The sequence below is a fragment of the Gobius niger genome (assembly GCF_951799975.1).
Source record: "Gobius niger genome assembly, chromosome: 3".
In the NCBI taxonomy this organism is placed as follows: Eukaryota; Metazoa; Chordata; class Actinopteri; order Gobiiformes; family Gobiidae; genus Gobius; species Gobius niger.
In genome coordinates, this window is record NC_136854.1 from 36,076,464 (window position 1) to 36,220,206 (window position 143,743).

Here is a 143,743-nt window from a genome sequence, read left to right on the forward strand (position 1 = left end):
GACCGCACGTGGCGTCCAATTCACAACCGAGAGGATCGTTTTCTCTGCTGCACCTGAAAGCAGCGGCATCAATGGGAAAGTTTTACCCAAATGACTCTGAGCTGACTTTCATTCCACACATTAAGAATATCACAAAGATAGGTTTTTACCATCTAAAGAACATAGCCAGTGTCCGCCCCATTCTCTCTCGGGCCAACACGGAGACGCTCATGCATGCTTTTATCACAAATCGTATCAACTACTGTAATGCCCTGCTTTCTGGTCTTCCCAAAAAGAGGATCTCAGGTTTTTTTTTAAAAATAAATTCAGCAGCTCGTGTCCTGATGAAGACCAGGAGGCGGGACCACATTAGAATCGCTGAATTGGCTCCCCGTGTGTTTTAGGATCAACTTTAAAGTTCTTTTAATGTTTTTTTTTCAAATGTCTTAATGGTCTTGGTCCTTCTTATCTTTCAGAACTGCTTTTACCTTACGAACCTTCACGGCCCCTTCGCTCGTCCGGCAGGGGTCTCCTAGTTATTCCTAAAGTCAACAAAAAGACTCACGGTGAGGCGTCTTTCCAATATCACGGCCCTCACCTCTGGAACGACCTGAGGAGGAGCTCAGGGCTGCAGAGAACGTTCATGTTTTTAAGAGCAGGCTCAAGACCCACCTTTTTAGCTTAGCTTTTAACTGACATCTATTTATTAAGTCCTAATTTTATATTATATAATTATTTATTTATTTATTTATTGCTTCATTAATGCTTTTACTTCAGCTTTTTAGATGGTTTCTTATATTTTTACCTCTCCCAGTGTCTCCTCTGAAGGGGCCCTCTGGCTTGGAAGCAGTGATAGTCTGTGGCTGTGCGGGTGCTGTCCTGTGGATGATCAAGTTGTTTTAATCATAATTTCAGCTTTCTTGGCTTATTTTATTGTAATGTAATGTGTAATTTTTTTTTGTAATTTTACTATATGGCTTGTTTGTTTTAAAGACTGTCTTTTATGTTTTATGACAGTGCACTTTGAGCTACTTGCACCTTTTTTCCAAAGTGTTTTTTTACTGTATACTTAAAATCAATATTCGACATTAGGGGTGGGCCATATCGTATCACTTATCGTTATCGCGATATCATTTTTTGATATCGTTGTCATTTTTAATATTGTTGTGGACACAATATAGTTTATGTTGCGCTTCATCAGAGCTGCAGAAACACTGACTGTAGAACACGGGGGCCGGTAAAGTAAAATGAAATGAAGGAAACTGCTTCAGTAGATCATATTTGCAAAGAATTAGAAAAGATGAGTATGACGTAAAAAAAAGAAAGAAAATGAATAAAATATCACTGAATTAATAAAGGAGTTCAAGTATCTCAGGTTCTTGTTCTCGAGTGAGGGACGGATGGAGCGTGAGATCGACAGACGGATCGATGCGGCGTCAGCAGTGATGCGGTCGCCGTATCGGTCTGTCGTGGAAGGCCCAGGACACGCTGGTGGGACTGTCTCCGAGCTGGCCTGGTGTCGCCTCAGGGTCCCCCCAGAACAGCTGGAGGAGGTGTGCGTGGATCAGGAAGTCTGGGCATCTCTGCTGAGACTGCTGCCCCCGTGACCCGGCCCCGGATAAAGCGGAAGAAAATGGATGGATTAATCTTCCCAATAGGTGAAAGGCTGGAATTTTGAAGTCATTTGTCCATTGTCAAATATATCGTTATCGTGATGTTTTCTTTTTTATATTGTGATATATATTTTAGGCCTTATCGCCCTGCCCTATTCATCATTATATTTTACAAGTCTGACTCATATTTGGGTCATCCCTGGGTGATTGTGTGTCCCGACGCCAAACCAGTTGAGAACCACTGGTCTAACCCGTCACATACTTGCAAGAGTTCTCCCAACAACACTCGACTTGATTGAAATATTCATGGCCTCTAATATCCCACACATTTAGCTTCGGGTCAAACGTGGAGACTCTTTCCCGCAGTGAGTCATGCGATCCCGTCGACCTGTGCGTCACTCGGATAAAAATACCTTCATAAGAGTGTGGTTATTCTTAATTGCGGCGATGTATGCGCCGCGCGTCCCTTTGTGCACCTCTGCAGCCCATTGTTCAGCTGTAAAGAGCAGATAATGAGCGTGACCGCCCGAGCGCCGCAGACTCCACCGTGTCACCTCGGCAGGTTCAAAACATTCGTCACACGGAGACGCGCGGACCAAATCAGATCCTTGAGCGGCGGTGGGATTTTTCTTTTCAAACACTTTTGGAAGGATCTAATAAGAGAAGCGGTGATTTATCCAGTTCAGTGCTTGATTTTCAAACTACTATGAACCCTTTTTTCTTTATGGTAGAGCTTGTACTTTGTCTCACTCAATACGAGGCTGAACGGTTCAAGTGGTTTAAAAGCATCGGTGACTCATCTGAGCTTTCTGATGAGGCCTGGCTGCAACGTCCATGTTTTCAGATTATCCTCCCATAACATGTACAGTGTAAGACGTTTCTTGACAAAGAATTGATGTTGCGTTAAAGGCCTAAATTTCAGACGCTTTTAAACTTGATAAAAGTGATACAGTAATGTAATGTGCAGTAATAAGCCCAATGCCCATCTCGGGTCGCCCGTTGCATTATGGGTAATGGAATTTCTTTTGGCTACCAAACAATATTGATAGTTAGCGTAAAGCAACGAAGAAACCTCTGATTTGGACCATTTTAACCGCTGGAAAGTTGTTGATATAAAGTGTTTTTGTTGTTGCCGTGGAGCTCGTTACAATATGAGCTTAAAGTCTATTTTTACAACCAGGGCTGCCAACGGAGATAGACAGAAACTGACAGAAGTGAACGGCCGTTCATATGAAGAGATGCTTCAAAAGTGACGACCAGTCCTTGTTCACATAGTTGGAACAACTATGTGAGAAAAACATTTCTGACCCTTGAAGGCGACTGTTGGACAAAGTGCAGAGTCTGAAACTGTGGCCTCAAGTCGCCGATATTTAGAACATTTAAACTGGAATGAGAAATAAAAAATGTAGTATCCTTCTTTTGTTTGTTTTTGTTGTTGGAAGTGGACAGTAAACAAAATCTTTTTTAATATTATTGTGACCTGAGAGATCCACATACACATATGTGTCTAAATTTACTTTATTTTTATTTTATTTTTTTACAAGTGACGGAAATTGACCGACTATATTTAACATCAGCACCATTTTGAAACTTTTCCCTGTGATTTCAAGATGAATTTAAATGATTTAAAAAGTGTCGGTGTCTGTGTCAGGCTGATCCCAGGTCCTCTCGTCCCCCAGTCCACTATGGTCCGCTATGGTCCACTATGGTCCGCTATGGTCCACTATGGTCCACTATGGTCCGCTATGGTCCACTATGGTCCACTATGGTCCACTATGGTCCGCTATGGTCCACTATGGTCCGCTATGGTCCATCCTGACTTTTCCCTCGCTTTCAAGATATTGACAACATAAATATTTGCAAGAAATGTCACTTGAGACGTATAGTCTTTAAACCAATGCCCGTAAGCCTTAGGGTTCACGGTTACGGCTCAATACACTTCAGTGTTCACGCTCCGCTGCCTGAACTCGCTCACACATTTCAATGGCAGAGTGGTTTGTTTGGGCCGAAATTAGGAGCCTGATTGACCCACGCATGCGCAGTCGAGATGGGCATTCGGCTTATAAGGATTTGCCTGCAGTCACCCTCTCTAAAGATCTCTTTCAGATTTTTCTCTTCCAGGAATGTAGAAAATGTTGTGCGGAGGTGTAAGTATTTTAGCTTCGTATCATCAGTGTATTGGCAAGTGGGGATTGAGTTCCTTCAGAGGGTCCTGAGGTGATTTCAAGACATAATTATGATTGTATTGTATTTTTAATATACTAGTGTATTGGAGTATTGTTTAAAGGAATTAACTTGTTCAATCAGCTCTCAAGAAACACTCTGGAGGTGCTCTTCACTGTAGACTCGGCCCTTGCGTGACATGTAGCTCGCGCTGCTCCAATGCTAACAGTCCAACCCTCATTAAGTACGAGATTTCAAAAATTCTTCTTACGAAAACCAGCCTGGTTTCATAAATTGTGACTAACCCAGCGTTATCTCAGGAGGAATATCTAGCCTAGTCTAGTGTTGAAAAAATTGAAACCATACGTTAAAGTTGTTTTTAAGGTGTCTAAACTCCAATGCTTTTCAATGGGGCACTAGCGGCGATATGGAGGTACTACAGCAATGGCAGCCCCCAGTGTCGTTGTCATAAAGCAGAGCAGCCAGCGCCCATTGGTCAAAACAGAGGTATTGTTATTGGCTAAGGCCAGCCACCCTCTCATCCTTTATTTGTTTATTTGTTTTTAAAGTAAGTAAGTGCTTTATTTGTCATCGTACAATTGTGCAGCGAAGTTGCGTCCAAGTGTTGGGTTAGTCCTGAGCCATTGTGGGCCAACCTGACCAGCATGTTTTTGGAGGTTGGGGAAAGTGCTCCTCTGAAACGGTGCGGCGCCTCCTGGGTTTGTCCCTGTTTGAAAGCAAATCCCTGTTTCACCTCCACATTCCTCTTCCTCCTGCGCAGCTCCCTCCGCGCTACAACAGTTTTTCACCATCTTAAGGGGAGACACTACAGGCAAAACTCAATTTTTTCAGTTTTCAGGTTTTGGGCCAAATTGGTCTCTGAACATATAAGCTTTCACCCGGAAACACAAAAATATACCGAATCTTCACAGAAACATGTTTAAATATTGCGCTGATTCAATGTTCCCCCATAGACTTATATGGGACAACACAATTTCAAGGGCCTTTTTCTCAAAACACATTTTTCTGTCATTGTGGCGACACTATGTCCACGTCAGTCGGACCTAAAGACTTCAAATTTTCCAGCCTTGGACTGAACAATATTTGGAAGATTTTTTCAGAGGGATTTTTTATCATCTAATCCCTAAGCCCCATTTATTGAGTTTTGAATGTCAAAAAATAAGGCGAAAATTACATTTTTACAAATTTTTCCACTAAAAAACAGCTTATTTTAAAACTAAACAAGAAATCCCCTCTGAAAAAGTCTTGGTAACTCATTCATCAATAAAATAAAAGAATACATTTGAATGCAGCTCTATCCATTATTCAGATTTCATCGCCGAAAAGATGGGACATTTGGGGCATTTTTAGGCATAAAACACCTTGTTCTTGTATGAAAAGATAAATTGACTGAAAACTTGCAATGTATTTTTTTCTCACATTTATGCCAGTGATCTACAGCAAAAGTTTCAAATTGATATCTGTAAATATACATTTTTTCCCTATTCACCTGCAGTGTCTCGCCTTAAACAGAACAATAGGGATTGTGGCGTAGCTGTGAGTCTTGCCCGGATACCTCCTCGTTTTCCCTTTTTTGTTTGTTTCCCGTAGCGCCTCTTGTGACGCCTCCACTGTGCTGCAGGTGCGGGGGGCTCTCGGTGCCTCTTCAGTGTTTCAGAAGAAAAAATGTGTAGGTCTTAAATGTCTTTAGCTCATAAGTTTGTTTACTTTAAAAAAAAAAATCTGGGTCCTTCATGGCTAGTACGGACTCTCTGCAGTAAAAAAAAAAGAAAAATCCACTGAACCTCACAGAAACACAGCAAAGATGCACAAAGGGGTATGCAGTTAAACAATGAGGAGCACAGAAAGTACCAACGCACAGAAGGCAAAAAAAAAAGTCTCTCAATCAAACTTTTGGCCGATTTCCATGACACTTTCTTAAAAAAAAAAAAAAACACGTGCATGTTTACGGTCCTTGATTCAAAAACACACCTCTGAGCTCCACTCTTGTTAGTGCAAACCCATTAATTTGGCTCTTTCCGCTTCAGGCCTGGTTACACAGGTCTGGTTAACCTCCTGTTTTCCCCCTCTCGCCTGTCACCCGATCTGCAGCTCAGCGCGGTGACGCAGGCGAGCGCACAGCCGTGGAAATGTCATCTCCATCACCGGAAAGAGCAGTGAAGCCGGCGCATCCAGACGTCCCCGCGCATAAACGTCACCGCCTCACCTGTTCCCCCTCGCCCCCCTCCCAACAACGCACAGCACAGACACTCCAGGGTCGTCAGGATCCGGAGACGATGGTTTGACAATGTTTCTTACAGTGTCCCAATTTGTACACTTATTTTTGTTTCAGCTTTTATCTGATAATACTTCCTTTTTTTCACTCTTAACCTGACAACTATAGACACAGACGGCATCTCGTCATAGAAGGGGGCGTGGCCTCACCAAGGGGGAAAATAGAATCTTTAGAGAAACACAATTTTTCACTCTTTCTAGCCATTTTCTGGTGGTATATTACTTATTTATCACATACAAACAAAGTCCAGTGTAAATCGGGTCCATATGGATATTTAATCACAGCAGATTGTTCAGTAGAAGTGAAAAAACGTCAGTCATAGCAGGCGCTAGCTAGCGTTAGCATTAGCGCAATGCTAACATGTAGCATCATGTTAGCATTCTCCGTTTTTTTTAATGTATTTATGGGCTGTTGAACCACTTTGCTCCTCTCCGTGTTTTTGTATCTTTATTTAGTAGAAAACTATATTCACAATTCAGCGTTTTCAAAGTAGTTTTTGAATAATTAGAGAAAGTTTAGATTTTTCTCAAAATTGTTTTCCCCCTTAATTGTTTTCAAACATGACCTTATATGGGCGATTCCAGAGATGCCGTCTGTATCTATGTGAGCCTGTAATATTTCATGTAAATTAGGGTCAGGGTATAATAACGAGATCAAGGGTCTTGCCACTATGTAAATGATCACGTTCAGCATTAGTTATTTATATTTCTGATAGAAAAACACTATAAATGGTTTGTGATATCTGTAATCCCTGGGCAAAAATGGTCACTTCAGCCTCTCCCCTGTCAGCATATGAACTGAAGATCATATTACAATGGTCTTCAAATACGACCATATTAGTCCAGTGCTCCGGTCTCTGCACTGGATTCCTGTCACTCAGAGAATAGACTTTAAAACAGCTCTGCCCTTTACAAGTCTCTTCATGGTTTAGCACCAAAGCACATCTCTGACATGTTAGAGCCATGTGAACCATCTCTGGCCCTGAGAACACCAGGGAGGGGTCTCCTGCTGGTTCCCCCGAGTCAATAATAAGTTTCATGTTGTTAAAATGTGGAACAGTCTTTCATGAGGACGTGAGACGAGACTCTGACAATGTTTCAATACAGTTCTTTTTATTCGCGCATTTGACAACTGAAAGTGTTTTATCTGCACTCTTTTGTTTTACTGTGATTGATGAACCGATTAACCCCAGCCTTAACTGAGCGCATTGTCACCAGTTCTGCTTTACTCAAATCTAAAAGCTTCTTGAACAGTGCAATGCCTCATTTGAAAGTGAAGACCTACAAAAGTGTTTTGTCACCGCGTTTTTGTCACATTTTTAAAGCGTTTTTGACGTGTTTTTGACGTTTTTTCATTGCTTTTTTTAGTTTGCCTTTTTCTTTTTTTCATCCAGTTTTCGTCACGTTTTTGGCACTTCTTTGTTGAGTTTTAATCACGTTTTTGTCACTTTTTTGTTATGTTTTTGCCACGTTTTTGTTGAGTTTTCGTCACTTTTTTATCCAGTTTTCGTTACGTTTTTGCCACTTTTATGTTATGTTTTCGTCACTTTTTTATCCAGTTTTCGTTATGTTTTTGTCACTTCTTTGTTGAGTTTTCGTTACGTTTTTGTCACTTTTATATGTTTTTGCCACTTTTTTATCCAGTTTTCGTCACATTTTTGGCACTTCTTTGTTGAGTTTTAATCACGTTTTTATCACTTTTATGTTATGTTTTTGCCACGTTTTTGTTGAGTTTTCGTCACTTTTTTATCCAGTTTTCGTCACATTTTTGGCACTTCTTTGTTGAGTTTCAATCACGTTTTTGTCACTTTTATGTCAAATTTCCGTCACTTTTTTGTATCAAGTTTTGGTCACGTGTTTTAGTCACTTCTTCTGTCGAGATTTCGTCACAGTTTTGAGGGTTAAGAGGTTCATTTCCATGTTGATTTTATCCGCCTTGTAATTGTATGTAGCTGTGAAGCACTTTGAATTACCTCGTGTATGAATTGTGCTCTACAGACAAACTTGCCTCCAAACGTGGTGAATGACAAGACTCAAAAGGACTTTCAGTCAAAAAAAAAAAATTCAGAAATTGCCGGTTTGGAGACTCACAAATAACAAACAAGATTTTCTGTGTGAATCTCCCGTAGAGTCGCACTGGCTCCACTGTCTGAGATTACGGCGTTATCAAAGTCGAGAACATGAAGGCAGCCAATCGGGAAGACTGGCCCTTGCCCCCCATTAAGGAGTCTGAAACCCACCAGTTCAGTAAAAGTCCAAAAAAAAGCTTCAGCGCTCAAACTGCCTCCTCTACCAATCATTTCCCAGCCTTATCTCAGCAGCCATCGGTTTTAGCGTCACTAAACAGCTTCACTTTCTTTCAGCCTGAGATGTGGTGTAATAAATATGCACAGCGATGGCACATTTCGAAAAGGGACGTCCCCGATGCCTTGTGGAAGATTTGTTTGCGACGTAATTAACTCAATCAAGAGGGAGACAAGTGCGTGTTATCCAAATGTCAAGCTGTTTAGTCGAGATGACGAGACACTGCTCCAAAAGTGTCTCGAATCGGACGTTTTCTTGGATGTCGAGATTGTGAAGAAGAGCGTTCATCATTCTCGACTGACCAAAGGAAAAATCGCGAGGAGGAAAGGAAGAAAAGGGTCTTAGCTTTAAGCCTTTCTTGAATTTAATTCTAGAAATGAAGATTCCCGGAAAACAAAAAGGACAGAGATGAGGTTCAGTTTATTTCAAAATGACACATGATTTTAAATTCCACAGGCAGTGTCTTAGTGAACGCCTGGATTATTGTAGTTTATCTATTTGCTTTGTCTCTGATAGTCCATAAAAAATCCCCGGTTTCTTGGAAGTTACTGTGCACTCTGCTTACGAATGCAAATAGGTGTTTTAGGTGCCTTTGCGTTTCAAACAAGAGCTGTGGAGAATAAATTAGGAGCAGAATCGGACCTTTTATGTGGAGCGCACTGCACTTTTTTGGTATTTCAACCCAGAGTCTCACTTGATTTCCCAGATTAAACCGCCGTAATTACTCACAAAGCCCCTCCGCGCGCGTGTTGCGAAGCCTCACACGCTGCAGCAGGTGAACTTCAGGAGGGCGACCATTAATATCACGCGCACGTGCATCACATTCCCTTCGCTCGTGGAGCACGTGCCGAGTCTCAGAGGCGCGCGGGTGAGACAACAGTGAGGACGGTGCGCCTCTGATCCAAGGGTAATCCGCGGATCCCGGCTCAGTTTGGGGAAGACGCCGCGGTGTGTGCGCGCGCGTGTGTGTGTGCGCGCGAGGCTCTGGACAGGTGACCTCTGTCCGGACACGGCTCAACAATAAACACAGTATTAACACCAGAAAGGGCTGAGTGCGTTGAACCACACGAGCGTCTTCTCTTTGTGGTTCATCCAGGTGTTCATTTTGGGATGACGCAGCTGAACATTTTTGGAGACATGGCTCGTGCGCGGCGCTGCCTCGACGAGGGTGAAGGAGGGGAAAGGCGCTCGGCCGTAAATAACGTGTTTACGCACAACAATATCACACAAATGTGGGGCAGTGGACGCGCCGTTTCTGTCTACATGTGAAATATTCCGCGGTGAATTCACGCGGACTTGCCTTATAAGGAAAGACAGTCGTGCCTTTGTGCCATAGGCCGAGCAGCAGCCTGCGGGAGCCCGCTTTAACCCCTGCGCTGCTGAATTTAATTTGGTCGCCGCGGAAAACAATGCAACGCAGGGAAACGGGACGAGCGCTGGTTTTTGCCGCCGGAGCGTCACAATTTGCTTTATTGTGTTTAAATGTTTGAAAACGAGTGCTTTTGTAAATTAAACCTGATGCGTCAGTCGCTGTAATCCTTCATTTGGGGCCAGGATCTCGCTCTCAGCTTTTAGCCAATTCAATAACGACTAAAAGGCTCACATTGGGTTTGTTCAGTGTTTGATTGAGACTTGAAATTGGCACAAAAAAAAATGGATGAAGGGCCAGAGCTTAAAGAGCCAGGATTAACACAAGAGTTTAACCTCTTTTAACCCCCGCCTTTAGTGCTTTTTCTCCAGTACAGCTTTACCCAAATCCATACTGGCCAAGGTAGCGCCTCATTTGAAAGCTAAGACCGACAAAACTCATCGAAATGGATCTTTATCCTCTCATCGTCATTGCGTTTTTGACATTATTCGATGAATCGCTTTTCGTCACTCTTTCACCGCTCTTATTGCATTTTCCTTGTTTTTCATGAAGCTTTTAGATTCGGGTAAAGCCAAACTGGAGGAAAATGTGCCTGTTCAGGTGAGGGTTAAGAGTTTAAAGCTCGAAATGAAGACTTTGATCTAAATGAAACAAGAGACAAGTATTAGTCTAAATTATTTTAAAGCCTTCATATACTCCAGGTCTGGCTAAAATTTACACATGTCTTTTATAACACAGTCCAATACTTAAGAGGCTGATCTTATCCAGAAATGCAAGAGACTTCTTCTTCTGCAACCAGTTTCGATTCCACTATAGTGACTTATTATTTCGAGAAGATCTTGAATTTGGCGACAACACAGCAATAGACTGGATTGAACCAGCTCTGCAGTCAGAATAAACTGGAATGGTGTTCGCCCCCAGAGCAAGCAAATCAATGGCACAACCCCGAACTTTGTTTATATTCTACATGACAAGACAGTACACATTTTTTTAATAACCAAATGCTTCCCATAGCTGCCTAAATAAGGAGATATATTAGAAGAAGAAGAAGGAGAAGAAGATCTTTATTTATAAAGCGCCTTTCACAGACATATAGTCACAAAGCGCTTTACATGAGACAGTATTAACAACAGGACAGGTCTGGTCTGATCTGCTTTTGCTTGAGCATCACAAATGCAATAAAACTCGGCCAGTATGTTCAGTTCTCAGTGTTTTCCAGCGCCCAGTCTCCGTCAGTCTAACCCGGTTTATCCAGCAGCGCCTTTGCCAAGTGATAGTGATCCGGCCTGAGCCTGCTGTCTCTCCAGAGTCACCCAGCATGGAGCGAGAGCCTCCAGTGCCCCGCGTGTGATGTTGACCTATCCAACCTGGAGCTCTCTTTTTAGCGCAGCGCAAATCCACCATGAAAAATCTCCTCCACTACACGCGGCTGTATCCGAAATGTCATCCTCTTTGTCTGACCTTGGCTAAGAAGAACATATGGAAAATCTATTCATTGAGATTCGCCACAGCGGCGGTCCGGATAAGTCACATTGACGTGGAGGGGAAAGGGGGGGGGAAGTGACTCCATTTTATCGCGCCATTGACCGGAGACGTCTCGAGTGCGCTCCATAAAGGCATATTTGTATAGTATTCCGCGCGCACGGCCTCGCGTTTTGTGACGGACACCGCGCGTGGACCGCTATCAGCAGCGTATGCATGGCCTTGGAACCCCCCCCCCCCCCTCTCCTTAAAGCCTATAGTCTCATAACGAGATAACGAGCCTCCCCGTCCAAACGCGTGGTGGGGGGAAGAGGAGAGGGGGGAGTGCGCGTTACGGTCGCAATTTGGGTCGTGCGTGCTGTCACTGTGCACTTGTTAACGTGGCCGCTGTGAATCATCGGGCCGAGCGAGGGTCCGGGCCACCGTGTTGTACCGTGAATCACACCACTCGTCTTTCACAGCTCCATTGACATCGCTCTTTCTGATCCGAGGGAGGAGGCGCGTTCAGGGGAGTAGCTCGACTCGGAATTTCGAGTTCCCCCGGAGAACTTTGTGGTGCAAAATGTTTTTTTGTTTTTTTTTCTAGCATGCGCCTACTCGTCTCGTTATGACTTCGGGGGTTGCACTGTGCAAAAACGATAGGGGTGATTTGGTTAGTGAGTAATTGTGTGAGGTTTACGGGACAAGTTGTGAAGTGTGGTTGGCAGACTAACTATTTCTTTGCTATTAGTCTGCATGAAGGCACGCAATATTGTATATTTTAGGAATGTACAATAGACTTAATATAGCAAAAAGCGATTATATCATCATGTAGGATAAAAACATGTTCAATTAAAATGGCAAAGTTTAAAGGAACAGGCCACCGTTTTTCCATACTGAGATATGTTCTTACTTAGCTCAGACGAGTTTATACGTACCTGTCTGGTCTTTGTGCGTGCCCGTGGAAGAGCTTGGTCGCTTGGAGGCCAAATGCTAACAACATCTTTGGTCGTTTTGTGTGACTGAGCGCACGCACTTAAACCAGGCAGATACGTATCAACTCGTCTATGCTCAGGTAAGAACATATTATCTCAGTATGGAAAAACGGTGGCCTGTTCCTTTAACAAGTGGGACAGTACCCATGTGTAAGAAACTGTTCATAGTATGACGAGTGTAAGAAACTGCTAATAAGACGATGCCCTCGCGATGAGCTTTCCCTTGTACTGAACTGACTATTTCTAAATGAAAAATGGTCTCAACTTAGCGCTTTTCTATCTTCATTTGGCCCAAAGCGCTTTACATCCAGGAACCAGTCACCCATTCACACTCTCATTCATACACCAATGTACGCAGACACTGGGGGCAAGGTGGGTGAAGTGTCTTGCCCAAAGACACTATGACAGTGGGCACCTTCAGGAGGCGGGATTCGATCTCCCCACCTTCCGATCATGAGACGACCCACTGTACCAACTGTGCCACCGTGGCCCCTGTAGTTGCTGGTTCTCAACTTGCCGTCTGGACCGACAATCACACTTCCAAGATGTTGTGTTTTCCTCCAAAATTTCCTCCAATAAAAGCTGATATTATGACAAAAAAAATATCATTTTTAAAAGACTCAGGTTTACAGTAATTCTATACCTTTTCTATACATCAGAATCGGAATAGTTTTATTGACCATTGTTACGAACAGGATCACAACTCGGAAATTTATTTCAGATCAATCGTGCAACATGAAACATAAAACATACAACATAAGATAAATAATTAACTATAAAACCTTAAACCTATAAGGCTATAAGGGCAGGCGTAAGAAGATTACATTAAACTATGATAAAGACAACAATTTGACACAGTGCATGAATGTTAAAGGAAACATTTCTGTGCTAGAGTGTAAAGTGGGACAAGACGATTTAGTCTTTGGAAAGTTACTAAACATCGATATTATGTCTACTCTCATAAATTTACCATAAAATCCAGGCCATTTGCATAGATTTCTGGGTATAGGCATCGCATAATCCCATTCTGTTTTATCATATAATTTTGTATTAAATAAGTCAACCCTATATATCATACAGACGGCAATCGTCATAGAAGGGGGCGTGGCTTCGGCGAGGGGAAAATAGAATCTTTAGAGAAACACAATTTTCCACTCTTTTTTGCCATTTTCTGGTGGAATATGAACTTATTTATCACACACAAATAAAGTCAAGTGTAAATCAGGCCCATATGGATATTTTCTCATAGCAGATTGTTCAGTAGAAGTGAAAAAACGGCAGTTGTAGCTAGCGCGAGCTAACCGTTAGCATTAGCCCGATGCTAACATGTAGCATCAAGTTAGCATTCTCCGTTATTTATGTATTTATGGGCTGTTGAACCACTTTGCTCCTCTCCATGACTTTGTGTCATTATTTAGTAGAAACTATGCGCATATTTCAGCATTTGTGACAGTAGTTTTTGAATAATTAGAGAAAAATTTCATTTTTTCAAAATTGTTTTCCCCCTTAACTGTTTTTAAAAATGACCATATTTGGGCGATTCCAGAGACGCCGTCTGTATCTATTGCATTTTAGTTTTAAGAATGTTTACGTCTCATTCCAATTTTCATCCCTGGTGAGTTTACTTCCGGTTTTCAGAGTAGTTCCCATAGCAACCCAGACCATCTATTTTTTTTTTTTTTTTTTTCGCCGTCTTTACTTTCTGTTTCGCCCATTGTTAACGCTTGTAATTATTGGTTTTTGGAGAAGTCGTGGCTGCCTTTTAATCCCGCAGTCTTTGAAAGCATCAGAGGGAACTACCCCCACCCGGACACCGCCCCCTCTACGTCACCGGCACCGTGATTTGCATGAAGTGTTTTCTGCAGCGGCTCAACTCGCCTGCAGAGCGAGAGACTCCGAGGGCAAAGCGAGAGAGAGGACGCGCAGTGGAAACTCGGGGGGGAGAGTGTGTGTGTGTAGCCTTCGCGCTTGTGTCTCCACATCGGAGGGGAGAAGAAGCGGGGGAAAAAAACAAAACAAAAAAAACCTAAAGGAGTAAAACACGTTCGGAGGAAAACGAGGATACGGCACCGGGGGGGGGAAAGGAATTACTGAATTTTCTTCTTTTTTTTTTTTTGCCGTCCGGAGGGAAGATGGAGCTACCCGCCGCGGGAGAGCACGTCTTTGCGGTGGAGAGCATCGAGAAGAAGCGCAGCAGAAAGGTTTGTCACTACGAGCTGTGTGTGTGAAGGACGTTTGAAACGGAGAGGAGATGGAGGGGGGGGGGGTCTGCCTCGTCTCTGATGGATTATATGTACACTTTCCCCCCTCCGACGTTATTTCTGTGCTGACGGTGCAACGCTGTGTGAATTTTGCTGCGTAAAGTATCCCAATGTTTTTTTTTTCCTTCTTCTTCTTTTCGCTGATTGTCCGTTTCTGTGCGTTCACAGGGGAGGATCGAGTATCTGGTCAAGTGGCGCGGATGGTCACCAAAGTAAGTCAGCTCATGGGTTAGGAACACAGCCCAGACACTACGATTCCAAAACAGTGGATTTATTTTGTAAACGCGTGGGTGCGCTTTTGAGCGTTTACCCCTCTTCTTTTTTTTCTTCTTCTTCTTTATTTTTGTGTGGTTTTGACGCGTTTGGCCACGATGATGGATGCGGTTTTACGATGTATGCAATCCCCAGTGTGCCAATTAGGAAACAGACACGGCCATAATTGAAGACCGTGTAGCAGGGAGGCTCATATATCCACAGGCGAACCGTGGGGGGGGGGGAGGAGCTGATCCACTTGCTCCCCTCGTACAGTACAGCCGTGCGTAAAGTTACTACACATATCGCACGTGCGCCCGAGGGGGGACGGCAAGTGCATTAGCGTGGCGTTTTTACGTAGCATCGCATGTAAACAACAGGGGCTTGAGCTGAACAGCAGTGTCATAGGCAAAACAACAACGCCTGCATTTGACTAGCCCGGCGTTTTTTTTTTCCTGACATGTCTGTGTTCTTTTTTTTTTTTTTTTAAGATACAACACGTGGGAGCCAGAAGAAAACATCCTGGACCCGAGGCTGCTGGACGCTTTTCAAGACAGGTAATAAACCCGCGTCAAGTGTCTGCATTTGCTGTAATGAAACCTGATAACTAACCAAACTGGTAGAAACACATACTCTACATAAGGGCCGCTTTGTCTTGGGATTTTTTTTTTTTTGAGACACTAGTACCTGGAAGTGGAAAAAAACAAAACAAATGGCTTATTGGAATACACTAGGGATTGTTATCTGGCATGCACACTACCATCGTTAAGTAATCATTATCAAACAGGTTTTACACCTTCAATTGACCTGAATATCTTCCATGAGACTATAATGGGCACCTCACCACTGGTATTTTAATTTTATGCAACTCAGATGAAAGTGTGTGCAAAGGCAAAGGGATTCGTAAGTCATTCAGCCCTAATTTTTGAGCCACAAAACGACCCGACTCATCTTAAAGGAACAGGCCGCCGTTTTTCCATACTGAGATTAGTTCTTACCTGAGCTTAGACGAGTTGACACGTAGCTGCCCGTGGAAGAGCGTGGTAGCTTACAACTTCACCCCCGTTTGGCGGTATAGGAATATACTGGGAGAGGCCAAATGCTAACAACATCTTTGGTCGTTTTTTGCGTGACTGAGGGCATGCGCAAAGACCAGACATCCATTCGTCCAAGCTCAGGTAAGAACATATCTCAGTATGGGGGGAAAAAAACGGTGGCCTGTTCCTTTTAAGAAGGGGGTGACCTTGAAATGCATTGCAGTAGAAGCAATTTGAGAGCAGAGATTATACCAGCAAATCCATGCGATGGACGTCTGAAGTTCAACCGCTTAACCCTCACCCGAACCGAGCACATTTTCTCCAGTTTGGCTCAAATCTCAAATCTAAAAGGTTGAATAAAAGCATCAAAAAGGCGATGAAAACAAAGCAGTGAAAATGTACCCAAAAAAGCGACAAAACCGGGAAAACAATGCAACAAAACTGTGGCGGAAAAGTGACGAAAACACAGCAAAAACGCTTTAAAAAATGTGACAAAATCGCGGTGACAGAAATAGTCCATAGTATATGAGTGTTTTAATGAGGACCCAAACATGAAAAAGCATGATTCCCCTTTAAAAGTAGGCTATAAATAATCGTTCTACACTCATATTAAACAGCAAAGTGTGCCAATCAATGACTCTCAGTTGTTATACGCACTTCTGAATTGTGTTGAAAGCCTTAGTCCTTGGCTTAAACGACCTGTTCGCTCATTTTTAGACAGCTGGTCCTAACCTGACAGCGTTAAGGCTTAAGATCCACTCATTCAACGCCGGTTTAATCTCAAAGCTAGTGTGTGGGATCAAGGCTGGTGTCACTCGGCTCAGGGTTAAAGTCTGGTCAGCATCTCCAAGCATAACCTGCCCCTCCTCCTGTCAACTGCGAGGCTCGCACAGTCACCCGATAGGTATTTGCCGGCGTGGAGCGATCAGGTGTTTGTTGCTCTTTCAGCGGATGGTCACATGACGCGGCACCTGCGTCGCCTCTCACGTGCGCCTCTCCCTGCTCCAACGCCCGCGGGAGCAGTCGTTTGGGTATAGCAGGGCAAGAGATCGGATGGATCACGGGAACAATTTGGGCAATTTTTGCGGGAGGAAGCTCCAAACTTAACTACTGTACGATTGTCACTTTGCTTAGTGGGTCAGTAGGCCAAACAAACACTGACACTGTGTTTACGTTTCAGACAGTGGCCTGATGAAACTGAGGCGGAAGTTTCATCAGGCAGGAATGTAGCATATGAGGGAAACGCTGCTCGCAAGAATTAATATACAACATTTCAGCAGTTTGTGTTTGAATAGATTAAGTAGGATTCTCCGGCTTCCAATAATTAAGGGATCCAGGTCAAGTCTTTGCTAGTTCATAAAGTTATAACCATACAGGCTTTTTTGTTTGGATACAATTGCTTTATGAATGCATTAAGGCTGGATATTTCCTTGGTTTATACTGGAAACAGCATCATGTTCTTCTTAAAGGGATATTTCAGGATTTTTGACAGAGGGACTCATTTCCCAGTAATCCAGAGCGTTGCTGATTTCTGGAGATATTTTTTTTGTAATTCATGCAGTTCTTATATTTGAAGAGTATCGTGGTGCTAGGCTAGTGTAAGGCTAGTGCATTTCTATGGTATCAGCTAGCCTGCAGTAAAAACAATCTGACCCGCTCCACAGTGCACCCGAGGCAAATCACTTATAACACCAGACTAACCATATACTGTAAATGTCTGTGTCGATAGAATGATTTCAACCATTTTGCATTTAAAAGAACTTATATTTGAGCAGCATCAGCTTCGTGGTTGTATAAGTTATGCAGCGGCGGAGTGATCTGCTAGAAAATAGTCCCTCAAAATGTGGGACTATATTCCAAAAAATATTCTATCGACACAGACATTTATATGGTTAGTCTGGTGTTATAAGTGATTTGCTTCAGGTGCTCTGTGGAGTGAGTCAGACTGTTTTTAATGCAGGCTTGCTGATACCATAGAAATGTGCTAGCCTTGTGTTAGCCTAGCACCACAAAACTCTTCAAACTGCATGAATTACAAAAAAAATATTTCCAGAAATCAACACTCTGGATAACTAGGAAAGGAGGCCCTATGTCAAAAATCCTGAAATATCCCTTTAACCCCCACCTGAACTGACCACATTTTCTCTAGTTTGGTTTTAACGCAAATCTACAAGTCTCTTGGAGCGATGCAAATTAGGATGAAAACACAAGAACAAAGTGACGAAAGAGCAACAATAGCAGAATAAAAAAGCGACAAACTAAAGAGTAAGCAAAGAGCGACAAAAACGTGCCTGAAAAGCAACTATAACGCAACAAAAACACAGGCGTTACTCTGGCCTATGGTGTTCGGGAAATTACACAGTTACCATGGAGATCCGCCATCTTTGCAGCTGTTTGCACACATTTCCATTGACTAACATTAGCTAAAAACAGATGAAAAAGTGGAGAAAATAGCTGTGGAACAAATGTAAATACATCTAGCACACTGTGGTGTTCAAGTGTTTTATTGTGAGTATTTCAACTTTTAAAATCTCCATTAGTTCACAATTACACAATTAATTGGATTTAAGAGATTAAATGTAAAGTTTGGTCTCGTCTTGCATCAGATAAAACCTCTCATTGCCAAAGGAACAAGTACCGTTTTTCTTCAGATTTTTTTGCACTATCTCAAGTGGAAAAAACATGTATTTAAATGGAGAAGTGAATCTGTCTGATTTCAAGTGGGAGTCATGCTTGTTCCATTGTCATTAGCCTTTTATTTTTATTTTATTTTTTTTTAATCTCAGATCAGATTCAAATTGACTCAAACTCAACATAAAGAACCTTTTTTCAAGCAATTGGTCGTTTTCAGGTTCTAGAATGTGATGATGTTGAAGAACCCAGTGGGGGCAGGAGCCGGGTTTTCCTATGAACTGCATTACACTTTCACGAGTCGTATCTACAATTACAAAAAGGATCATTAATATCAGTCACTGGGTCCACACCAAAAATCTCCTCAAAAACAACATAATTTTACCTGCCCCCCCCACCTCATTAAATATAGCCCTTCAGAACGCTGTGATGTGACCTGAAACCCAGCAGTCATTGATCTCATGTAAGATGGTCCTTTTTCCAGTGTAGACTTGTTTTCTCCCAGCATAGTCATGATTAGTCCAGGTTTAGGTCTATTTTAGTCCTGTCTATGCCCTGGTTTAGTCTGAATCCGGTCTTGATCTAGTGGTAGTCCGAAAAGTTGAGACCTATATCAAATCTAAACATGTAGGCGGATACAATAGGGAACATTTATCCATTGATTTTACTGTTCATCATCTTGCGTTTTTTCTTTTAACTTGTCTTGTGTGAATAATATTAATATAGCACAATATGTTCCTGTTTAGAGCTTATTTGTTATGAGCCTACAGCCCAATATTTATGTAAGAGGCAGGACTTTATGTACTCTCTGGCAAAGTGACATTATTACCAACGGCAACGATTACCGACTCAAATGATTCTCCCTGTCTCTCAGCTAATCATGTTAATGCTTTATTTCTTTCACTTCCCAGGCATTTAGCATGGAAGTATATTATTTACAAGTGAACCTGTCTGTCATTTGTCACCCTCCGTCTCTCTCCTCAAAGCAAAAGCCACACGTCTAAAAACCAAAACGCCGTCCCGTGTCTGTTTCAGCCATTACCTCTCTCTCTCTGAAGGGGGGGAGACCTTATTGAAACTAATTGCCAGCCTCTCCGGGGAGCCAAATTGTCTGAATGCCAGGCTATGAAAATACACGGAGTCGTCATTGTAATTAGATGTGAGAGGAGGAGGGGGCAGGGGGGGCAGGGAAGGGGGAGGGGCCTGACATCACGCAGTCTGTAAAGTGTTGAGTTACGTCTTCGGTCAGACCTGGAGACAGCTGAGGAGAAGTCGAGTGGGCGGTCGCCAGTGGTTCTCAAACGGGGGCTTCCTAAGAGGTGCTACTGCAATTTTAGACTTCACTTTAACCTCTTACCCCCTCCTGCTTTAACCGAGGGCATTTGCTCCAGTTCAGCTTTACCCAAATCGAAAAGCCTCTCGACTGGAGCTTACAGCTTACAGGCCAGGGCAAAGTCTCATTTGAAAGACCTACAAAAGTGATCGTAACAGATTTTTTTTTACTTGTGGTTGTTGTCGAGTTGTCACTTTTGACGTTTTTTCCCCCCATCGCATTTCTGCCAATTTTTTATCATGTATTTGTCACATTTTTGTGGTCGTTTGTTGCATTTCCACTGTTTTTTTTCCTCTCGTTTTCGTCTCATTTTTGTCACTTTTTTGTCATGTTTTTGTTGCTCTTTTGCTGCATTTTCATCCTCATTTTTCTCTAGTTTTTGTCTCATTTTTGTCCTATTTTGTTGCCCTTTTGTTGCATTTCCACTGTTGTTTTTCTCTCGATTTCGTGTCGTTTTTGTCACTTTTTTGTCACGTTTTTTTGTTGCTCTTCTGTTGCCCTTTTGTTGCATTTTCATCCTTGTTTTCGTCTCACTTTTGTCACTTTTTCTCTCATTTCGTCTCATTTTTGTCACTTTTTTTTGTCACGTTTTTGTTGCCCTTTTGTTGCATTTTCATGGTTGTTTTTCTCTCGATTTCGTCTCATTTTTGTCGCTCTGTTGTTGCATTTTCTTCCTTATTTTTTACTCGTTTTTGTCTCATTTCTGTCTCTATTTTGACGCTTTGCTCCAGAAGCTTTTAGATGTGAGTAAAGCCAAGCTCAGTCCAGGTGGGGGTTAAGAGGTTGATTTGTCCTGATTAAATCCTTAGGCCGGACTGTACCCGTACACGGAAGTTTGGCGTGAAAAGTTTCAAAAGAATTTTCTTCCTCCCGGGGCCGAACCTCCCAATTGTGGCCCAAAGTAAAACCCTGCTTTCTCCAAATCCCAGTGCATCACATCTGTCCTACATGGGGGGTCGGGGGGTGTCCTCTCTGGAATTTGGCAGTAATTCACAGTATTTTCAGCAGTTTTATTGCATTTGACCCCTGATGTTGCCTCCCCCTGGTCTATATTCTAAAGTTGTTTCAGTAACTCTTCACTCTAGGGCTTCACAAATCGAATTGAAATGGCAATATCAATGGCCTCAATTAGCAGCTATTAGAGTAATCTAATATTTTCTGAAAACAACAGAACAATGTGTCTCCATAAGGATTTATCACTCACAAAGTGTAGTTTCGACCTCTGCAAATGTGTGCTGAGATGTTCTAAAGTGTTTTTTTCTTTTTATTATTATTTGAATCTCTTAACCCCCATCTGAACCGAGCACATTTTCTACAGTTTGGCGGTATCGCAATGAAGACAATGGTAAATGGACTCAAATCGTATATCGCTTTTCTACTTTTATCAGGCCTAAAGCGCTTTACAGTAAGGAACCAGTCACCCATTCACTCTCTCATTCATACACCGATGTACGCAGACACTGGAGGCACGGAGGGTGAAGTGTCTTGCCCAAGGACACAATGGCAGTGTGCATTTGCGGGAGCTGGGATTCAAGACGTGACAATAAAGCCACAAAAGAACGGAGAAAAAGATGCACAATGCAACGAAAAAGTGACTAAAGAGCGACAAAAAGGTGACAAACACCTGACTATAAATGCAATGGGAAAAAAACGGTGAAAAAGCGACAAAAACGCTTCAAAAATGTGACAAAACGCTACAAAAAAAGTTAGGATCAGTTCAGTAGGCCTTAGCTTTCAAATGAGGCATTAAACTCTTGCTCTCCAGTCGAGAAGCTTTTAGATTTGGATAGAGCCGAACTGGAGAAAATGCACTCGGTTGATTAAAAAAAATAGACTCTCGGGCGAACAAAGAGGCTGCACCTTTCAGTATTAAAGGAGAATGAATGGAATTTACCACATGCCGAACATGCCTACACCTTTATGGATGTTCAGAAACGGCTCGACTATGATTGAGAGCGATGGAATGAGTCTGCAGCTTTTGTTTACTTGCCTCGTGTCTTCATTTCTATTTTTGTTTTGTATTGTTGTCGACTTTTACCGACAGAAAACCAATGCTTCATGAAACAATCCCTACTGTGTGTGTGTGTGTGTGTGTGTGTCTGAGATGAATATTAAGCCTCAAAGTTAATTTAAAAGGTGTGAATCGAGGGGAATGTTAATGTAACCTTTTCGACGGTTATTTCATATTCACTAAGACAGACTATTATAACGAGGAAATCCCCTCCTTGTTTCCATCCAAACCTGCGGGCGAGTGTGTTGCCAACTTCCTCGGTGTTACTTTTGTTTTTGTTTGTCACTCAGTGATTTGTGATGTCCTTTGCGGCTTCCACCTAAGGGTTTATTTTGACTGGCTCTGCTCATGTATGTTTTGGACTTGGAATTATATGCGGAGGGCCTCACACACAATGTACCTCAAACAAATCTGTAGATCAAAGTAGAAAAAATTATGTAACGTCACAAAGTTGCACATTAAACTTTAGAATGCTTTGTGGTTTTGACACTCAAGTCTTCATCTTGTTGAATATTTCTATCCTGTAAGTTGTTGGCCTGATCATTGACTGACTGGCAGCTTTATTAATTCCTGTCTAAGTTTTGCCTCCTCCCTCCCCTGCCCTCCCGGAGGACACCGTGATGTGTTGTTGCCATGGCGACGCGCACTCATCTCTGGAGACACCGACTAATTGGCTGCTGTTTTCTTTTCCCACAGGGAGCGACAGGAGCAGCTCATGGGCTACCGCAAGAGAGGGCCCAAGCCCAAGCACCTCCTGGTTCAGGTGAGGGACGAGATTCACTCACGTTTAAAAAAAAAAAAAACGAAACCCTTTTCTGATATCAGACAATCAGAGAGAGATACAGAAATCAAGTCAAGAGCTCATGACACTGAGTCCAAATGAGCAGCAGATCCATTAGTCTACAGCTGGGGTAGGCAACGCCAGGCCCGGTACAGAACCTCTGGCCCCGAAGAGGATTTTGAGAAATATTATTCTCCAAATAAGAGATCAAATACCTGTTAAAGTACTCTAAAAATGTGAGAAAGTTTCAGTATTTTTGAAATGTCCTGGCGGAACATCCCCCCGTCCATATTTTCCATCTGAAACTGCAGAGTCTGTCAAAATTAATATTACTGGGCTGTTTTGATCTCTTACAGCATATCTACTGCTTGTTCAAATATACGTGTATGTAATATAGAATATGTTTTACAATATATGACATTACACCTGGGTTGTGGCTTGTCACCCGAGGGTAATGGTGGATCCCGAAGTCAATACCACTTGAGAACCACTTGGTATTTTCGGGGGAAAAAGTTCTTTACTTTAGGCTACAATGGTGAGGTTCGACACATTGGTGTTTTGGCAATGATGAAAACCGACCCTCCATGACACAAACTTGCCCCTGGTCTACAGTATAGATATCGATATCACACATGTGGTTCCATCCTGTGTACAGAATGCAGGTTCTCTCCATGTCTTTGTAGGTTTCCACTCAGTGCTACCACTAAAACATGTATAGTAGGATCCCCTCTGGTGCCAGGGCTCCCTTGTAAGACGGAGGCACAGATTAATTATAAAAGAATTAAAATGTAGAAACTGTTGTTATTGTTGTGGGTTCAGTTGTATCATTGAAGACGAAAGGAAAAGCACTTGTTCTTATCAAGAGCTTTAAGAACAGTGGGTATCACTTTATTTTACACTACCTTGATACATTGTACCTAACTTAATTTAGTGCAATGTAATGTGCTTTGTAACAATGTGTAATAACCTGTACCTATGGGTTAGATACACAATGGAATAACTTGTATTAGTACTTTGTAGGTACATAATGTAATAGGACACGAGGGTTTAAGGTTAGGGTTAGAGTTATGGCTTTTTATATTATGTACCTACAAACTACAAATACATATTATTCCATTGGGTATCTAACCTACAAGTTATTACACATTGTTAAAGAGCACATGACTTTGTACTAAATTTAGTCAGGTATGAATCAAGGGTACTGTAAAATAAAGTGTTACAGAACAGTGTTGGGTACCAACTGAATATATGTATTTAGAATACTCATTTTGAGTAACTGTATTCAGATGTAGTTCCTCTTTTTTGTGAGGGTATTTATTCAGACTACAGCTACTTTCTTGATGTCAAAGGAATGCATCACAGTACTCAATCATTAAATTTCAGAGTCATATTCATAACATTAATTAAATGGAAAAGATCAAAACCGTCTGGGGAAAAAAATGCTCTGTCCTTCTGGGCTGTGGGTTTTTCTAAAATGCTTTCCAAATTAGTTTTAAATAAGTTTGTAACAGGCGAGTAACAAATGTAGCCTAAACATCTTCTTAATCATACGCCTTTTTGCATCAGTATTATGCAAATCAACGTTAAAGTATTCTAAGAATTCAGAATACAGTACTCTGATTGGAAAACGTTGCGAAATACATTTTAAGGCGAGTATTCAGCATTCTGTAACGAAAAACAGTTTAAAAGTATTCTCCCCATAAAGAGCTTCATTCAGACCATTGAAAGTTTAACATTGAAGACGGTAACTTTAACAAGCTTAAGGAAAGCTTGAAGTTCCAATCCCGAGGATGTACTACTGTCTCTGTAACCACTAAGTTTACTGATCCATCAAGCGTCTAAAGCCCAAGGGAACCCCTGAGAGGCGTGTTTGTTCCCCTCTGGAGGGTGTTGATGTAACACATGGGGTAAAGTCAGTGACGGGGCACAAAGCCGCAGTGACATTCCTCTGAGCTGAGGTCAGAGCAGCAGGAGGCACTTTGAAATGTCACTCTGTGGGTCGGCCTTTAGAGTGAGTGTCCCAGGACGAGGGAGAGCAGTGTGTGGGGTGGCCCCGAGACCTCAGCGCTCACAAGAGAGGGTCTCGAATCTGCTTCGAGGTCTTCATTTTGAAACGTCGACGAAATATTACGCCTTTGAAAACAATAACAATGAATATAAAGGCTGCCAACCCTAAAACATGTTCGGATGTTTTTGATTATTCATATTTCTCTCAATTGTTAGCGATTCGGAAGTTGTTTTGATCTTTAAAGCAGTAATTGCAAATCCTATCAGTGAACTTTACCCCTACTCTATAGTTGAGGCCACAAAAATTGATCATTCAGGGCTTTAAATGTGTTAAAGATAATCCTTAGTGCCCCCTGGGAGAAACTGGGTGCAGAGCGAGGGATAGCCGGCCATTGGAAAAACACAGTGAGCACAAAGAACAAATCACCACTAAATGAAGAGTAGACGAAAAAAAATGAGGCAACTGTTTCTGCTGTTGATTAAGGCTTAAACAAAATCTGACGATCTCTCGGCGTCAACAACAAGACATGGAGACAAACCTTTAAAACATTCCACGCACGATCTCTGAGCACATCCTCGTGGGCCTCAAATGAAACATGGCTTTTTGTTGTTGTCTAGACACATCTATACATCCCCCGACAGCTCAACTTCAATCGCAAGACAAATCTGCTAATTTTTCACGCCTTGGCCTTTGTGCTGTACCTTTCGCACCATTGAAATTATTCATCCGATGTGTCCCGCTGCGATTGTGGTCCAACTAAACTAGGTCTAAATCAGCGGTTTTCCATCATTACCTTGCGCCACACGCCGGGCCACAACCCCAGTGAAAATATCCAGGCGTATGTCAACGTCACAACAGGATTTGGTTGCTTGGAGACGTCGCTTGAATTGACTTGTAATAAGAATAAGAAACATTTTGTATTGCTGGCAGCGATGGAAGTGCATCCTTAAGAAGTGGAGGAATGTTGACCCTCCCAATCAGAAACAATGGACGAATGAACTGTTGACGTACAGCGCAATAGAAAAGATCTCGCAGTCAGTCAGTGGTGACTTTGAGCTGAACTCGACTCGTCTGGTTATTAGAAAGTGGCAAATTAAATAAAAATCTTAAGCTCTTAACCCTCGCCTGAACCGAGCACATTTTCATGGACATTTAAATGCTGCTTGAAAAATAGAGTCAAAATAGAGATAAAAACAAGGCTTAAAACACAGCAAAACATACGACAAAAAATGCAACAGAACATGTGAAGGAAAAGTGATGAAAAAGCTACAAAAAATCAGCAGAAACTCAACAAAAAGGGTGACAAAAATCCAACAAAACAGGCGACGAAAAAGTGGTGAAAAAGCTACAAAAAGAGCGACAAACATGCAGTGAAAGAGTGACAAAAAGTGATAAACAAGCAACAAAAACGCAACAAATGATAAGAAAGTGACGAAAACAACAAAAACATGACAAAAATGCAGTGAAAGAGCCACAAAATGTGAAGAAAAGGCAACAAAATCGTGACAAAAACACGAAACATATGACGAAAAAGTGATGAAAAAGCAACCAAAAATCAGCAGAAACTCAACAAAAAGGGCGACAAAAACCCAACAAAACATATGACGAAAAAGTGATGAAAAAGCAACCAAAAATCTGCAGAAACTCAATAAAAAGGGCGACAAAAACCCAACAAAACAGGCAATGAAAAAGTGGTGAAAAAGAAACAAAAATGCAGCAAAAACGCAACAAAAACAGTGACAAATATGTAGTGAGAGCGCCAATAGCACAAGTAAACAGACAAAAAAAGATGAAAAAACAACAAAAACATGACAAAAATCAGCAAAAATTGAAAAATGCAGCGAAAGAGTGACAAAAAGTAATGAACATGCAACAAATGATGAGAAAGTGACAAAAAAAAAACTATAAAAACATGACAAAAATGCAGTGAAAGAGTGACAAAATGTGATGAAAAAGCAACCAAAAATCAGCAAAAACTCAACAAAAAGAGCGTCAAAAATTCAGCCAAAGAGCGACAAAAAAGTGATGCAAAAACAACAAAAACGCAGCAAAAAGAGTGACAAAAATTTAGCGAAAGAGCGACAAAACCCCAACAAAACAAGTGCCGAAAAAGTGATGAAAAAGCAACAAAAACACCACATGTGAGGTGTTACACTGGCCTATAGTGTTTGAGCTCCAGTCGAGAAGCTGTTAGATTTGGGTAAAACTGAACTGGAGATGTGCTCGGTTCAAGTGGGGGTTAAGAGGTTGAAGCATAAGGCACTTCTAACCCGATAGTCATCTAAAAATGGGCTTTGCTGATTCTATCATTCATTGAATCGACCTTGACACAGTGAGGCAGTGACCCACTTTTGACTTCCATAACCACTGGTCCAAACAAAATGAGACTAAACTAGGACTCAGTCGTTCTTGAATAACCGCGAGAAGAGCTCAAGTCACCCATCAGTGGAGCACACACTTTGCATTGTCTTTGCATTGTCTCGAGTCTTCCTGTGTCTCTAATCCTCTCTTTTTGTCATAGGTCCCCTCCTTTGCCCGAAGATCCAACATTTTGGCCGATATCCGCGAGGAGGAGAGCCACCAGAAGTCCAACTCCATCCAGATGCAGTACCAGCTCAACGGCAAGAAGCATCACCCGTACCAGCCACTGTCCCAGGACCGCGAGACGGATCCCACGCACGGCAAGAAGTTCTACTACCAGCTCAACAGCAAGAAGCATCACCACTATCAACCGGACATCAAAAGCCAAGAGGCCATTTTCGTCAAGCCCAAAGACGTCAACGTGCCGGATTTGTCCAATAAGGGTTACAATCTCCCCCCCGTCCTGCAGCAAAAGTGGGTGCGGGATAAGGACTCCGGGTGCTTGACCAAAATAAAGGACATTACGATGGAGCTGAAGAAGCTGCCCGCTGATTTAAACGGGCACAAAGACGCTGAAAAGGTGAAACCGAAGGCGGACGTGGTGACGCAGAGCAACGGCGTCCGCAGTGGGAAGCTAAAAATCGTGAAAAACAAGAACAAGAACGGCCGGATTGTGATCGTCATGAGCAAGTACATGGAGAACGGCATGAAATCGGACAAGCACAAAGGCGACTCGGAAAAGCCGCTTCCGGACAGCAGCACGGAGAACCACATCGAGAAAATGAAGCTGGTGAAAAAACTCGGACTGATGAACGGATTTACAAAATTATCCAAAGACACCTCCAACTCTGGATTGACCGTCGGGGGCTGCGCTAAAGAGAAGGAAAAGGAGGAGATTTCTAAAACGGAGCCAACTGTGACGGCGCAGGATAAACATGTCGAGGTGAAAGGTCATGGCCAGCCTCTTGTGGATAAGGCTTTGGGGTTGACAACCAAGCCTAATCCTCTCTCCCCGCCTTTGGATATGGGAGAGAAAGAAGTCAGTCAAAGCGCACCTCCTGCTTTGAAACGTCACCTCGCGGACACGAACCCTGAGCATAACGGACCTATTAAGAGGTTTCTGAGGACTATCAGCCCTTCTCCCCCTCAAACCGCCCATCAAGTCCTCCCTGACAGCCAGTTATTACCGGACTGCGGATACCAAGACGAGCCTATGGACCTGAGCATTGACAAATCTAGGCCCAAAGTCACAGAAGCAGCAGCGGCGGCGGTGGTGGTGGAGGACGATGCCGAGGCAGCACGCCCCGAGGCCGCCCCGTTAGCTCCGCTTGAAACACAATCACTGACAGAAACAGAAACCCAACCCCAAAGCGTCACGCGGCAAACAGGGGAGGACCAGATCAGGCCTTTGTCTCCTTCTGACCATAGCAAGAGGAAAGAAGTGCCCTTTCCCTCGTTCCAGCCCTTTCTTGGGAACATTGTGATCACCGACATCACCACAAACTGCCTCACAGTGACCTTTAAGGAGTATGTAACGGCGTAGCTGATGTGGCTAACTCTGTACAGGACATAACGTGCGGGTAAAAGGTGTTTGCGCCGTTGTGGATTTCTTTTGTTTTTGCATTCGTATTTCTCACCCAAATGGCCTCCAGGTGTACTTTTGGTATAGACTAGTCTCCCCCCGGGATGCACCAAATCTTTTCCTTTTGCGGATAACGGCTTTGTAGTGTATGATTCCCCACTACTCCATTTTCAGTCATAACTCCTTAACTCCAGTGCAGTCGCTTAAAAGTTTGGAAAGCTTATTCCATATTAAATTATCTACAACAGGGGCGCTCAGACTCCTGTGCAGCGTGTAATTCATTGACATGTTTTTGTCCTCTCGGAATAGTCCCGTTTAGGCCTAGACCCGATTCAGCCCCTGTTTTGACCTGAAATATATAGGTTTATATCTGATAGTGTTCAGAAAGCCAAAGTGTGTCTCTGGTAGTATTGTGGCGCGATACTGCATTTTTCTATAATCAAAATAGTCACTAATGCAAAAATATGAAGAAATCGTAACGGGAGCAGCTACCTTTTCCTGACACAATACTTGCATTTTGATGCTTGAATGTACAAATGAACTTGTCCTTATTGTAAAGTTTGGATAATTTGCATAGTATTTCTCATAAGCTCTGCCTGATGTTATTCCTGCAGGTTTATCACATGCAGTATCAGATTTCTGTTTCTACAAATGAAGCTAAACTAACTTATCTTAAAGTACAAAAACTTAGACAAAGTTGCACTTATTCTTGTACATACTGTTAACTTTTCTATGTGTGATTTATATTTGTCTCAGATGTGGATTTTGTAAAAAAGAATTATATTGAATCATCACAAATGACACTGTGTTGAGTGTGAAATAAAGGGAGGTAAATGTTGATGTTAATCATTGGAGGATGACAAAGTAGTTCCCTTTTTCAAAGATCATTCTGAGTTGGAATTTGCATCTTCTGGGAGTATAGTTCCCAGTTCTTAATCTTGAGATACGATACTTAGCACAAGTCACTTCCAAACTATTATTTATTTTACAGTTTCAAATTCCCAACTAACTTAACTAAAGAGGAATGGATTATGATTGTGACCCTGTCAAGGATTGCTGTATGTGGATTATTTTGGGCTTGATTTTAAAGGACATCTTTTTGAATGTTTGTGCTACTGGAAAGTGGTCACATTGGTTCTTTGAAACAATTCTAGTGTCTTAAGTTCTATCAATGAAATGCAAACAGTTTTCTTCATACTCAACTTTACGTTTCACAAAATAAAAATTCTGGATGTTTAAATCTTTTTTATTTATTTATTTTTTTTACACAAAAAAGCATCACAATTCAGGTTGGAAAATAACTATCAACCATTAAATGATATCAGCAAATGCTTGGATTTAATTTGTTTGAAACTGAAAGTCTAGAGGTTAATTCAAGTGCTGTTTTCTGTTATATATTTTCAGCTCCCTCTTTTCGTCACTTTTGTCTTCTTCCTGCACCACCACAACTCATTTAAAATTCAGAATAAGTTTCGCTTGAAGGCTTCCTTGACATTTTGCAATAATAAATGGTTTGAAACTATCTTGGTGCCCATCTTCTTTCTTTATTTTAGGCCAGCTTAGGAATTGGTCGTGCTCTTCAGACCCAAAGTATCTTCAAGTGTTGTTCTTTATCTGTCTTATAAATCCTAAAAGTCACTGGGCTGGTTTAATGCTCTTAACATGGCTATGGCCAGAGGTGCAGGCTATAAGAGTTTGACTATTTGTGGCAGTGAAGGCAGAGAGGATTATAGTCTCTCAGGTCTATTTTCAGACCTGCTATTCGTGTGCTAGAGACCAGACATACCATTAATGCACGGGAAGAGCAGCATTCACACTAAAAACTATTCTGTTTTCCGGTCGAAGCTAGATCACAAAATAAAGGCTCAAAACACCCAGAAGTAAATTTGTCAGAGATCTAGAAAGATATCGGCCCATTAGTGGAGTGAAGATAAAATACAATTGGGAATCGTGCCCAAATGCTGTAACGCTACTAAATTCAGGAAGCAACGCAGAGCCATCAGAATAAGTCAAGGATCTTGACAATGCGTCAAAGGCCACAGATTTCCAGCCGCACAGACGTTTCTGTTTTTTAAAATTATGAGCCTTGCTGTCACTCATGTCTCGGAGCGTTGTACAACATTCCAATAATTCAATACGCAAAATGACTGAAGCGATGTTTTGTAATTGATTAAACCCATCTTTGCGAGCCTCTTTAAAGTTTATATCCAGAGCCGGACTTGAGCAGCTGCTCCTGCGCGTTCATGAGTAAATCTCAACGACGCGCTGAAAGACCGGGACGCCTCTTATTTCTTTTCTTGATCAGTGACCTCTGCGGTGGCCCTTTCAGTTTCGGGCGCATATTTGGCGCAGTTTTCCTCTCACACGTTGTAGCGTGGTTCAGCGCCCTTATCGGGTTCGTTCATACATGACTGTGGGTAAAGAAATGACGATGTATCTTCAGACCTGTCGCAATTTAAATAGCCGACTCTAAAAGACCAGCGAGCCTTGTCTTGAATCTGTCTTTCTCAGAAATGAAACTCGAAATTACAGCGAACAGTCAACTTTCACAAATGGCCAACTAGACAAACTAAGCAAAATGAATCAATAGAACAGCGGCAAAGCAGTTTATTGTCATTATACAGTAAAACGAAACCTCGTAGATTGTGTCCTGGTCTTTAACAGAGGAAAGCAACATTTCTCGTCTTGTATCCACTCGCGGGCCTCCAGACTCAGGGCTCATTGATGTTCAAGGGAGGTTCATGTCTGATCACTGGTTCTAATCTAGCCAAAGAAAAGTGTGGAGGTAGACTGATGGATGGTTCATTAAATCGTAAAATAATATAAATTAGGCCTACACATAAGTATTATTGCAGTATTCAACCACGGATGTTTTAGGTTCAGGGCTTGGACACAAAGGGTTGTGTTGTGCAGCTCTGCAGTCTCCTTTAAAGCCTTCATGAAATGATGTCCCATGGAGGTGCGAGGACAAGATGCATCAGTCCGAGAGCGCGCAGTCCTGAAACTGAAGGTGCGTCTTACTCAACAGAGCGAATGGCATCATGTCCGTGCGCGTTTTTCCCCTGCACCTGAGACTGCGCCTGTATAAGCTTGGCTATAGGCGTTTTGCTGGTCTTTAGGCTCAAGTATTAAACCCTCAGTGTTAACACTAGACCCGCATGGTACCCACAGCATTAATGAGATTTCATAAATGGCAGGTCAAATGGCCCAAACTAAAACGCACAGACCATTTTTCGCATTCGGTCCATGTGTCGCTAAACTAAATGGTTGAAATCAGAATCTGAAGATTCCACCATCCTTCATCTGCAGACACGAGCCTTTGATTTGTCTTCGTGCGTCAAACATTTGATTAAAACACACCAAGTGATTCTCGTTCATATGAAATAGTCTTTGTGCCAGGGCTGTCCTCTCCTTTCTCAGAGCGAGAGAATCGCTTCTTGCCCAGATACAAGCCAACCAATGGAGTCTGGCGCGGCCGCGTGCTGCAGTGCAGTGCACGCAGACCAATAGCATCCAGTGCGCGACAGCGCCCATCTTCCTCTGATCGTGCTCGAGGTTATTAGCACGCACTTATAAGGGGTCTCCAAAAACAAAGCAGCCTCATGAATATGCCGGTGTCTGAAGGCAACGCGCGCCTCTTCCACCAGACGGTTCATGCGCCTTTGTTCAAGTTCCAAAATCCCTCAGCGCAGTGTCCAATCGCGCAGGTGAAATGTGGACATTTTTGTGCCTAAAGCCTAAATGGGCTGCCTTTGCTTTGCGCGCCTCCGTTATTAGTATAACGTGCACGTGTCTCAATGGTCGAGTGACAACCGAGATCAGATTAATTTCTAAATATGATTCTCATTAAGGCTTAACATCATCTGCGTGAATCCAAGCGCGACATGACATCTGATTTCATTTAGTTCATTGAAACAGTTTAGAATAAAATGTTCTATATATTTGTGGTGATAAATGTAAGCTACGCGTCAGTCCACCCCCAGGGCAGCTGTGGCTACAATAGTAGCTCACCACCACCACCGAGTATGAAGTGAATGAATAATGACGACAGTGAAGCGCTTTCAGAAACTTGGTAACAGGCTAGTAAAGCGCAATAGGAGTGTAAGCATTATTATTATTATAGGTTATTCATTATTGATCATTAACAGTTCCTTCACATCCAGGACGGTGATTTATTTGGCTCTTTTTTCTTTTCTTTTTTTTATCTCAAAGTGCGCTCATCTCCATCGCACGCGCTTTCAAATCAATTGCTGTAATTTGAGCTCTGTCAAATCAGCTTTGACGAGGCCTCATGGGCGCAATCATTTTTTTTGTTCTAAATGTTATGTTTTAGAAAAGAAAAAAAAAACATCTATTTTACCTGATCCGGGCCCAGAGCCAGATTTGGAGGAGTTTCATTATTATAATTTTTTTTAAGAAAAGATATTTCCAAATGATCAAAATCTCACACGCCCTTGAAGTTTCTTAATTTTCCCTGAAGGAGAAATAAAGATAAATTCTCCTCGTGATATTTTAAAGCCTATGCATTGACTATTTATACTCAAGGCTCTAAGAAATGTCTTAAAAGGCCAACAAAAGGTGAAAGATATTAGGCCCAATCTGTCAATTAAAACGGCCAGATACTGTTTTGTAATTGACTTTTCTGATTGAAATCCATGGTTCAGGTGGGATTTTGCGGCCTCGGACGCAGGAAATTGTGTGCGTAAAAATACGCACGAGGTTTGGGGAATTTTTGCCTCTCAGTTTTACTGCATTGAGGATTATTAAATGCGCAGAGCTTTGACAAGCCCCATTCAAACGGCAATCAGACGTGGATAATCTGACTCTTTAGGAAAGGATGGATCACTTGCGCTCCGGCAGTCACAAAATAGCTCCAGCTACATCTTTAACAGTTTTGTTTCTTCCTCCTAAATTGTGTGCCGTGGAGAAGGGCCGGTTATTTGGCCCAGAAATGGATGCGTCACAGGTTCGAAAGTCGGATATGTATCAATCCCGAGGGCGCAGGAGGAGACCAGCACTCGCAGTTTGAACAAATGCCTTCACTCTCCCTCGTTTAGGATGCGTTTTGAATAAGGCTGTAGCCTAAACATGTTTGTGTAGCTCACTTGGAAGAGGACCGACGGGCTATGTAAAGCGACTTTGATTTGACTTAGTGAAAATGAGCTAAATCGCGCGGAAAGTTTCTTCTTCTTGGCTTGAACGCATTTGCCAAACCCATGTCTTCCTCCATTGTTGTGCGTAAATTAAGCCATTATGCATTATAGTTTTAACTCTCGGGACATTTCCACGCACAAAAAAGGATGCGTTGACACATGAGGGATTATGAGGGACACACATGAGGGACGGTAGCCACGAGGCACCATAGCCATATAGGAACCACAGACACGCGCGGGACCATAAATACACGAGGGACCAAAGACGTATGAGGCACCGGGACCAGGACCAGCCTCAGATCGTTTCCCCTCCGCGAGTTCCTCCCACCACTTAGCAACCCTGGGCACGTAGCAACGCCTCGGCCAATGAGCGCGAGGTTCCGCCGACTGCGTTACCTTGGCAACGACGTAAAAAAAAAAAAAAAAAGAAAAAAAAAAACTGCGCTTACGTCCCTGCCGTGCTCGAGTATTATGGTCTGTCGGGAATTCAGAGAAGAGAAATATCTGTTAGCGCAGCAGCAGCAGCAGCAGCAGCTAGCGGTGGGTCTGTCAGTCTGTAGGCGGTAAACATGGAGCTGTCCGCCGTCGGGGAGAGAGTGTTCGCCGCGGAGTCTATAATTAAACGGAGGATCAGGAAGGTACGCGTAAAGTCGCCTGTTTTCTTTCCCGTGATGTTGTCACGTCCTGCGCGCGGCTAATGCTCTGTTTCTCTCTAACGTTGACGCGCAGGGTCGGGTTGAATTCCTCGTCAAATGGAAGGGCTGGTCTCCCAAGTAAGTCCTGCTACGGTGTGTCAAACGCACGCAGTGGCCTGATCTTCGCTCGCGGCGCTAACGCGGTCTCAAACGCGTTGTCGGAGAGTTTTTAGCTTCGCGGCTAACATCGCTGCCGCCCGCCGCGCCCGCCGTGCCCGCCGTGCCCGCTCTCTAACGTAATGTTTTGTTATTTGGCAGATACAGTACGTGGGAGCCCGAGGAGAATATCCTGGACGCTCGGCTGCTGGCCGCTTTTGAGCAGAGGTGAGCGGTGTCCGTTGGCCTTTACGCACGAGGGCCGTCAGTGTTTGTCTCGTAAATTTACGCGGTGTCTCCCCCCGGTGCACTTTGCTCCGTGACACTGAAACCTGCTGCCGTCCGTGTCGTGTTCGCAGGGAGCGTGAGAGGGAGCTGCACGGGCCCAAGAAGAGGGGACCGAAGCCCAAGACGTTTCTGCTTAAGGTCCATTAACTTCCTTTATTTTCATGCTGCGCGTCATGGCTTAGGCTTTGACACGCGCCGAGCTGTCTTATTACCCGTGGCCTGTAAATGCATCCCATGTAACAGCGCATCCTTTAAGTGCTATGAATTAGTGTTGTTTATTCACTAATGTGGCGCTAATTGCCACCTTTTGATCATGTACTTTCAATCGAAACACCTTTGGAAATGCGCTTAGCATGTCTTTGAAACTAAAGGCCCTTTTTGAGATCACAGGATAGAAATTCTTGGTCTAATTATCATTAACATGTTTCTTCAAAGACGGTGCAGCGTGAGAAATGCCTCTGGGTTTTATCTTGTCCTAAATAGCTCAGATGCTTAACTTTACCTCAGGCCCCAGGCATTTGTTGATGTGACTGAAAATGTAATTGCTGCATTTGGTGTTTCTCTTTTGTCACGTCCACTTCCTACAGTCAGAAATGACACATTATTTCCATAACCTCCTTTTGGCCATAACACATGAAATAAATATTTCAACAAATACATCTTTTTTATTGTATTTCTCTGAATTCTTTTGTATATGCATGTAAATAAAAGTCTTTTGTTGAATTAAGATTTTAAAATATGTTTTATATTCTGGGAAAACCTATTATTTTGAACACGTATCTGTCGCCCGCAGGCCCAGGCTAAAGACAAACCCAGGTCCTATGAGTTCCGAAGTGAAGCCGTCAGGGGCGTGTCTTACCCCATGGCAGAGCCGGTGGTCACGCCGCGCGCCAGGGAAGGCCTCAGGGCTGTGGTCCCGACCATTTTCCCTCCCAGCACTGTCAACCGGGGAGAGAGTTTCCATGTGCAAGAGCTTGCCCTGCAGCACGCTCTTCCACACGGCCTCTCTGAGATCATTGTCCCGAAGAAGAGAGGGCCAAAGCCTAAGCCTCACTTCCAGGACGGTTACACTGTCGTGTCAGAGCCTCACAAAAGAAGAGCGGAGGAGGGTGAGGAGCGGGAGACGTATAAAACGCCCAAACTTCAGGCCCCAGAGGAGGTCCGAGTCAAATCAGGACATTCACACACAGAGAACCATAAACACAATCACACAAAGACAATTGGACAGTCCAGAGGAGACTTCCATCAGCCACACTTCCACTACAGCCCTCACCCTCACCGGACACACGTGGACGCGCAAAAGACTAAACACCCAACCCCCTGTAAACCCCCGTCCAGACCGGGCCCAGGTCTAACAGAGCCCGCCGCGCCGCCTCCGATAGAGAAGCCACACTTGGAGCGCTCGTCCCCGATCCGCGTGGATGAAGACTCTGAGGCAGTGACATGGCGGCCCTCTCTGCGCACCATGGAGAACGTCCTGGTAACAGACGTGACCTCCAACTTCCTGACTGTCACCATCAAAGAGAGCTGCACCTCCAAAGGCTTCTTCAGAGACAAGAGATGACTGTGCCCTCACCGTGTGTGTTCATACATATGTCCATATGTAGATGAAATACAGCACAAGAGCTCTATTTAATATCGACCAAATTAAGTTTATTTCAGGTGCTTCAGTTCACTCTTTCATCTGCTGCAGCTCAGACTTTCTTTATAGAGTTTGTAAATCTATTTTGCAAATGAAATGTATTTTTGTCACTTTTGCCTGTGAGGATGTTTTCTAATTTGAAGTAATGACTCTGATGTTCCCCTTTCTATTTAAACGCATAAGCACTTTGAAAAAGAAAAGTATTGAGTTTGATTAATGTTGACCCAGTTCCTGTAACTGCGGAGAAGAATAAGCTTCTAAAAGAACCCCCGTGTTTCAACAGCCAACTGTGTCTGTCATATTTTTGATTATTATTATTATTTTTGTCTTAATAAATTAAAATAGAATAAAAAAATTAAAAAAAAGTGTCAAAAAATATTCTTACTGTTGTTTCTGGGTTTGCCGGGCGATCTCAAGAGGCCAATGACGCGCGCGCACAAAATAAGTGAATGTTTGTATAATCGTCCACGTGGAAAACAAAACAGCCTCTTTTTTTTATGTTTCAAAACGCGTTTTTTCCTCCGTTTGAAAATGTGCGGGTACAAGAAAAACGCAAACGAGTCTTTCAGCCATTTTTTAATTATACATTTTTTTTATAGGCCTAACACGTCAACCCCGTCATTATTTAAATCGACCGAAGCAGATTGAAATAAAAACTGCCGCACACACACACCAGATTTCTTTATCCTTTATTAGCGAATAGTTTACTTTTACTCCCCCTCGGCAGAGTTTAGGCCTCTACAATAGGCTGTAATAAAATACAGATATGGCATTGCCCTGTTCTGACGCCTTCCCTCAAGAAGCGCGCGCATTTGGCTCATCTTAACGCGCAAAAAATACATCCCGCCGTATTTCAACATCACTGTAATAAAAGGAAGCCTATGTTACGAAGGAAATTGAATTATCTCTACATCATTTAGGTTGCTTAATAATATTGTGTTATAGGTAAAACACTGGCCTGTTCCCTCTGAGCTCAGGACCGTGAAAGAGTCTGTGTTTCAACCGTGTCAGAGTGGCCTGCTTCTGTACAGGGCCTATAGTCTTTTCAGGGCTGCTCAGGCACACTTTACAGAGAAAAGAAAGGCAATCAAATCCTCTCAGGTGCTAGAACATTTTTATTCAGATAGATATGGTAGAAGAAACATCTAAACTGTAATTGTTTATTATGGTATGATTACAAGCAGACCAATTACATCATCTTGTTTCTTTGACCTCAGCGTCAAACATCAATCTTCAATCCGCTCCTTATTTCCTGAGGTGAAGAAAGAAATAAAATCAGGTATTACAGCTTGTCTGGGGAGGAATGGTAATACATTATAATGCTGCAGATTTTTTCTGTTTGTAACATTGTGATCCTATAGGATTTTTGTCTCTGAATTGTCTTTGGGACGCTCACAGTGACATTACCCGCTCTGGGGCCTCCTCAGACGGGATATCCGTAGTTACTGTCACAGCGGGGGTAGCAGTGGGGGTTGAGCCAGTGCTCCCGGTTGGTCTCCTGGGCCCTCTGATCCAGGGCCTGCATGTGCAGCAGGTGCTCCTGAAATCGACCAGAGAGAGGCTTCACACAAGTATAAAAACTGTATCCAATTTGTGTTTAATCATGGATCGAGGCCTTGCATTGTTGGTCTCATAATGTGTCCATGATTGTTAAATAAAAACTGCGTGTTTGCTTCAGCGTGTAGTTGTTGCCTCTATGTGAGAAGTTCAAACAGTTGTTTTGTAGCTACAGCCTGGACTGGGTGGATAACAGGGCAGGGACGATCCACTTCTGTCACGATCCGATACGTATCACGATACTCAGGGGCCGATCCAATACGTATCCAGTAAGTAATTATGATTTGTAATATGTTTATTATAAAATGTGTAAAAATAAAACAGTCATGTGTCAAAAGTTTATAAACCCAATGCCATTTATTGAAGTGTTAAGATCGAATATAAAATGAAACAAGGTGCTGTTCCTGGAAAACAAAGGAGTGCAGGATAAAAATGCCTCCAAACACAAGTATTGAAAGTATTGTGATACTTAAAAAAGTATTGATAGCACAAAGTACTGCGATCCAAATCCGACCCGGTATTCTGTCCGAGCCCTAGTCGGTAACATGAGCAGGGATTCAGACATTTTTAGAGAAACCAAACTTCCGTGCCCACTGTGGTCTGTTTATTTTACATCTTGCATAACAGGGCTATAAATAAAAATATCTTTCTTTTTTTTTTTACAGAGTGCAGCGTTTACCCTCATCGGTTCATCCGGGTGACCAGGTTTCTGCCTCTTACTGCGCAGGAGCTGTTTTGCAAAGCTCTCCTTGATGATAGGATTGGCCTCTGAAAACACACAATGCAGATTTTACTGAAAAAAGTTCTATTTTGTGCTGATTCATTGAACAGACTCGATCCTGTTGGTAAACCTCACACTTGTCGGTTTCGTCTGCACACTTCCTCTTGTGTATAACCTCTGCCACACTGTATAGACTTGACTAACAGCTGTCTGCCAGTGGCTGGTATTGGCTCATGCAAAAACACTGCGAGGCTTGTGTTCAACCCCATGAATAACTCTCTCACCACTACTTTGTGCCTGGCCTGTTCTGTTTGCCCAGCGCATGTTGGAAATCTGTTTTTTCACCCTATGTGCCTTCTGAAGACCACAGAGGCATTATATTTACTTCAATAGGATAACATTGATAAGAAATTATACAAATTCAATTGTAGTTTGTATCATGTTTTCGCTTGTATCTTGCAGAATCAATAAGTGGCAATAGTTTCATCATCCCAGAACATATATTTTCCCCTTTTTGTCATTGTCTATTAACATTTACCTTTTCACGTTTGGTTTGTTTGCCACCTCTACAACGTAAATCTGACTTTAAGCCAAAACATTTACTGAATACGTCTGCTTGAGAGTAAATTTATTTTAAACTAACTCGATCTTACTTGAATAAATATTTGGGATGCTCTGGTTTTCTTCGCCCACATGCACACACACACACTCTCTCTCTCTCACACACGAACCCTCTCTGAGCATTGACAGGTCGGGTTTTTGGAAGAAACTAACAAAGTGCCCATTCATGGCCTGTCTCCCCGGGGAGTGCGGCCCCCATGCAGCACATGACCCCAGCTGGCAAAAAGTCTAACCCCCCCCCCCCCCCCCCCCCCTTCCTCCTCCCCTTAGCTTGACCAAAGTTCTGCAGAAAAGTCAAACCTGTGTCAATACAAGGACTGTGCAACTTTTAACTCTCATCGTGGCAAAAGGTGCATTTTTTTTTTTAAACAGCATAAATAAAACGGTGATATGGATTGATTTTGATGACAGGAAACAAAGTCCATTATGAAGGAGCACTGTGTTATTTACCTCCACGCATAGTCAATCATTTTTGGAAAACATTTAAGCAAAGATTGATCTGTATTTTTTCCCCTCCTCCCTCAGCCGCTGCACGATTCATATATTTTGGAAAGGTTATAGTTTACAAAGTATGAAATATTATCAGATAAAACCGTACCTGTGTAAATGGCCAGCAGGACCAGGCACAGCAGAAACGCAGCCAGCTTCTTCATCTTGTCCTTCTGGATGTTTACTGCTTCAGCACGGACTGATCTGAGGTTCTAACTGAGCCAAGAGGAGGTCCAGGGTCTCCTCCTCCTCCTGCCCCCCCCTGGACCATGCCCACAGTCAGCAGAGCAGCTAATGTGGGATACAAAGAAGTATACTTAAAGGTGCATGTGTGTCCCTGCTGCTTGTGTATAAACACCCCCTAAAGCTTTATCAATTAAAAATTATGTTTTTAATCGATTTGTTTCGCAATGACCGCATACGTCCACTAGATGGCAATACACAGTAAGTGCTCCTTATACAGATGTAGCCGACTTGCAACTGCATTGTGACTTACAGTCTATGATTGTGACAGATGATCAGGAATCAGAGTGTGTTGGTAGATGATAATAAATAGACATAATTATTCAAACAAAATACAAAGTGAGTGTGGACCATGATACCCAGGCCAGGGAAGTGTTTTGTTGCCCCAGTGTTTTAACAGGCTGACCGCGTGCTTTTTATCAGTATTCACAGTGAGTAATCCGTCTTAAACAAAATGAAAACGTTGGTATGATTTGTCACGGTGTCCTTGGCACTGAACATTTTGACTAACAGCGACAACAGGAACAGAGAGAGCAGATATCTAAAGTGATTATCTAACACGCCAGGGGCTACAGCAGCTCTGCACTGAGCGCACGCATCTCCACTACAGAGATCACGAACACCTCCGAGATGAAGAAAACTCTGCACTTCCGGTTTCGTTCAAACCTCATTAGAAAAAATAACAATTTCCTTCACACGAGTTAATCAGTTAACGGTGTCAAACGCTGAATAACGAATATTAAAGTTTACTCAGTGACTGAATGAGTTGTTAGCTTTGCCTTTGCGCAGCAGCGCCGCCTGGTGTCGCTGTGCCGGCGCGCCCCGATATTGCCTTGTACTCTCTCGTTTCTTCACTGATCTTTGTTGGAGCTAAGTTAGCGCTGGAGCTGCTGCCTGTGCGTCCCACAGCTGTCGTTGGTGATGTTTAGCCTTTTCTGGACTCCAAATATTTGACTTGTCTTTTTGCTGATGTTGACCTGTGCGCTTGAACATGGGTAACCCGCGGAGGACGTGTGTGGGGTCTGTAGTGGTGTTTACGTAGCTCCTGTTCACCGGTTTCCGCTGTTTCACGCCTCTCTCAGCACCACAGCGATGGCCACGGAGGCGGGGGACGAGTGGTCGCTCCTGCTTTGGACATGTCTGGCCGTGGTGGTACCAGTCATTATTACGCTATGGTGCAGTGTACAGCGCTCGAAGCGGAAAACGCACATGAAAGACTTCTTCCGTAAAAGCAAGCACGGCTGGCACTACACGGATCTGTTCAACAAGCCTACGTACTGCTGCGTGTGCTCGCAGCACATCCTCCAAGGCGCCTTCTGCGACTGCTGCGGGGTGTGCGCGGATGAGGAGTGCCTGCGCCCTGCGGATCGCAGCCTGCTCTGTAAGGACATTATGGCCTCCTCCGGTTCTGACGGGGGCATGAAGCACCGCTGGATCCGAGGAAATGTGCCTCTCGCGAGTTACTGCACTGTGTGTAAACAGCACTGTGGCAACCAGCCCAAACTGTGCGACTTCAGGTAAAGTGAGGCTGCAGACACCTGTACAGTACACTAGTCACTGTCACAGCAGACACACACTGGTGTGACAGTATGAGGTTCATACAGGCCAAGAGCTCATCTCTAATCCTTCTTTAATATGCTCTAATGGAAGCGGCTGCTCTTATCATCACTAATCCTAGTCATTGACCTTGTCATGATCAACATAAAGTGTATAATAATAATCACAAAGTGTTTCTACTCTCTTCTACTACGTCAGGTGTGTGTGGTGTCAGAAGACAGTACACGACGACTGTCTGAGCGACTTGTCGGACTCAGACGTGTGTGATTTTGGGGAGTTTCAAAGCCTCATCATTCCACCGCACTACCTCTACCACGTCAACAAGCTGAGGCGTCGGCATCCTGATGAATACAGCAAGGTGAACACTCAGCACAGGGTTGCCTCACATATAGTGACGTCTAACTATATCTTCTAACATTGTAAGTACCTTACTCTCTGTAGCTGGCTGTGCCCTGTGGGAGCAGCTGGACCCCAGTGTTGGTGTTGGCGAACACACGCAGCGGGAACAACATGGGAGAGGTTCTGCTTGGGGAGTTTCGGAGCCTCCTCAATCCAGTGCAGGTCAGTGAGCTGCGAGTCTCAGAAACAAAACATGATAACAACATTTAACACAGAGTCTTATTGCCTCTCCAGGTGTTTGACCTGTCTCAGTTAAATCCCTCCAAAGCGCTGCAGCTGTGCACGCTGCTGCCCCCGGGCAGTGTGCGGGTGCTGGTGTGTGGAGGGGACGGCACAGTGGGCTGGGTCCTGGACGCCATCGACACAATGAAGCTCAAGGTAAGTTGTTTTGTTTTTGTCGCAGAAGCCTTGAGAGGGATATTTCTGCTCTTCTCTCTTCCACCATCTGCCACTGTGTCACTGCCAAGTTAATAATAAACCTGCTGCTCCGGCCAGGGCCAGGACCAGTTTATCCCCCGAGTGACCATCCTGCCCCTGGGGACAGGAAATGACCTGTCCAACACTTTGGGCTGGGGCGCTGGCTATGCTGGGGAGATCCCTGTGGAGCAGGTGCTGCGGAATATAGTGGACGCAGAAGTGGTCAATATGGACAGGTGCAATCTCACAATGTAGAAAAACAAACATAAAAACATAATGAGCGATGAGTAACTTCACGAAATACATTTACAGATGGAAAGTGCAGGTCGCATCAAAAGGAGCATATTTTCGGAAACCAAAGGTAAGCATCTTAAGCGGTTTTACCAAAGCTGTATGAAAGCTATTAATATAAACCTGGATGTGATTGAAATTAGCTTTAAACTAATGCTGTCAATCAATATTTGTTTTTGTACATGAAATTCTATAAATTAATCTTATTTTATCATATTCATTAGTAATACTTGGCCATACTAGTTAATTAACATTAATACTGAGACATAAAACACTAATTTGAGTAAATATATGTAGTACTAAGTAAATGTGCGCTCGAGATCCAGGTGTGTGTTAGGTCAAAACATGTGATGCGATTTAATCAAAAAATGAACTTTGACAGCCGAACTTTAAAGCTACTATAATCAAATCCATTTGCTGGCACGGTTGCGCTCCCACATTGCAATGCTAGGTGCGCCACCTTTGAAACTGAGTGCCAACTTTGTCCCGCAGAAGCAGAGAGGAGCTCCGCACCTCCCTCACCTCACAGTGCACCCCCAACACACCCCACACCTGCCCCTGTACCAAGTAAACACAAGACACGTGTAGGGATCGCAAAACTGTCTGTAGTAGCAACAGTTAGCGCGCAAACACTGCCAGGATTTGGCAAATTGAAAGCAGTTGACGGTGAACTGTAAAACCATTTGAACCTGCTCTGATGCACGTCCGTTTGTTCAATTGTTCAATATCGTCAGGTAACTGTCCGGTGACCATGTTTGCTGAGTCTGTATGAGCCACCAATACACACTAACAGAATGACGAAGAAGCTAACTGGCTAACAGGCAAAGCTAACTGCGGGATAGCGCTACTTAAATAGTATTTGCAGCCAAGTTTGAGTGAAAAAAAATATCTCCATTGTGTAATTGGATGTACAATATCCCTCTCTTCCTTTGTCTTTTCTATCAGCGTAGTATTTACTCTCACCGACAATTAATGAGTAAAAAAAACCGCAACATGCTACGACACCTGCAGTGGCGCTAATGGCCTCTAGGGGCAAGAGTTACTCAGTTCTGCTTTAAATGGAAGCTGTAGTTTAGCAAATGGATTTTAGTGTCAATATAGGTTTACTCTGCCGCATAAGTTATTTATTCTGCTGCGCTGCACACAAGATAAATTTGTTTTCCATTTCCCCTTGAAAGCATCATCAGGGCAATGTGTGGAGGGGGGGTGAGAGGGGGATGCCGGGTGAGGGGAAGGGGAGTGCAAAGCAGAGTTCACTACTGATGAAAAAGTCATGGAGAATAGTAGCTTTAAACCCACTTTACACATTGCAGGTTTTGTCAATGAATAATTACTTCTCCGTCGGACCTGATGCACTGATGGCCCTCAATTTCCACACACATCGAGAGAAAACGCCGTCCTTTTTCTCCAGCCGCATCATCAACAAGGTCAGGAGAGTCCAAACCACCTCATTTGAACACATTTCACTGTGCAAATATGGTCTTGGCTTGTATTTGAATATGCATCTTAGACTGTGCCCTGCCTTTGTGTAGGCTGTGTATTTCCTGTACGGCACCAAGGACTGCTTAGTGCAGGAATGCAAGGATCTGGATAAGAGGATTGAGGTACAGCCATGTTTGAGCACTAAACTATAACAGCAGTGAACTAGTTTCTTCATACTCTTCACGTTTGTTTTTTCTTTCTCCCGTGTGTTGAGCATAGCTGGAGTTGGATGGAGAAAGAGTGGCCCTGCCCAGTCTTGAGGGGATCATAGTCTGTAACATAGGCTATTGGGGAGGAGGCTGCAGACTGTGGGAAGGGATGGGAGATGAGCCCTACCCCCCCACCAGGTAAAAAAAACAAAAACTTGAATGCTTAAAGGGATGTTTCAGGATTTTTGACATAGGGCCTCATTTCCTAGTTATCCAGAGTGTTGCTGATTTGTGGAGATATTTCTTTTGTAATTCATGCAGTTCTTATATTTGAAGAGTTGCTAGTCGTGGCTAGTGCAAGGCTAGCGCGTTTCTATGGTATCAGCTCGCCTGCATTAAAAACAGACTGACCCGCTCCACAGTGCACCCGAGGCAAATCACTTATAGCACCAGACTAACCATATAAATGTCTGTTTAGAAAGAATAATTTTTGGAATATAACCTTGCATCACATGAATGACCGCATTTTGAGGGACTATTTTCTAGCAGATCACTCCGCCACTGTGTAGCTTATACAACCACGAAGCTGATGCTGCTCAAATATAAGTTCTTTTTTAATGCAAAATGGTTAAAATTAATCTATTTAGGTTGAATATTGATATACGATATATATCCCGATATTTTTTCTGCAAAGTGAGAGCTGTGAAATGAAATGTTTAGTCAAAGTTAAAGCCAAATACAAGTAGTTTTATTGAAAACTCACTATAAAATGTAAACACAAACACTGTATAACAAAGGTGCACATTAAAATGAAAAAAAAAAAAAAAGTTAAATAAAAATAGCTATAAAATAAATCAGGTCAATCGTCAAGGGCAGCATTTATATATAGAGAGACAACAAAATAAAGTTCTCAGGTTAAGATAAACTTTTTTTAAAAATCAGCTCAAGACTACCTGTTTCTTTTTGTTAACTTAATAGCTCATCTGAATTTGAAATGTCACGATATATGCGATATGGTCTAATCCCATATCTCTAAATATCGATATGTCGCCCAGACCTAGACTGAACTGGTTTGTTTGAATTGATGATGTTTTTTTCTATCTTCTCGCTCTTGTAGCTGAAATATCATACTAGTACAACACAAGTTATTGGCCTATTTAAACTCTGGCCTCTCCTGCATTTGCCCATTACCTGCGTGTTTTACCAATCTGACATTTTAACTACAAGAAACGGCTTATCAAACTTTCCTTTTAAAGTTGTAATACGCAGTTTAGGACCAGTAAAATGTTGACAGATATCGTTGACTCTATAAACTCTCTTTAAACAAAGCTACTCTGCCTCCCATAAAATCCTGTACCTAATCACTGTCACTTCCTCCAGACTGGATGACGGCCTCCTGGAGGTCGTGGGAGTGTACGGGTCTTTCCACTGCGCCCAGATCCAGGTGAAACTAGCCAACCCCGTGAGGCTGGGACAGGCCCACACAGTCCGGGTAAGACACACGCTCACAGACTCAAGCCGTCCCCCTGCTTCCTGTGTCAGGCTGTAAACGATGGCTGAAGGAAGACCGTGAGAGCATCAAATTCGTTTTCAAAGCCAGTTGCCGTTTTCTAATCTAATCAGAGGAGACACGGGGGCACGAGAGGAGAGCAGCAGCTGGTGTTTACGCTCATAACTCGTTTGGATCATCATTAATAACACATAATCTCTGCAGGAAATGATACCAGCTCCTTCCTCTGTGCTGCAAATGTACGGCTTCACTCTTTCGGCCTCTGCTTCACAGACCCCAAATCTTAAAAGGAATAGGCCACTGTTTTTTCGCGCATTTGCTCAGTCACGCTACAAGACCAAAGATGTTGTTAGCATTTAGCCTCTGTTAGCATTTAGCCTAGTAGTTACACAATCCAAGTATAGTTACACAAAATTAAACATGTCGATTTTCTATGCGGATAAAAAGGGGGACTATATTGTGAGGCGTAATAACACATTAGGTGCGCAGTAATGTCGAAGTGCTCCTAAGGTATTATTACACATTGCAATATTGCCTCGTTTTTATCCGCTTAGAAAATCGAAAGGAGCGAGTTGAGGTGGCTAGGGCATCTGTTCCAGATACCTCCTGGCTGCCTCCCTCGGGAGATGTTCCGGGCATGTCCTATTGGGAGGAGGTCTTGTGGAAGACTCAGGACACGCTGGTGGGACTATGTCTCCGAGCTGGCCTGGTGTCGCCTCGGGGTCCCCCCAGAACAGCTGGAGGAGGTGTGCATGGATCGGGAAGTCTGGGCATCTCTGCTGAGACTGCTGCCCCCGCGAGCCGGCCCTGGAGAGCTTGCTCGCTTCTAACTTCACCCCCGTGTCGGTCCAGAGAGGAGAGGAGGAGAGGCTAAATGCTAACAACATCTTTGGTCTTTTTGCGTGACTGAGCACACACGTATAGACCAGACAGGTACGCATCAACTCGTCAAAGCTTAGGTAAGAACATATGTCAGTATGGAACGGTGGCCTGTTCCTTTAAGAGCACTGGCATAAAGACATGTGTATCTATGCACTTATTCATATACGTGGTCTTGTAATGAATTTACTAAAAATGAACAGGGTACACACTTGTTTACATTTGAGGTTTTTTTTTTCCATTACTTCACATCATTTACTTTATACTTACTACTAGATGTGTGCTGTGGTGTGGGTTTCTTCAAGTTTGAGTGTATACATTGATGTACAGAATGAATAAATACACTGATATACACTGAGATTTTGTCAATCTCTGCAGCTGGTTTTGAGGAGCTCCAAGATGCCCATGCAGGTGGATGGAGAGCCCTGGGCTCAGGGCCCGTGCACCATCACCATCACCCACAAGACGCAGGCGCTGATGCTGTACCACAGCGCGGAGCAAACCGACGACGATGACGACGAAACCTCCGCCTCAGAGACAGAGAGCGTCACGCCCCATGACTCGCCGCGCCCCCCAGGGTCCGCCTCCGCCCGAGCATGACCCCACATCATGTGTAATCCAGCTTCCTCTCCGCGTATGTCCCTGTTGTTTCTTCTGAGCACACTGGGCCTCAGTCTTTCTTTGATCTTTCTTATGTTTTAAACAAAGTTGGCTGTGTGCTGATGCTAGTAAGCCACACAGCTACGTTTTACTGATATTCAACTTTATGCTTCTTAATAGTGCATAAATTACATGAATAATGTTGTTTTGGCAAATAACAATCCAAGTACATTTGTGAAGTGTCAGTGCCCGGTCAGCGACATGAGCTTGGGGCTTCATGTTTTCTTCACTGTGAGTTATTGCTATAGAGAATGTTGAAAACGAATAGTTTACATGAACTATCGATGAACACAAATGTACTTTTATTACATCAAATTGGCTCAACAGTTGAAAAATATTTTTGTTTTGCACTTTTGTCAATCAATATTAGTCTCTATTGTAAGGTTTGAATGTGGTTTTAGCCTTCAGACCTGCTTCAGCTAAACTTTACGCACAGTTCCTATGTACCAGTAGGACCTACATATTATTTTAAGTTTTTTTTTTTTTTTTTGCACTGACCCTTTGTGCCGTAGAAACTCTTATAAATATATTCTAGTTTATATGAGATTTACAAGTGGATATTTATTCACAAAAGCCATGGCCAAAAGAGGAATAAACAGGTTCTCTGTTTCTTAGTTCACTGTAGTTAAACTTACCACTTCATATTTATTATATTTAGTTTGTATCGTGGAATGAGATGGATGATGAATAACTACTGCCAAAAACTGCTGTTTACAGTCCATTATCGCGAGATGTGAGACTTTCACTTTTGCTTTTATAATTTGTGTGTGTTGCACTGTCTGGCACTTATTAGTTACATTTTGATGTTTATTTCGTCAACAATATTATGTTTAAGATTCTATAAGTTAGAAAAGTACCAAAATGTGTTCTTCAGCAGTTCCCAATCTCTACCACAAGAGGGTAGTATACAAGCAGTATTTTCCTGTAGTGTATTTTCTGATAGCTGCTTGTGGGTTGCAGTGGGACTTCACGACAGGGTGTTGAGTTTGTGGAAAGCAGCCATTGTGATGCTCCTTATAGCCATATCTGAGTAGACTTTTGAATGTTCGTTGTAATAGGAAGCGTAAATATTTAACTCAATGCTGTTTTATGGCACTGTGCCCTAAAAATTGCAGGCAACAATCCCTCACTGCTCTCGATCTGTGACTACATTTATTATGTCGGACTTTCTCATCTGTTCATTGTTTTGTCTTGCACTGAAGTCAGTCTAAAGTTACTGTTTTTTGTTTTTTTTTAATGTTTGGTCAACAACACAACTCTGGCTTTATTTTTTTTGCCCTTAAATTAATTTTACTATTTTGGCTGTAAAAGTAGAAATGAGTATGGTTCTGACTACATTTGGAAATCTATTTCTATAGACCCTTTCACTGCTGACATCATCTGTGGCATCAGCTGGAGGCAGGAAGTGATCATGAGAAATAAGATTAAACTAAACTAGTGATTATAATTGTGAAACTACAGCTAAATAATGTGGTCCTGTTGTGGCTTAACGTGCAAGAACAAGAGGAATATTTGAGACAATAAAATAAGGTTTATCTGATGTTTCCAGCAACAGTTAGACATTTGTTTATCGTTACTATGACAACAGCTACAATGGAAATTGATAGGAATCTAGCTTCCCGCCTCCAGCTAAGCCCGTAATGTTTACAAACAATTAAAGGGTCTATTATACTAAATAGGTGCATTTATTCTCAGTCAGAATGTGTCTTAATTGTTATGTGAAGAGTTTTAACTGGTTTGATTTTTTTAAATTTTATTTTAAAGCAATACTAAGTAACTTGTTTACTTTAATAAGTCCTTTTCGCTGTACCTCTGGGGGTCACAAGCATTAATAGGATGATTGGGGGGGGTCTTTCATCTCCCCCTGGTGTCTCTGGCAAGAAAACCACAATTGCAACTTCGCTGCCACCGGGTCGGAGGCACCAATACACACTAATGGAATTACGAAAAAGAAGCTAACAGGCTAACGAGCTAAGCTAACTGCGGGCTAGCGCCACTTAAACAGTATTTACAGCCAAGTTTGGGTGGAAAAAAATGATCTCCATTGTGTAATTGGATGTACAATATCCCTCTCTCCCTTTGTCTTTTCTGTCAGCGTAGTATTTAGACAATAAGTTAAAAACCGCAACATGCTACGACACCTGCAGTGGCGCTTATGGCCTCCAGGGGGATGAGTGACTTAGTACGGCTTTAAAGAGTCTTTTTGGATGCTTTTAGCTTTTAAACAATGGTTAAAACTTCTACTTTCCCCAGCTTTGTGTTGTATTGGGGTTGTGGATGTGAACACATGGAATGCCTATCACATTTGTATATGAGGTTATGATAGTCCTGGCTAGGGCTGGGCACCGTTAAAAGATACCAGTATGGTATCGATAAGATAAGATAAGAATTGAAAAATTAAATATTTAGATTTTCTCCTGCTTAGCATTACCTGAACAAAAATGTGCACTTCCACAAAGACATATTTGAACCTCTTAACCGAGCGCATTTTCTCTTGACTGGAGCGCAACAGTGTAACGCCTCATTTGAAAGCTAAGACCTACAAAAGCAATTGCAACTCTTTGTCACATTTGTTGTTGTTTTTTCTTCATTATTTTCATTGCTTTATTTTTGTGTTTTCGTCTCTTTTTTGTTGTTTTTTGTTGTTGTTTTTTTGTATTGCTTCTTCCGTTGCTTTGTCGTGTTTTCATCACGTTTTCGTCACTTTTTAGTTGCATTTTCGGCACATTTTTGTTATGTTTTCATCCTCGTTTTCTATTTTAATGCTTTTCTTTTAAGCTTTTAGATTTGGCTAAAGCTCGGTAAGAGGTTAAGGAGAACATTGAGAGAGCCAGTGGCCCTTCTGTGCTCTTCCAGAATGGACATAATTATGGCCAGTCTGCCCCTTGAAAGCTAAGCCCTACAAAAAACGGATCTTTTTCCTCACATTGTTGCCACGTTGTCGCAACCCTTTTTGACATTTCTATCCATTGCTTTTCTGTTGCTCTTTTGTGGCATTTTTGTTGCTTTTCCTTCACACATTTTTCCCACACTTCTCTATTATTCTTCGGTTGCGGTTTTGCCCCTCTGTCGTCATATTTTTGACTTTTGTTGCGTTTTCATCCTCGTTCTGGGCTCATTTTTGTCGCTACTTTGACTCTTATTCAAGAAGTTTTCAGATTTGGGTAAAGTCAAACTGGAGAAAATTAGCTTGGTTCATAAATGATACAGATGTAAAAAAAATTAAATGGAACGAAAAGGAATTAATTAACATTACTAAACATTATTAAAAGTATTTTAGTAAAGGTAACAGACAAAGTATCGAAAATCAAGTATCGTTGAAGTATCGGTATCGAGAGAAAATGTAACTGTGCCCAGCCCTAGTAGGGAAAAGTTACCCTCTGAATTTGACCCAAGCCAAAGACCTGTCAGGGGACCCACCTCCAGATCTGGTCCTGATGTTTCTGTTCCCATCTCTTGAGAAATTTGTTCACAAAAGTGCTGTTAGTTTGACAGAATATAGTTTGTGATCTACAAATCATCATGTGTAAAGAAAACGTCCACCAGTATTTTGTATATTGTAGACTTAACAGTCGACAACTCTGTGTGTTCAAACTCTGGGGTTCACGTTTCACTGTGTCGTAACAAATGGGAACTGACAATTCTAATTAGTGACGTTTTCCCCCCCCCTTTCGGTTGTTTTATTACAGTAATCAGTCACTAGTGGGTAAAACAGTCCCTTAGTGAGTTCTAACAAAAGACTAGAAAAAGATTGAGATTTGTTAACAACCATAAAGGACACATTTCTACAAAAGTGCACTGAAATGTCAAAACAAATGTGGATTGAACTGAATGTAATGATCTTTAACATTCCCATAAATATTTTTTATAAAGAACGGTTTGGGTCTTATGTATTTTAATTATCACATGTGGAGGAAGTAGATAGAGTTCAGAACTGTGATGTCATATCGCTAAGCATCAAGGGAATGGCAGCAACAATGAACTAATGGAGATTTTGGAAGTTAGAAGAATAAAATGCACTTTGCACTAACACTTTGAGTTCTGTAAGTGCTACTTTATGTGGAGATGTTGCCACAATATGATAAAAAATACACTTTCTTTAACCTCTGACCCCCCCATTTGAAACTGAGGACATTTCCGCAAAGCTTCTTCCTCGTTATGATTGTCACGTTTTCACATTTCATCACATTTTGTCACTTCACAGTTACATTACACACAAAAAAAATCGAAATTTTGAAAAAAATTGACAAAAACGTGATTAAAAAAAAGCAACAAAAATGTGACTAAGCGTGATAATAATGTGCGAAAATGCGACGAAAGCGTGATATAAAAATGACAAAAAACAACACAAATGAAGAAGAAGCTTAGCTCAGTTTTGTAGGCCTTAGCTTTCAAATGAGGCGTGACACTGGCCTATAGGCTGTAAACTCCAGTCGAGAGGCTTTTAAATTTGGGGTAAAACTGGAGAAAATTTGCTCAGTTAACGTGGCAGTTAAGGGGTTAATAAATGGATGGAGCAACGTCTTCAGTTAAGTGATAAAAGTGTGATTCCCAAAGTGGGGGTTGCAAGTCTTTCTGATTGAAAATGCTTATTTTGATTATGCTTATTTTGGTGAAATTAAGCCCAAATATTTTTTTTATTAGCTATTACATATTACAGGGTGGTCTGAGTTGTTGGTCTAGTGATTTTGGGAACCTTTGGGTTTTTGTTTCCAGTTAGACAATTAGATTGTATTAGCTTGAGGCTGTATAATAGAGACCAACAGTGCATCATCAATCAATGTCAAACAATTGTTTAAATAAAAGGGTAGAAGATTTTAAATTTATGATCAGTCCAAACAAAAGCTAAAGATACTTTCCTAATCTCATCCACCCAATGTTTTTCATTTTATTGTCCTTACTGAAGGGTGTGATCACCTCTGTTCCTGGAACTGAACTGAAATAAACTGAACTGAACAAATGTCTTAATATAATAATCTGATATTCCCTTCAGACTGAGCCAGTACTCACAGTCTGCACCCTGAATCTCTTCCTCTCAGGACACCTCTAGTTCAGGTTCCCTCTCCTGTGAATGAGCAGCCAGTGCCAGGGTCAGCTTGCGCAGCGCCCCCTGGTGTTGGGGGAAGTCCTGGCACACTCGGTGCAGGATGGTGCTGACAGTGTGCGCTCGCTCCATTTGACTCTGAAGGGCCGCTTCTATGGACGCACTGTTGGACAAAGGTTTGTAGCTGTTGTCCAGCACGCTCTGAAACTTCTTGTTCCTGTTCTGAAGAACCACCAGCCGGGACAAGTTCTGCAAACAATGTGAATTCCAAAATGAAGGATTCATCTGTCTTATTAGATATTTGCGTGTATCTACAAGTACAATTACTATACGATACAAACAAATGTATCTATGTGTTAGACATAGTCCTTACTCTGTCTTTTGTGTCCTGAAGACTGACATAGTCCTGGTCGAGGGCGAAGTTCTTTCCACAAAGGTCTATGAGCAGCTCATTCTGCTGCGAGAGCCAACTACCCACAGTCGCCTGGCTCTCCTGCAGCTCCCTGACCTCCCGCTCGCACTCTGTCACTTGCTTCAAACACCATCAGAGGAAAAACAAATTAATTCCCCTTTGAGTAAATACGCTTCAAGTTAAAGGTGCATTATGCAACTTTTTATGCGAAATAAAAATTGATATTTGTGCGAATTTGACCTTGTAGTGCACCCAGTGTATGAGTGGTCAGCATGGCGCCTTTACTTTCAATCACAGTCGCCTCTACAACGCTCCAGGATCACTTGTTTAGTAGGTTTTCTGGTCAGAGGGTCTGTCAGCTGTGAAAACCCTCCAAACAATTGATCCAGGACCGTCCTAGAGACCACTGTGATGGAAAGTAAAAGCGCCATGCTGACCACTCATACACTGGGTCACTACAAGGTCAAATCCGCACAAATATCAACTTTTGTTTCTGCATAAAAAGTTGCGTAATGCACCTTTAAACCTGACGTGGACACACATATAAGTTACCTTGCGTGTGGCAGAGATTTTGCGCTGCAGGGCTTGGTTCTTTCGCTGCAGCTCCCCCTTTGTCGTCTGTTTGTTTGGTGAACTGCGGAGCATGGACTCTCTGCGTGAAACTATATTGCCACGTCTCGCCACGGTGGCCTCGCTCTCTCTCAGAAGCCGCTCTCGCTCTTTCATCAGCTGGGCCAGGCGCACCTGCACAAAACAAGACCCCTAGTAAGGTAGAACAGGGAAATCCTATCCTGGGCCAGTATTGGTATGTGTTTCTCATATGAACATCTAAATATTTTACCTCCATACGGTGTATCTCGGCCTTCATCCTCCGAATGTCTTCCTGCTCCTCCACCCCCTGCACAGCGGAGTACGTCTCTTTAACAATCTGAATCTTCTTCTCCCACAACATGATCTGCCGCCTGTCTCCAACAAAGGACGGCATATTCTCAGCTATGATACGCAACGTTAATCATCAGATAAGACGACTGCGAGTAACAAAAAAACAATACTAACTCGGCTTCAACCAGACATTTGAAAAGTCTCTCTTTTTCCTCCGCAGTTTTTTCCGATTTCAACTGCAGCTTGATGGATTCCTGCTCCTTCTCCTGAAGACGTAATAAAGCAAAACTAACCATCACCAACCGACCAAGCACAACAAATGCACTAAATATCGACTGAACATGACGAGACAGTGCCTTGACTTTTTTGATGAAGTCCATCTGCATCAGTGTGTTGTCCAGCTCCAGCGCCTGGCTCAGCTGTTTGTTCTTATTCAGCAGAGCGCTCAGTTTGGTCAGATCTCCTCTGAGTGTTTGCGTGTTCTTCTGAATTTGTTTCTCATCCCTGCGTTCTCCTTCAATCAAACCTGGAAGAAGAATGAGGAACTGGTAAGCACAATATATTATTTAAATACTGCCTTTACTGCCTTTTGTGACTGAATAGGATGAGCCTGGTATGCCTTGTGTTAAATATATCTGAGGTAAAAATCTCTAAGCATTTTACAAAGTATTAAGCTCCACACATACTTTCGATGCGTATTTTCTCCTGCTGCATGCATGTGTGCTCCGTCTGCAGCTGGAGGATGTTCTTGCTGGCCGTCTCGAGCTCTTGGGTTTGTCCCAGCAGGGTCCCCTGTTTCTGGATCCAGAGGTGGTGGTCACGGCGAACATTTCCCTCCAGCTCCTCAATCTGAGCCTTCATTGATTCCACTTTGATTTGCAGAGGGCTGAGGTCCTCATGCTGATGAAGAAAAACAATAAATCAAATATAGTTTCATCCTTGATTTATAAAGCAAGAGGAAACATGTTTTCATCGTCGTACCCCTGTAGCCTCTGTAATCTGGTCAATTTTCTTTTTGAGTTTAGTGATTATGCTTTGCTTCTGCCCAATTAAGAACATGAAGGAAGACATTTTGGCTCCTTGGTCAGAGAGCTGCTTGTCCATCTTGGCCAGTTCTTCGTCTAAGGCCTTTTGGGTGAATCCCAAGTTGTCCAGATTCTGCCCAATTTCACTGCTCTCCAGTTCAGCGGCAACGATTTCATTCTCCAGCTGCCACAACTGAGTAATCTAATGGAAAAAGAAAGAAATGTGTTCATGAAAGCCAAGTCTGTATAAGTGAACATTGCATCCTTATTGGAGAGTTATTGCACCTTTTCCTTCTTTAGTGCGTTCAACTTGCCCGAAAGCTTCTGGGAGCCCTTGGCTGCCTTGTTGTGCGTGAGCTTCTGCTGCATCGCAAACACAACTTTGTCCTCTAACTCCAGACGTAGAGCACTTTCCTTCTCAAACTGTCTCCGCTGATCGTTCACTTCAGATTCAAGGTTGCTACTTTCCTAAAGAAGAGACTCAATCAGTGACAATATTCCCAAACATTTGACATGTTTTCCATTGCTGACCTTGGTGAGCTCTGCGAGGGTGCGCTCTGTCTCTTGCAGTGTGCGCAGGCTGGCGCTGTAGTGGCTCTGCAGGGCTTCCTGTTGGCCTTGTTTCTGATTTATTAGTGATTTAGTGGTAGAATTGTCCATCTGGACCCTCTTCAGCTGCCTCGTAAGTATCTCATTTTGCTCCTGTTCCTTTATGATCGTTTTCTTATAGCCTTTAATCTCCCTGTCCTGTGAGAGCAACTGGTGCTCAAGCAAACTACAGGGGTAAAGAAAACATGTATTGATTAAACGCAGCAAATATCCTGAGCCTCACAGTCAGAGTGGACTTACTGTGAGGCCTCCTGCATGGCTGTCGAAGCCTCTCCTCGTCTACTCATTCCCACAAGGCTACTATTCCACTCCTGTAGGAGCTGCTTACGAGCCATTTGCAAGGACGCCATTTGCATCTCAGCCTGTGACCAAGGACAAAAATAGACAGAGCACATTTTTGTAGCATTTGTACAAGTATAGACATTATTAGTTATTGGTAGTCGTGACACTGCTGGTTGAAGCATCTGTGGAGGAAGCATCGTGTGTGTTGATAATGCCGGGATTATTGTGCAGTAGTTCAATGATTTAGTAACAGCACACATACACTGCTTTAATGGAAAAATAGATAGAGTTAATTTCATACGAGTTCAATCTTGCATAGTCACATTGTAATGCTGAAGTTGCTTTGAAGATTGAAAATAATTTGTCCAAACATAACAAAAGTATCATTAGTCAAATACATGAGTGTGAAATTGTTGCCATGGCATTTGAAAGCTGAGCCACATTGCTACCTCTGAAAGGGCCTCTTTAGCCGCCTGTGTCTGCTGAGTTTGGGCACTGGTCTCCGCGTTGTACAAAGCCACCTGCTCTGTCAGCATCTCCAGCTCTTTAGTCAAGCGTTTCACATATAAATCCTGCAGGAAATCGTACTGTGAGTAAAAAGCAGAACCTGGTTTGATTTTCCCTTTCCCCATGTTATGCCATGTACCTGTTTTTGTTTTTGTTCTTCAGCCTTTAACTTCTCAGCTTCTGCTTTGTGTGTGGCGTTTCTTATGGCTTTTGTGTTGGAGTGAAGTTCTTTACCAGCTTCTTGGGTGAAGGTCAGGTTACGCGTCACGCTGTCGATCTCTGACTGAAGCTGCGACACTAGTGCGGGGTTACATCATCAGTTAATAATAGTCAGAATAAAACACAGGCTTCTTCAAAAGTCTCACCATAAGCATTAGAGCTTTTGAGCATCTTTGTTGTGTTGTTAAACTGTCTCTTGTTGGCCTCCAGCTGATCTCGAGCCTTCTGATGTTTTTCCACAGTGGCGGTCTTGGTTTGGTGAACTTCATTTAACTTGTACTGCATTCTGGCCAGATTCTCATGAACTTTGTAAATTTCTGATGATGCATTATTTATCTCAGCTTCATCTGATTTATCCTGGGCAAGCTGCCAATGACAGAAGACAGTCACTATTTCTCAATTCTCAAACCAGTGGCACCACCTGCTGGACGAATTGGGAATAGAAACATGTACATAGACAAGAAAACATAATCACCTTCTCTTTCAATGCAGCCTTAACTCTGTCCAGCTCGTTCTTGAGCTGTAAATTGAGTGCTGCTTGATATCTTTGGACCAGTTCCTAGAGAAGAAGGAACAATTATTAAAGAAAGAAGGATATTTATCACAAAGACAGTCAATGATACAAACAAAGAGGAAAAACAAACAAAATAAAACTCTATAGGCTAAATCAGTCTTCAAGCTTGGGGGGAAAATAATACAGTTTCTTTAATTACAACAAACAAACATGTACATACATGATCTGGGCCGAGAACAAATTCTTTCTCATCATCGTCATCATTATCATCAGTATTATTATGTTGTGGCCTTGGATCCTGAACTAATTCCAGTGTGTCTGACAGGTCTGGGGACACCGGGACCTGGGTGACATTTTCTAAATCTGAAAAACGTATCGTTAAAAACAAACGTATGTAGAAAAAACTTCACGGTTGTTTCATGCATTATAAAGTTTGACAGAGAGGATAAATATTACCAGGGTTTTCCGCTGCTAACTGCACCTGCCAACTACCAGTGTGCTCACTGTAGTCTGTTGGGTCCACAGGCTGGAGGTCTGACTGTCCCTCGGGGCCACGGTCTGATGAACCGACACCCACAGGGACCGTCTCCTCTCCAGTGTCATCATTCTGAGAATATGTCTCAGTCTCCTCCAACGCTTCTGTCTCAACAGGGCTCTCCATTTGACCTGGAAATGTAAACATGGAAATAATAGGCAGGATTGTCTCATTATATACGAGAACTGTCTTTAAAAGCTTGGTACCCAACTCATGTTAATCGATTAGCCACACAAGCTTAGCTTGGATTAGCTTCATTCAGCGCAACAGAAGAAAAACAGAATATATGCAATAAATTATAACTTTCACCAAACTAAGAGACTGTGTTGAAACAAATGCGATCATTCAAATAATTGTATTTAAACCGAAACTAAAATATTAAGAGCTAAAGCCGTACTCACCGCTCCGCTCGGTTGCCGACAGTTGCCAACATCTGCGTTGCTAGGCAACAGTAAACTTTCACGCGCACGTTGCCATGGGACATTGTGATTGTCCATTCTATTCACATCTATACTAAGAAATAAGAATAAGAATAAATTGGCTTTTTATACTATGTCTTTTCTAACAGAACTATAGCGCTGATGGATCATCTGCACATACAGTGCATGGACATAACAATCTCATGGTACAGGTGGACTTGCCTGTGAAGTATCTGCAATTTTACTTATGTCATGTAATTAAATGTCTTCTTTTTTCCCCCTCTTTTGACCGGACAATTACAAGATGGTCGCCACATTGGTTATGGCAACGTCATTTCCTATCTAACGATGCAAGAGTTAAAGAATTAACAAAGAACATTTTTGGATAAAAACTGAACATTTTGTTGTTATGAGATGCACAGAGGGTGACAAGAATGCCACATATTCATGATGCCATCACTTCAATTTAGATGAACAAAACAAATGAAAACTTTAACTCATTAAATACATCTAGCAAAGACTGTAAAGTTACATTTTATTTGTGAATTTTTCAATCAGACACCTCTGCATGCGCAACTCACCTTTGAGTGAAGATCATGATGCCTTTATGAAAAATAGGCACACATTATTTATCAAAATAATAACAAATAGTTTCTCAAAATGCCTTTCAGCAACGTTTATTTAGCCATAAATAAGGCATATATAGCAATTACCAAGTTTGGCCTTAAAAATTACATACAATTTACAAAGTCATTGAATTCACAAATATAAATCATTACATTTTATTCTTCATATATCCTCAAATTATTTTCATTCCATTTTTTATGCCAAGAAATATACAACAAAAAATACATCCTTCTTTATAAAATTAACAGAAAAACAAAAGAGAAGGCTAAAGGAGAATTACATTTTGATTTCACGTTTTCAGAATTGCACGACAAAAACAACAAATGATTGTAAACAAATTGTTACTATAAGAATTAAACATTTGTATTATTAACCAAGGCTGAACACTGGATATGTACCTGGCAATGTGAAGATGAGACATTACATTATTGGCATCTGAAGCAACAGAACTCGTCATTTAAATGCAAGTGCCTCTACATTATATTGTAATTGCATTCTCTGTAAAATTAGAAAAAGAGAAGAAATAAGTGATTTCGGGAGAAAGACTCCACTTGGTACATTAAAGACCGTATGTTCAAATAAAAAAGTGTGTTAGCTGTGCAAACTGTTTGCATATCCAAAGCAAAGAAGTTTCTTCGTACCATGAAATACACACAACATTCAGTATCTGTAATCGAAGCGTCGTACTTATTACCAAGCACATACATAGCATATTGTATAAAGAACTACACTTGCATACTTTTCATCCTCCGAGAAGCGAATTAGCTTTATCATTGCACTTTTACAGTCAAAGTAATTCGTAAAGAGGGCATCAGTGGTATTTTAAGGGTTATTGGCAAAAAAGAGGGTGAGGCCTCTAACTGAGATCACAGCAAAACTGAATACTGTTACATTAACACCTGATCAGCTTAAAAAGCCACAACACTATTTATTAGTGTCAAGTATCAAAGCTGTCAAAGGAGAGTTCAGTGTTAAACTAAAACTTTGTACTTATTTTACGTAGAAAGAGGCTACTGTGCTTCACATCGGGCCACGGCAGAAACTAGTCCCCTGCAGGCTGTAAGGTCATCTGGTGAATGCTTCTCTTTAACTTTTGGACCAAGCTTCCTCAGATCCTCCATGTCGGGGACATATTCATCGATCCAAGCCCTTCTAAATCTCATCTGTCTGACAGAACAGTAGACCACTACATTTTAGTGTTACTTTCAGTAAAGTCACATTATAAAAGCTCTTCTGTAGGCTAGGTGAGAAAACACTCACGAAAGGAATGTATTTGTATGACAATAAAGACTGATCTACTTTGGTTCCAGTTCACATTTAATCTTCATCACCTATAGAAATACTGTAAACAAATGCCACTGCTAACTCTCACTGCCCGGCTCCGAAGTGTCTGAGTCCTCCACTGGCCCGGCTAATGGTTCTGCCGCAGTGCGCTGATCCATGGCAGAGTGCATTATCGTTAGCCACACATCATCCATATTTGGCATTACAAAGATTTTCTGAGGGAAAAACAAAGAGATGACGAGTCACAGAAGCCACCACAAAACGATGCAAACACAAATGTTGTCTGTTCATACCTGAAACTCCTGTTCCAGTTTCTTCTCTATCCAGTCCGTCACATGCGCCAGAGTCACTTCTCTTTCACCCAGCTTTGGTCGAGCTTTTAGTTCGAGGTGAGGCGGTGTCCTGAATCCATACCTAAACAGAAGAGGAACAGCAACAAAGAGCATGAAGGAAGACCACCAGCAGAGGGCGCTGAAGACAGTCTGAGTGACAAACAGTAAAACCCATTGCTCACCATATCCTGTCAGTGGGAGGAGGGGGGATATTGACGGCCAATCGTCCTCGGACTTCCTGCAGTTCCACGGTCAGCAGTAGAGGCGTGTTGGAAACCTCCTCCATCTTCTTTTTGATGAACTCCGTCTCTGTTGCCTTCTGGAAGTACTTGGACTTGGTGATCTTATCAACAAAGCGCATGATTTTGCTTGGTCTGTGGCCTCCAACAAAACTGTAAATGACAAAAACATATCCGAATTACAATAAAATGCTAAGTTCTGACATTCAAAGCATTAAAGCACTGCAGTTTGTATGTTTTTGACTACAGTTCAATAAAGATTTCCCCCAGTATCATGTTTTCTCACCTCTCAGATCCTGCAGCTTCGTTTGAAAGCTCAGAGGTGTCCTCTTCATCTGATGAACCAGCACTAGATGATTCCTCATCGCTGTCAGCCAAACAGTAAGTCCGAGGTCTGTACCTAAAACGCACAAACACAAATCACTTACTGCAGCCTGACATGTGCTTTCACACCGACAGATGTAAAGGCTGGAACAACGGATACAACACAGATGAAAAGAAAATATGGTTCTAAAGATGCAATTTCACAAAATCATGGAGGTTTTCCATTTGACTAAGTTGGTGACGTAGCAGCTCGGGCTGGGCGATATATCGATATTTAAGTGCACCATATCGTGTATATCAGGATAATTCAAATTCATAAAAAGCTATTAAGTTAACAAAAAAGTTTATCTTATTCTTGAAATGAGCACTTTATTTTGTTATCTCTTTATATATAAATGCTGCCCTATTTTATTTTATAGGATACTATTATTTAAGATTGTTTTTATTTATTTAAATGTGCACCTTACGGAGCTTTGTTATACAGCGTTTACGTTTACATTTTATAGTGAGTTTTCAATAAAACTACTCTATTTGGCTTTGACTTTGACTTAACATTTCATTTCACAGCTCTCACTTTGCGGGAAAAATATCAGGATATATATCGTATATCGATATTCAACCAAAATATATCGGGATTTGACTTTTGGTCCATATCGCCATATTTTGGTCCAGTAGCAGCCGAACAAAAAAAATGCAAAAACTGTAACTTAAACATCTGCAAATGTTGTAGAGGAGATTTTCCAAATGTAGTTATATTTTAGCCTCGTTTTGGTCCTGATTTAGGAAACTTCAAATTTAGTACTGAAATGATTTAATGATGCAAAATTGTGAGTATTCAAGACAGTTGTCAAATATTGCATTTTTCCCCCTCATATCGTAGAATAACTATTTGCAAATTATTCTATGTGAGGTTATCTATATCAAGTTTCTTTTAAGAATTGTCTTTTAACAGCTAAATGTCAACGAAAATGATCAAATTAGTAGTGGAAAAATAGGAAGTTTTTTAAAAAGTCACTCACCAGAAACAGACCCAAAGACATCCGTGTTAAGACATAAATCCCGAGGACGGAAAATACAGAGGACAAAAAGATAGATAAACAAATGAATCTGCAAAAGCATCTACACATCACAGATATAGCACAGGGCAGAGAGAGAGAGAGGGGGGGGGGGGAGAGAGAGGGAGAGGGAGAGGGAGAGGGAGAGAGATGGGGTCAGGGAGAGGTAGAGCAGCAGGAGGTCTCACCCGTCTTTTCCAGGCTCCCCGAAGCGCAGGCTCTCCCCCTCTTTCCCCAAACGGATCAGGTTCATCTTGGTTTCCAGGGTCATCAGGAAGGACCCGCTGTAGGAAACATCCAGATCAAACCACAAACCTGCGGGCACACGGGGCAACAAACACAGTTACCAAACAGAAAGGCATTCAGTTCTCTCAAAAGCATAAACATAAACAAAACGAGTGCAAGCATCTCTGCATAAACCCATTTGAGATGACTGATAGTTCGAGCTCTTATCTGCAGCTTAAAGGCCCAATACCTTTTTTTTCTAGTTGTGTAATAACATTCTTCTGTCCTTCTGCATAAAGTAAAATAAACTCATCCCTGTGAAGAATTATGACAGAATTATGACAGGACTAAAACTGATCCTAACACATGTGTAATTAAACCTATTTTTCCAATCTAATACTCTTTCTGCTAATTGGCCACTAGGAGGCAGAAGACACTCGCTGGAAAAGATCCTGTACAAATAAAGAAAACAAAAAAACAACCCCAGAGTGAAATAGTATCTCTGACGTGTTGGCCTTGTGATGTTTCATTAACGCATGAAAAGAAACCGTGGGCAGAATTATATGAGACGGTGATGCAGCGAATTACAAAAGGCTTGTGATTGAGTAAGCGTTACATCGATTAGGCGAGAAAAACAAGAGCGATATCTAGAACTGAAGGGTCGGGCTCTACACATGAGCGAGTAGAAAAAGGTTTTCTGATAAAGATCACGAAGAATAGAGCCGCGTGGTGAAGACAAGCCGATTGATAATACCCCGGTGGCGTATTGACATGTAAAATTGAAACTGAGAAGAAAAAGGCTCTGAAAAGTAGAACAAAAAGAAACATTTAATGACGACTGTTCTCCGCTGCTGGAAAGCTTCATTGATCTGCTGCGCTCTGCACGGGCATTCCAGGAAACAGCAGGGTAATGCAAGGTGAGCCTGGATACAAGACGCCCTGAGGTTGCTGCCACAGGATGGAACACAAGTATGATTGTTTTACAGAGTCGAGATGAGAGAGGACGGCGTATTATCAGCCACACATCTATAAACCTTTATTACAAAGGGTAAAGTTTGAAAATCCCTTAAGCACTTTTGCTTTTCTTGTTAAAATGGGTATTCCTTATATTTGTACGCACATATTTATCTGTTTTCTGGCATCTGCACTTTACTCATGATCCCTGCGCTGCTATTGTGATGACATTTATAGTTAACAAATATGATATATGATATATTGAAATTATTTATTATTTAGCAGGAATAATGATTGTCAAATGATGGGTATTTTACACTATACGTTCGCCCATTACTTTCTACCTCAAAGCCCACAGCGATAAATCTAGGGCTGCTCGATTATTGAAAAAATAATAATCACAATTATTTTTGTCATAATTGAAATCACGATTATTCAAACGATTATTTGTTGCCTTTAAAAAAAAGTCTATCTTTATTTTATTTATTTATTAATCAAAACACTATGATATTTTATGTTTTCTGGACAGTCATAAAAGTACAAATGATTTCAAGTTTGCCTTGATTAAAGAGAGGTCCCTGTTTCACGCCTGCCCCCTGCTGGCCAGCCCTCACACCTGCGCAAGCAAACTGAGCAGCGTGGCCTGATGACATCATCACACAGCGCCGTTTGTTTTTATGTCAGACAAAAGCACGAGCCATGGCACGTGATAAGCAAAGGGAAAATAATCCCAGCGCCGTGAAATAACGCAAGTCTGCTTTGCAAAAAAAAAAAAGAAAAAGAAAAAAATTGAAAAAAAAAGTATAATTGATTTTTTTTGCCGATTATACTAATTTTGTAATCGTTAACTGTTGTAATCGAAATCGTAATCGAATTTCGATTAATTGCACAGCCCTAGATAAATCTGCCACACATTAATCAGACTGTTCCTATTCCTGATTAGGTCTAACCTAGTAGAAATTGTGGCAAATTTTTGTTTTTGTTTTTAAATTGGGAGAAATTTGGGAAAACATTTGTAAAAAAAAGAAGAAAAAAAAAGAAAAAAAAACGTGAAAATGGTAGCCTGCTTTTACCAGACCCTCGTACTCACTGCATTTCGTAACAAGGGTCTGAGCTCCGTTATCAGGTGGGAGGGGTGAACTCCTTTGAAACGATTGGATCTGATATTCGCTAGCCTTTGGTCACGACGTATGTAATGCACCCGAGTGAGTGAAGCTATCAGCTATGCTCTCAGGGACATTCCTTGCACATTCCAAGGCATCAATTTTAATTTCTGGATATTTGGGAAGCTGAGCCAGAACCGATTGAGAAGCTTCCATTACTTTCGTTTTCGCCGCCATTGCCAAACTACAACCAGCACATGTGGCGCAAATTCTTGACGTCACCTACAAGCCCCGCCTCCCCCGCTCGCTGAATGGCAGGTTGAAATTCAACCGATGTAACGCGGCCACTGAGATCAGACCCAGACGTACATGTAGGGAAATTATAATTGACCTTAGTTTACGGATGGCTAAGGCCAGGCTAGAAAAATGGGGAAGATAGGGAAAGATCATTTGTTTGAGCTGAAACAACAAGTCACTTCCTTCCCTGGACCAACAGCATCAAAACTGAGATTTTTTTCAGTACCTTCTTTTGATATGCTTATTTTTTCAATCAAATCAAAAACAAACTCACTTTATTTATCCGTTAGGAACTTCACTTGCAGAGGAAGTGCCAGTACGGGCCCAACAAAAACGAGGAAAAGGCCATTTAAAGCAATTTAAAATGTTTTCTAGTGCATGAAATATGCAGAGTAAATGCTTGAGACTTTCAATGTGAATGGAGCTGCTGCTGGCCAAACACGGAATTAGGATTAATTTATAAAGAAAAATATTGATCAATTTCTGCCTAAATGAAAACTTGTTATACTGGTGGTGGTTAGTTGCTTATATTCTCCTGTCTACACTGCTAATTATACCTCCATAACTTTCATCATCTATGAAAAATCCCTTGACTGATTATCAATTCACCTTCTAACATCAGCAGAACATGAGGGCTCGTCTTTAGTGGAATTTTTTTTATTTCTTTGGCAAGAAATTGTGCCAGGAAATGCCGCTTCCGTCTCTGTTGGAGGTGCAATCAATCCGTGCTATCGGAGATATGCGAGAGTGTCATTCACTGCAGGGAGCAAAAAGCGCAGAGGAGAGAAAACGGGGGGAGATGGAGCAGCGAGGAGGAGCGCGTACTGTACACGAGAGGGAAAGCTGACGTGTGATTTATGTGTAAAGAACAAAAGTGAGTCTAAAAATGGCACAATCAGAAAATCTAGAGCAGAGTAAGGTTGAAAGCCGTTGGAAGTTGTGCAACCGCTCTGAGCAAATCTTAGCTAAGGCTGATCCGCAGATAACCTCCTAAAGTGCTTATGCTTCCTGCACGGTCGACTGCCCCCCCCCCCCCCCCCAGACAGGACAATGCATTTAGTGTTTTCACGAGGTGAGCTATGCGGAAGAAAGTTTGTTTTTATGGGCTATTATGAGCTTTCCAAGTGGTTAAAGTCGGTCACAGGGTCGATAAGGCTCAACAGCGCCCCCCTGCTCTGGAAAAATGTTGTAATATTTGCAATGTCTTTTTTGGGACAAGTAAGAAACTCCAGTTCATACAGTCGTGCACTTCAACACATTCAGGAGCATTAACTTTTGAGAGCAGCCTGAGATGAGGTTCACTAATAATAGAATCCGTTGCATTTCACAACTACCGATTGAGCGTTTTTTCTTTTTGCACAATAAATCTGTGTTGTGACAGATGATGCACAATTACTGAAAACTCTAAGGGAATAAAAGAATGATGGAAGCTAATCAACGATGTGGCAACTCATGACCATAAAATGCACCAATTTAAAGCGATAGTCTGTAAGATTGCAAAATGAGGAGAGAGAATGAAGAAAAAGAAAAAAAAACATAACAAACAATCCTTCCTCTCCCTCCTGATTGGACCTGAAAGCCCCTCCTCGATCCCTGTGCATGTGATAGACAGGCCGGTTCACGGGAAAGCTCGTCTCATTGGTTAAAGTTGTGACAACGGAGAGTCTGATTATTTGCTAGGATCAGCAAAGGGAGGGACTTTTGAAAAAATATAATGATTTTTAATTATTTCAAATTGCAGGCCCAAGCGGACAATTACACTCACATCTGTTGCATTGGTAAAACACTTTAATCAGAATATTTATCCAAAACAAAAACCTTTCATTTTGTGTCCTTTTGTTTCCTTTTCCTTTCCTTTTCCCAGACGCATTTGTTCTTGTTTGGTCTACACAACTACACAACTATATAATGCTCTGTAAACCCAGTTTGAGCTTAGGAGAGATATGGGAAAGACGGGGTTTATGCAGGCAGAAGCAAGTCAAATGTAATGCTTTTAATGACATTTTTAATGCCTTAATACTATATTTTAATGCCACAAACGCACAAAAAAATATATAATAATAATAATTTTGCACACATTTCATTGAACAGGAGGAAACAGAAATGGACAAAATGAAAAAAGAAAAAAAAATGTTATAGATCATCATTTTTGGTATTTTTGATAAACTTGCACAATAAACATTTTTGAGCATTGTCATAATTTCCCAATAAATTTTGATTTAATGCTTGATGTTTGAATCCAATTTAATCTTCATTTAATGACTTTTAATGCCCTGCAGAAACTTGGAAAGAGCTTTTAAAGCAGCATGTCGCCGCTCTGAATTTGTGAACTTCTTCATTGCCGCCGTCTTACATAAAAGTTCTTTTCTTTGGCGCGATCGCTGCTGCCTCTGCGAGTTTGTGTATTATTTCAATTTCCACAACGTAGTCGACCTTCAAAACGTATTTTAAATTTTCAAGACGTCAGTGAGTTTGAGCTCCTAATCAAGAGCCCTCACACTCACGAGCATGTTTCCCTAACCCCAGGGGTACCACCGCCTTGCAATCTGACCACGAGTAAGTGTGTTATTCCAGCCTGATGGACAGTAAATCATATTTAGAAAAGTCAATGGTAGATTCTTAGTCATAGTAGGATATAGTGTCCGCTACAGAAGTACAGAATCAGCCTTTCAAGTCTCTGTTAGCTAATCTGTACTTCATCGAGGCTCTGGGCTGTCCATTGGATGCTAGCTCTCGATCTTTGGAAGCAACACAAGGGGAAAACCCGATAAGCTGGTATTACACTGCGTTTATCTTTCTTATCTCTCGTGTGGACATGGCTAACCGACGGCTCACACAGATGAACGGTGCCGCAGGGGGACAGGGACTTGCCTTGGTAATCGACGTAGGGTTTGGAGCTCCTGAGGATTCTGGGAGTGGAGGAGCCCATGTCCAGTTCAGTCAGGGTCAGCTCATTCATGAAGTAAGGCAACTGGGGGGAAAAAGGAACCATAATGGGCAAAGAGAAAAGTAAGAAATTATACACACATTATACAAACAGACAAAGGACACCGTTTTGGAAAAGAAAATCAAGTTTAGGGCCTTTAACCTCTTTAAAGGAATAGGCCACCGTTTTTACATACTAAGATATGTTCTTACCTCACTTTAGACGTGTTAATATATCCCCGTCTGGTCTTTGTCCGTGCGCTCTGCCAGGCAAACGGAGCACATATGCAGCCTCTCCCACATGTCACATAGCTCCAAAAAAGCTCACGATAGAAGCTACCAAGCTCTTCCACGTGTTCCCTATTTAAATAAAGTTACGTGAAGTGTTTTCATGCGAAGTATATTTACACAGAAATGTAACATGTCGATTTTATAAGCAAATAAAAAGGGGGACTATATTGTGAGGCGTAATGATACGAGGAGCACAGCGTCCGCATAGTAACTCCTAAAGACTTCCCCCGCTCACTTCCGTCAATAACCTTTAGGAGTTACTGCGCGGACGTTTTACTCCTCGTATCATTACGCCTCACAATATAGTCCCCCTTTTTATTTGCTTATAAAATCGACATGCTACATTTCTGTGTAAATATACTTCGCATGACAACACTTCACGTAACTTTATTTAAATAGGGAACACGTGGAAGAGCTTGGTAGCTTCTATCGTGAGCTTTTTTGGAGCTATATGACATGTGGGAGAGGCTGCGTATGTGCTCCGTTTGCCTGGCAGAGCGCGCGGACAAAGACCAGACGGGGATATATTAACTCGACTAAAGTGAGGTAAGAACATATTTTAGTATGTAAAAACGGTGGCCTATTCCTTTAACCGAGCACATTTTCGCCAGTTCAGTTTTACCCAAATCTTAAAGCTTCTCGACTAGAGAAGCTAGACTATAGGCCAGTGTAACGTCTCATTTGAAAGCCAAGACCTACAAAACTTTTTGAAGCCTTTGTCGTGTTTTGGTAGTTTTTTTCCCTTGCTTTTTGACGTTTTTTTTCACGCTTTTTATTGTGTTTTTATTGCTCTTTTTTGTTGGGGCTTTCATCTCCCCCTGGTGTCTCTGGCCAGAAAACCACAATTGCAACTTGGCTGCCTCCGGGTTGGATCCACCAATACACACTAATAGAAGAAGAAAACACGCTAACAGGCAAAGCTAACTGCAGGCTAGCACCACTTAAACAGTATTTACAGCCAGGTTTCAGTGAAAAAAATGATCTCCATTGTGTAATTGGATGTAGCATAGTATTTACTCTCACTATCAACAATTAATGAGTAAAAAAACGTAACATGCAACGACACCTGCAGTGGCGCTTATGGCCTCTAGGGGGACGAGTTACTTAGTACTGCTTAAAGTTGAGTATTGTGTCTGTCAAAAAAAAAACCCCAAACAAAACAAACTCATAGTATATGTCTTCACTCACTCGTATTTTACTCAGCTTCATCTGAATCTTCTTTGACACAAGGTCGGTCCAGTAGGGTTCCCTTAAAAAGTCCCAGAAGAGGCGCCCGAGCACGGCGTTAACCCAGCCCACAGGGTCGTCCTCCTCCCTCCCCGTGGGCTGCTCCTGAGGAGTCGGGCTGGAGCTGGGGAGCTAAACACGGCACAGGGGAACATTAGTGCATGTGTATGAATAAATACATGTCCTTGCAATAGACAGACAGGTACAGGCCGTTCTCTTTATGCTAAAGGAGCACTGCGTACTTACACAACGCACGCCTTGTTATATTAGGAGCGCTGTCAATGTCTTTGCTCATATAATTAAGAACATACAGTATAATTAAGATGTTGAGTTTGTCACTAATGGGAGAGACCACACCAGAGTCCACTTTTCATTGCTGTAAAAATAAGATGTTAACAACACATCTGTGCCAATCGAACCGACAACCACCATTTACCACTCACTCACACATCACTCACCACTAGAAGTGTCAGAAAGGCATTCAGAATCACTAAAAGCAGAGTTCAACAATAAACTACTATATACTGTGTGACCACCAAAGTCAGAAATCAGGACTATGGCTGGGTACCGTTGCATTTTGTTTTGATATCAGCACTTTAAACGATACTTGGTACCGATACATGAACAATACTTTTTTTCGATACCTATACTAAAATATTCATCAACTAGAACCAGAAAACGATGCAATATCGGGATCATCTCCAATGTCAAGAAATGTGTGAAAAAATGGGGAATCATTTTTTTGGGGGGGGGAATGTGGGGGAAGATTGGGAGAAGTTGTGGCAAATACAAAGAAACTGGGAATAAATTGGGGGGAAATGGGGAAAAATTGGGAGAAAATGAAGGGAAATAATAGCAAGAAAAAATGAGTAAAAATTAGGGAAACAATTTGGGAAAATGAGAAATAAAAATGGGGCAAAATAAGAAAAAAAAAATGGGAAAAATGGGGCAAACATTGGGACAAAGATTTTTGTAAAAATTGGGGGGAAAGAATTGGGCAAAAAAATAATAATATTTGAGCTGCAACAACCAAGTATCAACATTTGGATCCAAAAAAAAACTTCTGGCCTGCAAAGCAATTACGCTTACAATAGTTTAGAACTCAGTAAACCTATCAAAAGTACCTCTCCATAGAATGTAAAAGCCCATGTTTCTGACCACATATAAAACCAGTGAAATATGGGAATGATGAAATTGGAAATATTCTACCTTCTTGTCTGTACCAGGACTGCTCATGGGACTGTGCAGAGAGGAGCAGACAGAGGCGGGGCTCACAGCCTCTTGGTTTGGCAGGAGGTTGGCCATGTACACGCTGTAGTCGAGGGAAGGAGAGGTTTTGGCACTGCCGGCTGCAGATGCTGTGGATGTGGAGGAGTCTTTTGGCCTGGACTGGGTCAACAGAGCCTCATCCAGACTGCTGCGACTTCCACTGCGACTGTGACCGCCCCCAGCTGCGTTTAGCAAGGACAGATGAGGAATTTGTAATCAATCTACTGCTGGTTTAGATCAATAATCAATTCATTCTTGGTATAGTTGTAAAATGCAAGACAATATAACAAAAGTCAACAAGGAAAGCCATAAAAAGTCAACATACTTTTAAACACAGTAACGCTGGCAGATTTCTTCAAGTGGACTTTGTGCTTGGAGGCTTGTAGGAAACGCTGGCACCACTCCTCCTTGTCTCGCCCCGTTCTCCCAAACAGATACAGAGTCACGCTCTGAGACGTGGACGCATTTCCTGGCCCGTCTGTTTTGTCTTTTGTGGGTGAATTCTCCTGGGACTCCCACCTGTCCCCCTCTGTCCGTGACATAAAGTCCTCCTGCTTCCCAAGTTCAATACAGATGGGGTATTTTTTGTTCCAAACTCTCTTTCTGGCCAGGCCTTGAGGCACGAGATGCACCTGTGGAGAATTGAGAAGAGCCTTTTTGTGAATACATTTATTGTATTGGAGTTTGTGAAGAACAGTAATTGATTTTCATAGTCCAACTGGATGGTTGCATTAAGCCAATAGCGAAGGCTGCAATAATGTCCTCTGCAAACGAACAGGAAACCCAGTATAACCTCTACAACCTCTACAATCTGAAATGGATGGGGTCAAGTTTAAAGGTGCACTGTGCAACTTTTTACATTATTTGACCTTTCAGTGACCTTGTGGCTGCTCGAGTGGTTATAGCTTAGCGCCTTTACTTTGTTTTTAAGATTTTTGGTAGGTTTTCACTGCTGACTGAACCGTCTCCATCTCCTACAGCATAGGAGCCACCGGTTTGCTGCTAGGTCACTGAAAGGTCGAATACGCACTAATATCAACTTTTTTAAACATAAAAAGTTGCATAGTGCACCTTTAAAGTGTGCATTTTGCTCAGCCGCACACATCAATCACAAAAGAGCAGTTTTATTTCTATAAACATAATCTGCACACAAAGTTGTCCTGTTGTCATTGTGAAAAACTACAAAAGCACATGTGGCCTTACTTTACTGTAGGTGAGGTCGTAGATTTTCTGGCTGATGAAGGTGACGTCAGGTTTGGGGTCGTTGTGCGCGGCTCTCCTGGAGATGTTGTGGTTGGGTTTGGACAGGCGGATGGTGGAGCCCTCCAGCCGGACAAACACCGAGTGTGTAAGTGTGGCGTGGTACGTTTCGGGGTCGTAGTTGGAGATCTCATTCATCCAGCCCTAAGAGCGGAAATGGAAGCGTGAGTTTCAGATACAGCGCAGCCAATACAATTGTACAGTTATAGAAATGTGTCTGGAGGATAGTTAGGAATGAGTTTGGACTAGGGCTGGGTACAGCTAAACTATACCAGTATAGTATCGGAAAAAAAGTTTAGGTACTACCGGTATCGAAAAAAACATTTGTTCAAATTTTTGTTTCCACTCAATTTTTCCATATTTTTGCTACAATTTCTCCCCATTTCCCCCCCAAAATTATTTCCCATTTTTCACACGTTTCTTGACATTGGAGATGAACCAGATATTGTAAATTTGCAGATCGTCCACACATTATTGCTCTGTTTTCTGGTTCTAGACGACAAACATTTTAGTATACAGTAGATATTGGAAAAAGTATCGTTCAGGTATCGGTATTGAAAATCAAGTATTGTTAAAGTACCAGTATGTTTTTTTTTTCTGTTTTTTTTAAATAGTACCCAGCCCTGGTCTGGACCAAAACTAACTATTCAAAATGTCCTCTTTCGTTTGTAAAAGGGCTTTAATGTGTAGTCCCTGTAATTCTCAAGAAAATACAATAAAAAATATCTTATTTTCTTGTATTAGAGCACATTCTAAGCAACATGAAGTTAAAGGAATTGGCCACCGTTTTTACTGAGATATGTTCTTACCTTAGCTTACACAAAATTAAACATGTAGATTTTCTAAGCCGATAAAAAGGGCACTTCAACGAAAAATCGACATGTTTAATTTTGTGTAAGCTAAGGTAAGAACACATCTCACTATGTAAATACGGTGGCCTATTCCTTTAACTTCATGTAGCTTAGAAGGACTTGGATCTAGTAACTTTTCACATGAATTTAAATAGGGAAAACGTGGAAGAGCTTGGTAGCTTCTAACTTCACCTCAGTTTGAAGCTATAGCAATATGCTGGGAGAAGCTGAATGCTAACAACATCTTTGGTCCATTTGCGTGACTGAGCGCATGCATAAAGACCAGACAGTTACACATCAACTTATCTAAGCTCAGGTAAGAACATATCTCAGTATGGAAAAACAGTGGCCTGTTCCTTTAACGGGTGAGAAATGGGTGGAGTTAATACAATGCATTTTCTAATTTAATATCAACTTCTCCAAAATAATACTCACTTTGTAAATTTCCGGTTGTTTAATGTCCAACTTTATCCGTGGCTTGCAATACCGTAAGCCGCGGGATGACTTCGGCCCTGTGAGCCAGACCACCCCGATGGCTAAGAGGAACCCCAGTCCAATCCCGAGCAGCACTCCCCCTACATAAGAGGGCCACGGCAACACAAAGTAACCGTAGACCAGCAAAGTCAGGAATATTAACGTGTAATGCGGCACGCTTTGTGCTGGCTCAGTACATTCAGATTCATCGTCACTTCCTGGTTCGGTGCTACCGCTATGGGGCACTTTGGTCTCCTCCGTTTGGTCTCCTCCCTCGGTGTCTGTGCACGTCTCAAAATCCTCATTTGTTAAAATACAAAACTCTTCGTCTTCCTGTTTCGCCAGAGCAGACATCGACAGATAAGAAGCTTTTGTGGGACTTTTAATGTCAGTAAATGAAGAACTCGGAGATTCGGCCAAACTTATGGGTGCACTATTGGCACTTTCAGCTTCCAATTCACTGCCTTCTTCCTCTTTGATGCAATAGTTGTTGTTACTCTCGAGCTGGCCATTCAGTGAAGATAAGTTTGAGAGTTCAGAGGCACTGGAGGAGAGCACTTTCGGTCGATATATTCCGCTACTGCCGATGCTAACACTTTTCTCATCTATCATTTTTGTCAACAGCTGGAGAGGCTCGGCGATGACCTCGGAAAGGCGTCGTTTGGTGTCCTCGATCCTCGCCTCTACTTCTGCCACTTTGAAGAAGCTGCGGTTTTCTGAGGAGGTCATGGGGGAGCTGGGCGCCGTTTTGGAGTCGCCCAGCGTGCCGAAAGAGGCTGTGGGTAAGCGCGACTGAGTGAACTGCTTGAAAAGCTGCAGGTTGAGGCGAGGTTCGGGCAGACGGGAGGTGGAAGTGGAAGGTTGGTCCTGGGATGAAGTGTCAGAAGAGAAAGACTTGACCAGGTTTTTAAGGTGCCGGTGTCTGATTGAAGAAGAGGAGGACGAGGCGCCGTCTTTGGGCTCGACGTCGGAGGAGAGAGACTTGACCAGGCTCAGGAACGGTTTGTCAGTTGTGGGAAAGCTCAGAGATTTCGAGGGAGACGAACTTGTGGCTTTTTGCCCGTCATTGCGAGATACGGGCGGTGAAGATGGTTTAGAAGTCGTCAAAAGTCCTGATGATTGTGGACTGACGCCCCCGCCTGCTGACAGGTCCTCCGCGGCATCTTCAAACATCTCCTCGCTCGCCTCCAAACCCGCCACAATATTGCCGTGGTCCTGGGCAGATGAGGTAGCAGACGCCTTTGTCATGTAGATCTCGCCATCCTCTTCCTCTTCATCGTTCCCCAGAGCAGAGAAGTGGATGGTGATGGTGTCCCTGCTGGATGGGGATCGTTGTACCTGGAGCTTGGGAGCCCCGGCGTTCGGCTGTTTGCTCGTGGACTGGGCGCTCTCTGCATGGCTAGGAGGCCGACCAGTCATCGCAGTCAGATGACGTCTGTAAAAATACAAACAGAAAAGAGAAGAGAGAGATCAGTGATTACATAAGTCACAGCAAAGCAACAACACAGTAACCTTTGGAGACATTTTTAATGACTTTTACCTTTATTGGGCCCATAGAACATTACAGCAAGGAATCAGTCACCCATTCACTCTCTCATTCATACACCAATGTACGCAGACACTGGAGGAAAGGTGGGTGAAGTGTCTTCCCCAAGGACACAATGACAGTGTGCACCTTCAGGAGCTGGGATTCGAACCCCCAACCTTCCAAACATGAAACTACCTGCTTTACCATCAGCACCACTGTCAGATTTGAGGCATCTACAGTAGAGGTCGACCGATATATCGGGCTGATATTTGGGGATTTTACAATATCGGCAATCGGCCGATATTATGCCGATAAAAGCAGATATCTCCAGGACCGAAAGTGATAAAGACTTCCCGTTTTTTTGCATTGGACAGGGCTTTAAAACGATTCCCCCCACAACTCCATAGGACTCAGGGGAACAGAGAAACATTGCGATGAAAATTGGTTAGCTAAGCAAGGCAAGGGATGTTTCTTTATAAACTTGCCTTTCACTAAACCTCAGTGAATATAGACATGCTGTGTGTCATTCCTAGGCACAGAACTTGGAGAACTCAATCGCCGAGTTAGCTTTAATCTCCACAATAGCATTTTTGATCTCCGTGCAAAATTCCACGGCTAGCAATGTATGCTAATGCTAACGGTAACTAATCAAAGCAGGGACAGATACTATGATTGAATAACCTAAAGCAATGAAATACAATGGACCACTACAGGAGTGGCCAAGCATTTATGTTTTTATAGGATTTATAGACCTGACATTTGGAAAAATCGGTTGAAAATATAGGCAGAGGCCAATAAAAATCCCTCCAAAAAATCAGCATCGCCCTTAGAAAAACCCATATCAGTTGACCTCTAATCTACAGATGAATAAATAAAGTAAAATGTACTTATATGACACCTAACCACCTCTCCCTAAAAAAACAAGGCACTCTTGTTTTTCAACTTTTAGGCATGTCCTAAAGCCTTGCAGCCTTCCAAGGGGACAAACCAAGATGAACTGACTATCACTTCCCCTGTTTTATGAATTTATACTCAATAAGATCCTTTTCAGAAATTTTTCAGCCCTAATCTACCGTCAAACCCAAAGATGACGTCACAGAAATTACATCTTGTCAACAATATGACAAATTTGGATGACGTGCGTGGGCGGCATTTACACATCCTCACACCAGCCGTGAGCAATCAGGAACCTAATGACTACTAACACACACGACGTGATGAGCAGCCGGAAGCCTATTCACCACCTGCTGACGTGCCATAAATACCTCCCACAATGCATGCTAAAATATTCACAAATCGGGCGGCTCAGTCGGTAGCAATTAAAGGTGACGCCAACTGTAGCAAGCTTTTAATAGCCTCCGATTGGTCACATACATTACATGGCAAATACATTACATCAAAAGCTGCAGCAACAATGGCTAATCCAGTTTCCAGATCCCATGACATGTTTTTATGAATATATTGTCATATAAGCAGCACAAACAGGACATCAGGGAAATTGGAACAGAGATAGAAGATAATGGATTTATAAATATTATAAATATTATGCAACGTTGCATAATGAAACACCAGTGCAAAGACAAAATGACAAATGCTTGTGCTTCTCACTGCGCCAAATAAAAACAGGATTTTTACTAATGTCATTTTGGAAGCAGTGTAAATTTAGTGTACATTTTACACTTTATCCTACCAAGTGAACTCCCAAGCGACTAGGGCTGGGTACCGTTACATTATTTCGATAGCGATACCTGAATGATTGTCATATAGAACCATAAATTAATAATGTTAATTTATTCCTTTTCCTTCCATTAAATTTCTTTTGCATGCATATAATTTGCTTGAGGGGAAACAACCAAGAAACTTACTTTAACTACAAAAGGGCGGGGGGGAAAAAAACACATGATGCTTAACATTAACCATTTTTTTCACATTTTTTCACCAATTCAATCTTTTTTTTACTCAATTTTTTCTACATTTTTAAGTTTTCCCCACAATTTTGATTTTGTTTTGATGACTAACAGCATCAAAACTTGAATATAAAGATTTTAAATTTCTTTTCGATACCAGTAGTACCTAAACCTTTTATTTCGACACCAGACTGGTATCGTTTAATCGTACCCAGCCCTACAAGTAACATTGCATCAGACTTCTAAGTAAAAAAAAAAAAAAAAAGTCAGGACTTCCAGCAGCTGCATGTGTTTCGACTCTACAGGAACAAACATTGTGAGGTTGGCAAAGTGCACAATAAAACTGTAAAAAATGCAAAACTTTTCCGGTTATCCAAAGTGCAGGATTAGTCCATGCTAATGACTGCCAGTAGGCTATGAGTAAACAGTAGGTGCTGACTGATAAGCTACTATTTGAGTTTTACTAGGCTTGGTTAGTTAGGGGACAATTCCTTAACCAAGCCTTTTTTTACAGACAACAAAAGCCTGTTTTTATTGTAGAAATACACATCCAAAAATGTTTAAATACTTTTTTTTATTTTTTTAAGTGTGAAATATGGCAGCATGGAAGACAAAACAAACTTTGCTAATATACAAATGGGTCTAAAGCAATGATTGCTAATAGGTTTCATGTCTATTTTAATGAATAGTAGTTTGTTCACTGCCTTTGGTCACAAATGATGATGGAAATCCTCAAACTTCATGTTCAATAATCAACACATTACCAAAAATATGTCAATGAGATTGCTGATGAAACTTCTCTTGAAAATAGGGCTGCACCTAACTATTATTTTGATAATTGATTAATCTACCGATTATTTTTACAATAAAACGATAAATCGCTTGGCTGTGAAAGGTGCATGGAAATTGTATTTTTTTTTTTATGTTATCATATTGAGCTTAAGTGACGCCACTTGAGGACATGTTTATGGAGTAAACTTAAAGTAAACGTTTGTATGAGCCTACGAGGCTATTTGTGCTAATTCTGCTTTCTGATTGGACGAGACAAAGACAGATATTTATGAAATTTACAATGTACAAAACACTGCAGACCCTAACTTTAAAAACAAAGTAGGTTTTCATCCAAAATACATCGTTTTCATGTCTTTTTTGCTCTATTTTAGTCTGTGTTTACTAGAAAAAGATACTGAAATAGTATACTGAAAAACTATTTTAGTAATCGATTAATTCTCGATTAATCGATTAGTTGTTTCAGCCCTACTTGAAAGTACAATATATTGAAAAAATTACCCAAGTAAATGCGACTGAGTAAAATAATTAACTCTCTCGGGCATGAACAAGATAATCTATTGTAGAAGCAGTGCCCATAAGACGAAAATACCTTGTAGTTGTATCGACCAACGCTCAATTTAAAAGTTGAATTCGAAATAGGTACTGACAGGGGCATAACTTTTCAACTACTTTCTCAGGCCGTATCCAGACAACGGGAAAGATGACGCAAGTTCACCCTGCCTCAGAGTCAACACGCCGGTTCATTGACACGTGGGTCGAGGGCGAGTCTGCTCCCATCTGGGAATCAGCCCATCACCTCTGCCCCATTTACTGGACTGTCCACCACAACGCATGGACTTTCCATTTTCCACACACGCGAGTCTGTTAATGGACCAAGTGGTGTTTTTGAATGAAGATATTGAAATGTATGATAGGATTACGGCAAGCAGACGCCACATGCTCCCGGCGGTCCAGTCCATCCCAGTGAACATCGCAACTCACTGTGTTCACAGACAGTGAGAGACTTGAAGGAGATCATGAAGCTAATTATAGAAGGCGTCAAGTCTTACGTTTGCTGTCAATATTTAACCGAAAAAGAAATGTAGGATGTTACTTCAGGAAAAAAAAAAAAAAGGTTTTGATTATGATTAAACTCTATTTGCCCATTTGTTTCATTGTCTTGCTACTGTTCAAGAAATAAATTAGTGTAATGTTTAAAGTGCATATGACACATTTGATATTTTTTTTGCTAAAACATAGTACCCTGTTTTCTTTATTTTGACAATTCTTGTGATGTTTATAGTTTTACTTCCTTTTTGGACACAGGCAGGAAGTGACATAGAGGCAAACAATTGTGTTATATCAATGGGAAATGAGTGAGTCAGACTGTTTGACCTGTACCTCCATCTATGTCACTTCCTAGCAGCTTAAAAGTTCTCATATAAACAACTTTTCATCCCAACATTTCTTCAGTAATTTGCGGTTTCACTGAAATAAACTCATAATTATTACTTACAACAGATGTTATACATCTCAATAAGTCTTTTCACAAGCATATTTTAAATGAACGTTAAGAGACACATTTCCAGCTCATACGTGATTTCCTGATTTCACGTAAATTCCAGCAGTTTTCGAAAAGGCTTGAGAAATATTGCGCCTTCCAAAATAGCGTCCTCCAAACAGCATGACTAAGTGGCCGCCTGTCTGACCTCAACCACATGTCCACTCAATGGTGTCATCGGTGTGAGGAAATGATGAGCCAAATGAAAACAACTTTCCAAACAGTTCAAGGAAGCCAGAAAGGACACTGTCTTCTATTTATGGTATAGCTCTATTATCAGCCAGAGTAGTTTCACTTCTTGGAAAATCAGTTTTGTAAAAGCCAAGTACACCGAAAAAATGGGTGAATCATAAGATGACTTAATGACACTAAATATATAATTTTAGCAGAAATAACATATCTATCCATAAACTCTATGACATTTAGTATTAAATCAGGTGATCTGAGAAGTCACTCTCGTACGTGATCACATCTGCGAAACCGAGTATGGTTTCCTGTTTCAACATTTACAGCTTGCCAGCTACAAAGCACAGCTATTTTTGCAAGTCATTCAGCTTTCTACTTTCAGCCATTACACCAATGCAGAGCGTTATCCCAAAAGAGAGTCAAATGTCATCAGCTTTCAGATCAATGCTATGCTACTAACAAGATGCTATGATATTCTATTCGCATGAAACACAAGCTCGTTGCACTCTTGTTGTGTTCCCAGTGGAAGAAATGAGCCGATCCCTCAGCACTTCACCGCATCCAGGTTGCCTAGTAAGGGATTACAACAAGCCCCATTTCATATCCTGCTACTTATTTGCCCTAATAATGGCTTTCTCTGTGCTTACACTCACACTTTGGCAAATGACTTACAAAGAGTCTCACAGCCAAACGTGTCTAGAGGAGAAGTCAGTCCACAGCCCCGAAGGTAAAAGGCAATTCATAGCAAATAAAAGGATTACACATTATATAGTATACTACATGGCAACGTGTAAACAAGCAGTAACCTTCCTCTCTCTTGGTACAGCTGTGTTTTTTGCCTTTTTCTGTGAAGTACATTCATTTTTTTAGAGAGTCTGCAGAGAGTCCCATAATGGCCCTGAAGAAAGCAGCTTTTTTAAAAGTGAACAAGCAGCTAGCTTATGAGCTAAAGACATTTCAGACCTACACATTTTTTTTCCTTTGAAACATTAAAGAGACACCAAGAGCCCCCCTCACACCTGCAGCACAGTAGAGGCGTCAGAAGAGGCAACAACAAAAAAGAGACAAACGAGGCAGTATCCGGGCAAGACTCACAGCTAAGCCACACATGCCTTCTATCTCTACAAGTGTTCTGGCTAATGGACATTCACTGGAGAATAAAACAGACTACCAGCTGAGCTCTTCCCAGAAGATGGTGAAAGACTGTTGTGGAGCGGAGGGAGCTGCACAGGAGGAAGAGGAAGGAGGAGGTGGAGCTGACCAGTGCAGGACACCACGCTCTGAAACAAGGACAAACCCAGGAGCAATGAAGGCAGCCAGCCAGGTTTCTTCCGGGTGCTTCCCCTTTACCTCTAAAAACATGCTCGGCAGGTTGGCCCTAATGGCTGCTGTCTGCTCTGCTTTGTGGTGACGACACTAGGGGCCGCCCTTGCTCCAGTACCTCCATATTGCCGCTAGGCCCCATTGGAATGCACTGCGCTTTAGACACGTTAAAACAACTTTAAAGCTACAGCTTTTCTACAGCTAGATATTACTCCAGTGATAACGCCGGGTTCGTTACAATTAAAGAAACCAGGCTGGTTTTCGTGAAATAAAAGTAGAAATCTCATACTAATGAGGGTCGGACTGTTAGCATTGGAGCAGCGTGAACTACACGTCACACAAGGGCTGAGTCTACAGTGAAGATCCCGCCCTTAAGCCCTTTTTAGGAACAGGTTTCATCAGAGCTGGGGAGGGGGAGTCTGAAAATCCACCATGATTTTCCCCTCGAGCGTGGTCATAGTGGCAAACGGGGAGGAGTCTATTTTTTCTGTCTATGGTTGGCCCACAGTGGCGGTGCGGCGATCACTATTTCGTTGTACGATAACAATGACAGAAAAAGCACTAACTTACTAACATGATTCCCCATATTGTCTTATTTCGGTTATGAGTGGCAGGATAATACTGTATCTTACAAAATATGTGAAAACTTGGTCAGAGACTTACTAATGAGACACTGATGACCTTAATTTAAATTGAAATAAAATGTCACTAATCTTTGGACAGTGAGGTAGCCAGAGCGCACCAATACATAGAAGCACAACACATGCTAAACCCACTTGAATAAAAAATGGTAAGCTCAAGAAATAATACCCATAACCTCCTTATTCACTGAAACTCAGTGAAGGTAAAAATAATTATGTGACGTGTAGCCAGGGGAAAAGGTATGAGCGAAGCAAGGCTAAACCACAGACACCGTCCCTGAGGTAAGTGGGAGAACTGCGTGAGATATGTCCCTGTAGACTTGTGGGACAAAAACAACAGAAACAAAACAGATCTGTTCGCAAGAATGCGGACAAACGGGTGAGACGGGCTGGAGCAGATGACAAAGCACCGAGATCACTGTGGGTTGAACTGTGTCCACTAACCAGACTGAAGGAGGAAAAAAAACAACTCAGCAATATTTTTTTGTGTGTGTGTGGTTATTAGTCCTCCTGGTATTGGGGATTTTCAACGACAAAGGGAGTGAGATGTGTAATACATGGCAATAATAGTGTTATATAATGTCTTCAAACACTGAACATGGTCATGGGAAAACAAAAAAACTTGCTACCAACCAATAAAAAAGGGAAATAATTTACGAAGAGAAACACATGATGTCATAGTTTTATGTCGTGTACTGTTGGCCACGCACGTACATTTGACAGTTGTACATTTACATACGTCCCTTGTAGATGCAAATGTTAAAGTCCTCAGTATGTGGCTGTAGATGTCCACTGACTATCACCACAACTCAGTATCTGTTACAAAGAAATGTCTTGTTCGTCACAATCTCATGTCTCATAGTGTTGGGAACCGTTAAACAATACCACGATAGTATCAATGAAAGGTTTGGGTACTACTGGTTTAGAAAACATAAAAGTATCAAAAGCAGACAACAAAAAAATATTAGATCTTTAGAGACAAAGTTTTTGTTCTGTTTTCTGGTAAGATGACACATTTTTTAATAGAGGAATCGAAAAAAAGGATCATTAAAGTACCAGCATACAAAAGAAATTGACATTACGTACCCAGACCTACTTCTTTTTTTTTACATTCATACTCCAATGACGGACTATAATGGACTATAATACGTTCCCTACCATCCTAGACCCTGTGTGGCATTAAATAATTCCTTACTTAAAGCCACACCGCGTAGAATTTTACCCAATAAATACAATTTAAATAAAAGCATGACAGATATTTTCATCATTGAAAAATACCTCACAAATGTACAACCAAACATTTATGAGGCTCACCTCTCCTAAGATACGACTGTAAACTTTACTAGAAGTGGGTGCGTCTCCAGCTCGTCTCCATGGAGATGTGACAAAAGGCAGCAGAATTTGAGATTTAAACAGGTTAGTTTCTCATCCAAATCCATTCTTTCATTAACCACTGCAGTAATAGCATTTTCTGCTTATTAGGAGCATGTTATGTTTTGCCGGCAACAGTTTAGTCCAAAATGTTACGCAGTGTACCTTTAATCTGTCATTACTTAAAGTGCTTTAATCTGTAAAGCACTTTGTGTTACAACCTTGTATGAAAAGCACTTTATAAATAAAGTTTTGATTGATTGATTGATTGAAAAATACAGCACATTTTGACGAGAATATGAAACAAGACAAATATATTCTCATGACATTTTTTCTTGATTTTCATCACTTTTATCTGTTACTTTTTTGTTGAATTTTTGTCACTCTTTTGTGGCTTTTTTCTCACTTTTTAGTCGCGTCTTTGCTGCGTTTTCATCCTCGTTTTCGTCACTATTTTGATGCTTTGGTGGGGTTAAGAGGTTAATCATATTGTGGAGCCTGCTTAAACGGTTAAGGATTACAATAACACCGGCCCGTGGGGAGCATGTGACCGAGCAAACTGACACAAGGAAGTGGTCTCATAAACTATAGGGCTCCACAGAAACCCAGAGACATGACATTTATTGAACCGGATCATAGACGGCAACAAATAGCCCTGTCAAAGCCTGTGGATAATGTGACACAGATGTTCACAGTAAACAATGCACCCTTGACTAAATTCAATAACATTGTCAACAAGACGATCTTTATTCATGTGTGGGGCAGTGGATGCTGAGGCACAGGTGCGAAACAAAATCTGCCTCTAAGCACCTCATTTAGTTTAAGATTGTAAACATTAGGTCTTTGCAAAACATTGTCGGACACGGGAAGTGCACTCACTGTGAACTGGATCTTGATTGTAGAACATTAATCGCAAGTACTTTTTCCAAATCATGCCCGGGCTATTGGAGGATGGTACTGTCAAACTACATTAAGACATTGTATCATGAACTGTAAGTAGTATTAATCTCTTAACCCACACCTGAACTGAGCATATTTTCTCCAGTATGGCATTACTCAGATCTGTGTCAAAATCGTGAAAACAAGGATGAAAACGCAACAAAACACTGAAAAAAAAAGTGACAAAAACAATAAAAAAATGCAAAAAAAACAATTTAAAAAATGGTAAAAAATTTGATAAAAAAAATACAAAGTTTTCGCAAAAACACAATATAAAATGCAATAAAAAAGGCACAAAAAGCTATGAAAAAGTGGCCAAAATTAGCTAAAAAATGTACAAAAAAGTCACAAATGCATCGTCAACTAATCGATGAATGAAATAGTGGACAACTATTTTAGTAATCAATTAATCGTTTTCTTGTAAACGCACACTCAAATAACCAAAGTTAGGGTCTGTAGTGTGAACATTTCATAAATATCCATCTGTGCCTCATTCAGTCAGAAGCAGAATTGGCGCCAAGAGACTCCATCAACACAGCGTTATGTGATAAAAAACATTTAAAAAAAATAACATTTCCATACACCATTCACAGCTAATCGTGAATATAATCTGTAGTTTAATCGATTACCAAATAATCGTTAGCTGCAGCCCTACAAACACACAACAAAAAAAGTGACAAGAAATGTGAAGAAAGTGACAAAAATGGGTCGAAAACGCAATAAAAACAGCCACAGAAAAAGCAACAAAAGAGCGACAAAAAAGGCGATGAAAAAGTGGCAAAAATCCGATGACTGAAAACACAGCGGAAACGCAAGAAAAAAGATCAGTTTAGATGAGTATTGTAGGCTCTCAAATGTGTTGTTAGACTGGCCTATCTGGTTGTAAGCCTTTAGATTTGGGTAAAACGGAACTGGAGCAAATGCACTTGGTTAAGGTCAAGGGGGAAGAGGTCAAAGAAATATTAAAGCTAGAATTATTGGTATCAAAGAGGAGGACACTGAAGTAATCCTGAAGACCATGTTTAAAGGGCTTTTGAGATGTGGCGTCAAAGGGAAAAATATTAATGGCGCTGTATTGTTGCTGGGTGAGGAAAAATCTAAATGATGGCTTTTTGTAAAAAAACAAAAAAAAGAAGAAGAGCTGCCTCAGTTTGAAGCCATTATTTATAGTGGTGCTATATTTACACACGCTCCCACCTTCACCTGATCTCTGCGTTTGAGTCTGACACACTTCGGGGCGGCCGTGCTCTGAAGGGAGGGTGGCACTGACAGGCCACCGTAGTCTGCAGCTGAAGCGGGAGCAGCAGGCAGCGTGACACATCTGACGGCTCCGAAATGGTCCTTATTATTACAGAGGAGAATTGGAGAATTGGACACGCGCAGCAGCTGAGGACGGGCGCGTTCAGAGGCTGACTGGAAACATTGGGATTGTCACATCATTACAACTTTTGTTTTTCAGAATTTATGTCACAACTGAAACCTAAATTAGACTTTTCCGCTCAAATAGTCACTTAGTACTCAAGTAGCATTGTCTCCAAGTACTTTTTACTCTTATTTATTATTTGGGTCACCACTCTTGAGTAGAGGTGGGTAGAGTATTTTGGTTACTCTACCCACCCCTACATAAATACAAAAAAATACAAAACTAATTTGTATTTAAAGCATGTCTTACTGAACCAAACCCACAGTACTGTGAGGCTCACAACTTCAAAAAATCAGAACAACGCCGCCCATCAAGTGACTTCCTGTTTCGATCCAGCACGCCAAAATAAAAGCACACAGCTCGTCTCATTGATTAGTTCAGCAGGTACTTGCAACATTACAAGAATATAATTAAATACACACATTTTAAGTGTTTTGTCTCTTAATATTTAGGCAGAAAGAAAGTTGAACTAATGAACTGCTGAACTAATGAATAAGATTTTGCTTTTATTTTGGTGTGCTCGATCAAAACAGGAAGTCACTTCTTGGGTGGCGTTGTTCTGATCTGAAGTTATGCACAGAGTCAATTTGAATGGTTGCAACTGACTCTGTGCATAACTTCAAATCATAACGACGCCGACCAAGAAGTGACTTCCTGTTACGATCCAGCACGCCAAAATAAAAGCACACAGCTCGTCTCGATTAGTTCAGCAGGTACTTGCAACATTACAAGAATATAATTAAATACACACATTTTAGTGTTTTGTCTATTAATAGTTAGGTAGAAAGAAAGTTCAACTAATGAACTGCTGAGCCTAATGAATAAGTTGGTGCTTTTATTTTGGTGTGCTGGATTGAAACAGGAAGTCACTTCTTGGGTGACTTTGTTATGATTTGAAGTTATGCACAGAGTCAATTAGAAAGAAAAAACAATTACAATTTTTTTAAGCAATCCGATAACCTTTGTGAAAAATACAAATATTCTGCCTCATGAAGTATGTTTTAACCTGCTAACCCTGCTAGCAGGTTAAAACATACTCTTACACAGCAGGCTTTTATAATTTAAGTTTCAAAGGCTCTCTCTGTTATTTGCCTGGACTTGTGAAATCCTGACAGCATCACATGTCCAACAAAGGCTGGACCCTGTTAATGATAATCACCTCATGTGACCATGGGCGGCTTTTTACATTAGAAACCGTGTCAAATTAGGACAACTCCAGAGTCCCAAATGACTTCCAATTAGCCACCCAGTTCTGAGCGCGGATGCAGACACTAACAGTTGTCCGACTGTAGCGAGTGTGAGTTGAAAACCCCTGCAGCTCTAACCACAGTTACGTAATTCAATCAAAAAGCACTTTGAAGAGAGAATGCCCGGTTTTCCAGTTTTGTGTTACATGAACAGCTCAACAAAGCATTTGCCGAACCTAAACTCAACTATTACTCAAGTTGAATGCTCTTTCAGAATGTGTAGAGCAAACTTTTCCTTTTTCTTTTATTCTCCCTGGCAACAAAGGAGGTCTGCAGTTTAGAATCTAGACAGGCGGGGTCATTTTTACGGAGGCACAGAGATCACATCTAACAATAGTAACAAAGACTGCTTTCTGAAAAACCTGCTCGTATGAACCATTTCCCTTCAACTAAATACATTGCAAAAACGGGTTTGAGTTTGGAATATTAAAGTGCATATGACACATTAGACCATTTTTGCTAAAACACAGTTAGCATAATTATATTTAAGACTTTGCGAAAAATTGTATCCAGTTTTCTTTAGTTTTCTTTTTTCTAAAGTATTTTTGTGATGTTTACGGTGTCACTTCCTCGTTGGACAATGACAGGAAGTGACATAGTTAGAGGCAAATTAGATTCTTAACTGTTGCCGTGCCAACCATGTTATGTCAATGGGAAATGAGTCAAACTACTGTGGAACTTTACGTCACATTTCTTCCCAACATTTCTCCATTAAAGGCCCTATACCTGACTTTTTATATTGTAAACAATGAAAGGGAAAGCCACTAAATTGTTGTTGTCTTTTGTTGTCCACACTTATTCGTAACTTTAATATATTTGTAGCATCCAAATTCTTTACAGGGACAAGTTTATGGGCACATTTCACAACTTGCAGGGTCACTTTTCAGGGTCACTTTCACAAAACTGCTAGAGAACTAGCCTGTAAGTGAATTGAATTGATACAAATGTTTTAAAATTTGGTGCATGCTGTTTTATCCTCCTTTAGTATATTGTAAACTTGTTATTGTAAAATTAGCAATAAACTAAGACTAGAAATCTGCATTTTGAGCATTACTATGGTTACCAGCATGGAATTTTCATTTGCCCTCCGCCTCGGTTTTATAACATAGGCTCTTTACAATGTTGTGATGTCACATGAACGCAACTGATTGCTGCTTTGCTGAAATAAAATGATTATTACTTCCACCTGATGTTATCCATCTGAATTAGTCATATTTTCAAAAGCATTAAAACTGTCATATGCACTTTAATGTTTAATGTTGCCGCCTCCGGGTCGGAGCCACCAATACACACTAATAGAATCACGAAGAAGAAGCTAACAGGCTAATAGGCAAAGCCAACTGTGGGCTAGCGCCGCTTAAACAGTATTTACAGCCAAGTTTGAGTGAAAAAAATTATCTCCATTGTGTAATTGGATGTACAATATCCCTCTCTCCCTTTGTCTTTTCTGACAATTAATGAGTAAAAAAAACCTGCAACATGCCATGACATCAGCAGTGGCACTTATGGCTTCTATGGGCATGAGTTTCTTAGTTCTGCTAGAAACATATTGCAGCTAGAAATGAAAAAAATAAAATAAAATGAATAAGCAATAGATCAAAAGGCAAAACAAAAGCTCAAGACTCGTAAAAATAGGTCAGAAGTGCAAAAACTTGGACACAGCCACAAAGTGAGTCAGTGCAATGAACAGGTGCATAGTCAACAGGGGTGTAGTAGGTCATGCATGATAAGCATGTGGTTCAAAAAGGAAAGAGAACACAAGGAAATGAATGGAATAAAAGGGTGATATTACCAGTTTCACTGCATTGCAAAAACTATATAATCATAAGGGGAAAGGTCCAATGAAGCACAAGAAGACTATTTCATAAGTGCCCTGCTCTCTGAAGGAAAAAGATACAAAACAAAGGACATTTTACAATAAATGACTAATTGGATAGAATTACATGTTATTGTGTTAAATTTTGATCAGTCAGTCCGCGCTTTAATGCGTTTTTAAGAGGCACCGAGCGTTCTATTCCAGCTATTCTATTCCATGAAGAGTTAAATTCACTTGGATTTGCCCTCGCCTCCTCTGCCGTCTGACGAGTGACACCTTCCTTCATCACTCCTGCTGCTCCCGCCTCCACCTCCGTCTCCGAGCCGTCAGGTCGTGTCAGAAGATTTTACAAGTACATGGAGCGTCTACAAGGCAGTATCTAAAAACTGGTTGTAACGGCTTAATGTTTACAGTTCTGAAGTAATCAGAAAGAACAGCGCTCACCTTTTACAAGTGGTTGTCTGTCAGATGTCACGGAGGAGGTTTTGCACCGCAAAACAGCCAAGAAGGATTTGTCATGGGGCTTCTGGGATGGTGTTGGAGCGAGGTGTTAAGTTAGTGTCACGTTCTTCTAAAGACACAGGTGTAATGAGCCATGCTGTCAGTCAGAGGTTAGCAGTCTTGTAGTTTTATGTAGCTAAAGTCTGGGACAGTCTTGATGCAAGACAGGCCTCAACACTACAATGTTCAAATCAGACTACAAAAAAACATACGCATACCTATTGTCTATCGTGTTATGACTTCCTTTAAATATGTTTTATGAAATATCCTTCAGGTAGCAGATACAGTAAAAAGACGAAGATGTCCATGTTATTTTTGTACATAGTGTGCTTTCCTGGCGTCCACAGCCATGATATGGTTTCAGCGAGCTTTTTGCTGCTCTAGCATTCATACAGTAGTATCAGAATATCAATACAGACACAGTACTGAGACACTGAATAATGCATATCGATACGAATTCACATATACAAGCAGTTTAAGTTACTTCAGGGTGACTAAATTCATTGCTTTGAGTCAAAACACTCCACAGCAGCAGAGTATTGGACTGGTCCACCAATAGGAGGTGACAGGAGTTTGTTTGTCCTTAAAGGAACAGGCCACCGTTTTTACATACTGAAATATGTTCTTACCTGAGCTTAGATGAGTTGATGCGTACCTATCTGGTCTTTGTGCGTGCCCTCAGTCACGCAAAAAGGACTCCAAATGGGGGTGAAGTTGGAAGCTACCACCCTCTTCCACGGGCAGTGGAGACCAGACAGGTCCGCATCAACTCGTCTAAGCTCCGGTAAGAACATATTTCGGTATGTAAAAACGGTGGCCTGTTCCTTTAAGTATTTGTTGTGAATAGATTGCAATTATAGCAGATTTCCACATTAGAAGACAACCACTTTAAGTATTATTCATATTGACTGATGTGCCTTCACCCATAGGACGTGGAAGTATTGTTATATTGACAAAAATGACCCCAAAGGCAATTGTTATCTTATTTAACAAAACGTGTGGTAAGCTCAAATCCTGTATCATTCCTCTTTTGCTTGTAAGTAAGCAAGCAAGTAACCTTTATTTATATAGCACCTTTCACAGACAAAAAAAACACGCGCTTCAATTAAAACACAGCTCAAAAACAAAGTACACACAATATATAAGCCTCCCACTGAAAGACGAGCACAGGTACATCACTACTCTTCCAAAAAATAGTAAAAGTTACTGCAACCAAGACCACCACTTACTTTGTTAGACGATAAAAGTTACTCGGAAACACCAACAAAACACACTGCGCGACGGAATGAGAGTGGATACTATTTCAGCGCATTAATGACCTTTCAACTCTCTGTGAACCTACAATCACTACTGACGTTCAATAAACCCTCCCAGTCACACACATGGATGCCCTTTTCCTGCAGACAAATGAATGAAGTGAGGGCATTTTCTAGAGTAAAGAAGACGGTGCCAATGGTAAGGTTTAAGCCCCTATGCTATGCTAACCACTCACACAGTCATACAGCCGCTGGGTCACCAAAGGTCATGAAAAAGAGTACTTGGATGTAAGGTTATAAAACTTCAAATAAGACTGTAAAAAACGTAGTGTTTACTGTACCTCGTGGGTAAAGAAAAAGGAACTTGAAAAACTGCTCACTTCTGTTGATACCAAACACTGCAGGCCTAACAGTTATGCAAAGCAAGACAGTATTTGTTCGGGAAAGGTGCATGACAGCCCAAAAACTGCTTGGAGCATTTCAGTCTATTTGTTGAGGCTAAATATAAGGTCTGACCACAGGCTATTTTTACAACATTTTAAGTCTTTATTTTCTTAAAGTTGATTATAATGTAAAATTGTAATCAGAGAGATATTATTGCATGAGAACCGAAAACTGGTCCTGAGACACACAGAAAAAAATTGTAAGAATGTTAAAAAAAATATATATATCTTGAAAGGCCCTATACCGGAATTTTTGATTGCAAACAATGAAAGGGAAGCTACTAAATTAAAATGTTAGTGGCGGTCCAAACTCATTCGTAACTTCCCTATTATTACATATTATATATATTTATAGCATCCAAATTCCAAACAGCGGAGTGGGGGGGCGCATATTGAAGCATACACAGGGTGAAGGGCCATGGATCGGTGGTTAGTGCTGCGAAACCCTCGACTAGCAGAGGTTTAAATTGTGCCCCATATATTTAGTTAGGCTTAAAACCTTCATGCCAGCTCTGTCTCACAATAAAATGTTAGTTGTTAGGTTTGAATTGTGTAGAACTATTAAAAGAACCATTTCGGATGATGTGTACCGATTCAGCAAGAAGGCTGAGGGCCACCAAAAATTTGTCTGGGGGCCGCATTTGGACACGCCTGCTTTACAGAGACTAGTTTATAGGCACATTTGCCCAACTTGCAGGGTCACTTGTCAGGGTCCCTTTCACAAAAATGCTGGAAAAATAGCGTGAAAGTTCATGAAATTGACACAAATGTTCTGTAATTTGATGCACGCCGTTTTCCACGCAAAGGTTTGAGTTTACAATATAGAGTTCGGGAATGTGATGTCATATCGCTAAGCATTATGGGATCAGCAGCAATAATAAACTAATGGAGATTTTAAAAGGTAAAATTGTTATTGTTCACATTAAAAACACTTGGACGCCACAGTGCATTAGATACCAGTAGCAGCTCAACAGCTAACGGAGTTGTTCCACAGCTTTTTTTCTCCACTTTTTATACTGTTTTTTGCTCATGTTAGGCTATGGAAAATGTATGCCAACAGCTGCAAAGATGGCGGATCTCCATGGTAAAACTGAATTGGAATTTCCTGAACTCTATTCACCTTATTCCGCCCCGCCCACTTTTGCCACTTTTTGCGTTGTCTCGGCGCCTCTTTTTCCTGACACTTCCAGTTGAGCGCGAAGCCCGTTCATTTTAACGGAGAACGAGGGAAAATATTCTCCGCTCAAATCTGATGTTTAGTCGATTGATTTGTGTAAAATGTCCGATGTTCATTTGCACCAACATGTCGACACTGCAGCGTTTCTCTGGGCGGCCTGAAAACGGCTTTGTTTTCCTGTAGTGACTGACTTTATGTGGACTTCTCCAGCCCCATGTTAGCACATAGGAGAAAAGGGGCGGGCACAATTCATGGCAGCGCCCACGCGAGCCTCCGGAATAAGGTGAATAGATACAGACGGCATCTCGTCATAGAAGGGGGCGTGGCCTCGGGGAGGGGGAAAATAGAATCTTTTGGGAAGCACAATTTTTCACTCTTTTTAGCCATTTTCTGGTGGAATATGAACTTATTTATCACATAAAAATAAAATCAAGTGTAAATCGGGCCCATATGGATATTTTCTCACAGCAGATTGTTCAGTAGAAGTGAAAAAACGGCAGTTGTAGCTAGCGCTAGCTAACCGTTAGCATTAGCCCGATGCTGTAGCATCATGTTAGCATTCTCTGTTTTTTTTATGTATTTATGGGCTGTTGAACCACTTTCCTCCTCCTCATGTCTTTGTATCTTTATTTAGTAGAAAACTATATTCATAATTGAGCATTTGTCAAAGCAGTTTTTAAATAATTAGAAAAAGTTTAGATTTTTTCAGAATTGTTTTCCCCCCTTAACTGTTTTCAAACATGACCATATAAGGGGCGATTCCAGAGATGCCGTCTGTATCTATACTAAAGGAGGACAAAATACATTTCCTTCCATTTCTAGAAGTAAAATCGGGTCCTTTTAGAATTGATCCCTTGTGGCTAATTCAACAGCACTCAAGAAAGTAACTTCATTGTCCCAGCTGTATATTCTATTGTGTATGAAGAATGGATTGTAATGAATAATGTACCAAGGTAAGTGCACCTTCTCGGATGATAACACTTTTTAGATATAGTCCATCTCTGTGTGGGTAAAGGTCACTGTCCTCCAGGCTCTTTCACTTGGTTGTCCTGCTAATGTTGGTGTTTTAACTAACAAGGAAAATGAATGCAGGTTATTTCTCCCTCTCTCCCCCCCCTATCTCCCTCTCAGACTTTGACCGAGGTCGTTAGTAACTCTGGGAACGGGGGATCAATAAGCAGTTCCAATTTACTGGCAAAGTGCTTACCTTGTATCCTCAGTGCCATTCAATCCAGCCCGGGACTCGCATCTGTCTGGGCGGCAGAGTCAAGTTTCACATGTCCCCCCTCAGGAGCTCAGGAAGAGATGCTAGTGCACAAATCAGTGACACAAAGCAAGTGAATTTGGGCGTGAAACCGTGGAAATAAAAGACTTAACATCTACGGAAAGTGCTCCGCGTTATTCGGAAGCGCCGTCACGCGCGACCGGAGACGACTAGTCCCACTTCAGAACGGGGAAAAAGAGGTCTAACTAACTAAATAGTGTCGCTTAACTACTCGTCACACCTAAAGCAGACTCGTAAAACCAGCCTGTCTTGTGATGCAAGTGAGGTTTACGAAAACAGATGGGCAGCGATGGCATTTGACGCACAAAAAAAAAGTAGCGCCGTTGTACGAGAGAGCTACGGAAAAATTAACGTAGAAGTTTTAAAGTCCACGCTTCTTCTGATCACGCAGCTAAAGCGATACCCAACAACACGAGAAGAAGTGTGGCTCTTACCGTGTGGAGAAGAGAAGTACATATCAGCTGGAAAAATGGCGCACAAACGAGTTATCCTGTCCAAACAGTTGAAGTCGCGTTTCCTTGGATACCTCCGGAATATAAACGTTGCTTGAACCAAGTTACTCCGGCTGCTCGTGTCTCTCCCAAAGCCTGTTGACAAGTGGCTTAAAACTCATCTGCAGCCAGTTCCTAGAAGCCAAAACGCAGGAATCTGTTCAGGGGAAAGTAATGGAGCTCTCAGCGCTTTTGCTGACGGGGGAGCGAGGAGCGAGCGACGTTTCGGTGATCTACTGCACGCGCCTGGAGCAGATGAGGCAGATGTGACAGTGTAAACAGTGTAATATGTGAATAAGATGGGTTGTAATTGTGCATTATGGTCGGTGTGGAACAGGGGTCGAGACTCTAGAGAGAATATCTGAAAAATATTAAAAAAATAAAAAATAAAAAAAACTTTATGGGGTTAGTGTAGGAATCATAGTTAGATCATATAATTCGCTCACCCCTGAAATGTGTGCTCTATCTGCTCTATCTATGGCGTAAACATCATATTATCAACTGAATAAGACATCTTCAATAAAGATTTGTTAGTAGAGAGAGCAGCATTGCCATCTAGTGTACACCAAGTGGAACTACCGAAGAAGGTTCAATCACAAAAGCAAAAATATATATTTTTTGGTTGTTTTGAAATTTGTATCTCTTCTGCAGTTTCTTCTGCAAGTTTTAGAACATTTGTGACATTTTACCTTCTAATAGAGCAAGGGTAGGCAACCTCAGGCCCGGGGACCAAATCTGACCCTCCAGCACAGAACCTTTGGCCCCCCAAGATGTTTTTTTTAGATATGAGAGAAATATGATAAATATTATTGTGCAAATGAGAGATCAAATACCTATTAAAGTAGTCTACAAATGCGAGAACGAGTGTCAGTATTTTAAAAATGTTAGAACATCCTGCTTGGGCATATATAATGATAAACAGTGATTCTCTACTGGGAGGTCGGGACCCAAAAGTGGGTCACGGAACCATTTTCAGTGGGCTGCGAGTCTATAGGGAACTTTTGTTCAGTATTTTCCATCTGAAACTGCATGGTAACACAAACTGTGTCTATTAAAATACATGTTGTTTGATCATAATTTCAGTCTTAATGGGAAAACTACTGCTTGTGCAACAAAAACTTGTGTAGAAAATACAATATTTTATACGATATATGACAAATTATAGTTTTATTTGGGCCCTTGGCTTGTCATCCGAGGGTATTGGTGGGTCCCAAAGCCCTGCCACTTGGGAACCACTGATGTAAAATATTGACATTTGCTGAAAATAGTTATTTACTTTAGGCTACAATGTTGAGGTTCGGCCCTTGGGTGTTTTGGGAATGATGCAAATCGGCCCTCCACGAAGCACTACCCCTGTAATAGAGGGTTTGCACATTTTAAATCTGAGTGGAAATAGAACCTTAAACATTGCAAACTGAGTGGCAGGTCTAAGGTAACGTCATGCTGTTGCTATGTAATGACATCACACGCATATCTCCATAGTTGTGAGTGTCTTATGTGGGATTATTGTGATGTATTTCAGTCATCTTGTTTTTAACCTTGTTGTGTTCAAGTTAAAGTTCATTTGACCTAGACAACTTTGTACAAATATATGAGCAAAGGAGAGCAGCATAGGAAGGGCTGTAACAACTACTGCATACAACGCCCTGTCAATTTCTGTTTGGAGCTTGAGAGAGAGATATGGGAAATATCCATGTTTGAGAGAGAGATATGGGAAAGAGCTATGGAAACAGACTGTCGCCTCTCTGAATTTATGAACTTCTGTTTGTCGCTGTTAATAAATCTGTCTCTGGACATAATTTGGCGTTCCTCTCCAGGTGTTTGGTGTTATTTCAACTTCCACACTTACTACTTTAAAGGCCCTATACCTGATTTATTTTACATTTTATTACAAACAAAATGTTAGTTGCGGTCCAAACTCATTCCTAACTTTCCGAACATATTTGTAATACTCCCATTCTTCACAAGAACGAGTTAAGAGGCACATTTCACAACTTGCAGGTTCACTTTTCAGGGTCATTGTCACAGAAGTGTTCGAAAACTAGCCTGCAAGTTCATGAAATTGATGCATATGCTTTATAGTTAGATGAACAGTGAAACAGAGTTTATAAACTAAAGGAGGACAAAACAAAATGCTAGGGAAAAAATAGGTGTTCCTTTACAGCCACAACACGCAACATTTCACCAAAACAATAGAATCATTACAGATATTTTTTGGCTGAAACATACTTAAAATATGAGCAAACACACTTGTGTCTCACCTTTACTAAGACCAGACTTTAAAGCCACACCACATAGAATTTCACCCAAAAAAAATCAAACAGAAATATAAGAATTTATTTGATGTCAGATGTTTTCCTCATTGAAAAATACCTTATAAATATACAAACAAACATGTGCTTTTGCTGTGAGCAGCTCACCTCCCCTCAGACATGACTATAACTTTACCCGGACAGGGTGGGCCTCCAGCTTGTCTCTGTGGAGATGTGACTAAAGTCAGTAGAATCAGATTCTTCTGTGTTAAGCTGCACATTGGGAGAATGTTTTGTGTTGATGGCAAAAGTATTCTCCAAAGTGTGCATTTAACTTTACTGGGAGCAGGGACGTCTCCAGCTCGGCATGGGGATGACGACTAAAGGCAGCCAAATATGAGTTTTAAAAAAGTACGGTCATCATCCAAATCCATTCTTTAACACAATTATATTTAAGATTTTGCAGCATCAACAGAAAAGTACCCAATTTTCTTTAGTTTGACCATTGTTGTGATGTTTATTCACCTCCTTATTGGACACCGACAGGAAGTGACATAGACAGTGCAAAACAATTGTAAACTGTTGCCGTGCAACCATGCTAAGTCAATGGGAAATGAGTGACTCAACTTACCCTCATCTATGCCACTTCCTGTCAGTCGTTTAAAAAATCAAATAAAAATAACTTTTCGCCCAACATTAAAATTGCTGCTCTACTGAAATAAAATGATTATTTAGAACAGATGTTAAACTGTCAAAATGGACTGTAGGCCTTTCTGTTACGAATAATGTTTTTTTTTTTATTTGACTGCACAATTTTCTTACATTTTTTTAAGGCAAGGAAGAATTCAGGGCTCAGGTTATGACATTTTAATTTAATCTCAGGTTTTAACATAATATGAACAATATGAATCATCTAGTCCAGTGGTTCTCAACCTTTTGGAGCCGCGACCCCCATTGTAACAGGTAAAGGGGTTCGTGACCCCCCACCCGGGTCACACCGTGAGAAATAGGAACATTAGCCTACATTCTTAAAAATAAACAAAAAAAGAAAAACAAATGACTGACAAACTACGAACAAATAATGGCACTCTGTTAAAATAGCAAACACATGCTACAAAAAAACATTAGATTATATGCTAATGAAAATATGTATATTTTATTTAAATGATCTGGTGATCACCCAAATTTGTCTCGCGACCCGCCTGGGCATCCCGACCCCCAGGTTGAGAACCACTGACTAGTCAATGACCCCTATTACATAATAGCTTTATTGAAGCGCATGTCTGGAGATGACTCGTCCACTTTAGAACAGGGAAAAAGAGGTCTAACTAAAAACTGTTGCTTAAACTACTCGTCACACCTCGAGCAGACTATTAAAACCAGCCTGTCTTGTGATGCAGGTGAGGCTTACAAAAACAGATGGGCAGCGATGGCATTTGACAGAAAAAAGTAGCGCTGACCCCAGAGAAAGAGTGAGAAAAATGAACATGGAAGTTTTAAAGTCCACGCCGCTTCTTCTTTTCAGTGTTCAGGTTACAACATTTTAATATAATCTCAGGTTTTAACATAATATGAACAGCATGAATCATCTACGTCAATGACCCCTATCACATAACAGCTTTATTGAAAAGGCTAGATCCACTGTGTAGGCCAGCAGGGTAATACTGGCCACTATAGTCTCCAAAACAAACAATTCTATAGTGTGTTCAGGCAGGTTGTGTCTTGGGTCTTTGATTTGGAGCAGCTTTGTAAAACAGATCACCGTGGCCACCATGTACAGAAACACCCCCATCAAACTAAACCCAGCCAGCAATCTATCGAACGGCAGACAACACCGTGCCGCCAAATCCCCAAGAATCACCACTAGTGTCAACAGAGACAAAGCGAGAGCGGCTGCGTATGCCGCTACAGACACCCAAAGTTGCCAGCTGCGCGATTCACTCGGCATGTCCTGAATGGTCTCCACGACCAGGGGGATCATCAGGCAGCCCCCCCACACCTGCACAGTCTTGAGCAGGCCCGGTTTGCTCCCCATGTAGCCCTTTTGCTCCTGGGACTGGCGCTGGCACATGCAGAATTCAAAGGCGTATCCCAGGAAGGTGAGGCAGGATGTTGTGGCAGCTGCGATGGCGCGAGCCGGTGGGTTTTGATGGTCCATGATGAGGCACGGGAAAATCAGCGCCGCACTCAGGGACATGGAAGCTCCCAGGGCAGCGACGGTGACGATCAAGTTCTTCCATGATATCGGGAGAAGGCTGTGGAACTGAATGGTGCTCAGGATGTGGATGAGGAGAGTGATGGAGAAGAAGAAGCACCAGGCGAACATGCAGAAAGTCTTAAAACTCGGGTGGGTTTTGTCCCTTAAATCCGAAGAGGCGACCAGGCTGAAGGTGACGCAGCTGAAGAAGATTTCCCATGTACGGACCAAGAAGAATGGGCTGGTGAAATCTCGGGCCTCCAATACGATCACAGGCATTGTTCCATAAAAGTGGCACGAAGTGTGTCTCCTGCAAATCTCTCAACTTTGAAAAATCTGGATGTTGAATTGAAAAGTATGTCCAGTAATGTAAAACAAAAAACAAACAAAGAACAAGAAATAAAACAGCATGCAAATCCCTTCAGAGGATACCTGTTGTACTCTCTTTACAAGCGGAAACCCCATCGTAGCACATCTTGGAATTTATTTCGCATCTCTACCAAATCAAGCTCCACCTACTTCCTTTGCAGAGCTCGGTGCACAGGGCTGCGGTCTTGACGTAGACGACTGCAAAGCACCGCAATAAAAAGTGAATGCAAACACAGTTATCTGCCTTCTACTGTCGATTCTCATGAAACTGACTTCCTGTTTCTGGTGAAATACCTGCAGTATTATCACCGTGTGATCGGGGTACATGCGGTGGTATTGTGAAATGCCTCAACCAACAGTTTTTATAACAAAGCGGTTTATTATGGCCTTGTGTAAACATTGATTGAAGAAATACAAAGTACATTTTCAACGTCTGACCAAAAGTTCTAAGCTACAACAAAACACCTTCACAAACAAAAGCAAATGGCACATGATAAATACCCTCCTTTATTTTGCTTGCAAGCACATAGCAGTAGTAGCAGTAGTAGTAGTAGTAGTAGTAGTAGTAGTAGTAGTAGTAGTAATAGTAGTAGTAGTAGTAATAGTGGTAGTAGTAGTAGTTGTAGATAATGGTAGATAAGGTGGTAGAAGTGGTAGTGATAATTTGTTGTTGCTCATTTGACATTGGTAAAAGGGGGGGGGAAAAACAGTAAAACCAAGTAAAACTTTCAATATTTTAATCCCATATATCTAATTTGAAAATATTCTGGTCATAAATAAATCATTCAAGTATTTATAGCCAGAGAGATTCATTCAAAAAGGTGAGGGGTCAAGCTAAAAGGTTCAGATCCGGTTTGGGAGGGAAAGGGAAATGTCCATGTCTGATGAAGGTGTGAGATTTAAAATCAAATGACTACATTTGGTAACGCTTTATATTAAGGGATGTTCGTTAACTATTAAATAAGGTATCAATAAGCATAAGCATAAACAATTAAAACTAATCCTATAACCTTAAAGGGATATTTCAGGATTTTTGAAATAGAGCCAAATTTCCTAGTTATCCAGAGTGTTGTTGATTTCTGGAGATATAAATATTTTTTTAATCGATGCAGTCCTTATTGGAAGAGTTTAGTGGTGCTAGGCTAGTGCTAGGCTAGTGCATGTCAATGGTAACTAGTAGCCTGCATTAAAACAGTCTGACCGGAGCACAGTGCACCTGAGGCCAATCACTTATAACACCAGACTACTGATATAAATGTCTGTGTTGACTGAATCATTTTTTAAATATAACCATCTTGCATTTAAAATAACTTATATTTGAGCAGCATTAGCTTCCTGGTTGAAAGCTACGTAGCGGCGGAGTGATCTGCTAGGTTACCGGATCTACAGTAGTTTGTTTACCTGCGGCCGGCATTACTACACGTGGAGGTTTTTTAATGCAGGCTATTGGTTAGCCTACCACTAGCCTAGCACCACTAAACTCTTCAAATATAAGGACTGCATGAATTTAAAAAATTAAAAAAAATCTCCAAAAATCAACAACACGCTGGATAACTAGGAAATGAGGCCCTATGTCAATAATCCTGAAATATCCCTTTAACCATAACCTGTAACCCTAGACAGTTTATTGATACCTTATTGACAAGTAGCCCTTAATATAAAGTGATTTTTGGAGCTAACAATTTGGTAAGTTACACGTTGTAATCAGGGCCGCCTTTTTTTTTTTTGAGCATACATTTTTTTTATCCACCTCTGTGAGTGTAAGTGAGCGTGAAAACAACAACCTTCATAAAACGGCTCTGATTGCTTACATTAATGAGTAAGCTGAACGTGTAGTGGAGTCATCTCAGGTTGGAGTGAATGGGTGTGGGTGTGAATCAAGATTTTCCTGTCAATCACTTCACTTTGCGGCATGACTAACCGTATGCGATGATTGTGCTGCGCTCTATGTGTGTACCTGACTACCTGGAGAAGCCCGCCCTACCTGGCCCAGAGGGATACATGTAGGAGGAGCAGGGTTAGGGTTTTTTGTGGGATTTAGGGTTAGGATTATAGGTTAGGGTTAGGGTTTGCTCTGGGGGCCTACAATTCTGTTTAAGCCCCGGGGCCTATGGGTGCATTAAGGTGGGCCTGGTTGTAATTCATGGTACAAGCTGTAAATACATGGTAGAAGTTGGGGTTAATAAAGGGATTTGGTGAAGGTTAGAACAATGTGGGGCGGGATTAACCGGAAGATAGAAAGACGTGCGCAGTCTAACTTGTCTTTTCCTTATTTCTGTTCCTCAAACCTTAAGGATACGCGCGCCTGCTCAGTTTTATAGAGGACAATGTCAATTTGCAGCGTACAACTTATAAATTACAAGCTGCGCTGTCGGCCTCATTTCGCTTTCCAACAAAGATAACATGAAATAACTTCCCTAATCCCAATTCATGTGCCGGAAGGAGCAGCATAAAAAGGACACAACAATAAAAACGATTCAGAAAACTTCAAAGTTGAGCAAAAAAAAAAAAAAAAAACTCTTGAATTCTCTTCACACTCCAAAAAAAATGTTCAGTTGTTGTTGTAAATTAATATTTTAGGATTAGGGATTAAGGTCAGGGTTATGGTTACAGGGGAGCGTTATGGTAAATGTTAAGGTAATAGGAAAAGGGTTTTGGTTAAGGTTACGGGAACAATGACGGGGCGGGATTATGGCCTTACTGGAAGATTGAAGGACACGTGAAGGTTAGAACAATGTGGGGCGGGATTAACTGGAAATTAGAAAGACGTGCGCAGTCTACTTGTCTTTTCCTTATTTCTGTTCCTCAAACCTTGTGGATGTACGTGCCAGATTTATAGAGGAAAATGTCCCGCCTTGCACCAAATTAGTTTCTGGAGTGATGGTAGGTGACACACTGAAGCTCCTCAAAAGTTCATTACCACGACTATATAAGCACAGATGATTTTAGTGTACGTGCAGGTCATGGAAGAGGCTCTTTGAATACTCCCACTCACTTCCTCAACAAAACCTGTGAAAATGAGAGAAGTGTAATTTGTTGGTTTATGTGGAGACAGATTCAAGAAGCAAAAGGTGTCAATGTTTTTCACTACCTGTTTTTATTGCATTTAAGTCCCAAGAAATGTGAGAACAGATAATATGTTTATTAAAAATGTATGAGTGAAAATAGGATGAGATGATGAGAAAAAGTAATAATATTCTCATGGTGCCGTGATCTTAACTTAAGGCGAGACACTGCAGGTGAATAGGGAAAAAATGTATATTTACAGATATCAATTTGAAACTTTTGCTGTCGATCACTGGCATAAATGTGAGAAAAAAATACGTGGCAAGTTTTCTGTCATTTTATCTTTTCATATAAGAACAAGGTGTTTTATGCCTAAAAATGCCCCAAATTTCCCATCTTTTCGGCGACGAGATCTGAATAATGGACAGAGCTACATTCAAATTTATGGTTTCATTTTATTGATGAATGAGTTGCCAAGACTTTTTCAGAGGGGATTTAGGATTTCTTGTTTAGTTTTAAAATAAGCTGTTTTTTAGTGGAAAAATTTGTAAAAATGTCATTTTCGCCTTATTTTTTGACATTCAAAACTCAATAAATGGGGCTTAAGGATTAAATAATAAAAAATCCCTCTGAAAAAATCTTCCAAATATTGTTCAGTCCAAGGCTGGAAAATGTGAAGTCTTTAGGTCCGACTGACGTGGACATAGTGTCGCCACAATGACAGAAAAATGTGTTTTGAGAAAAAGGCCCTTGAAATTGCATTGTCCCATATAATATGGGGGGAACATTGAATAAGCGCAATATTTAAACATGTTATTGTGAAGATTAGGCATATTTTCTGTTTCTGGGTGAAAGCTTTTATGTTCAGAGACAAATTTGGCCCAAAACCTGAAAACTGAAAAAATTTAGTTTTGCCTGTAGTGTCTCCCCTTAATTTAACTAAATAAATATGCATTTATTATGAAATGTGTGATTTAAATGCCATAACAGTGATTTTGTGCAACACTGGTCACTAAAGCCCTTTCTAATTTAATGTGTAAAGTAATATTACACGATTCTTGCTACAAAAATCCTCATAACACAAATTCGTCTCTATAAACAAAGGTCCTGTAAGTCTGATTTCTTTGAATAATTTTTATCCTGGGCATATTATGTCATAGATTAGCATTTAGGTTAGCAGTGACACATACAAATAAAGAAAAACAAATATTTTACATACTATTAGTCTATAAAACATTAGTCAATAAAACACGATCAGTTACTAAAGGCTTTGGCAGAGATACAGGTGAGGCGCCCCTATGGCTCAGTGTGTATTCAGGTATCACTGCCTGACCCGAGGGGTTCTGGACTCTGTGGATGAGTGGGGTCAGGAGTTTCCACTGGCAGTCACAGACAAAGGACCTGCTTCTCAGTGCCAGACCAGAGCCTATCCCATGCCCTCCCGCCTCAAGTCAGTGGTCAAGCAGTGATCAGAGTCGCCACCTTCAAACTTCTCAGAGTCCAGAAATCATCGGACTTATCCTGGGATGCACATGTCATGCTTGCAAAAACACTCCCCAGGATATATTATCTCAGTGTGGCCAGAACAGCTGGATTCCCCTCAGAGGTCCTCCAACAGCTCTACCTTCATCAGGCCTGTGCTGGAGTATACCAGTCCTGTATGGGGCCCCTATAAGACCACCCCATACAGGACCACCCCATACCAGTCCTGTATGGGCTGGTCTTATAAGGGCCTCTTGGCTGAATTCAAATATGTGCAAAAAAGGTGTTGCAGGATCATTGGTATCCCATCCTCATCCCTCCAATATCTGAGTGAGCGGCGTGATGAGGCCACACTGCACAGCCTTCAGAACATCCTAAAGGACGGCTCCTCTCCTCTGCACGCCTTTATGGTATGGTATGGTTTTTATTTAGACAGGACAGCGCACAATTTAACATTGACCAAAAGGAAAGATGCATTGTACCAGGTTATAGCAAAGATGCTAATTTCCACCTGTAGTCCCTGGGCAGGTTGATGTTACAAAAGTACAAAAACTGATTTTAAATGTAGATGAATACTTGACCATGGATTTATACATTTTGACATCATTAAAAACATACATTTAATTTAAACAAGATTGGAACATTAGAACATTTTGCACCGGTCCTTTTTCTAGGTGAGCGGTCGCTCCCACATGACGTTACAGATGAGTGCAAGTTCTTTTTTCTAGAAGCCATTTTTTTGTCAAATGCGCAAAACTTTTGAATGTCGTACTTGCAATAATCTCTGTTGGCAGTGTGTTCCACTGACCCATTGCGATCACAGAGAAGGCAGATTTAGCGAAGGCAGTTTCACATGTTGGGACGCTGCATTCTCCTCTAGAAGTGGATCGAGTAGCTCGATTTATTACTCAGGCCTCTTCCACTGGGAACCAGCTCTGACGCCAGAGACACAATTTGCGGCCAAGAAGAGCAACACTAAAAGCATGAAATGTCTTTTATCCCCCAAGCTCTTAGATTGTATAATAGATCTTGATTGTTTTTACTATTTTATTTTGTGATTGACACAATATAAAACAGGTCAAACGGTTGTTCTTTCCTGCCATGTCAATCTGAAATAAAATATAATCTAAATCTAAATCTGAGCTCATTCTACACATTAGGACATGGCTGGAACATGTAGGGGGAGGAAAACACTTACTTTTAACATTTTTAAACTCTGTTTAGTCCCTTTAAGGTTAGGGCCAGGGATATGGGTCGGGTTAGGGTTATTTTGCGACAAACCATCTAGCACTAATCATAATCAGGCAGTAAAGTGAATGTAACGTACCATGTGATATGAACTGACGAATTAGGAGCAAGTTACGGGATAATAGCGTAAACAATTGAAAAACCAGTCCCAGCAAAATATCCACTGCCTTAAAGGAACAGGCCACAGTTCTTCAATACTGTGATATGTTCCTACCTGAGGTTAGACGAGTTGATGTGTACCTGTCTGGTCTTTTGTGTGCCCGTGGAAGAGCTTGGTCGCCTCTATCTTCACCCCCGTTTGGAGCTGTTTTGCGTGACTGAGCGCACACACAAAGACCAGACAGGTACGTATCAACTCGTCTAACCTCAGGTTTATTCTTCCAAATCAGCCCCATCATACCACAGCCTCCTCGACGTGTGGCACACATTACATCATAATGGTGGTTTTGGGCAGAGAGATAAAGGATGTCACCTCTGTCAAAACATGTCAGGCGAGCATTAGCGGTCTAACCGAATCTGAAGTTAGTGACTGGCTGCCTCTGAAACCATCAAATTGTAGCCTCTAAGCACTAACACTAGCAACTAGTTCCTTAACCTTTCATGGGGTCGACTGTTAGACCTCTATGCAGTGAACTAGAGCTTCAGCAGCATTTTCACAATCCATCTATTCTTAAACAGGGGAAAGGGAAGTGACATCACCAACAGCTGTTTTTCTTCTACTTTAAAGTTATTGGTGGAGTGTGGCCAAACAAAAGTGCATGTCGCCCCCTACTGTACAGTGTCCAACAGCAACAGTGTCCAAACAAAGACATTTAAGGAGAAAAATAAATCCAAATGATCCAAACATTTCCCTTTAGTGATATTTTATTTCAACAGCTGTTTCATAAAGCTACATTAGCAAATGATCCATGTGGCTTAAGTTTCTACTAAATGAAAACAAAAGCATTTAATCCGTTTCCTGAGTTTCCTCTTTAACACTGACATGTGACTGAGCTGTGGTGACGACAACATGGATTTTGTCACTTTTATAAAGTTTGGCTTGTGCAGGATTTTAATTTTTAATTATTATTATGTTTATTATTAAATGTGCTCCTGTCAATCAACAGTGGTTGTGCATGAATCACTCCATGGTGGGGGTGGGGGGGTTTGACGCAGTGGCTTGTGGGATGGCACATAGCTCCTAATCACCGGTTAGTTAGCATCAGAGGTCCCTATGCTAAAGTGGCCATGATAGTTAGCATCGAGGCTCCTTTTCCTAACTACTTCCTAACTGACTTACCAATTCGGAAGCAACTTGCCATGGCGGACGCTGACGCACATCCGGTTTGGCGTAAGAGCTCTTAGCAATTTGATAGTTTCGGAAGGAGCCACTGTCTCTCGGTGGAAGCCTCAGCCAATGTGCAGAGCAAAGCCATCCATCCAGGCTATGGTGGAGCATTGCCGAGCTAAAAGCGAGAACCTAGGTCACGATTTTAGCTGCTCTTTTAGTGAGCGATTTACTACGATTTTAGGAGTGTTATCTTTATGTTATGTTTTATTTGGTCAGTCAGATCCTTCCGTCTACAACGAGTGGCTTGAAAGTTTGAAAACGTCTCCTGCTGTTGTCCAGTACAATCTCATGCCACTACTTGCGATTTTACCCGAAACTCATAAAGCTAAGTCCGGCGTGAAGAAAGAAGTCGAGGCCTACATCGAGCAAAACGCACTGTTTAAAAAATGCTCTGAGGCGTGCAAAGTTGGACACAGATATAATCCGAGAGAGCCATGCGCTTGTGCATGGCTGGACTGGCCATCGGGAGCACTGGGAGTTTTCCCGATGGGCCGACGTACTTTAGGGCCGGTCGGGCCCGTCAGTTCGAGAGATAAACCCCGTAATACCTCACACAGGCCCACAATTATAGTGTCAAGAGCTATTGGCATCCCTATCATTATATAGATGCAATTACACAATTCCACCACTAGAGGGATGTGACATCTTTCATACCCTTCTGGTGACAACTGTAAAGCCTGGTGCCTATTTTTAAAAAGCTTTCTACATCCAGATATTGCTCCTGTGATGACGCAGGGTTAGGCACAATTAAAGGGACCAGGCTGGTTTTTGTAAGAAAAAATTCAGAAATCTCATATACTAATGAGTTAGCATTGGAGCTGCGTGGCTATGACCGAACTACACATCACGCAAGGACCGAGTTTACGGTGAAGATCCCGCCCCTTTTTAGGAACATGCTTCGTCAGAGCTGGGGAGGAGGAGTCTGTAAATCCGCCATGATTTCCCCCTTGAACGTAGTTATTTTGTGAAACGGGGAGGAGTGAGTAATGATAGTCTATTAATATTATGTCTATGGTCATGCCTCAGGGATAGATTCAACAGCAGATACAAAGCCAGTGTTAATTACAACTATTAAAACTGTTCAGTTTCATTTCAGCACAGTGCAGTTTGATAATGTGTTTTATAAGTCCACACCTGCAGACTGATATTTGCTCAAATCTTTATGATGCTACAAAATAGTTTACATCGTGTGCCAAACAAAACCCTCTGAATGGCACTGTGGATCAGCATCATACCAGGTTTAGCCGACTCTGATCCCGTCTATGCAGAAAAACCTGCACTTTGACTGCACATCTATGTTGACACGGCACATTTTGGCAAATTCTTAATATTTGTTAGGCAATTTTACCAGACTGAAGTTGTGAAATATAACATAACTTTGCTGCATTGCCCTTTCTTCTTATCTAATAAAGCATCCGCAAAGACAAAATGTGTTTCAGTTTGTATTTGTGGGAAGTCATGAATAATCAACAACCTTATAACCAGTGTTAATTTGGTCGACTTAAATATTTAGTCTTAATTTTAGTCAAAGTGATATTTTTGACGACTAAAATTGGACTAAAACTAAATTAAAAGTTTTTCATGAGACTAAAACTATGACTAAAATGTCCAGATATTTTAGTCGACTAATATAAAACTAAATAAAAATGAAAGGGAGAGACTAAAATCATCCAAACTTCTATTGAAAGTCTGAAAGAGCCTCAGATCATGTAAATTCACTGCCAAAGGATCAGCTCTGAGCTTTGTTCATGTGGAGCAGCTCCATGAAGCAGAGGAACATGATTAAATATGATTATAATAAATATCATCAAATCAAAGACAACTAAATTAGTCTTAAATTTAGTCGACTAAAACTAGACTAAAATTGAAAAGATTTTTTTGACTAAATCTCAACTAAAATTACATTACATTTTAGTCAAAAGACTAAGACTAAAACTAAATTAAAATATGTTGTCAAAATTAACACTGCTTGTAACATTATGCTATGCTATATATTTGTCTCAGCATATAATAACACCTAGATTGTTTTCAGCCATCTTTAATTCACACTTACAGATCATGTAAAATTGTGGGGCAGAAAAAATGGGAAGCCACAAAAGAACAAACATACATGATTATATGAACAGTGTGGCTGCGATCCACCAAGTTATGATAGGACTTCTTATAATGCAGAGACGAAATCCAGTATAATTTAATAGATGACATTATGACATTATTCTGCATCAGTTGCAGTCTTTCTTTCTTGATCTTTACTTTTTGCGTTGGCCCATATATAAGTCCAGTTGAGAAATGATAAAAGTTCTCACAACAAGCTTGGCCATATGCACTGGCAGAAACCGACGGCATCTTCTTCCTGCAGCTGAAGATTTTCCAATATTTTTTGTCATAAATTCAATATGTCTGGACCAAGACAACTTATTGTCCAGATAGACACCTAAAAGCTTTGCCTCTTTCACCTGCTCTATAGAAGTGTTTTTTTTTTATTAATACATTTAACTTTGGACAATGTTTAAGGGATTTGGTTGAGCCAAGTAGTATACTTTTGTTTTTTGAAATGTTTAATATCAAATACACTCGAGAAAATGAATAATGAATTTCTGCATCGATCAGACAATGTTGCAGTTTCATTTGGCCAGCAGCAGGGGGCGAACTTCTATCAAGAGACAGGGAAATTTGCCTGAACACAACTGTACTTCACACCTACATTTAAAATGCTGTGTCTGATTCAAAGTTGCTCTCAAATGTCTTCTTTATAATGAAGCAAATTTACTCTTGAGATGATTTTGATGATGAATTTACCAGCATCCTTGTGTGCAGTTGTGCTACAGTTGCTGGCATTAACCTGTTACTCGCCGTCTCCTCTGATCAGGATGTTTCACTCATACAGATCTTTCACATATTTTTAGTAACTAGGTCTTGGCTTTCAAATGAGGTATCACACTGGCTTATAAGCTGTGAGCTCTTCTGTCAATACGCTTTGGGATTTGGATATGCATAATTGGAGAAAAGAACTCCCTAAACCCTAAGATGGCAGGGAAACAGGTTCTCACACAACAAATCAACTTCACAACTCATCTGCAACAGAAAAGGGTGCAAGGTTAACTTTCAGCACAGTCTGTGGTCACCTATGTGTGCCTTAAGTATTTGAGTCTATAGATGGTCATTTCTACTCTCAATTTGTTCCCAGTTGTTTGGCCTCCTACTGCAGTGGACACAAGTATGACTCACACTATACATATAAGGAAGTGCGTGACCTTTGATAACATCACCGCTCGTGGTTATACACTCCACCTCTGTTTCTTTTCATCCCCCTCCCCTCATCCCGCTAACAAACTCTGACCCTTCCCCAGCCCCGCTCTGCCGCCACGGGCCCCCGCTTCCCAAACGGGTCATCTCTGCTCGTCAACCTGACAGTCTCCTGCTGGTCTTGCTTATCCACACCCCATTCCTTTCTCCTTCCCGGGCCCCGAGAATAAAAGAGGTGGGATTTGCCTCACGCCAGGACCCCTGTTTTATGTGGAGCGCATGAGAAGGCAGAGAAGAAAGGGGAGAGTTTTTTTTTTTTGCTCGAGACGTGGCGGAGAGATGCAGGAGCCCACTTGAGGAGCAGCGGGCCTTAGAGCTCGTATGGTTTGTTTGGGGGAAGCCCTCACCATGCGGCCAAAAGAGGGATTAGTCCAGGGTAGGTTCCCATGAAACTGAGAGGGCAGGCTGCAGAGGACTTCTGGAGGTCACGGGATACATGTAGAGTTTGTTTATTGTTTATTTGAACAGGGACAATGTACAATATGCATTAATACAGTGCCTCTCGAAAGTATTCATACACCTTGAACTTTTGCACATTTTGTCATGTTTACAACCCTAAACATAAAGATTTTATTTTGATTTTTTTTACTGAACGTTCACACACAAGTAACCGACAACCGTGAAGTAAAAGCAAAATGATACATGATTCTGTTATTTTTCAAAAAATAGAAAACCGAAAAGTGGGGCGTGCATAAGTATTCATACAGCGTGAATGAATACTTTGTGGGACCCCCTTTTGCTCTAATAACAGCACAAATCTTTTTGGGTTTGACTCTACAAGATTTGCACATGTAGAGACTGACATTTTAGCCCATTCCTCTTTACAAAACAACTCAAGCTCTGTCAAATTAGAAGAAGAGCGTTTGTGAACAGCAGTTTTCACATTATTCCACAGATATTAAATAGGATTTAGGTCAGGACTTTGACTGGGCCATTCTAACACATTAATATGTTTGTCTTTAAACCACTCCATTGTAGATGTATCTTTGTGTTTAGGGTCATTGTCCTGCTGAAGGTGAATCTCCGCCCCAGCCTCAGTTCTCTTTCTGACTCCAGCAGGTTTTCCTCCAAAATATCCCTGTATTTGGCTCCATCCATGTTCCCAACTATTCTTACAATCTCCCCAGTCCCCGCTGAGGAAAAGCAGCCCCACAGCATGATGCTCCCCCTCGTATATTTGACACTGGGGATGGTGCACTCAGGGCGATGAGCATTGTTAGGTTTGCTCCATACATAACGTTTTGCATTTGGGCCAAAAAGTTCAATTTTTCTCTCATCTGACCAAAGCACCTTCTTCCACATGGAGCTGTGTCCTCCATATGACTTCTAGCAAACTTCAAACGGGATTTCTTATGGCCTCCTTTCAATAATGGCTTTCGTCTTCAACTGGTTCATGAAGGCCAGATTTGTGTAGAGCACGACTTATAGTTGTCCCATGTACAGATTCCCCCAGCTCAGCGGCAGGACTTCACAGCTCCTCCAGAGTTATCTTGGGGCACTTGGTTATATTTCTTACCAGTGCTCTCCTTGTTTGATCTAATATTTTAGATGGGCGACCGTGTCTTGGTAAGTTGGCAGTGGTGCTACACTCTTTCCATTTCTGAATGATGGATTGAACAGTTGCCCCGGGAGATGTTTTAATCTTGGGAAATCTTTGTATAACTTAATGCTGCTTTAAACTTCTCCACAGCTTTATCCCTGACCTCTCTGGTGCTCCTTGACCTTCATGATGTTGTTTAGTGACCGATACACTCAGTCATGAGGAATGTTATAAAGGCAATTTAATGCACTCAGAAAATGCTGTATGAATACTCATGCACGCCCCACTTTTCACTTTTCTATTTAAAAAAAAAAAAACAGAATCATGTATCATTTTGCTTTCACTTCACAGTTGTCTGTTACTTGTGTGTGAACATTCAGTAAAAAAATCAAAATCAAATCTTTATGTTTAGGGTTGTAAACATGACAAAATGTGCAAAAGTTCAAGTAAGTTCATGTAATCGTTGGACCACATATAACATTTCCCCAACAACATAGAATCATTACACAATAGATAATTCATTCATCTTTAAAGTGATAGTCTGTAAGTTTGCAAAGTGAGGAGAGATAGAGATGAAATGAGAAAGTAAACAATCAAATCCCTCCCCTTTTTAAACAAAAAGCCCTTAGTTTGCAAAATGAGGAGAGCAGGAAGAGAATTTTCAAAAGTAAATGATACAAGCTCCTCCCCTCCTGATTGGACCTGACCGGCTGGTTCAGGGGAACAGCTCGTCTCATTGGTCAACACGGGAGGATACTAGACTCTGATTAGTTGCTGAGATCTGGGAAGGAGGGACTTTACAAAAAATAATATATATGCTTATTGATTACTTTACATCAAAATGCAAAACCAGGTGGTCGATTTTGCTCATTTAGGAAAATTTGTAAAACATTTAAACTTCCAGACTATCACTTTAAGCACCTCTCGGCAGACATCATCATTAATACATATTCAGTTTGCAATAGATAGACAAAAGATCTATTGTTTTAACCTGTGTATGTATGTATTTTTTTGTTTTTCGTTTTTCCTTCCATTTCAAAACTGTTCCTATGGTAGATTCTCACCGAAGTCATTCATTTATGAGTGAACACATGTGGGATTGTGTTTTAAAAGTAAGTAAATTCTTCCAAATCACCGCCTGTCGCTTTGATTACTGCTTTACACTTTTAACATTTGCTCAGATACCTTCACGATGTCGTCACAGAAAAGTTTTGGTCTTCTCAAACATGAAAACTATCTCAGAAGACGACCTCATGAAGCTCGTGGAGAGAATGCCAACAATTAAGGGCGGCAATTTTGAAGAACATAAAACATATTTGGAGATATTTCACCTGTTTTTGTTTCCTTCATAATCCCATGTGTTCATTCATAGTTTATCGCCTTCAGTGAGAATCCTAGTGTGTTAATAATGTTGAAGATAAAGAAAAGCCAAGACATAAAAAGTGTGGACCCCACCCCTAATCTGTGATATAATCTGTGATACTGTGATAATCAGTGACCAGGCGAAAAACACAATTTACCCTTTGCCCCCCCTGTCTTCTAACGAAAGCAGGCGGGGCCTAAAGCTGCCTCCAAATGTGTGCCTGCTGATGGGTTTATATTCGATGCACAATGTTTGTCTTTGGATTAAATTTAGATGAAAAGTGTCTGACAGCTTCACAACACGCACAGATGCATCGTACGAGATCAGATGTGGTTTGTGTCTTCAAATGCTACAGCCATATGTTTACATTACACGGTTTTATCCCACACGCAACCAAGTCCATTTCAAAACAGCAGATGCAAAATCAAGATGAAATTCCGAGCAACTTTGATGAGAAATACACTGGGTTCATAAAAACATCAACCACAAGTTCAAACAGCACCACTGCCATCTTTGAAACAGACTATTTATATATAAAGCCTTTCATCAGATATCTCCATATATCAGTCAAAGGCTTCTTTACGGTGTGTAGCCACAGAATCCTACTTTTGAATACTTTAACATCCAAAAGTCAGTGGCCTTTAACAGCAAGAGTAAAAAGATGGAGCTGCTGCCATCTGCTGGTGAGTGTCAGAAAAACAATATAGAGCAGGGGTAGGCAAGTTTGAGGGCCGAGTTTCTTCATTGTAAAAAGACCAAGGGCCGAACCTGACAGTTTTTGCCAAAAGTAAAGCTTTTAAATGCCTAATATATGACCTAATTTGGTGTTCTTTTTGGAAATGGTTTAGTAATTGACAGTATTTCGCACATTTCTACAGTACTTAACCCCTTAAGCACAAAAGAAAAGCAACAAAAAGCAACAAAAATCGTGAGGGAAAATTGTAGATCCGTTTTGACGTTCCTCGCTTTCAAATAAGGCGTTACTGCTATAGGCTGTAAGCTCCAGTCGAGAGGCTTTTTAGATTTGGGTAAAGCCAAACTGGAGAAAATGTGCTCGGGTAAGGCAGGGGTTAAGAGGTTAAACTCTACAACGGTTAAAGACGTTGTCTACCCCTGATATAGAGGATAGTTGGAACAAGAGCATTTAAGAACACTGGTTTCCAGTGTTGGGGGTAACGTACCGTATTTTCCGGTCTATAAGTCGCTCCGGAGTATAAGACGCACTGGCCAATCATAGAATACCTAATGAGATAAAAACAGCAGGCTGAATAGGCGTACAGTTTTGCTAACGTGACACATTACACAACGAACTAAATAGGTGTCTGGTATGTTAAAGCAGTACTAAGTAACTCTTCCCCCTAGAGGCCATAAGCGCAACTGCAGGTGTAGTAGCAAGTTACGATTTTTTAACTTATTAATTGTCTTGGGGAGTAAATACTACGCTGACAGGAAAGGCGAAGGGAGAGAGGGTTATTGTGCATCCAATTATACAATGGAAATATTTATTTTCACTCAAACTTGGCTGTAAATACTGTTTAAAGTGAGGTTAGCCCGCAGTTAGCTTTGCCCGTGAGCATTTTAGCTTCTTCTTCGTGATTCCACTAGTGTGTATTGCTTTCTCCGGACCGGTGGCAGTCAAGTTGCAAACATGGTTTTCTGTCCAGAGACACCAGGGGGAGATGAAAGACCCTCCAATCATCCCATAAACACTTGTATTACCCCCACAGGGACTACGGAACGGATTTATTAAGGTAAGCACGTTACTTAGTACTGCTTTAACGTCACATAGTATATGTGTTAGTATATGTGTTAGCCTCGGAAAAAGAAAAAAAAGAAAAAAAAAACTGTATAGGAGGCGTTCACAATTTAGAACGTGATGTTTTCATTTCCTCTTCAGTATTTGATGGTGGATTTTCAAGCCTGTGATGCTGTTATTGTGCCTAGACAACTCTCCCTTCTTTGGAACACTGTGATGTCACATGAACGCAACCTATCAGAACCTAACCAATTTTCAGCTTGTGTGCCGTACGGCCTGTTTTCTTTTTTAAAATTGGAGAATGCTATATTTGTTGTAATCATGAACAAAGAATTAATTTAAAAAAATAGAATAATAATAATCATTATATTATAAACAATCTGAAATAAACTGCTGTAAAGCATTTCTTCTGATGTCTGTGATTCATATAGACAAAAGCAGATTTTTGTAGAAAAAAATAATAAAATATAGCGAATGGTAAAAAAACAAATAAAACTAGAAATGCAATGGCTGCGCCATTGCGATTGACAGCGGAATTGCGGGAAGCGAATGCAGAAATTGCATAAACTGTTCAAATTGCATAAATTGCTTAATTTGCATAATCTAATTTGCATAAACTGGTAAAATGCATAAAATGTCATGTTGCATAAACTGCATAAAGTGGTAAAATGCATAACATGTCATGTTGCATAAACTGTATAAACTGCATAAAGTGGTAAAATGCATGAATGGGTTAATTTGCATAAATTATGTAAATTGCATAAACTCTTTAAAATTCATAAATCCTAAATGGCATAAACTCTTAAGTTGCATAAACGCTTTAAAATGCATTAACTGGTTAAATCCCATAAAGTGGTTACTTTGCATAAATTATTAATGTTGCATAAACTTTTATATTTCATAAACTGGTCAAACTGTTGAAATGGCCTCAGTGCTTCAATGGCAGAAGCACAAACAGCTGAAAGGCCTGGAGTCTCCCCATTGGCTGGATTCCCCCATACACACCAATGCAAAAATTTCAAACTCTCGTATAAAAAAACTGGAAAACTGCAGAAGGCCATTTTTTTCTCAAAACCCACAAGTTGCAGAAGCTGAACATGCACAAAGTGCAGAAATTGCATAAAATGCAGAAAAAAGTGCAGAAAAGCATGGATTTGCGGCAGCCCCATTATAAGTCAATGGGAAAAATCTCCGACATTTTGGCCGATTGCGGAAAAACCGTAAGTTGCAGAAGTCCCAAAAGTAATAGCACCCTTCTCCTCAACATGCGGAACATTTTGATGCATAACTTGCATAAATTGCACAAAGCATGAAGGTGCTGAAAGCTCTAGAAAATCGGGAAAAAGATGGAAGAGGAATAATAACTAGAAATGCAATGGCTGCGCCATTGCGATTGACTGCGGAATTGCGGGAAGCGAATGCAGAAATTGCATAAACTGTTCAAAATTGCATAAATTGCTAAATTTGCATAATCTAATTTGCATAAACTGCATAAAATGTCATGTTGCATAAACTGTATAAACTGCATAAAGTGGTAAAATGCATGAATGGGTTAATTTGCATAAATTATGTAAATTGCATAAACTCTTTAAAAAATCATAAATCCAAAATGGCATAAACTCTTAAGTTGCATAAACGGTTTAAATCCCATTAAGTGGTTACTTTGCATAAATGGTTAATATTGCATAAACTTTTTAAATTCCATAAACTGGTCAAACTGTTGAAATGGCCTCAGTGCTTGATTGGCAGAAGCTGCACAAATGGCTGAAAGGCCTGGAGTCTCCCCATTGGCTGGATTCGCACATACACACCAATGCAAAAATTTCAAACTCTCGTATAAAAAAAATGGAAATCTGCAGAAGGCCAATTTTTTCTCAAAACCCACAAGTTGCAGAAGCTGAACATGCACAAAGTGCAGAAATTGCATAAAATGCAGAAAAAAGTGCAGAAAAGCATGGATTTGCGGCAGCCCCATTATAAGTCAATGTGAAAAATCTCCGACATTTTGGCCGATTGCGGAAAAACCGTAAGTTGCAGAAGTCCCAAAAGTAATAGCACCCTTCTCCTCAACATGCGGAACATTTTGATGCATAACTTGCATAAATTGCACAAAGCATGAAGGTGCTGAAAGCTCTAGAAAATCGGGAAAAAGATGGAAGAGGAATAATAATAAAGAACATGAAAACCAATAATTGACTGCGGAAGAATTCCGCAGTCAATCAATAAAGAACATGAAAACCAATAATTGACTGCGGAAGAATTCCGCAGTCAATCAACTAGAAATGCAATGGCTGCGCCATTGCGATTGACTGCGGAATTGCGGGAAGCGAATGCAGAAATTGCATAAACTGTTCAAATTGCATGAATTGCTTAATTTGCATAATCTCATTTGCATAAACTGGTAAAATGCATAAAATGTCATGTTGCATAAACTGTATAAACTGCATAAAGTGGTAAAATGCATGAATGGGTTAATTTGCATAAATTATGTAAATTGCATAAACTCTTTAAAATTCATAAATCCTAAATGGCATAAACTCTTAAGTTGAATAAACGGTTTAAAATGCATAAATTATTAATATTGCATACACTTTTATATTCCATAAACTGGTCAAACTGTTGAAATGGCCTCAGTGCTTGATTGGCAGAAGCTGCACAAATGGCTGAAAGTCCTGGAGTCTCCCCATTGGCTGGATTCCCCCATACACACCAATGCAAAAATTTCAAACTCCCGTATAAAAAAACTGGAAAACTGCAGAAGGCCAATTTTTTCTCAAAACCCACAAGTTGCAGAAGCTGAACATGCACAAAGTGCAGAAATTGCATAAAATGCAGAAAAAAGTGCAGAAAAGCATGGATTTGCGGCAGCCCCTTTATAAGTCAATGGGAAAAATCTCCGACATTTTGGCCGATTGCGGAAAAACCGTAAGTTGCAGAAGTCCCAAAAGTAATAGCACCCTTCTCCTCAACATGCGGAACATTTTGATGCATAACTTGCATAAATTGCACAAAGCATGAAGGTGCTGAAATCTCTAGAAAATCGGGAAAAAGATGGAAGAGGAATAATAATAAAGAACATGAAAACCAATAATTGACTGCGGAAGAATTCCGCAGTCAATCAAAAACACATAAACAGTTCAGATAACTAAAGCATAAGGAACATACCTCTGCACCGTTGAAAAACCTCTCCCAACAGCATGTTTTTCAATCTCTCATTTGCAAAATCGTTCCTCTAGCTGGGGCTCTAGCTTTTAGCCCGTGATCAATCAGCTTTGTTTTGTTTTCTTCTAAGAGTAACCTCGCTCACTCCTAACTTTCTTTCTGCTGCTCGATTAGCCTGCAGTGCCCTCTGGTGGCATGTGAAATTATATATTGGAATTTAAGAAAAGAAAAGAAAAAATCACATATTAGTCGCTCCGGAGTATAAGACGCACCCCCTGCCAAACTATGAAAAAAAGTGCGACTTATAGTCCGGAAAATACGGTAATACAAATGTAAAAAAATATATACTTTTTTCATTAACTAAGGAATATAATATATTACTTAAAGACACACCGCATAGAATTTTATCCAATAAATAAAACTGAAATACAACCATTTATTTTATGACAGATATTTTCATCATTGAAAAAGACCTCATAAATGTACAAACAAACATTTTTGAAGCTCACCCCTCCTGAGATGTGACTGTAGACCTTAGTGGGAGTGGGTGCGTCTCCAGGTCGTCTCCATGGAGATGTGACTAAAGGCAGTAGAATTTGAGATTTAAACAAGTTAGTTTCTCATCCAAATCCATTATTTTATTACTCACTGCAGTAATAGCATTTTCTGTGTTGAGCTGGTCAATAGGATTTTCTTTTTCCGCAACAGTATAGTCCAAAATGTTACACAGTGTTCCTTTAAATAAAATACGACAATATATTACTTCAATTAGTACAATTCAAGTTACAGTTGCCCTTTGATGTATGAACAAAAAAGGCCAAACTCTTCCCCAAATAAAGTTCAGCTCCAGATCCACTTGGACACCGGTGTAAAAGATCTGCAGTTGCATGTAGATAACATTATTATATAACATTATTATTGCTTTTTTCAGTTTATATTTTGCCAAAAATAACTCAGAAGTAGCTTCAAGTAGTGTAACTCAGCTACATTTTTGAAACATTACGTAATTCAAACATATTACTTTTTAAAATTATAACTACAAATATAGAATATATTATAATTTAAAAGAAACTTGCCTTATGCTGCTGATTTCTACTAGTAGGGCAACACAATGAATCTCGTCAAACGCCTGCACAAACTCCAGTGTTTAAGTAAATTATGATATCCATTGGCCTTTGCAAACAACGACCTGTCTTTGTGGAGTCTTTTTTATAAAACTTGCTGTAGTTTATTTATTTATTTGATAGGGACAGTGCATATTAATGAACTGTTGCACATGTGCACTGTAAATATGCCAGATTATAGCAGAGATGCTGGTTTCCATCTGTAGTCCCTGGCAACACATACACAGTTTAAACCTGCATAACTGTTGTTTAGAAGGATCTATCAGTCTTCTCCAAAGCGTTGGCGCTCCTGGTCTTTTTTTAAAGGTGCATTATGGAACTTTTTATGTAAAACAAAACAAAACGTGGATAGCATGGCACCTTTTCTTTCCATCCCAGTGGCTCCAGGATCAAGTGCTTTGAGAGTTTCTGGTGGGTTTTCGCTGCTGACTGACCGTCTCACCAGGAAACCTTTTAAACAATTCATCCTGGACCACCGTGATGGAAAGTAAAGGTGCCATGGTAACCAGCCATTCAGCCATTGGGTCACAAAAAGGTCATTTATGCACAGATATCAAGTTTGGTCTGTTCCATAATGCACCTTTAAAATGTGCCGCGTAATCTGAATTGTGATAGATTAAATATATCACAATTAGATATTTTTCCAACTGTGCAGCCCTGGAGTATAAATATTTGGCAGTCGATGACAATAAATGTGCTTCAATCAATACAGCCTTGCAACAATGGTGCACTGTGCAAGACCTCATTGTCAGCTTTGATCATTTTCCATAAGGCCCAATAATTACTGCCTATTAATAATACTGCCCCCCAGGATGACATCACAGTGCAGCAGCTGCCTCCCTCAGCGCACGGACCCAGTTGAAACCTGGGAAAGATCCGGGCTCTTTGATGTGGTACCACCCCAGTGTGGCCTGAACAACTGCGTCTGCTGTCAGCGCCCTCTGCACATGCACGGACAGCTTGACTTAGCCTTGTGGCAAACATAGCACAGATTAGCGTGCCATCAGTGCTCCTACCAAACATCTCGGGCAGCATTAGCACACGCTAAGTCAAGGGTGTACGCCGGGGCCAGCTGTCAAGTGGAGGGAATTCCTGGTGCTTCGCTCAAGGTCGCTCCCACCATTCAAACCTATGGGGCCCGGCCGGGAATCCCACGCTAAGTGTTAACGTGGTGTCGCTAACAGTTTAGCTTGGACATCCCGGCGTGTCTTAACCAGTGCGTTACTTTCACGGTGGAGCTTTAGAGAGGGGTGTTCACCTGTTGCACATCACAGCAGGAAACATGAAGAGGCCATAAAGACAGCAACGAGGGGGCCACGAGAAAGTCCCACATGATAAATTATTCTGTAGAGCTTTAGGATCTGCACATAATCTGGTGGGAGGATAAACGTTAAGAATTGGTTCACTATGGAGGGTTGTTGTTAACCTCTTGACCCCCGCCTTAACCGAGAGCATTTTCTCCAGTGCAGCTTTACCCAAATCTATAAAGTCACGGCCAGTGTTGGGGGTAACGTATTACAAAAGTGATGAGCTACACAAATATATTGCTCTATTTAGTAACTATGGAAAATAACATATTACTTACACAAAATACCGGAATATATGAGTCATTACAATTCAAGTAACTCGAGTTACAAGAGAATTTAAATGTATGAACGAAGCCAAACTCAACCTAAGATCTGCAGTTGTGTAGCTGAACAAGCAGAGAGAATGGGGGAAAGTAAAGGAAAAGGAAATATGACTGCATATTTATAACTGCTCAGTGGCATTATGACTATTTTCGGTTTATATTTTGCCAAAAGTAACTCAAAAGTAACTGAAAGTAGTGTAACTCAGCTACATATTTGAAACAGTAATGTGTAATACAAACATTATTACATGTATATAGCTGTGTCTACTAATACAGAATATATTACAGTTTTAAAGTAACTTTCCCAACACTGGTCACGGCCTAGAGGTCAATGTAATGCCTCATTTGAAAGCTAAGGCCTACAAAACTCATCTAAATGGAGCTTTTTCCTTGCGTTGCTGCAGCATTGTAGTCACTTTTTTTAAACATTTTTTCAACAGCTTTATTGTCAGTTTTTATTGTTTTTGTCATGTATTTTGATCATTTTGGTAAATTTTTTGCTGTGTTTTTGTCACAGGTTTTTGTCACTTTTTCGTCATTTTCATCCTCGTTTTTCTCTATTTTTTGTCGCTATTTTGACACTTTTTTCAAAGAAGCTTTTCGATTTGGGTAAAGCCAAACTGGAGGAAATGTGCTCAGTTAGCTTTCAAATGAGGCATGGCACTGGCCAACAGGGCCGACTCAACCTACCCACAGGCCCCTGGGCTAACCATGAAATGTAGCCCCCCCGCACACCCACACCCACTCACTCTAACCCGAGATGGCTCCACTACACGTTCAGCTGACTCATTAATGTAAGTGATCAGAGCCATTCTATGAATATTACTGTTTTCATGCTCACAGAGGTGGAGAATAAAAAATGCATGCAATGCTCGTTGGGCAATGTTTGGGCTCCAGCCCAGGCAAGCCCAGTGATTAAGTGGCCCTGCTGGCCTATAGGCTGTAAACTTACATTTGGGTAAAGCTGAACTGGAGAAAATGCACTCGGTTAAGGCGAGGATTAAGAGGTTAAAGCAGTACTAAGCATCTTGTTTGCCTTAATAAATCCTTTTTGTTGTCCCTCTAGGGGTAATTGTAAGTGTTGATGGGATGATCGGGGGGTCTTTCATTTCCCCCTGGTGTCTCTGTCCAGAAAACCACAATTGCAGCTTTCCTTCCTCCAGGTCGGAGCCACCAATACACACTAATGGAATCACGAAGAAGAAGCTAACAGGCTAACGGGCAAAGCTAGCTGCGGGCTAGCGCCACTTAAACAGTATTTACAGCCAGGTTTGAGTGAAAAAAAATATCTCCATTGTGTAATTGGATGTACAATATCCCTCTCTCCCTTTGTCTTTTTTATCAGCGTAGTATTTACTCTCACAGACAATTAATGAGTAAAAAAAACGCAACATGCTACGACACCTGCAGTGGCGCTTATGGCCTCTCCCGGCTTGAGTTACTTAGTACTGCGTTAATACATGATGAATAAACACTTAATTCACTATTCACACATATATTGAGAGTCTTGAAATGCTTGAAGTGACTGGCGGAGAGGCAAAGGTGAGGCGCTGTGTTTGCCTGACAGAAACAAACAAGACCAGCGGGAGAAACCAAGAGACACAGTATTCCCCGGTTGAATTTTTTTTTTTTTTTTTTACCGAAGTACTACAGCGTAACGTGTAATGCGCAAATTCTATACTTCAGCTTCCCCGCTTTCCTCTCCGCCGCCGTCACTTGTTCTCGGTCTGCGCACTCCCCAGCCTGGTCCCCCCCCCCCCCCCCCCCCCCCCCCCTGTCCTTTAATCCAGTGGCGGGATTTTCACTCGACAACTGATCAAAGCCCCGTCGCGCGATGCCAGGTGCGCCTCCGACTTCAACTGTTGACAACCACCTCGCAATTCTTACCCCCCCACACCCCCAACCCCCCCACCTTCGCTGTGTCTTCCTCCCGACAAAACCTACACAAAAGCCGGACGTACCGCTGCTCCTGTTTGAGTTTCTGTCTATCTCACTCTCCTCCTCCTGTTATTATTTTTTACCACTTTTTCTCAGAAGAAGTAGAAATGTTTTTTTGTTTCTTTCTTCTTCTTCTTCTTCTTCTTTTTCCCCTTTTTTTGACGGTGTTGCCGCGCGTTATGCCTCGGTCCCCCGCTCCCCCCTCGGCGCGCGGCGTGGCGGCCGTTTTTGAGGAGTTCTGTGACAGTAAATTACCGCGCTCTTGAGACAGTGGACCAGCGGGAGACGGGGGAACAGAGAGAGGATGCGCGGCAGGTATTAGGCTTTATTAAGACTCTTGTCACCGGCGGACGGGCACAACAACTCAGCACGGCGCAACGGTTGTGTGGAAGGGAGAGAGAATACTTGAAGGATGTGACACCAAAGTAGCTTTCTTCAACCTATAGGAGGTCCGGCACTGAAGTGAAATACGAACTCTAATGGGTATCTCGTGTCTTAAAGGGCGGCGGTACTTGTTTAGAGAATGTCCCAGCGATATACCATTATATACATGGGCAACACAAGAGAACTAAACCTGACACTTCAAGGCACAAATGATGTGAGCTGTTTTTTTGTTGTTGTTGTTTTTGTTCAATCTTTGTGACTTTGATCATGCGAAAAGGCCAGGCTTATTGTCTGTGGCCTCGACTGCTTAAATAACACGATATGTACACACTCAATGGTGATGGGTAAGTTGTTAAGTGTTAAAATCAAACTTTTCATGTTATATCCTCATCAAGGAGACACTGACAAAGTTGCTGAATAACATTGCGGAATTCTTCTACTTTGATCTGTTTTAAATACAAATTATGGGACATTGAACAGAAGTGAACTTTTGATGCATTTTCCATCTCCGACATCCTCCAGCAGTGTTAAAATGTGTAGAATGAGCCCAGACCTATCCTGCTAAAATCCTGCTCTGTCACTCAAAAAGTATCTCCATCGCCACGCACGAGCTGAAAGGAACAGGCCACCATTTTCCCAAACTAGCAGAGGGTGTCTACTGTCTAGGGCCCCCAACAGTCAAGGCCCCCCATGTACCAACCCGTTATTCAGAAGCCTGCAGTAAATGCTTGATATACTTCCTAATGATTTTGGTGATGCAGTTACATCATCTCTCCACCAATGCTCCGTGGCACTGTTCATCCCCATCCTGCTACATGCTTTAGTAAGTCATGGTTCCCTAATGTTTATTTATAATGAGCTGTAGACAGACATTTTTACTCGTGGCTCCACCAGATGATATTTTTAATAGTGAATCACGTTTTTTTACACTCGTCATGACCTAAAGAACCTCAGCCTTCTGTTCTGAGGAAAACTTATGCTGACAACTGCATTATGGGAGTTGTCAGGTGACCTGCTCCTCTCTCCCAGTGCGCAGTACACCGAGCGCCCTACCGACATTCTTGCTTGGGGCCTCCTTGGTACCGTTGCTACGCCACTGCATACTATATATGTTATTACCTGAGCTTAGACGAGTTGATGCGTACCTGTCTGGTCTCCAAGCTGCTCCACGTTATCCCTATTTAAATACAGTCACGTGAAAAGTTACACGAATCAAGCATAGTTACACAAAATTAAACAAGTCGATTTTCTAAGCGGATAAAAGGGGTACTATACAGTGCCTCTCGTGAGTATTCATACACCTTGAACTTTTGCACATTTTGTCATGTTTACAACCCTAAACATAAAGATTTTATTTTGATTTTTTTACTTAACGTTCACACACAAGTAACAGACAACTGTGAAGTGAAAGCGAAATGATACATGATTCTGTTATTTTTCAAAAAATAGAAAAGCGGGGCTTGCATAAGTATTCATACAGCATGCATGAATACTTTGTGGAACCCCCTTTTGCTGCAATAACAGCAGCAAGTCTCTTGGGGTATGACTCTACAAGATTAGCACATGTAGAGACTGACATTTTAGCCCATTCATCTTTAAAAAACAACTCCAGCTCTGTCACATTAGAAGGAGAGCGTTTGTGAACAGCAGTTTTCAGATTATTCCACAGATTTTCAATAGGATTTTGGTCAGGACTTTGACTGGGCCATTCTAACACATTAATATGTTTTTATTGAATCATTCCATTGAAGATTTATCCTTGTGTTTAGGGTCATTGTCCTGCTGGAAGGTAAATCTCCGCCCCAGCCTCAGTTCTCTTTCTGACTCCAGCAGGTTTTCCTCCAAAATGTCTCTGTATTTGGCTCCATCCATCTTCCCAACTATTCTTACAGTCTCCCCAGTCCCCGCTGAGGAAAAGCAGCCCCACATCATGATGCTCCCCCCGTATATTTGACACTGGGGATGGTGCACTCAGAACGATGAGCAGTGTTAGATTTGATCCATACATAACGTTTTGCATTTGGGCCAAAAAGTTACATTTTTGTCTCATCTGACCAAAGCTCCTTCTTCCACATGGAGCTGTGTCCTCCGTATGACTTCTAGCAAACTTCAAACGGGATTTTTTATGGCCTCCTTTCAATAATGTCTTTCTTCTTCCACTCGTCCATGAAGGCCAGATCTGTGTAGATACGACTTATAGTTGTCCCATGTACAGTTTCCCCCAGCTCAGCGGCAGGACTTCACAGCTCCTCCAGAGTTATCTTGGGGCACTTGGTTGCCTTTCTGACCAGTGTTGGTTGTTCGCTCTGATATTTTAGGTGGAGGACCACGCCTTGGTAAGTTGGCAGTGGTGCTATACTCTTTCCATTTCCGAACAATGGATTGAACAGTGCTCCGGGATATGCTCAAATCTTGGGAAATCTTTGTATAACTTAAGGCTGCTTTAAACTTCTCCACAACTTTATCCCTGACCTCTCTGGTGCTCCTTGACCTTCATTATGCTGTTCAGTGACCAATACACTCCGACCACAGCTCTGAGGGCCTAAAAGAACAGCTGTGATTATACTGAGAGTAGATTACACACAGGTGGCCTCTATTTAACCGTTAGGCCAAGGTGTGAACATTCTGGAGTCATTAAGAATATTATAAAGGCAATTTAATGCACTCAGAAAATACTGTATTAATACTTATGCAAGCCCCACTTTTCACTTTTCTATTTTTTGAAAATTAACAGAATCATGTATCATTTTGCTTCCACTTCACAGTTGTCTGTTACTTGTGTGTGAACGTTCAGTAAAAAAATCAAAATGAAATCTTCATGTTTAGGGTTGTAAACATGACAAAATGTGCAAAAGTTCAAGGTGTATGAATACTCACGAGAGGCACTGTATATCGACATCCATGCAAAGAATTCTGTAGGAGTGAAGACATTACTGCGCGGACATTGAAGTGCTCCTAAGGTGCCTTACAATATAGTACCTCTTTTTATACACTTAGAAAATAGACATGTTTCATTTTGTGTAGCTAGGCTTGGATCGTGTAACAACTCACGTAGCTTGGTCACTTCTAACTTCAGGCAGTTACGCATCAACTCATCTAAATTCAGGTAAGAACTTATCTCAGTGAAAAACGGTGGCCTGTTCCTTTTAACGTTGACACTGCAGTTACGCACAAGACCTGAGGTGGCAGTGGCGAGTAAAAAACTTCCATCTTGTCCCTTTAAAGATGTCATAAAACAAATGGGCAATTTACAAAGTCTTTGCTCATGCGAAAATCGAGTAACACTGGTAAAAGTGGATTACCAGCAGAAGCATTTACACATTTCTTACAAGGGCTGGGACAAAAATATGTTTTCCAGTTACGCAGCACTTTGTTACATTTTGTGTTAATGCACTTTTCAATCTGAACACTTCAGTACATGTCATTGGGTTTATTAACTTTAGTTTTATTTTTTTTACACATTTTAAAGAGGCTAGATGCAAGTTCGTCATTTTATACTCACTAGTGCCACCTCAGGTCTTACGCGTAACTGCAGCTTCTATATTAAGCTCGTGCATGACCGCACTTTGGACCCGAATTAACAATTTTTTGAGTGACAGTGCTGGATTTTAGAGGCAGTTGTGGTGAATCGGGCTCATTCTACACCTTAGGACATTGCTGGAACATGTAGGGGGAGGATTTAACATTTTTAAACTCTGTATAGTCCCTTTAAGGCAAACATATTACTTATCATAATTACATACTGTATCACAATATGTATTGGATCATGACAAAAGTGTATCGTCACAGCCCTATTTCTTCCATATGTAGGGCTGGACATATCCCAATTTTTTTTTTTTCTCATATTGATCGACCTCAATTAAAGGGGCTGGATGCAAGTTCGCCATTTTATACTCACTACTGCCACCTCAGGCCATACGTGTAACTGCACCTTCTATATTAAGCTCATGCATGACGGCAATTCGGGCCGAAGTGACACATTTTTGAGTGACCGTACAGGATTTTAGAGGCAGTTGTGAACAGGTCTGAGCTCATTCTACACATTAGGACATGGCTGGAACATGTAGGGGGAGGAAAATACATAATTTTAACATTTTTAAACTCCCTATAGTCCCTTTAAATTTCATTATTTCATACTAAAATCGAAAGATTCATGAGCTGAGACAGACCTTTCATACAAACATCAGCTCAAACAAAAACAAATGCTTTCCTCCAGCTTTATTTAACACACACGAATCTTGTCTCCCAACTTGCAAAGGAGCTGTTTCTGCCACAGAATTTAAACCTGATGATTCTAAAGCCCCATGACGATTATTGAGATTGACCAAAGAAGAGATTGCGATTTCGATGAATTGCCCACAGGCCTCGTATGCAGCATTGTCTCATTTACATTTGGGGCCCTATATACAGGCCATTTCAGATGGTAATTTAAGTGCAGCATGCCCACAAATGGCTGTATACTGATTTTCAGCTTGCACTCTGAATTTGATTGTTGGTTCATGCACTCTCTCCACATGTTTGCCATTATTTCCACTATTCTACAGAAAATGCCAAGGCTAGTTGTCAAGAGTTGGTATAAAACTCAGCATAAAGCAGAATCTCGGCCCTTGTGGAAAATGATCCCCCTTTTTAAGATTATTTTTATGACGTGTATTTAGTTCATGTTAACTGTGAGCTTTGTGTTCAACCGTGCACTATTCATATTAAAAGTGAGCGTAATAAGTAATAAAGCCTGTGCGGTCTCCTCAGTGTGTGCCCTTTAACCTCAGCCATGAATCAAATGTTTGATACGGAGGTCGATACAAGCGCCTTCACATCTCCTGCATGTGGCACTAATGTTAAATATGCAGGTCCTGTGAGTGTGACAGGTGGCAAAGCGAGTCAATCTCATTCGGCTGCCAGCTGTTCTGACCCCCCTCCCAAAAAACACAGCCACATCAATCAAACCACGCCCCCCCTTTTCCCCCCCGCACTGTCCCGGTCCGCCCTTTCACTCACGTCTTAACTGTCCAGTGTCATCTGACCGCTGGACCGAAGCAGTTACCGCAAACTTGTGTTATGGACTATCAAATATTTATCCAGGTTACTGTCCTCTATTTAAAATGTTTTCAAGTATTGATCTGTTCCTCTATACTCTATAATCACTAAATTATGTACAATGAAGAGCTTATACACAAACATCTCTGCCCTCATTAGCCATTAGAGGCATCTTTAGTTTCCTGAAACTGTAAGTAATATTGATCAAAAAAGCATCCTGTCTTTTGAAATATCATAAAGGTTTTATATTACACTATTTACCAAGAAGAGGAGAAGAAGTGTGTGAATGTAAACAACATGATACAACACCACTATGATACAATACAAGATACTTATAATTCAAATACAAAGATGTATGTGCATTAGGGATGATGTGCCATAACAGCTTTTTCCAGTTACAATTAGATAAGAAAATCAATTCCTCAAGTCTCTGCCATATTTTTTTCTTGTGAGTTTCAATTAATTAATTTGTGGTCATTTCTGAAAGCCATAAACATTAATGCTGTTTATATTCTTCATGCCACAAGAACAGCAGAACTTAATATAAATACTGTTTTGATTGAAAAAAGGGAGGCAGAGGAAGGAGGAGGTGGAGGAGCTGACCAGTGCAGGACACCATGCTCTGAAACAGGTACAAACCAAGGAGCGCTGAAGGCAGTACTCCTGTTTCCCCGTCCTCCAAAAACATGCTGATCCGGCTGGTTCACAAAGGCGGGGCGCTCAGTCGCAGCGGCTCGGGACTAACCCAGCACCTGGACACAATATTACGTTGGGTACAATGATAAATAAAGCACTTACTTTTAAAAATGAAAGAAAGAAAGTTTATGCCTTCAAGGTATCAATGATTTTCCATAGGTATTGCTTTTGAAATGTGGTTCCCCGGTATCGAAAGTATCAATTTGAGACATAAATATGAGACATATGTAATTTTTGCTAAAACATAGTTAACACGATTATATTCAAGATTTTGCTGAAGATTGTACCCATCAGGAAGTGACTTTTAACCTGTTGCTGTGCCAACCATCTTCAATCAATGGGAAATGAGTCAAACTGCTGATACAAATGACATCTCGTCATAGAAGGGGGCGTGGCCACTCTTTTTAGCCATTTTCTGGTGAAATATTAACTTATTTATCACATACAAATAAAGTGTAAATCGGGCCCATATGGATGCTTATTCACAGCAGATTGTTCAGTAGAAGCAAAAAAATGCTAACATGCTAACATGTAGCATCATGTTCTCTGTTATTTAAGTATTTATAGGCTGTTGAAACACTTTGCTCCTCCCCATGTCTTTGTATCTTTATTTAGTAGAAAACTATATTCATATTTCAGCATTTCAGCAAGTAGTTTTTGAATAATTAGATAATAACTGTTTTCAAACATGACTTTTTCAAACATGACATTACTTTAACAAATGCTGAATTATGAACATAGTTTCTACTAAATAAAGATACAAAGACATGGAGAGGAGCAAAGTGGTTCAACAGCCCATTAATACATAAATAATGGAAAATGCTAACATGATGCTACATGTAAGCATCGGGCTAATGCTAACGGTTAGCTAGTGCTAGCTACAACTGCCGTTTTTTCACTTCCACTGAACAATCTGCTGTGAGAAAATATCCATATGGGCCTGATTTCCACTTGACTTTATTTGTATGGGATAAATAAGTTCATATTCCACCAGAAAATGGGTAAAAAGAGTGAAAAATGTCGTTTCTCTAAAGATTCTATTTTCCCCCTTGGCGAGGCCACGCCACCTTCTATGACGAGATGCCGTCTGTATCTATCTACGTCACTTCCTGTCAGCAGCTTAAAAATAAAATAAAAACAACTTTTCAGCCCAACATTTTTTCATTCAAATTGCTGAAATAAAAATGATAATTATGCAACTGATTCCATCTAAATAAGTCATATTTTCAAAAGCATTAAAACCTGTCATATGCACTATAAAAAAATCACACCCTGGGTCTCGGTCAAGACGGCTAAACTAGAGAGGATTAGTCATGATATTCCTCCCAACCTGTGTGTCAAAACCCTACATTTGAGATTCCAAAAGTTCATAAGGACTGTAAATTAACATTGAGAATGACTGTCTCGGAATTGACCTTTGAGGCGCACGAGGCTTAAGCTCAATCACTGCTTGTTTGCTCAGTTCAGGTGAGGACAAAGTGTCTCTGGCTGTTATCAAGGACGTGCACCGCCTACGGCCCAAAGAAGCACGTACCGCCTCCTTTTATGACAACAGATAAAACTGCTTTATGACAGTAGATAGGAGCCGCAAAGTCATGTTTCTCCACTGCCCCGTTGCCGCACATTCGGGTCAAAAACACAGGGCGTGAAGTGGAAGAAATTGCAGCATCAGAGTTGTTCTTGTGAGCTGTGGCCTGTTTTCCCCCTTTGAAGAAGTGGTTAAGAGAGTAAATCTGACAGGAAATTACCCGACTAAAAGAATATAACTCCAACACAGTGAGCCGCCAACACTGATGATCACATTAAAGAAAATCAAGCGAAAATATTCAGCCAGCTCCTTTCAAGTTGATATGAAAATGGATTGTTGCGAAAAGGGAAAAAAAACAGGGGCCAAAGCAGTCTTTTCTGGCTGTTAAATTGGATGTGCATATGACAAATTTCAAAGGCTGTCAAAATACAAAAAAAAAAAAGGGGGGGGGGGGGGGGGAGAAGAAGAAAGGACTGGGAAAAAAATACATTTACATCATAAATGCACAGGTTCTCTTTCAATAGGCCTCTTCAAAACTCTGTCGGGCTTTTAATGGTAGGCGAGTTCAAAGTGACACTAGACTCCCACGGAGAGAAGGGAGCAGCTTGTGCCTGTGTGTGTCTCCATATGTGGTCACGCGACTAATGCCTCTCTCCACTGTCTGTGGCAAGTCCTCAAACCCCGACTCGCTCTCCGTCAACCACCACTGCAACAAAAAAATTTAAAAAACGGTAAATATATGAGCATGTTTTCAAAAAGTTGATTTTCCTTTGTAGATGTCCTTTTGCAAAGTTTAGAAGAGGGTTTGAAGTTTTTGCTAAAGTAAATGTACAAACGGTTTGGAGTCGGGCTGATCGCAATCGAACTGTATTTTATTGGTCACAGTAAACAAATCACAAAGGCTGTATTTATATAATTTTTATAAAGTCTAACAAAACAAACAATTACGGCAAAGATGCAACGTCTAAACCAAGGGTCTCCAAGTAAATTTCGCTGGGGTCCAACATGTGTAATGCCGGGAGTCCATAAACAAAAGCTCCAGTAAAATATGTTTTAATTGGGAAAATACTATCGAGGAAACTTTTAATTAATGAGTAGTAATGAGCCTGACAGGCCTGTAACCTCAGCTTACACTTGTGTTGCACTTACAAGCCTGTGTCATGAGTCTCTGCTAGACTGCAGTCATTATTCATTCACTCAGCACTGGTAAGCTACTATTGTAGCCACAGCCGCCCAGGGGCAGACTGTCCATTTACCATGTGATTATAATGTGTTGTTTATATCTCTTTTTATGTCAGTGCCCTCTGCTGGACACTGGTGTTATTCTTTCCTTTCTTTATTTCAGCTGCCCCCCAGAGTGAGCATTCTGGTTATTTCTTTAAAAATGTATAACTCCGCACAGGAATGGGTTAGAGACTTACTTTTTGTTTTGGACATACTCAGGAAGTGCTCTACAAGTCAGGGGCCGGATTGAATCATCTCGCCTGGAGACCTATGGTTTAAACCAGTGGTTCTCAACCTTTTGGAGCCGCGACCCCCATTATATCGAACGGGATTCGTGACCCACCGCCCGGGTCACACCGTGAGAAATAGAAACATTAGCCTACATAATTCTTAAAAAGAAAAGAAAAAAAACAAATGGCTGAAATAAAATTCATCAAACTACAAACAAATAATGGCACTCTGGTAAAATAGCAAACTCATGCTACAATAAAACATTAGATTATATGCTAATGAAAATATGTATATTTTATCTAAACGATCTGGCGACCCCCCAAATTTGTCTTGCGACCCCCAGTTAGAGACCCATGGTCTAAACTATAAAGCTATAAGTTTGAGGTTTTTGCAGTTGTAGCGTTTAATACACTTAGAACATAATAAGATATATATAAGTAAAAGTTTTCCAAGTGATTTTGGACAGAGCAGAGACACCTGAACACAAGTGTAGCTTTAGCTGCTCTGATGCCGTATATGTAAATGTGCATTATTTTGTACGTCACATCAAGTGATTGCTCCTGGTGTAAATTCAGCGTTAGTCTCTGAAAGGCTTTTTCCCATATAAAACCTGCTAACCCTGTCCATTCAGCCCTTATTTAATGTTCTGTAGGATCCAAAAAAATAAAAGTGTAAAAGTACCCACAGACAACAAAACCCAAGTCTCTCTGTCCATTATGAAAAAGTAAAAAAAGCCTTTATTGTAACATGGCCTTCAGTAAATGCCGACAGTTTGCATCTACAAACATGCTCCGAAACATGTCTTAGTTACGCAGGTCATATTTCGGTCTCATTGGAAATGTTAATGTTTCCTGGGCGTGTTTTTAAAGTGCACCACAAACTATGTCTTGATTTTGGAACAAATGTGGCAAATTTGATTTTTAGTCGATGAATCAAACTGTCTTGTGGGGGGGGGGAAAAGTGGTGTCCCCCAAAATGACGCTGCCCTAGTTTTGTGTGGACAGTTTACTCATGACAGATTTATACCAGACTTACAAGAACGTAAAAAAAAGTAAAGTAGTCATCTGTACGAGCTTGTTTTAGTGTTGATGAATTTGGTTTTGTCATGAGTGAGTGGAGGGTTCACCTCAGCCTTCTGCTAAAAGAGAAGTCCCCACAAAGCAAACAGATGATGCTCGGTTCCTGCACGACTGAGAGCTTACACAAACTGTGCTCCTGATCTCAGATACTGTACCAGGCAGCACCAGTCGCCCCGTCGTGCCCCACAGTGCTTTTCTCATCAAAGCCACAAATCTCCCCCCTCTGCCCCTCCCTCCCGCCGTGTGTTTCTGTGTCTCTTTTTTCGCGGTGGCACTTCCAGCGGCTCCAATGTTTAAACTTCATATATCAGCCTCATTACGGCACCTCAAAGCCTTCCATCGATTCTAAAGGCGCTCATTTGAATTTTTAATCACACGTATGTACCAGTGCTGCGCTCAGCAACTTATCCCGCCAACCACAAGCTCCGCTCCTGCAGCCCTTTAAAGTGCCTTTCCTCACAACTTTTCTAGTTTTAACTTAAAGTCTTTATGATAATATTGCTCAATTGACTTTGGGTTCAAAGCCTGTTCATTGAAGATATTACACACAACTTCAATAAATCCCGCAAAACACATTGAGCAACTTTCACTGAGGTTAAATCAAAGTGGTTTTTATCGTTGCAAAGATGATAGAACTTTTGCCTCATTACGAGATGTCCCTGGTTTATTCTGTGTCAGTCAGGGCCGTAGAAATGAAAAGGAGTTGAATGCATGGACAGTGTATTTTTCCATTAGCCGTTAGCATTAGCCACCAAACATTGGAAATTATGAACAATCCATTGTTCAACCCATCGACCACATTTAGGTCAAAGCCTAGTTAGCATTAAAGGGGCGAGATGCAAGTTTGCCATTTTATACTCACTACTGCCACCTCAGGTCATACGTGTAACTGCACTTTCTATATTAAACTCGTGCATGAAGGCAATTCGGACCCGAAGTGACACCTTTTTGAGCGACAGTGCGGGATTTTAGAGGCAGTTGTGGTGAACAGGTCTGGGCTCATTCTACACATTAGGACATTGTTGGAACATTTAGGGATTTTTAAACTCCGTATAGTCCCTTTAATGAATGTACAGACCTTTTTGAGATACAAATTAGCGTCTAAAAGTGTCCTCTGAGCTAAATGCTAGCTCAAATTCAGTCAAGTTTTTGCTTTTTCGTGGGCTCGGAAACACATCCAGTGGCCACTAAATATCATCTTATAAGACACTGATGATAAGGAAACCACAGAAATAAATGCCATGAAAGACAAAAACAAAACCCTCCCCATTTGGCCTTCGGTTCCATGTAGACCAGACACAGTTTGTGCCTTTATATATTACCTGTGTTTAAGTTTTATTGTGTTTATTGTACATATTGTTACCGTTCTTGTACAGCACTTTGGTCGACTATGGTTGTTTTTAAATGTGCTTTATAAATAAAATTGACATTGACATACGTTAGTATTGTGCCTGTCTTCTCTATTCATCCATATGGGACAGAACATTCAATTTAAATGTTCAGTTTTGCGTATTTGTAGGAGCGGGCTCAGAAAGCTAAAGACATTTCTGTGATTCCTATGGGCAGGGCCAGGGGTGTGACGAGGGTGGCACGAGGTCATGTGGGTGAGCCCTGATTGGTCAGCCCAGGTTTCCTCCCCCACAGATGGAGGTCAGTAACATTTAACAGTGGTGCAGATGGTAGAGCGGGTCGTCTCATGATTGGAAGGTCAGGGGTTCCAATCCCGCCCCCCTGGAGATGCACACTGTTGTTGTGTCCTTGGGCAAGACACTTCACCCTCCAGTGTCTGCGTACACTGGTGTGTGAATGGGTGAGTGGATCCTTGCTTTGCTCCAAAGCGCTTTAAGGGCCTAATGTAGATGGAAAAGCGCTTCATAAGTTGACACCATTTATTTATATCAATATTATTTATGATCACAAGCCTAAAAAAGAAGATTTTTAAATGATATTCTTGTTTTTAGACCTTCACATTCAGTTTAGTGATGATTTAGTCCAAACTATTATCATGTTTGACATCTCGGACTCCTCCTGGTTTGTGAGGTGGTACTTCAAATTGCCACACCTCATAATAACAGGTCATCCAACAATTATCAATGTGTGAACAAAACATTAGAACAGGGGTAGGGAAGTCTGTTTGGTGGAGGGACGATTTTCTTCATCGTCAAAAGAAAGAAGAACTTTAAAGGAATTGACTGTATGTTTCACATTTTTGAGTACCTACCCAAATCTAAAGTTTACAGCCTATGGGCCAGGCCAGACTCATTTAAACACTAAGAAGAGCGACGGTAACTTTTTTGTTGTGTTGCCGCCATGATTTTTCACATTTTTGGTTGTGTTGTCTTTTCTTTTTTTGTCATCTTTCCGTTGCTTTTTCATCTTTGATTCTGTTGCTTATTTTGTCACTTATTTGTTGCGTCACGTCACTTTTTTTTGTTCTTTTTTTGTTGTGTTGTCATCGCTCTTTTGTTGCTTTTTTTGTCATGTTTTTTTGTCGTGTTTTATCCTCATTTTCGTTGGTATATTCCACTTTTGTCAAGCTTTTAGATTTGAGAGATTAACAGGCCCTTGATCCCTGATTTGTGTAAAGTTATTTCTCAAAAACATCTCGAGGGCCAGAACCTTTATGCTGGATGGCCGGATTTTGCCCCCGGGCCTGCCGTTGCCTCCCCCTGCATTAAAAGCATGTCCGCTTTTCCACGTGAACATTATTGCGCCCCAGAAAGAAAGTTTTCTTGACGGACAAGAAAGTTTTCTTTCATGATCAAACGTGATCCACCGACACTTGTCTTCTCAAGCTCTGATAGATATTGAGGCACTTCTTTGCTTTTCTCTGCTCTGAAGTCTTTAAAAGGCCTGAAATCACATCCAGCCGATTCCGACAGCCCCTAAAAGGTCAGTAAACCGCGGCTCACCCCTCTGCGAGGTTAACCACCGCTGTCTGAGACCGTCTCGCCGTCGTGACGCTCCAGCCCCTCTGTTCGCTTTGATGTTAAATATGTCGTTTGAGCACAGAAAATACTATATATAATACATCTCTGTGCATACTGTAGCTACGCAGGGCCCTTCCTCACGCTCCTTTACCATGTGCACACAAAGTCCTGGTTAAGCTACACACCGACTTTGTCACTCAAGCAATAACAGGGAGAGGGAGAAAGAATCCTTTAGATCTTCCTGCAAGAAGTACACCTTTGAATCTGAATTTCCTTGCAGAAAAAAGTGCTTTGAAAAATCTAATGCATAAACATTATCTTCTCTCCCCTCCTCCCTCCCCATCCTTCTCATTCTTACTGCCTTCACCTAAAGCGCACGGGCTTCTGAGCGACTTTGGAAGAACTTCCCTTCCCTTTTTTTTTTTTTTAGAGTCCTCAGTAACTTAAATAAGAGGCGGTGGGGGATTTGGATATTGTTATGTCTCATCAAAGGCGCAGATCTTCTTCCTGTCTGTCAACGCCCAGTCTTCAAGTTAGATGCTTCTCCCCAACGCTGATGTGCTATAATTTCGTATATACCCCCAGACTTCAGATTCTTTATTCTTTCGGGGTTGTTTGAATGCTAGCCCAGGGGAGAAGTCGATAATGTTAGCGTCGGCGAGTGATCCTGCTTTACGAAACCATGAAACGCCAAAACCAATAAAAGAGGTTGCCCTTGGTTACATGCTGTGTGACACTATTTTAGTTTTACATGTTAATTTTAAGTTTTCTTTCTTTTTATTCGGTGCCTAAGCTAAAAATCTGTGCTGCAGCGAGAGAAGCGGGAGCGAGTGTTCAGCGGAGAGTCTATTCCCCGGCAATTCATGGTCGTTCTGGAGTGAAGTGTTCCCTGTTATTGACCAAAGATATAGTACATTATGGTATAGTTAAGGGGTGGGCCTCCATCTTTACTTCCAAATGAGACAGGGAATACTAACAGCACCGCAACTTAGCTTTCAAATGAGACATTGCACTGGCCTATATAGGACGTAAACAAAAGAAAAAACAGACAACGAAGAAGTGCAGAAACACGACAAAAATAGGGCAAATAAACATGACCAAAAAAATTAAAATGAAAAAATATGCGACAAAAACATGACAAAAATTCAACAAAAATGTGACAAGAAATGACAATGAAAAAGCAACAACAAATTAGATCAGTTTTGTAGGTCTCAGCTTTCAGTCAAGAAGCTTTTTGATTTGGGTAATGCCGAACAGAAGAGAATACGCTTGGTTACAGTGGGGGTTAAGGGCTTATAATCGAACTGCAGTATTGACCTCTATCAGCTCCCGCGGTGCGTTCATGTGGGCTGGGAGTCTCGTTTCCCGAGATGTGACGTCATCGTCCCCAGTTGGTTTGTGTTCATGTGTTTTTTTTGGTGGGAAAGTGGGGATTTTGATGTCTTTTATCATTGATTAGCGCTTAGCTAGGCTTATCATTTAAATGTGTTAGCATCTTAAAAGCTAAATGCTAGTTTGCTAGTTTTAAAACAATTTCACCTAGATTAACTTTTTGCTAACGGTGATGTCAGGCATTTCCCTCACTAAACTCGAAAAAGTAGTGAGAGTGTTTAAGAGTGTTTAACTAAAAAGTTCACATTATACGATTTTATTTATTTATTTATTTTTTATTATTATTTAACCAGGATAGTCCCACTGAGAGTAAGAATCTCTTTTTCAGGGGAGTCCTGGCCCCAGAGGGGAATCTATTGTACATGTTTTTAGTGGTAGGAAAAACCGGAGTACCTGGAGGAAACCTACGCAGACACGGGGAGAACATGCAAACTCCACACAGACAGGCCCCGTCCAGGTGGGAATCAAACCCGGGACCTTCTTGCTGTGAGGCGTGAGCGCTAACCGCTGCGCCACCGTGCCGCCTATAAAAGAATAAAGCTCCTCTTGACCCGAGTTCCCCAGTCGTTTTCCCCAGGTGAGTGAGGGTTCATGTTCCCAACTGGGGAAGACATTCGCCCGAGTTCCCGAGGACCACTTGAACGCACCACTAATCCACCAAAGTTCCTGTTCAGGAATTTCAGTGTTATAGACCATTTATATGACCATTTAAGTAGCTTATTTACCTTAATAAATCCTTTCCGTAGTCCCTCTGTGGGTACAAGTGTTAATGGGATGATTGTCTTTCATCTCCCCCTGGTGTCTCTGGCCAGAAAACTACACTTGCAGCTTTCATACCTCCGGGTCGGAGCAACTAATACACACTAATAGAATCACAAAGAATTATTTTATTTATTTATTTGTTTATTTAAGCAGTTGAAATTCTGCTCAAAAGGAGTGGGCCGAAGCAAAAGCTTATAAACGCCCACCCCGAATAAGCTAACAGACTAATGGGCAAAGTTTACTGCGGACAAGCGCCACTTAAACAGTATTTACAGAAAGTTTGAGTGGAAAAAAATGAGCTCCATTGTGTAATTGGATGTACAATATCCCTCTCTCCCTTTGTCTTTTCTGTCAGCGTAGTATTTACTCTCACAGACAATTAATGTGTAAAAAACCACAACATGTTACAACACCTGCAGTGGCGCTTATGGCCTCTAGGGGCACGAGTTACTTAGTTCTGCTTTAATATAAACATGGCCCATAAACCAACAAAACAACAATAAAAAAAAAACACGGTAAATTTAGTATCAGTGCATTTTTATGATGTCAAACTAAAGATAGAACCCAATTTTTGTCAAAATGTTATTATACGAATGAAATATTAGAGAAACAAAATGATTGCTTATCTAAAGTCATAGGCGTGAACACATATCCGAAAATTCAAACCATTTGGTAAAAATATGACGTGACAAAGTTGCCCCAACAAGGGTTAAAGAGGCTCCCAACTTATGTGTTATTTTCTCCAATTACACAAATCTCAACGCATATTGACAGGAGAGCTTGCAGCCTATATACCAGCGTGATACTTCATTTGAAAGCCAAGACCTTTTAGTTTCTAAAAATATGTGTAAGATCTGTGTGAGTGAAACACAACTTACATCATATACTCACAATCATAACCATAACCCCTGACCCTCACCTCCTGATCAGGGCAAGTAACAGGTTGTGTCTTATTATTTTGATTTAAAAGCAAGACTGAACAAATCAACCCAGTCCAATGAAAGAGCATTACAATCTTAGCACGTCCATAATTTCAGTCTGCTTTCATTACCTAAACTAGATTTTGCTGAAAACTACCACATGCGCTCCTGAATGGTCAACTCCCACTCACCCACTGCTCTTGTCTTCCCCGCCTTTTGTCAGCTCTAACACCGTCGCTCTCCATAAACCCCTCATGTTAGTGCAAAATCAAGCAGAAATTTCACATGTGGAGCCCCATGCCGCGCCTCACCTCATTGGCGGATGGGAGTTTGATTCTGCGAGTGAGGCTTGCCCCCCCTGCCCCCCGCCCCTCGCCCCCCGCCCGCTCCCCGACACGCTCCCTGCACCTGCCGCTGTGAACAGCATGGGTCCTGCGCACGTCTCTGTTGGCCTGGCGCTCGCACCGCACCCCCCCGCGCCCCCTTTCATGTGTCAGGCCCAGCTGGAGAGCCCCGCGATCGTCCACTCACAGCCGCGCTTTGTCGGGGTGGAAGAGGTGATGCCGAGCTGTATCTGCTTAGGTTTAGTGTAACGCTCTGAATGACGATGGGAAAGACGAGCTCAGCGATGTTTGCTACTCGTGAAATGATATTGTGTCGATGTTGTTGTCGGAGGTGAAACTGCCAGTTCATTGCTGTCTCAGAGATCCTGCAGTCCAAGCGAAAATGTTGGCGTCAGCTCTCAGTCACGCAGGAGTTTTCCCACAGACAAAGGTCCTTGAGCCGTCGTTTGTATGCAGTTAACCTCTTAACCCCCGCCTGAACTGAGCGCACGTTCTCCAGTTTGACATTAACCAAATTAACCAAAGTAGAGACGAAAAATAAGATGAAAACGGGGGTGAAAGTGCAACAAAAAACGATCAAAAAAGTGGCAAAAAAAACGTGACAAAAATGATGGAAAGAGTGGCAAAAATGTGACAACGCACGGAAAGAGATCCAATTAGATCAGTTTTGTTGATTTCAAATGAGCCGTTTCGCTGATCCATAGCTTTCCAGTCAAGAAGTTTTTAGACTTGGGTAAAGCCGAACTGAAGAAAATGTGCTCATTTCAGTCTGGGGTTAAGGTTTTATGTTGGACGTTTCGCATTAAAGATCTTTTATGAATTAAAGCAGTACTAAGTAACGTGTTTACCTTAATAAATCCTTTCCGTAGTCCCTGTGGGGGTAATACAAGGGTTTATGGGATGATTGGAGGGTCTTTCATCTCCCCCTGGTGTCTCTGGCCAGAAAACCATGTTTGCAACTTGACTGCCACCGGACCGGAGCCACCAATACACACTAAAGGAATCACGAAGAAGAAGCTAACAGGCTAACGGGCAAAGCTAACTGCAGGCTAGGGTCACTTTTAACAGTATTTACAGCCAGGTTTGAGTGAAAACAAATATTTCCATTGTGTAACTGGATGTACAATATCCCTCTCTCCCTTCGCCTTTTCTGTCAGCGTAGTATTTACTCTCCAAGACAATTAATACGTTAAAAAATCGCAACATGCTACGACACCTGCAGTTGCGCTTATGGCTTCTAGGGGCAAGAGTTACTTAGTACTGCCTTAATGTTGGCACTAGATGCCTTCAGGGACAACGGTTGATGCCGAGCTCTATAGCTAATATACCGACACATTTCCAAAAGTGGTCATCATTGTGCATTGCTCAACAAACAAACACGATGAGAGTTTTTAGAAAGAAGCAACAAACACTTAAAACACTTAAACTACCAAGCCAGGTTCAATTCCCGGACCATATAGGTCCCCGTGCGGCAGTAGCGCAGTTTGACGATGCACACTGTAGTTGTGTCCTTGGGCAAGACACTTCACCTACCTAGCCACCAGTGTCTGCGTACATTGGTGTATTAATGGGAGAGTGAATGGGTGACTGGCTCCTTACTGTAAAGCGCTTTGGGTCTAATGAAGGTAGAAAAGTTGAGACCATTGACCATTTTTGTGAGGAGTTTGTTCTTTTATTTTCCCCATCAACCTAAAACATCCTGGATAAATCATCCTGTTACTGTCCATTATCACAAGCTGGAGATGGTACTGCAGATGCTGGTGAATTTCCCTCTGTATTGAAAGATAAATGGGATAATGTTATACCATGAAACAATCACGTTTAGGGTGGCTCTAAATAATTGTTTGTAGAGCTCATCGTGGGAGCGTGACAAGGCAGAGGAAGACTGACCTCCAAAATGCATAGACGATCATCTGTTTGAAAAGTTCAAGTGTACTGAGTTTATTGTCTTTACCTTGTTGCACTTTGGTCACCCTGATTGTTTTAAAAGTTAAATAAAGTTGCAGTTCCTCAGTAGTCCATGTGTGCAGGTCATATTTACAACTGATCTGATCAATTGCTGAATCGTCCAGTCCCTGAAGCATTTGAAACCCATTCGCACTCACGCCATACGCCCCCCTCACACCCCGCTTATATCACAAACACTTTCACACCATAGTTGAGCTGATATGCCCACGATTTGAGAGAAGGGCAACAAGCTCATGAGTTTGGTGAACTTTTTACCGCTGTTGTGTGTAATTCCTCGTCCAGACTTTTGGAGGACTCGTCTGTTCTTGTGATTTGGGTTCAGCCGCGCACACGTCGCTGTATCAAAAGTGCACAATAATAACTGCAGATTTCTGTTCAGAGCCAGGGAAGCAGTGTCTGACTTCATCAGCAGAACTTCAGCTCGTTTATCCAATCCAGTGAACAACTGTAATAATGATCGTTGAGTCAGGCTCAGCCCGACTCCTGCTGTCGCTGATCGTGCCTCTGACGCATTAACAGCACTGGGCCTCGGACAATGCGCCCTCCTTTAGTTGGAATGTTTGTAGCGAGTGCTCGAAGTAGCGCTCCTTTGGTTTAGTGGCTAAAATCTTTGAGGGTGCTTTGGCATTCTAACGCCGCCTAACGCCGCCCCTGCAAGAAATGGATTCTTCAGTTTATCAGTTTCATATCAGTAAAAATGACCATATTTATGCTATATACTTAAAATGACTATACGGAGTTTAAAAATGTTAAAATTAAGCATTTTCCACCCCCTTCATGTTCCAGCCATATCCTAATGTGTAGAATGAGCCCAGACATATTCACCACAGCTGCCTCTAAAATCCTGCACTGTCACTCAAAACGTGTTAATTCGGGTCCGAATTGCTGTCATGAACGAGCTTAAAGAGGGGGTATTATGCTTTTTTCAGTCACATAGCACCAGTCTATAGCACACTACAATGATGACGAAACCTTCTGTTGGTCTGTAAATGCAGTAAATTAGAATAACTGCCTTGTGTAAAATTGCTCTCTCAAAATGGCTGTAGCGAATGTCTGGAAATAGGCCTCTGTCTCTTTAAGAACCTCTGACCCTTTCCGACACGCCCCCTCCACACGCTGTCTGTGGCATCAGAGGGGAGGGGGTTCTGCTGAAGAGCAGTGGTCGGTTACTCGGCTGGTGACGAAAGCTCGGAGGCGTCTCCAGGAGGTGGGGGCGTTCCTAGGAGGACTCAGGCAAACCTATCCCTAAAATGGCTGCCATCAGAGTTTTCACAGATTACTCACAAATATGTGAATGTGCCAAGGCAACACTTCAGGCATGTTTTTAATGAGGGAATGACATAATAACATGATATAAAGCTTGAAAAAGTCGATTTAGCATAATACCCCCCCTTTAATATAGAAGGTGCAGTTACATGTATGACCTGAGGTGGCAGTAGTGAGTATAAAATGGCTAACATGCATTTAACCCCTTTAAATATGGTCAAGCTGCCTCTGCGCTGGGCGACCCTTAAACATCCTTCATAAAACAACAGTTTACATTATTTTTGACCATAAATTATCTAATGTCTTCTCTTTTAAAATGAAACACTTTCCAAACATAGCATCACTCATAAAAAAAATATGGTCATACTGAAATTCCTGTGGGAGAGGGCGAGGAAGTTTATCGTAGAAACCTGAGCAAACTCCTGCTGACCAAGCTCCGTCTCCTTCATCAACACACACACACACACACACACACACATATATCTATTCATGTGGCTCTCCCAAACACTTTAAACTCTCCTCTGTTAGACTTTCAGCTTCATCCTAATTCCTCGCAAAACATCTCCCGCTCTTCTTGATGTTTCATTTGCATGCGCCCGAGAAAAGAGAGAAAACATCAAAGATGAGCTCTCCAACAATCAGCTATCACTCAATTAGCGCTCGACAATTTCAGTCTCTCATGTGGCCCACGTGGAGCGCAAGGAGGGTGTCGGCCCAGCCTTTGAAAAATCATACTTTTCCCTTTATCGCTTCATCTCATAGCAAAACAATTTCTCCCTATTATCCTCGCAGCGGGCGGTCCACTGTCCTGTAAAGGTGTACCGTAAAGCTTTTATAGCCGCGCAGGAGAAGTGTCTTTTTCTTCTCTCGAACCTTGTACCTCGGATACATTAAACAGAATCAAAGAGGACATTTACATACCATTTGTGTTTCATGTTTGAGGAGCGGAGACAGAAACAGCGCCGGTGCCGTGTGCTGCGACTTTTACGAACTTTGGAGGATGGCAGATAAGAGGGGAAGGATGAAATGCTCTCAAAGTTTCCAGCGATCTCCGTTTAGTCGTCCTGTCACTGCCCGTCATCTAACTTTACAGAGAACATGTCAGGAATTAGTGACGAAAGCTTTTAACGTGGAGCGCCGCGTTGGTGAGTCTAAAGGCGCTGCGAGGCGAGTTATTGTACACCTGACAGATGCACAAGAACAGATGCGGTTCAAAGAGACACGGGATCTATACAGTAGCCAAGAAAATGTCCTTGAAAAGTGGAAGAGAAAGAGAATATAGCGTGAAAATGCCACAATAACAGCTTAATTTATCCCTGATGGGGATACAGACAAATACCTTCCCTTGACAGTAGAAGGGCTAAATCTTTTCATCTTTAATCCAATAGTACACAGCAACATTATGAATATGTAACTGAATAATACATCACAGAATTAGCGTTATTGCAATAGTGCACGCCACAGTGTTGCAAGAAACAAACTTGTAATAAGACTGAGGTCCCCATCAGACGATTCGCTTTCCTTTTAAATAAAGTGCGTAGTGAAAAAGCCCTGATTTTCCGACTCTTTCACCGTGTCTATCGAGCTATATCACAATTATTTGCCATATCCGGCTGCCATTCTTATGTTCTTTATCTTCGGCGCTTCTTGCGCGTAACTTTTAACAAGTCTTGACTGTTGCTGTAGCTTCCACATGATCAGAAGGAGGCTCTGGAGTCTTCATGTTTTTTACCCAGATCGCTTCCACATCAGCCTTCTCTGTGATAGGATCATGTTCTGTCCCTCGAGGCTTCGTGTTTTAGAGACTGTCATTTACGAGCCGCTCCGTATACTGTGTGTGTGTTTACGTCCCTCCAGCTGTTTGTGGACGACGAGAAGACGGCTAAACAGGAGCCCCCTTTCACAAGATCTATAGGCGGTGCCTCGGTGTCTGTCTTTCAACTTCCCTCGTGATAAATGAAGTGGTGAGAGCTGCGTCCAACTTGCAACTGATAGATTTTCATGTAACATTTCAGGGCGATGCCGAAGTGTTTTCTCTCATTCAATCGTGGTAAAGTTTTGTAGATGATGCAGTTGACAGGAAGCAGCATCGCAAGTTGGGACAGGAAGTTTGTCTAGCATTTTAAAAAAGCTATTTTCATGCAACTTGTTTACTGTGGCAAGCTAAAGGAAAATACATTGATACAAGTGTGTCAGTATGCCTGCAGAAGACGGCACTGACGCTTACAGTTCTGATGGTGATTTGCTGTGTGCATCTCCTGTGTATGGTTTGACCTCTGACCTTGTACACCTGTACACCCGGTCCTCCGTGTTGGTGGTTGTTGCTCCTCGTCGCTCTCCATATCAGGTCGCATTGATATTTGATCACTAGAACAAGATCAGTTACAGATGATGCTAACTATAGGGCATTGACAAACTAGTCGACTAGTCTGTTAATGCCCTACTAATGTCGACAACTGTGGCACTAGTCAACCTCATTTTAGACGAGTCGACTAGTCGTGTGTTAATCTCTCTCTTCGTTTGCCTAGTTTTAACATTAATGTCAAGGCGAAACCCATTTACCGTGTTTCAGTGGGACAATAAACAGTGTAACACCTAGTTACTAACTAGCGGTTCGTTGTTTTTGCCGGTTAGTGTTTACTTTCAGTGCTCCACATATTCACCTTATTCCGCCCACTTTTGGCTCTTTTTGCGTTGTCTCGGCACTTCCGTTGTCCAGACACTTCTGGTCGAACGCGAAGCCCGTTCATTTAAACGGGGAACGAGGGAAAATATTCTCCGCTCAAATCTGATGTTTAGTCGATTAATTTGTGTAAAATGTCCAATGTTCATTTGCACCAACATGTCGACACTGCACCGTTTCTCAGTGCGGCCAAAAAACGGCTTTGTTTTCGTGTAATAGCTGATTTTATGTGGACTTCTCCAGTCCCATGTTAACAGATAGGAGAAAAGGGGCGGGCACAATGCATGTCGGCGCCCATGCGAACTTCCGGAATAAGGCGAATAGTTTCGGCCGTGTAATTACTAGTTCCTGGACATGTCTGTTTCGATGCAGCCATGGGCCCGTGTTCTTCCTGTACATGCTAGTTTCTGAGTGGATTGGCTACAGTGACTTGGACTTCGCTGTCAATGTCCCAAGAAATGGAAATCAGATGCGGGTCACGGCGTCGTTGTTGCTGCCGCCTGCTTTTTGTTTTTGCGTTGTCATCCCCCTGTCACTGGAAGAATTGGATCCGTCATGTGAAGCGTCATGTGTGTGTGTGGTGACCTATGGTAACTGAAACATGGACTGTGAAATTAACTACAGTCAACATTCTACAGTGATATTTTACAATTAAAAATGTAAAATAAATCCTCTCTATAACAGTGGTAAATCTGTTTTTATCAACAACAAACCTACATGTTTTAGTTACCGGTGCTGGTCATCTCCAGCTGACCTTGATGGCATTTACTGTCTGTCATAGAAGTCCTAAAAATGAACATAGGTGATAATGATAGCTTTGTGTTTTGTGTTAAATAATGACAACTTTAATTTTTTAGCAAAGGGCATCCGAACAGACCTATTGTGGCACAGTAGCTGGGTTGTTAGTTGGGATGCACTGGAAAAAACACGATATTGGGTATCGGCTACAAATATCTGATACGGAACCGATATCAGTGTTGGCTCTCAATGGGCATGCTGTATGTCATAACCTGGAGAATTGAACCGCTAAGTTGGTTAAATGTATTTTCGATCGCCGCGCACAATTCTGCAGTTAGCAATAGCATGCTAAAGCTAGTGGGAGTATGCTAATGCTAACGAAAAGTAATCAAGGCTGGGTCAAAAACTATGATAGAAATACCAAAAGTGGCCAAATAAATTAAAATCGGCCAATGCAGAAGCCAAATGTTTGTATTTTAGTTTAAGAAATAACTGATCTAACATATTTGTAATGATCAGATC

General features: G+C 41.4%; 7 protein-coding genes across 9 annotated transcripts; 3 read left to right on the top strand and 4 right to left on the bottom strand.

Moving 5' to 3' along the window:
* The first annotated feature begins 14,030 nt into the window (after window positions 1-14,030).
* Window positions 14,031-28,728, top strand: LOC306960832 (E3 SUMO-protein ligase CBX4-like). The gene is made up of 5 exons (XM_079553411.1): window positions 14,031-14,380; window positions 14,609-14,652; window positions 15,184-15,249; window positions 22,401-22,467; window positions 27,015-28,728. Exons 1-5 carry the CDS (start codon window positions 14,312-14,314, stop codon window positions 28,395-28,397), a joined length of 1,629 nt encoding a protein of 542 aa, XP_079409537.1. The 5' UTR covers window positions 14,031-14,311; the 3' UTR covers window positions 28,398-28,728.
* A 5,318-nt stretch (window positions 28,729-34,046) lies between these two features.
* On the top strand, window positions 34,047-36,664 carry cbx8b (chromobox homolog 8b). Its single transcript, XM_079553475.1, has 5 exons — window positions 34,047-34,227; window positions 34,319-34,362; window positions 34,543-34,608; window positions 34,740-34,806; window positions 35,462-36,664. Exons 1-5 carry the CDS (start codon window positions 34,159-34,161, stop codon window positions 36,230-36,232), a joined length of 1,017 nt encoding a protein of 338 aa, XP_079409601.1. The 5' UTR covers window positions 34,047-34,158; the 3' UTR covers window positions 36,233-36,664.
* An 838-nt stretch (window positions 36,665-37,502) lies between these two features.
* On the bottom strand, window positions 37,503-39,902 carry cUnh17orf67 (chromosome Un C17orf67 homolog). Of its 2 annotated transcripts, none has more exons than XM_079553803.1 (4): window positions 39,808-39,902; window positions 38,547-38,635; window positions 37,718-37,850; window positions 37,503-37,562 (listed from the first exon to the last, which is right to left on the bottom strand). In XM_079553803.1, the coding sequence occupies exons 1-3, from the start codon at window positions 39,860-39,862 to the stop codon at window positions 37,734-37,736; spliced, it is 261 nt and encodes an 86-aa protein (XP_079409929.1). In that variant the 5' UTR covers window positions 39,863-39,902; the 3' UTR covers window positions 37,503-37,562; window positions 37,718-37,733. The 2 variants fall into 2 exon arrangements, with proteins under 2 accessions (XP_079409929.1, XP_079409928.1); XM_079553802.1 differs by having other exon boundaries at window positions 37,707-37,850.
* Window positions 39,903-40,815: 913 nt separating this feature from the next.
* On the top strand, window positions 40,816-48,574 carry dgke (diacylglycerol kinase, epsilon). Its single transcript, XM_079553404.1, has 11 exons — window positions 40,816-41,458; window positions 41,697-41,856; window positions 41,940-42,059; window positions 42,132-42,275; window positions 42,393-42,550; window positions 42,627-42,675; window positions 43,919-44,032; window positions 44,138-44,209; window positions 44,307-44,434; window positions 45,617-45,728; window positions 47,004-48,574. The coding sequence occupies exons 1-11, from the start codon at window positions 41,034-41,036 to the stop codon at window positions 47,223-47,225; spliced, it is 1,704 nt and encodes a 567-aa protein (XP_079409530.1). The 5' UTR covers window positions 40,816-41,033; the 3' UTR covers window positions 47,226-48,574.
* Window positions 48,575-52,262: 3,688 nt separating this feature from the next.
* On the bottom strand, window positions 52,263-57,440 carry LOC306960498 (coiled-coil domain-containing protein 40-like; the record flags this gene model as incomplete). The annotated part of the gene is made up of 17 exons (XM_079552928.1): window positions 52,263-52,578; window positions 52,703-52,861; window positions 53,294-53,485; window positions 53,583-53,703; window positions 53,798-53,889; window positions 53,980-54,149; window positions 54,310-54,523; window positions 54,605-54,850; window positions 54,934-55,116; window positions 55,180-55,423; window positions 55,498-55,619; window positions 55,989-56,111; window positions 56,186-56,343; window positions 56,412-56,631; window positions 56,741-56,824; window positions 57,000-57,142; window positions 57,236-57,440. 17 exons carry the CDS (start codon window positions 57,438-57,440, stop codon window positions 52,321-52,323), a joined length of 2,934 nt encoding a protein of 977 aa, XP_079409054.1. The 3' UTR covers window positions 52,263-52,320.
* Window positions 57,441-58,617: 1,177 nt separating this feature from the next.
* LOC306960773 (testis-expressed protein 2-like) lies at window positions 58,618-92,372 on the bottom strand. Of its 2 annotated transcripts, none has more exons than XM_079553301.1 (13): window positions 92,280-92,372; window positions 91,768-91,868; window positions 72,432-73,905; window positions 71,089-71,289; window positions 70,211-70,517; window positions 69,826-70,067; window positions 68,578-68,748; window positions 67,045-67,144; window positions 61,783-61,909; window positions 60,502-60,615; window positions 60,159-60,368; window positions 59,938-60,058; window positions 58,618-59,859 (listed from the first exon to the last, which is right to left on the bottom strand). In XM_079553301.1, the coding sequence occupies exons 3-13, from the start codon at window positions 73,887-73,889 to the stop codon at window positions 59,722-59,724; spliced, it is 3,189 nt and encodes a 1,062-aa protein (XP_079409427.1). In that variant the 5' UTR covers window positions 73,890-73,905; window positions 91,768-91,868; window positions 92,280-92,372; the 3' UTR covers window positions 58,618-59,721. The 2 variants fall into 2 exon arrangements, with proteins under 2 accessions (XP_079409427.1, XP_079409428.1); XM_079553302.1 differs by having other exon boundaries at window positions 58,619-59,859; window positions 60,502-60,609.
* Window positions 92,373-96,070: 3,698 nt separating this feature from the next.
* Window positions 96,071-97,096, bottom strand: LOC306961624 (myeloid-associated differentiation marker-like). The gene has a single exon (XM_079554463.1). The coding sequence runs from the start codon at window positions 97,062-97,064 to the stop codon at window positions 96,183-96,185; it is 882 nt and encodes a 293-aa protein (XP_079410589.1). The 5' UTR covers window positions 97,065-97,096; the 3' UTR covers window positions 96,071-96,182.
* Window positions 97,097-143,743: the final 46,647 nt, after the last annotated feature.

What these genes read in the sequence shown, in the direction of transcription:
- LOC306960773 (XM_079553301.1), bottom strand. Translation starts at nt 73,889, where the DNA reads ATGACTGGTCGGCCTCCTAGCCATGCAGAGAGCGCCCAGTCCACGAGC. An exon ending in AACAACCGGAAATTTACAAA is followed by an intron (nt 71,290 to 72,431) that starts GTGAGTATTATT and finishes TTCCGCTCTTAG; the next exon opens with GGCTGGATGAATGAGATCTC. An exon ending in GGGGAGCCTGGAAAAGACGG is followed by an intron (nt 60,616 to 61,782) that starts GTGAGACCTCCT and finishes TGTGCGTTTTAG; the next exon opens with GTACAGACCTCGGACTTACT.
- LOC306960832 (XM_079553411.1), top strand. Translation starts at nt 14,312, where the DNA reads ATGGAGCTACCCGCCGCGGGAGAGCACGTCTTTGCGGTGGAGAGCATC. An exon ending in TGGCGCGGATGGTCACCAAA is followed by an intron (nt 14,653 to 15,183) that starts GTAAGTCAGCTC and finishes TTTTTTTTTAAG; the next exon opens with ATACAACACGTGGGAGCCAG. An exon ending in CTGGACGCTTTTCAAGACAG is followed by an intron (nt 15,250 to 22,400) that starts GTAATAAACCCG and finishes CTTTTCCCACAG; the next exon opens with GGAGCGACAGGAGCAGCTCA.
- cUnh17orf67 (XM_079553803.1), bottom strand. Translation starts at nt 39,862, where the DNA reads ATGAAGAAGCTGGCTGCGTTTCTGCTGTGCCTGGTCCTGCTGGCCATT. An exon ending in CCTGCTGGCCATTTACACAG is followed by an intron (nt 38,636 to 39,807) that starts GTACGGTTTTAT and finishes GTGTGTTTTCAG; the next exon opens with AGGCCAATCCTATCATCAAG. An exon ending in ACCCGGATGAACCGATGAGG is followed by an intron (nt 37,851 to 38,546) that starts GTAAACGCTGCA and finishes GGTCGATTTCAG; the next exon opens with GAGCACCTGCTGCACATGCA.
- cbx8b (XM_079553475.1), top strand. Translation starts at nt 34,159, where the DNA reads ATGGAGCTGTCCGCCGTCGGGGAGAGAGTGTTCGCCGCGGAGTCTATA. An exon ending in TGGAAGGGCTGGTCTCCCAA is followed by an intron (nt 34,363 to 34,542) that starts GTAAGTCCTGCT and finishes GTTATTTGGCAG; the next exon opens with ATACAGTACGTGGGAGCCCG. An exon ending in CTGGCCGCTTTTGAGCAGAG is followed by an intron (nt 34,609 to 34,739) that starts GTGAGCGGTGTC and finishes TCGTGTTCGCAG; the next exon opens with GGAGCGTGAGAGGGAGCTGC.
- LOC306961624 (XM_079554463.1), bottom strand. Translation starts at nt 97,064, where the DNA reads ATGCCTGTGATCGTATTGGAGGCCCGAGATTTCACCAGCCCATTCTTC.
- dgke (XM_079553404.1), top strand. Translation starts at nt 41,034, where the DNA reads ATGGCCACGGAGGCGGGGGACGAGTGGTCGCTCCTGCTTTGGACATGT. An exon ending in CCCAAACTGTGCGACTTCAG is followed by an intron (nt 41,459 to 41,696) that starts GTAAAGTGAGGC and finishes CTACTACGTCAG; the next exon opens with GTGTGTGTGGTGTCAGAAGA. An exon ending in GACAGGCCCACACAGTCCGG is followed by an intron (nt 45,729 to 47,003) that starts GTAAGACACACG and finishes CAATCTCTGCAG; the next exon opens with CTGGTTTTGAGGAGCTCCAA.